Source organism: Aquila chrysaetos, chromosome W (assembly GCF_900496995.4).
Source record: "Aquila chrysaetos chrysaetos chromosome W, bAquChr1.4, whole genome shotgun sequence".
NCBI lineage: Eukaryota > Metazoa > Chordata > Aves > Accipitriformes > Accipitridae > Aquila > Aquila chrysaetos.
Genome location: NC_054457.1, coordinates 2634074 through 2768638, shown reverse-complemented (window position 1 = coordinate 2768638; position 134565 = coordinate 2634074). Strand labels below are relative to the sequence as shown.

The following is a 134565-nucleotide window of genomic DNA, read 5'->3' as shown; positions in this document are numbered from 1 at the left end:
CCCTTTGAGCCCCCTCTCGCGCCAAAAAGGACTGTTGTGGTTTAAAACCCCCAGCAGGCAACTAAGCCCACGCCCGCTCGCCCGCTGCGCTCTCGTCTCCCCACCCCAGTGGGATGGGGGGAAAGAATTGGAAGGGTAAAAGTGAGAAAACTCATGGGTTGAGATAAGAACAGTTTAATAATTGAAATAAAATAATAACAATACTAATACATTGTAATGAAAAGGAAAATAGAGAGAGAAATAAAACCCAGGAGGACAAGTGATGCAATGAAACATTGCTCACCACCAACTGACTGATGCCCAGCCAGTCCCCGAGCAGTGGACCCCTGCCAACCTCCCCCCCTAGTTTTTTGCTGAGCATGACGTCATATGGTAAGGAATATCCCTTTGGTCAGTTGGGGTCAGCTGTCCTGGCTGTGTCCCCTCCTAACTTTTTGTGCACACCCAGCCTACTCACTGGCAGTGGTATGAGGAGCAGAAAAGGCCTTGACTCTGTATAAGCACTGCTCAGCAATAACTAAAAAATCCAAAACACAGCCACATACTAGCTACTATGAAGAAAATTAACTCTATCCCAGCCAAAACAAGCACAGGGTGGCAGCAATTCTGTGATAACATACTGAAGAAGGGGAAAAAACTGCCATGCAACAGCAGTTGGGAGAGAGGAGTGAGAATATGTGAGAGAAACAACTCTGCAGACACCAAGGTCAGTGAAGAAGGAGGGGGAGGAGGTGCTCCAGGAACCGGAGCAGAGATTCCCCTGCAGCCTGTGGTGAAGACCATGGTGAGGCAGGCTGTCCCCCTGCAGCCGTGAAGGACCATGGTGAGGCAGGCTGTCCCTCTGCAGCCACGAAGGACCGTGGTGGAGCAGATATCCACATTGCAGCCTGTGAAGGACCCCACACCGGAGCAGGTGGATGTGCCCTGAAGGAGGCTGTGACCCTGTGGGAAGCCTGTGCTGGAGCAGGCTCCTGGCAGGACCTGTGGCCCGTGGAGGGGAGTCCATGCAGGAGCAAGTTTTCTGGCAGAACTTGCGACCCCGTGGGGAACCCATGCTGGAGCAGTCCATTCCTGAAGGACCGCACCCTGTGGAAAGGACCCATGCTGGAGCAGTTTGTGAAGAACTGCAGCCCATGGGAATTGCCCACGTTGGAGAAGTTTGTGGAGGACTGTCTCCTGTGGAAGGGACCCCACACTGGAGGAGAGGAAGAGTGTGAGGAAGAAGGAGCGGCAGAGAAAACATGTGATGAACTGACCGCAACCCCCGTTCCCCATCCCCCTGCGCTGCTCGGGGTGAGGAGGTAGAAGAGTCGGGAGTGAAGTTGAGCCTGGGAAGAAGGGAGGGGTGGGGGGAAGGTGTTTTTAGATTTGTTCTTATTTCTCATTATCCTACTCTGATTAATAGGCAATAAATTAAATTAATTTCCCCAATCGAGTCTTTTTTGCCCATGACGGTAATTGTTGAGTGATCTCCTTGTCCTTATCCCGACCCACAACCTTTTCATTATATTTTTTCCCCTGTCCAGCTGAGGAGGGGGAGTGATAGAGCGGCTTTGGTGGGCACCTGTTGGTCAGCCAAGATCAACCCACCACAGACGTGCATCCTGTGAAGAATATAGGGATGCTGCTGGGATGTGTAGGGGTGGGATCAGGAAAATTATGGCACAGATGGAGCTGAATTTGGCAAGGGATGTGAAGAATAATTAGAAGGGATTTTACAGGTACGTTGGCCAGAAAAGGAGATTAAAGAAAATGCACCCCCATAATAAATAAGACAGGAGAACTGGTGACAACCAACATGGAGAAGACTGAGGTACTCAACAATTTTTTTGCCTCGGTTTTCAATGGTAATCTCTCTGCCCGCATCTCTCAAGCCCTTGAGCCTCAAGGCTGGGACTGAGGGAGCGAAGTCCCTCCCATCATAGGAGAAAATCAGGTTCGAGACCTCTGAACATAGACAAGTCCATGGGACCTGACGAGATGGATCTCAGGGTCCTGAGGGAATTGGCTGATGTAGTTACCAAGCCACTCCCCATCATATTTGAAGAGTCATGGCAGTCAGGCAAAGTCCCCAGTGACTGGAAAAAGGGAAACATTGCACCCATTTTTAAAAAGGGTAAAAAAAGGGCCCTGGGAACTACCGACCAGTCAGCCTCACCTCCGTGCCCGCGAAGATCATGCAAAGATAGATCCTCCTGGAAGACATGTCGAAGCATGTGGAAGACAGGGAGGTGATTAGAGACAGCCAACATGGCTTCACCAAGGGCAAATCCTGCCTGACCCACCTAGTGGCCTTCGAAGATGGAGTGACTGCATCAATGGACAAGGAAAGAGCTATGGATGACATCTACCTGGACTTCTGTAAGGCCTTTGACACAGTCCCCCACAACATTCTTGTCACTAAATTGGAGAGCTATGGGTTTGATGGATGGACTCTTAGATGGATAAGGAATTGGATGGATGGTCGCATCACAGTCAATGGCTCAATGTCCAAGTGGAAACCAGTAATGAGTGGTGTCCCTCAAGGGTCAGTACCGGGACCAGTACTATTTAATATCTTCATCAATGACATAGACAGTGGGATTGAGTGCACCCTCAGCAAGTTTGAGGATGACACCAAGCTGAGTGGTGCAGTTGATTCGCTTGAGGGAAGGGATGCCCTCCAGAGGGACCTTGACAGACTTGAGGAATGGGCCCATGTGAACCTCATGAGGTTCAACAAGGCCAAGTGCAAGGGCCTGCACCTGGGTCAGGGCAATCCCCAGTATCAGTACAGACTGGGGGATGAAGGGATTGAGAGCAGCCCTGCAGAGAAGGACTTGGGGGTACTGGTGGATGAAAAGCTGGACATAAGCTGGCAATGTGCGCTTGCAGCCCAGAAAGCCAATTGTATCCTGGGCTGCATTAAAAGAAGCATGGCCAGCAGGTCGAGGGAGGTGATTTTCCTGCTCTACTCCGCTCTGGTGAGACCCCACGTGGAGTACTGCATCCAGCTCTGGGGTCTCCAGGACAAGAAAGACATGGACCTATTAGAGCGGGTCCAGAGGAGAGCCACAAAAATGATCAGAGGGATGGAACACCTCTCCTGTGGAGAAAGGCTGAGAGAGTTGGGGTTGTTCAGCCTGGAGAAGAGAAGGCTGGGGAGACCTTATTGCAGCCTTCTAATACTGAAAGGGGGCTTATAAGAAAGATGGAGAGAGACTTTTTACCAGGGCCTGTAGTGACAGGACAAGGGGCAACGGTTTTAAACTGAAAGAGGGTAGGTCTAGATTGGACATTAGGAATAAATTTTTTTTTTTTTTTTTTTTTTATTATGATGAGGGTGGTGAGACACTGGAACAGGTTGCCTAGAGAAGTTGTGGCTGCCCCATCCCTGGAAGTGTTCACGGTCAGGTTGGACAGGGCTTTGAGCAACCTGATCTAGCAGAAGATGTCCCTGCCCATGGCAGGGGGGTTGGACTAGATGATCTTTAAGGTCCCTTCCCACCCAAGCCATCCTATGATTCTATATTTCCCCATCTTCAGCCCCATGAAACTTCCTTTTCTCCATGAGGTTCTTGGAGCTGATCAATAATTGTGTGGTGACACTATCAGCCAATGTAGTAAGTATTCAAGTGAATTTCATCAAGCCCTCCTGATTAAATGCATGTAACTTCTCTTAATATTCTTTAGTCTTTTCTTTCTATATTCTGGCCTGTCATTGTGAAAAAAATGAAACAAAAAAAGTTAAGGAGCAGTCCAGCAGCTTGTTATTTGTTTAATTTCCCTTTTAAGCAATAGACTGCTATTCATATTTCTTTATTTCCTTTGTCCCTTAGACATTTTTAGCTTTTTTGGTTTTGTTCCTATCTGCCTGTTGTAGCCTTTTTATGCTTCCTCTTAGTTATGTGCTGGGTTTTTTGCCTGTTTTTATTCTGAGTTTGATTATTAAAGAATTATATCTTTGTTTTACTCAAATTCCTTTTTTTTTCTTACAAGGTAGCATAATTATCATCTCTACTCTCGCTAGAGAAATCGCTTTTCTTGTACATTTTAGAGAATGTGAGCTATTGCAGGAGGTGAAACATGCTTAAGTCACCCTGCAGCATAAATTTATCCTTTGGTGAAAGTGTGTGAAGTCAAGCTTTGTTGCCATTCATAAAAGCCTCCAATCTCTGTCCACAACTTCCTGATGTTTGCATCCATGCAAAACAAAGCCTATTCTAGACTAAAAAAAAAAAAAAAAAAAAAAAAAAAAAAGATATTACGTAATCAATAGTTACTTTCAGTGGAATGGTCTTTATTTTGACAAGATGTTGAATGCTATGATGCTTTTGATCTGTGTTCTCTTATCTTTTCAACAACACAAAAAGTTAAAGATCTTTTTCTCTCTATTGCAGAGCTGTAGCAAAGAAGGAAATAGCCTTCTGTGGAAGGCATTAAATAGGAGTAAATATGCCCAGTTAGCTGTTAATGCTTCTGATGCTGTCCTATGTTAAGTATATCAGCTCTTCAGCAGGACAGGAAGAAGTGCCCTGAAAGTTGGTGGAGAGCTTATCAGCTGCAAGCTATGGCAGAGAAGGGTTGTGCACTAAACACTCACTCTTGTATTCCTCCATTATGATTTGGTCCTCCATACTGAAAAGTGGGTTTACTAGTTTTCTGCTGTTAACATTCAAACTAGATTATGTTTAAATCCCTCCAAAATACTGAGAAATAAGTTTTGAAGTGGTCAGGTCATGTACTGCTTACATAAAATATCTTTCTTCAATTTGTATTTAGTTTCTAAATCCTGCTTTTTTTTCTACTGTTTCTTGTGATTCAACTGCATAAAAGTGTAAAAGGTTATTTTTTTGCAAGCCCTTTGCTGTGAGAGGGCTATTAGGTCTAAGAAAATTACTACGGTAGACATTTCACATACAAATGTTTCATATACTTAATAAAAAATAAAATTGCCAAAACACTGAAAGAAATTTTGTCTGCCAGTGCTTATGTGTTTCAAAGGATGTTCTGTTGTAGATGAAAGTGTAACTGGTAGATGCTGAACATATTTATTTACTAATGATTTCATCATTTTATATTCAAATAAAAATGCCAGATGACAACATCAGTGTGAAAATACTGGGTTTTAGAAGCAGAATCAAGCAAACATGTTTTGCTGGTTGCTGTGAAATATAATAAAATCAAAGCCTGAAGCATACAAGTGCATTGAGGAAAGGGTAAGTTACCAATGAAATGAAGAGGATAAGGAAAGTGGGCTTAAATGTAGCCACGTGCTGAAGTAGCTCCCTGAACAAAGACAGCTCCTTACGCACTGCCTTCAACCATAACCATGGTGTCTTGTTTTTTGCAACAAAGAATTCTGTGGTGTGAGTAATGGTCAATACGCTTGTACTGGTTTTGGCTGGGATAGAGTTAAATTTCTTCATAGTAGCTTGTATGGGGCTATGCTTTGGATTTGTGACCAAAACAGTGTTGATAACACAGGGATGTTTTAGTTACTGCCAAGCAGTGCTTACACAGCATTAAGGCCTTTTCTGCTCCTCACACTGCCCTGACAGCGAGTACGTTGGAGGTGCAAAAAAAGTTAGGAGGGGACACAGCCAGGACAGCTGACCCCAACTGACCAAAGGGATATTCCTTACCATATGACGTCATGCTCAGCAATAAAACTAGGGGGGGAGGTTGGCAGGGGTCCACTGCTCGGGGACTGGCTGGGCATCAGTCAGTTGGTGGTGAGCAATTGTTTTCATTTGCATCACTTGTCTTTCTTGGGTTTTATTTTCCTCTCTCTTTGTTATTTTTTTATCTCTTTTTCTTACAATTTAAAAAAAAAATATTATTTCTTTTAAATTATTAAACTGTCTTTATCTCAACCCATGAGTGAGTTTCTCACTTTTACCCTTCCAATTCTCTTCCCCCCATCCCACTGGGGTGGGGAGTGAGCGAGCGGCTGTGTGGTGCTTAGTTGCCAGCTGGGGTTAAACCATGACAACATTTCATGTTAGGAGGCAATCCCCACAGTCAGTATCACATCATAGCTAAGCATGCAGCTTGGTTCATGAGCTTGTGATTATGAAAGTGGCCTCTGGAAAAAGAATACAAAAATTACAAGTATTTATATTCTGATTTAATTATATGTATATAAATGGCTTCTTGTCTCAAAGGAGTTTCCTGATTGTGATACCGAAAAGCCGGTCGAAGAAACTCTCTCTAAGACTCGTTTTGGAGTTTTAGAAAGCAGGCATTCTTTATTGCAGCGCTGGATGCGCGGGGCATAGTTCCACCTAGTGTGCATGCCACAGCTTTAGCACAAACAGTTTATATAGAATAACTAATTGCATATTAATCAGATTGGTATACATACACATAAAAATGATTATAACTGATTATCATAGTACAGCCTACATCCGATCATGCGCAATGAAGGATCCATTTGAGTCGAAGGGCTGCTTTTGCGACCACCGACCCATTTGAAGTTCTTGCTGGCTGTCCTTGAAGTCTTTATTCTTGTCCTTGTTCTTTGATCTTGAAGCTTAACGCAGCTTCAATCACATGTGGTCAGTTTCAACATTGTTCTCATCTAGCGTACAGGAACATCTAGTCATAAGAGCCAAGAACTGCCAAACTTAGGAGTAACTACCTCTACTAGTTAATTGCTTGGCTATACTTTTGTCTATTGTTTCAATCATAGTGTTAGTATAAGATTTCTAATGATTATTTACCAAATCTCACTTTTGCAGTCACCTAGCAGCAAACCAGTTTCCACAGCTGGTACAAAATATTAAACCCATCAAAATATTTAGACATGCCATACAGAATGTATGGAAATATGCTATCAATTGGGAGCGTGTAATAAATAAATAAATAAATTCATCACCATTTCATCTCCATGTTTACTGACAAGGGAATGAATTTGCTATATAACGCTGTAGTTAAACCTTTACATCAGGAAGTGAAGGAGCATGTAGGCAAATGGGGCTCCAGGCAAAACTAGGCTAGAACACAAGTATTCGGTATGGGATTGTGGAAGTAGAAATGCTAAGGCCTAAGTGGGCCTCTTGACTGCTTTCACCCTGTCTCCTGAAACAATAATCACTGTGTAACCTTCATGATAAATTAGTCCCTGCACTGAAGAAAGCAGACTCCAGACCGGCCTTGAGCAGTTCTGTGGCCTTGTGTATGTAACAGATATGTATAACTCACATCCTGTTATCTGTCTTATGCATAGCATCTCTAAGTATATATATGCCTTGTATTCACTTTACAGGGACAGAGTTCACATCAGCAGAGTCCATTGCTCTGCTGCTCTGTGTTCTCTCCTATAGCTATAGTAAATACACTGATTCTATTCTGACCTGATCTAAATTGTATTCCAGTTTTTCCATGACAAGATTTAGCCCTAATAGTCTAGCTATCCACATTCTGACAGAAAACAAAGGATTTTTAAGTACTTAGTACAAGAGCAAATCTTACCTGGACACTTGACTCTAGGCCAATGCGCTTCCTTGCCTTCCTGCCCTTCACAAGGCTTTTAATAGATCTTCTCCTCAAGTTAAGCAAGCCTAGCTCAGGGGGTGCTTGGCAGTCTAGAGCCGCTGTGCTTTTTTGCCATGCTGTCATCACAGGACACACCCAAGACTTACCGTGGCATGAGACTGCTCATGAATAATACATCTGAACTTCCAGGTATTCATTGCTTGTTTTCTTTCTGCCTAAGAAGGTTTTTCCTGGATGTTGACACAGAAAGCCCCATTACTGTCATTGAATGATTAAAGAGAAGTTGTTTGTCTGTATATTAGCAGTTTATTGCAGGTTGATCTTGCTCCCTTCCCCACCGCCCTTTCTGTGCTATAATCAGTTTTGAGGAGCTTATGAGGTTTCACAGTGAAGGCAAGAGAAAAAAAGGTAAAGCCATGGAATTCTCAAGTATAAAATCTGAGACTTTTAAACTACATTTAAAATGACTTGACTAGATTTCATGGTTACAGTGTCTCTTAAGTCTGTCTGCTACCTAGTGTAAAATTAAAAGTGGAAGAGTGCAAGGGAAGAAGGGAACAGTAGAAGCCGAAGGCTGAAAAATGGCTAGTGCTGTTGCACGTGAAAAAATGATCACTGTGTAAATGACCTTTCCTTAGGAAATTTTAAAATAATGAAATCACTTTAATATACCTCTAGCAGGTCATTCAATTAAAAAGGTTTTAAAATTAAGTTTCCACTGCTAAACAAACAAAATTGCAATGTATCTGAATTAGCAATGTAAATAGTTTGCTTAGGGGGTAAATGTGTGACCAGTGTGGAGTTAGAAACATGAAGAGGGAGATTTATAGGCCAAGGTTTTCAAATCTGTCCACCTCAAGGTAAGCTCTTAAATCTGTATGGAGGCCCTGGTCGTCTTTTTTTCCTCTACTGTTGACTTTTAAACTTGGGCAAAAGTGGATTTAGGCATAATAGTGTTGGGCCCATTCCACCTTATGATTTGGGTTCTCCACTTTTTTTTCCCTGTTGTGATTTTAAGACACTATTGACTCAGTTAAGCACTGAGTATTGCCCCGAGGATGAGGGGCAATCCAGAATATATCAGATTCCTCTCCTATGTCATGGACAGAGATGGGGGTCTTGGAATGAGATCCATTGTATTCATATTAGATTTCAGTTTTCATAATTCCTGGAACACATGTAGTTTCCTTTCACAGTACTATTTAAACTCTTGAGATACCTTGTTGTGGTTTAACCCCAGCCAGCAGCTAAGCCCCATGCAGATGCTTGCTCACACCCCCCACAGTGGGATGGGGGAGAGAATCAGGAGGGTAAAAGTGAGAAAACTAGTGGGTTGAGATAAAGACAGTTTAATAAGAAAATAGAAGAAAAAAAAAACACCAAACAAAACAAAAAACCCCAAACCCAATGAAAACAAGTGATGCAAAAAACCCCAATTGCTTACTACCATCTGACCGACGCTCCAATGTAGGGTCCCTCCCATGGGCTTTGAGCAACCTGATCTAGTGAAAGATGTCCCTGCCCATGGCAGGGGGGTTGGACTAGATGATCTTTAAAGGTCCCTTCCCACCCAAGCCATCCCATGAGTCTTCTACCTCCTCCCCTGCCCTGAGCGGCGCAGGGGGATGGGGAATGGGGGTTGTGGTCAGATCATAACAGTTCATCTCTGCCGCTCCTTCCTTCTCATGCTTTTCCCCTTCTCCAGCGTGGGGTCCCCCCCATGGGCTATAGACTTTCGGAAAAGTCTGCTTTAGCGTGGGCTCTCCACGGGCTGCAGCTTCCTTCAGGGTACATCCACCTGCTGCGGTTAGGGGTCCTCCACGGGCTGCAATGTGGATATGTGCTCTGGTGTGGACCTCCGTGGGCTGCAGGGAGACCACCTGCTTCACCATGGTCTTCATCATGGGATGCAGGGGAATCTCTGCTCCAGTGCCTGGAGCACCTCCTCCCCCTCCTTCTTCACTGACCTTGGTGTCTGCAGAGTTGTTTTTCTTCCCCCCCCTCACTTCTCTCTCACAGCTCCTGGGTAGCGGTTTTTTTTTACCCTTTCTTAAATACATTATCATGGAGACGCTACCAATGTCGCTGCTTGGTCTTGGCCAGTGGTGGGTCTGTTTTGGAGCTGGCTGGAACTGGCTCTGTCTGACATGGGGGCAGCTTCTGGTGCTTTCTCACAGAGGTCACCCCTGCAGATCTGTGCTGCCACCCCCCACTACCAAAACCTCCCCATGTAAACCCAATGTACAAATATTTTTTTACCCTACAGTTAAATACCTTAAATTTACAAATATCTCTGCTTTTGTAAGCTGCGCTGTTCATTTGTTTTTCTTCTTTCTAGTAAGAGTTGAAGATATAGTGTGGCCAGCAGGAGCAGGGAGGTGATTGTTCCCCTGTACTCGGCACTGGTGAGGCCGCACCTCGAGTACTGTGTTCAGTTTTGGGCCCCTCACTACAGGAAAGACATTGAGGTGCTGGAGCGTGTTCAGAGAAGGGCAACCAAGTTGGTGAGGGGCCTGGAGCATAAGTCTTATGAGGAGCGGCTGAGGGAGCTGGGCCTGTTTAGTCTAGAGAAGAGGAGGCTGAGGGGAGACCTTATCGCTCCCTACAACTACCTGAAAGGGGGTTGTAATGAGGTGGGTGCTGGTCTCTTCTGTCAGGTGGCTGGAGATAGGATGAGAGGAAATGGCCTCAAGTTGCGGCAAGGGAGATTTAGGTTGGATATTAGGAAAAATTTCTTTACTGAGAGGGTTGTCAGACATTGGAATAGGCTGCCCAGGGAAGTGGTTGAGTCACCATCCCTGGAGGTATTCAAAAAGCGAGTAGATGGGGTACTTCAGGACATGGTTTAGTGGGCATGGTTGATGGTTGGACTCGATAATCTTGAAGGTCTTTTCCAACCTAAATGATTCTATGATATCACAGTGGTGTTTTTTAGGACAGGAATGTAGATGTTAAGATCTGGTCTGTGTAAAAAAAAAGACTGGTTATGGTTATTCCATAATAGCTGTTGCAGTTTTTTTAAAATTACTCAAAAAAGAGAAGAGTAGTTATCCTTAATAAAATCATTTAGAACAGGATTCTCATAGGTAATTGTAATGATATAGTGACCTTTTTCCAATGTAGGTACAGCCTTTTCTGCCGTGGTTGATGACAACTTGAAAATTTGTTGTTTTAAGAAGCACAAGTGCTTTCACTTGAATGGTGTGTTGATAGTTGCAAACCTTTCTAATTATGAGCAAGTGTCTTTTATGCTGAAGGGAATTGAAGTTTAGCTGTAATTGATCAGCTGAGACAGTGTTAGTACTTTAACACAAAGGTATTCTGGTTAGGTGCTGCAAATGACATGGTTTAATGTGTGTATGTATGTGTGTTGATATATAGTTTTCTTTTTAAAAAGCACTCTGAATTGCTCATACTGACATTGTTTTACTTGAGATTTTTTTTTTCTTTAGTTTACAATGGTACCGGCATCCTACTGAAGAAGATCTAAGGCTTCTTGCAGGGAAACAAAGAGGCAAGAGCAAAAAAGATAGGTAAAAACTTGTTTTAAGTTTTTGGTGTTTTTCTTGTTTGTTGTTGGTTTTTTAATCCATATAACAACTTTACTGGCAAACTTTTGGTTTGTGTGAGTCTAAAATTTCTTGCATATTATTGCCCTGCTTGCTTTGATTACCATAGCTCTGTACTGAACTGCGTTCTTTTGGTTTAACAGAGAGCTTAACATGCCCAAATTGTACAGAACTGGGTAATTCCCAGTCTCCAAAAGTGGTCTGTGACATTACTAATTTGATGGCAAGAATTTTCTTAATGAATCTATTCATTTAGATGAAGACTGAGAATAAGAATCTTATGTACGATTGAAGCTCTTCTTCTTGAATCAAGGTGAGAAAGATTTGAGTATATTAGTTGAACACAGGATTACTGTGAGCCGCCACTCTTATGCAGCTGTGAAAAAGGTAAATGTGCTCCTAGGATACATTAGGTGAGGTATTTCCAGTAAAGAGAGAGGGAAGTGTTAATCCTGTTGCACAAGCCCACTGATATAGAACTTTATCTGGATTACTGTGTACAATTCTGATCACTCATGTTCAAGAAAAATGAATTCAGACTCAAACAGATGAAGAGAAGGACTGCTAGGATGATCCAGGAAACAGAAAACCTATCTTACAAGAGGAGGCTAAAAGAGCTTGCCTTGTTTAACCTAGCAAAAAGAGTCCGAGAAGGATAGGATAGTTGTCTATCAACTTAAGCTGGAAACAGATCTTCAGTCATGAAGCTCTGGAACAGCCTCACCAGAAGTGTAACTGGGGCAAGAACCAAGACTGAGCTTGAGGTGGTGGAGCTTGCTATGTTTATGCAAGATTTCTGAATTGGCTATGTTTAAAACAAATACCCGGTGACTTGCTTTTTGGTGACATAGGTGGTTTCCTTTGTGTTTGGGGTTTTTTGTTTGTTTGTTTGGGGTTTTTTATTTCAATATAAACTGCTCTCTTAAAATTCTTAATATCTAACTTCTGTGTTAATTCATAAACTGCACATATAACCTGTTCATCATAAAATCAAAGCATTTTTTTTCAATTTCTTACTTAAGCTACGTGGGTAGCAACCTTATTTGCCAAATGTTGGGCTAAAAAATTAAGCCTTTTCTTTAATATATAATGCTTCAATATTACACGTCACAATATTCTTTAATATTCAGAAAATCATTTTATCCAAGTTTTCTGTAACAAATTGAAGCAAAATAGTTAATAGTATTACAATTTATAACTGTGCATTTAACCAGTGATATTTATTCATATCTAAAATAACTTCAGTTGCATAACTATAACTTTAAGTTACATGTTTCACCAATATGAACCTTAAACAGGAAAACACAATTGCATTGCCAAATATAATTGCACTTTACACCAAATGCCTTTCCTCAACCGTGGCAATCTTCTGCCATCCAAAGCATGCATATTCTCACTTTCACCAGGGTAATCGTATGCTCTCTGCTGTGTGGAAGTATGGCATGTTAATGCATACTTACATATGAGCTTAAATTTTGTAATCTTGGAAAAATTTACTGTGAAGCTTGGTAGAAAACTGTATCACAGTTCACCTATTTGCATTAAGTCCTTTTTCACTTGTTAAACTTTTGCATGTAATGTTTCAAATGTGGTGCTACGTTTTCATGTCTACGCAGTCAAATTCTGTTGGTGTAATTTAATTATTATGATTGGTGTATTTATCATAGTACATTAATATCTAACCAAGAAAATACAGTTTTAATACGTGTATGTAGTTGTTTGTAATAAGGTAAATTTTATTGACAGATGGATATGAAACTTCAGAGGGAATCAGGATGGTAATGTGGAGACTTAAATGCTGCTTTCTTTACTTTGCTATTGTAACAATAGGATGTATAATAACCTTAATTTTCAGTCAGTGGATATACCTCTGTTCTCCGAAGAAGCTGCTTGTCAGGGCAGGCCCAAGACAAGAGACAGAGACATAAGATTCAAAGGCTCTTGCAGGCAGTAGCTTGGAGGGGCTGAGCTCTGCCTGCTAGCCGGTTTTATTAGTTCTCCTGATAACACAACAATGGCAGCTGAAGACTTAATATTTGCAGAAGATCATCTCATTTGAACGGATACCTATGTAACCCCGACGCTATCTATCTATCTCCCCCCAGGGTGTGCCCCCACATCCTCTAGTGGACCAAACTTAGCAGGATAACGGGTGCCCAGGAACCTCTGGGCCATGACCCACCCAATCAATCAAATACTGCAGGGTACCCCAGGATATCCTGGAATCCAAAATAGCCCAGACACGATATTCCCTCTGGCCCTGCACCATAACTGGAGATGGAGGTAGAGGTTGCCACTGGAAGGGATCTGGGTGAACAGGTTTTAACAGGGAGACGTGAACAATGGGTGAACATTGAGAGCACATAGAAGGTGCAGACAAAATGCAACCAGATTTTATACAGGCCCAGGTAACGGTGGTCCAACTTAGAAGAAGGATGCACAGAACAAACATGTTCACCGGACAACCAAACATAGTCCCCAACCACAAAGCCCGGCGCTGGTCACCGATGACTATCTGCATAGTCTTTGTAAGCAGCCTTTGCTTTTCCCAGCTGCTCTTGAAGAAACAAATGCGTATACTGCAACCGCTCAAGGGAGCCCTCAGGAGAAAATCCCTGGACAGCCACTGGAGTAGCTGGGTGGTCACGGGGATGAAAACTGTACTGTGCATAAAAAGGGGTCTGCTGCGTGGAAGAGTGGACACTGCTGTTATGTGCAAATTCTGCCAACGGTAACAGAGAGACCCAGTCATCTTGATGTTAATTAATATAAGTGGAGATACTGCTCCAGGATCTGGTTTACCTGCTCCATCTGACCATTAGACTGTGGGTGATAAAGGGTGGAAAGATGGAGCTGGACCCTCAGCAAGCCCATAAGCTGCCTCAAGAACTGGGCAGTAAACTGGGCCCCTTCATCCATCACCACGCTATCTGGCAGACCATGACAGTGAAGCAAATAGCTGCAAAACCAAGTGTGCAGTCTGAGGGGCCGTGGGCAGCCTCTTTAGCGGAACAAAAATAGCTACCTTTGTAAACAAGTCCACCACCACAAGCACCGCTCGCTGTATGCCCCTGAGACACAGGCAAGTCCACAATAAAATCCATTGAAATAATTTGCCATGGCCGCTCAGGAGTTTGTAAGGGTTGTAATAGTTCCCGTAGCCTCTACATCAGTCTCTTGGCCCTGGCATGGTCATCGTGAGCCTGAACGTAGCTTGCAACATCAGCGTGCACCATAGGCCACCAGTAGCTCTGTGTGACTTGATGCAGTCTTCTGATGACCACCGTGCCCCGCTGTCAGTGTGTCATGACAGCGCTGAAGGACCTTGTGTGCGCAGCGGGTCGGCAGGGATATACAGCCACTCATCGCGATACAGACAACCATCCTTCTCCTGCAGATTCTGTGAAGTATCCCCTGCCCAAAACTGCATGGCCAAAGGACCACCAGCCATCACACCCCGATGCACAGAACCAAGGTATTGGCTGGCACAGGCCACAAAAAAATTTTTCAGAGGGAAAAAAATGACAGGGGAGCAGATCTGCCTCAGCATCTCCTGCTGAGGGCTTCCTGACGTGACAGGGCATCTGCCCTGCCATTCTGTTTACCCAACCTGTAGGTGACAGTAAATGGAAACCGAGAGCAAAAAGTTGCCCAACAAGCCAACTGGGAGAGAGGCACTTCAGATTCCTAAAATATTCCGGATTTCGATGGTCAGTCAGAACCAAAGGGGGCTCAGCAGGACCCACAAGAAGGTGCCTCCATTCAGCACACGCCTCCCCGATGGCCAACAACTCTTCATCCCAGGCATCGTAATTCCGCTCTGCGGCAGTCAACTGGCAGGAAGAAATAGACACAAGGATGAAGCTGTCCATCCAGTGAACCACGCTGAGAAAGTACTGCCCTGGATGGCATGGGGCAGAAGCATCTGCCTCCAACACAAAAGGATGACTGGTATCCGTGTGGGCCAAAACCGGGGACCGTCGTAAATGCCTGCTTCAAGTCATCAAAGACCCCCTGAACCTCATGTGTCCACTGAAAAGGGACACCCTTATGAGCCAGTGCTGTGAGCGGAGCAACCTTTTGAGCAAAATTCCAAGTAAAACACTGATAAAAATTAGCAAAGCACAAAAAGCACTGCACACCACACACTGTCAAGGGAGACTGCCAACAAAGAAAGGCATCAATCTTTTTCATGTCCATGCTCACGCCCTCGGAGGCATTGAGTAACCCAAGAAGTCTATATGCTGTTGGAGGAAGGCATAACTTCTCCAGCTTTGCATAAAGGCAGTGACGCCAAAGGCGGGAGAGAACCTCTCGAACATGAACAACATGTTCCCTCCCACGTCCTCGAGTAAACTAAAATGTCATGCAGATGTGCAATGACATAATTGTCCAACAAGTCACAGAAAATGTTGTTGACACGCCCCTGCTAACCTTTCAGGGCTTTTACACAGGCCAAAAGCTATCACACCATACTCAAAATGGCCATACGTGTGAACAAAGGCCGTTTTCCACTCGTTGCCCTGATGAACACAAAAAAGATTATAAGCCACTTAAGTAAACCAGCATGCCCTCTGTAAATGCTCCAACAACTCAGGAATGAGGGGCAGGGGGGGGTACTGGGTTCTTGATGGCAATATCATTCAATCCCTGATACTCCACACGTGGCCTCAAGCTTCCATCCTTCTTTACAAAAATTATAGTGGCACCAAGGGGAGGGAAGTGGAGTATTGAATAAAACCCCAGTCTAAACCATCCTCAGTATAAGCCTTCAAGGCCACCATCTCTGGCTGTGACAGAGGGCAGATATGGCCCGAAGGGAGAGGGAGCGTCTGGGAACAGCTCGATGGAACAATCGTACACCCGATGGGGGGTGGTGGGGGGTGATGGTTAAGGTCTCTGCTCGCTTTTGCTCAAAAACGTCCAAAAAAGTCCCTACATTCTGGCGGCAGCGCCCCCAACAGGCCAGCAGGTGGTTTCGGGGGAGTTGGCGCTGCCGGCACAGGACACCCGGCGGGCACTAGGGCCTGCTCGGAACCCTGGCCAGCACCGCCACCGGCGCCGGGGGAGAGCGCTGTACCCCCGCCGGCTGCGGCGGGAGGCAGCAGCACCTCCCGCACTTCACCCACAGGAAGGTAAATTCATCTCTGTGCCCAACCGACCACCGGATCGTGCCGGACTAACCAAGGCGTGCCCAGGATGATTGGATAAAAGGGGCATAGAGGGGACAGAAAAAGAAACAAAACTCCCAACATTCCTGGGGCGACGGAGAGCTGCAAGAGCGGGGTCTGCCACTCAGTGGGACCACCGCCGGCGGGTTTTCCCGTCAGTAGCAAAAATAGGGCAAGGGACAGATAGGCGCTCTATTGGCGCACGAGCCTTTTTTACAGACTCTGCAGAAATCATATTCCTACAAGAGCCAGAGTCCACCAGGGGCCTCAGCAGCGACCGCTCTGCCGTCCGGGAGCGGAAGCGAGACCGACACCGTGAGGAGCGGGGGCACCTGGGCTCGCCCCATCTACACCGGCGGCGACTGCCTTCTCGCGCTGGCCGGAGCTGTTTCTCGACCCCCACAATACCAGGGCGCTGAAAGGGACAATTCGGAAAACGGTGGGAAAAATCCCCAAACTGTTCCCAAGGTAGCCAAATCAACCGTCTCCTCGGCAGAGTCCTCAGCAGGGGGAGAGGGGGGACTGGGCAAACCCTGCCCCGATTTGCAATGGGTTCCACCCCGCCGCGAGCAGCAGGGCGGAGGCGGGCAGGGCGGACTCGGGGAGGAGCCACCGCGTTTCCGAGCTCCCGTCCCGGCCACACGGGCCCCACCCCCGGCACCGCCAGCATGGCGTCTGCCTCCCCGCCAAGCGGGGGGGGGGAAGCCGGGAGGGAGCGGGGGCCCGAAACCGGAGCAGAACCAGGCAAGCGCAAAAGCTGCTCCGCTTCAGAAGCACGTTTAGTGGCAACCTGCAAAATCTTCCGGCGCCGGCCTTCGGGCTACCTCTATACGAACATCGCCGGCCAGGCCATGAATATAGAGGGGTAACAAAAGGTCACCCCCCCCAATTCAGCTCCGACGACATGCGCAGGAAATCTGCGGTGTATTCTGCCACGCTCTGCCCCCTCTGGCGCAGACTGAGCAGGGGGTTAAAAAACCGGAACGGAACAAAAGCAAGCTGGCCTTCGCGGGATCACCAGGAAAAGCATTATCCCAATTGGAAAACATAATCTAACTTCATATTCTATATTCTAAGACGTACTTTTGTTTGTACCGTATTTCAAAGACTATTTAGTAGAACTAAAAAAGGCCAACAATGATGACTAGAAGTAAGGCTTTCCACATAAGGAGGAGTAGGCTAAGATTTACTAGTCTAGGAACTGATTGAGGGACAGTTTTGCTAGAGGTATGTATCCACTTTGCAAGAAGGTGGATAGGGAGTAATAAACTTGCTGCCATGTTATACAAGGAGATGCTGAATTAAATTAGAGTAGGTTTAAGCACTTTTTAATTTGGGACACAACTTGTGGAACTTGCTGCTACAAGATACCTTGAAGGTCAACAGATTTCAGGCTGGTTCAGAAAGGTATTCAACAAATTCATGTCACTTATTAAAAATGATGGTTTCAGAGGTTGCAGTCCCTGGCTCAGGTTATCCCCAAGTTGCTTAATGCTGGAAGCCAGGAAGGGTTTAGCAGTGCAAGGATCAACCTTTGCTTGCCTTATTCTTTCCTTTGTATAAGCAAGTAGCCACCTAGTATGATAGGAGTAAATGGATCTTTGTGTGATTCTTTATGAAGCTTCTGTACATTGCTGTCATGCTGTGGCGGGAGCGGTTAAAACCTGGAACGCAGGTTTGAACCCTGCCTCTGCCATCACGATGTACTTAACTTTCTCTGCCCAGCTTAACTTTGCTTTGCCCAAAGAGAGCATGCTGGGTTATTACTTTTTAAATTGTATTAGTTTTCTAGGATTACTAATAAAGTGATACATTTTGGGGGGGCTTATTTTCATAAGCAGGATATGAACTAAGTATGGTATTTTTACATGTTTCCCTTTAGATTGGAAAACTATCTTAAATTTGTCTTTGCTTGATGGCTAGTAGGATAGATCTTTCGAGGATCTAGGTTAGTCCAGCTCTGGTGACATACTTGCTAAGCACCCTATTGTGACAAAAGGACCCAATGCTAGTTTGAAAATTTGATATTTATTTTTTCCTAACAACTTTGGTTATCTTCTGAGATCGATTATTGCTTGTTATTTCCAGTGAATGATCAATAAATTAACACTCCCAAGTATGTCTTACTCATTCACTTACTTTCAATCCAAAGACTTTAACACTGCTGTCTTTTAGTCTACTGGCCTAGACCTCAACTGAAAAGTCTCAAATTAGCTTTGATTTTCTTCAGTGTATTTCTATGGCAGGGTGGATATGTTCTGCACTGTACCTGTAGTCATATCAATAAACTGTTAAGGCTGGGGGGAAACCAGTTGGAACACCTGTCACAAAAATTCGTAACTGGCCCGTGCCAACCGAGGAGAGAGGCTAGGACGCAAAGTATCGAATTATAAGGGTAAATATTCATGCGCATGAAGTGTCCCAGCCAAATTGGGGCACCCTGGATGAGGTTTTACACGGGGTTCTTATATCCTTCAAACATTCAGGTACAACACGATTTGACTAATCACTAACACCCACACTACCGATTGCTAATCATAGGAAAACTTTGCAAAGCAACTATATTTCTGCAGCATTCTTGCTGCTTGTCTATTGATCCAGACGTCCCTGGAGTCAGTCTTGCTATAGTTACTTATCTATGATGCCAGACGACGTTGGGAGGGGTTTCAAGATGTGTCAGAGGGGCTAGGATGCTGGCGTTATCTTGGTTGTCCAGGGGTATCCTTTATCCTTCATGGACAGCTCTAAGCTTCCAAGAAGCAAAGTCCTTATTTCCAGGGCCAGGCTGTCCTTTAGTTTGTTTTACTTAAGCATGAACGATACCAAAGTCTCCAGTAAAATTCCGCTACCTCATTACATCACAGTGTATAATGTGAGCTAATATGTATATTAACAAAGTTAATACACTTTCATACTATAAAGACTGATTGATATAATAGTTAGGAAAGTGAATTTTTCATAACATGCCCTATAGCTTCCTTCCTGTCTGAACAGTGAAGCTTCCTTTCAGAGGAAAACGGTGTGTTGGAGTAGATGGTGCCCCACCAGATCCTGTCCTAATACGTACTCAGGACATAACATATAGATGACATTTAGACCTATATGTGTAACCACAGTAGTATTTCAGAGGCTTGCAAAGTAAAGCTAATAATTATTGACATACCTGGTTGTTTCTCAAGGTATGTGCTTATTTGAACTTGAATTAATGCTTTTACCTAGCTAGATGAAAATGTTTGTACGTGGGGGAAAAAATGGTCTGCATACTACTTAAATCTGAAATGCTATTATATAATGAACAAGTTAGTTTTGTTGTATCTGTGTGTATTTTATTTATTTACTTTTTTTTAACAGAAAATATAATGGTCATATTGAAAACAAGCCCCTAACCATTCCAAAAGACATTGATCTTCATCTGGAAACAAAGTCTGTGACTGAAAGGGACACTATAGGTAAGAATACGTGGATGCAAACAACAACATATTATAACAAATATATCCTGATGTTGTTTTCTATCGAGTGTTTATTTGCAATAAATACTGGAATACCTTTTTTCAACAGATAATGAAAGAATAACAGTACAACTGATTATAAAGAAAGAAAGTGAGAAAGCAAAAATTAGGGCTAAATCTCTTTTGTTGTTCCATGGGTGACATCTTAATAGCAGTATTAGAAAAAAGGATGAGTAGGTGAAATCCAGCATAAAGCACATCTATTGCTGCATTAAGCATCCCTAGCAATATGAGACAACACCAAAAGGATCACATCACTCAGTGTATTTGAAACAGACATAAAAATAGCTTTGTACAATAACTGGCAGATGTTGAAACACACTTTCTGCTCTTCTGAAATAGGAAATGTACTGTAGCACTGAAACCTAGTTCTTTTACCCACACATCTGAAATTTTGAAGTAAAATATTTAGAAACCAAAAGTAACGCTGCAGAAATACACAGCGTTTGTTTTGAAAGTTAATGCGCTTTTTTATAAATGGTAATTTTTGACTCCTTAAACATAACCAATTTTTCTGTTACATAGAAGTCATATATGGATATGTATACATGTGATACATATTTTCCTCCTAGCCACATTTTTATATGCATGCATTGTATGCATAAATATAGAAAGCAAGCAAGCAAGCAAGTGTCGTGGTTTAACCCCAGCCAGCAACTAAGCACCACGCAGCCGCTCACTCACTCCCCCCCCCACCCAGTGGGATGGGGGAGAAAATCGGGAAAAGAAGTAAAACTCGTGAGTTGAGATAAGAACGGTTTAATAGGACAGAAAAGAAGAAACTAATAATGATAATGGTAACACTAATAAAATGACGACAGTAATAATAAAAGGATTGGAACGTACAAATGATGCACAGTGCAATTGCTCACCACCCGCCGATCGACGCCCAGCTAGTCCCCGAGCGGCGATCCCCCCGCCCCCACTCCCCCCAGTTTATATACTAGATGTGACGTCACATGGTATGGAATACCCCGTTAGCCAGTTTGGGTCAGCTGCCCTGGCTGTGTCCCCTCCCAACTTCTTGTGCCCCTCCAGCTTTCTCGCTGGCTGGGCATGAGAAGCTGAAAAATCCTTGACTTTAGACTAAACATTACTTAGCAACAACTGAAAACATCAGTGTTATCAACATTCTTCTCATACCTAACTCAAAAACATAGCGCTGTACCAGCTACTAGGAAGACAATTAACTCTATCCCAGCTGAAACCAGGACAGCAAGCAAGCATAGTGCTGAGCAGGAGATGTTGCAGCTTAAATTATCCAGGACAGTGCTGAAAAGACCTGTAACAGAAATGCACAGCTTTTTAAAACTGGCATGTAAGCAAAGCATTCACGATTTTCAATTAGTGTTATTTGCTTCAAGTAATAGCATTAATGGGTCTCCCCGAGAATAAAACAAGCATCAGTTTATAGATACTGATAGAGTGTAGGGTTTAAGTATCTTTAAAAAGTTATATATGCAAATATATGTTTGTGGTGGGTTGACCCTGGCTGGGTGCCAGGTGCCCACCAAAGCCGCTCTATCACTCCCCCTTCTCAGCTGGACAGGGGGGAGAAAATATAACAAAAGGCTCGTGGGTCAAGATAAGGACAGTTTAATAAAGTGAAAGCAAAGGTCGCGTGCGACAGCAAAGAAAAACATGATGTTATTCTCTGCTTCCCATCAGCAGGTGATGTCTAGCCACTTCCTGGGAAGCAGGGCTTCAGTACGCGTGGTGGTTGCTCCAGAAGACAAAAATGCCCCCCTTCCGTCTCCCTTTACTTAGCTTTTATATCTGAGCTGACGACATATGGTATGGAATATCTGTTTGGTTAGTTTAGGTCAGCTGTCCTGGTTATGTCCCCTCCCAAGATCTTGCTCAGCCCCAGCCTGCCGTTGAGGGGGGGCAAAAATGTTGGAGAGACAGCCTTGGTGCTGTGCCAGCGCTGCTCAGCAGTAGCCAAAACACTGGTGTGTTATCAACACCTTTCTAGCTACTGATGCAGAGCACAGCTCTATGAGGGCTGCTATGGGGAGTATTAACCCCATCTCAGCCAGACCCAATACAATCTCCACCCCTTATTCCATACCATTTGCGTCATGCTCAGGTCCCACATAATTTAATACAGATATCTTCTAACCACGCCATTGTATTTAATTCTCATTACTGAAATCCCTTCTTACCAACACTTACAACTGAAACTACATGCTTAAACCACTTCTATACCCAACATACAGATTTATACATTCTTATTAATTACTATCCCCTGTCCTTTAAGAGATAGATATTCCATGGGCTTCTTCCACTCCTCCAGATGTTCACACACAGGTTATGACTTGGGCCCCATCCGTCAAGATGAGTGGTCAGGACAGGAGAAGCAGTATGTTCGATCGTTGGGCACCAACACCGGCTTGGTTTGGGTCACCGATGCACTTGTCTGGTTCCTTGCGAAGTTCGCTCCTCTGCAGGTCAGGTCATTCCTGCTACAGTACTTCCTACAACATACAACTCACATCACAGATTATTTTTCCCCCAAGGTTAAATGTCCTTGAGGCACACACTGGGTCTCCCCATCCTTCCGCATTACCCACCAAGTACACCCAGGTCCCTGAGCAAAGGACAATCCCACGAATGGGTTTGCCTTTTCCCATGGGAGGAGAAATCCACACTGCCTTCCCCAGCCACTTCCCCATGTGCACTACGGGGACCTTATCTCCTCCCACAGTATGTAGGGGTTTTGTTTGGGCAGGACCAGGACGGTTAGCAGATCCTCTGGTGTTAACTAGCCAAGTGGCTTCTGCTAAATTTGTATCCCAATGCTTCCATGTCCCATTGCCTAGCGCTCTCAACATAGCCTTCAACGGTCCATTATATCTCTCAATTTTTCCAGATGCTTGCGGGTGATAGGGGATGTGGTACACCCACTCGATGCCGTGTTTCTTTGCCCAGGAGCTTATGAGGTTATTTCGGAAATGAGTCCCATTGTCTGATTCAATTCTTTCTGGGGTACCATGTCGCCATAGAATTTGCCTTTCGAGGCCTAAGATGGTGTTTCGGGCAGTGGCATGGTTTACAGGGTATGTTTCTAGCCAACCAGTAGTTGCTTCCACCATGGTGAGTATGTAGCGCTTGCCTTGGCGTGTTCGCGGCAGCGGTCCGATGTAGTCAATTTGCCAGGCCTCGCCATATCGAAAGCCGAGCCGCCGCCCTCTGTTCCAGGGAGACTTTACTCTGGTGGCTCGTTTGATTGCAGCACATGTTTCACATTCATGAGTGACCTGTGTGATGGCCTCCATGGTCAGGTCCACCCCTCAATGTTAAATCTAACCAAATAGTTATTTCAAAATAAATATCAGACTTTCATTGAAATACCTGAGTTCAACCAATTTCACGTTTTTGACATCAGATACCTTGTAGTCAAAAGACAAATGCTCAGTAATATTCTGTGACTCTTTAACCTCGTTGACGTAGGAAGGTGTTTGAGAGGGTGTGGTGGGTTGACCTTGGCTAGCCACCAGGTGCCCACCAAGCTGCTCTATCGCTCCCCCTCCTCAGCTGGACAGGGGAGAGAAAAAATATAACGAAAGGCCTGTGGGTCGAGATAAGGACAGGGAGAGATCACTCACCAATTACTGTCACGGGCAAAACCAGACACGACTTGGGGAAATTAATTTAATTTATTACCAATCCAATCAGAGTAGGATAATGAAAAATAAAACCAAGTTTTAAAACACCTTCCCCCCACCCCTCCCTTCTTCCCGGGCACAACTTCACTCCTGATTTCTCTACCTCCTCCCCCACAGCGGCACAGGGGGACAGGGAATGGGGGTTGCGGTCAGTTCATCACATGTTGTCTCTGCCGCTCCTTCCTCCTCACACTCTTCCCCTGCTCCAGCATGGGGTCCCTCCCATGGGAGACAGTCCTCCACAAACTTCTCCAACATGGGTCCTTCCCACGGGCTGCAGTTCTTCACAAACTGCTCCAGCGTGGGTCCCCCACGGTGTCACAAGTCCTGCCAGCAAACCTGCTCCAGCACAGGCTCTCCACAGGGTCACAGCCTCCTTCGGGCGCATCCACCTGCTCCGGCGTGGGGTCCTCCACAGGCTGCAGGTGGATATCTGCTCCACCATGCACCTCCATGGGCTGCAGGGGGACAGCCTGCCTCACCATGGTCTTCACCATGGGCTGCAGGGGAATCTCTGCTCCAGCGCCTGGAGCATCTCCTCCCCCCCCTTCTTCACTGACCTTGGTGTCTGCAGGGTTGTTTGTCTCACATATTCTCACTCATCTCTCTTCCGGCTGCTGTTGCGCAGCATTTTTTTCCCCTTCTTAAATATGTTCTCACAGAGGTGCTACCACCATCGCTGATTGGCTCGGCTTTAGCCAGTGGCGGGTCCGTCTTGGAGCCAGGTGGCATTGGCTCTATCGGACATGGGGGAAGCTTCTAGCAGCTTCTCACAGAAGCCACCCCTGTAGCCCTCCCCCCCCCGCTACTAAAACTTTGCCATGCAAACCCAATACAGAGGGGCAGTCTGCACTTCATTGTCAAGAATTGTTCTTTGCAATTCCTAGCATCTATGGGAGAAAGAAAAGCGCTCTCTTTTTAAATCACCCAACCTCCATGGAACACAGTATGTTCCCCAGAATGTTTAGGATGGCATTTACACAATGAGTTATTCCTATACAAGAGATGTTATCAAAATCTTGAAGAACAAACCATCAACGTTTTAAGTTTTGGGTTTTTTAAAGAAAAAGAGGAAGCAATTATATACAGTACATTAAATGATTGTCAATGAGCTTTTAATCTTAAACAGAGAATCAAAACTCTTACCTATAATTGTAGCTAGACTTCAGTGGATAACCATTTTTTATCTTGATTTTGAGATCTAAATTAGCCATGATTTTTTAAGTTAGCAGGTTAATGCATAAAAGCTGAGATGATAAAATAGTGAAATCTTGTAACCTTATAAATTACTGAGTGGTAATCCAGTATCAAGCAACAGAGGTGAAGAGTGAAGTTCAGGTTAAAAGGAGAGGTTGCTGAGTGAAAAAATAAGTGGCTCTTAACTTCGATAATCTGGATCTAGATTGGATCTAGACCTCAATTATTTGAAAATAATTTTAAATTTTCATCCCTTTTTGCATATGTCGGTAATTGCCTTAAAATATCATTGTACTTTTAAGATTTGCAAACTTGTATTTTTCAGCATTGCATTATTTTCCTGAATATCAGTGGCTGGTGGATTTCACTGCTGCAGCTACAGTTGTGTATGTGGTGACTGAAGCCTATTGCAGTATCATGAAGCCCTCACAAGAAATGAATATCAGTGTAGTGTGGTGTCTGCTTGTCTTGGCCTTTGCAGTGTATCCTTTACTGTTTTTTTAAAATAATTCTATCTGTTCCAAATAGCTTACATCATTCTTCAATTCATAGAAATCTGTGTATTGTTGATTTGCAGAACAAATAAATATATATTTATCACTGCCTCTGCCTTAGTCTTTACTAGGAAGACTGGCCTTCAGGAATCCCAGGCCCAAGAGACCAGAAGGAAAGTCTGGAGCAAGGAGGATGTACCCTTGGTGGAAGAGGATCAGGTCAGGGAATACTTAAGCAAACTGGACATACATAATGGGCCCTGATGGGGTGCACCCATGACTGCTGAGGGAGCTGGCAGATGTCATTGCTAGGCCACTCTTGATTAGCTTTGATCGATCATGGCGGTTGGGAGAAGTGGCCGAAGACTGGAAGAAAGCAAATGTCACTCCTATCTTTGAGAAGGGCAAGAAGGAGGACCCAGGGAACTACAGGCCGGTAAGCCTCACCTCGATCTCTGGGAAGATGATGGAATAACTAATCCTGGAAACCATTTCCAGGCATATGAAGGACAAGAAAATCACCAGGAGTAGTCAGCCTGGCTTCACCAAGGGGAAGTCTTGCTTGACCAACCTGATAACCTTCTATGATGAAATGCCTGGCTTGGTAGATGAGGGGAGAGCAGTGGATATTGTCTACCTGGACTTCAGGAAGGCCTTTGACCCTGTCTCTCATAAGATCCTCATAGAGAAGCTGTTGATGTATGGGCTGGATGAGCAGACGGTGAGGTGGACTGAAAACTGGCTGAATGGCTGGCCCCAGAAGATGGCGATCAGTAGCAGTGCAAAGTCTAGTTGGAAGCCAGTGACTAGCAGTGTACCCCAGGAGTCAATACTGGATCCAGTCCTGTTCATCATCTTCATTAATGATCTGGATGATGGGGCAGAGTGTACCCCCAGCCAGTTTGCTGATGACACCAAACTGGGAGAAGTGGCTGATACACCGGAGGGTCATGCCGCCATCCAGAGGGACCTTGACAAGCTGGAGAACTGGGCTGACAGGAGCCTCATGCATTTCAACAAGGGGAAGTGCCAAGTCCTGCACCTGAGGAGGGATAACCCCATGCACCAGTACACATGCTGGGGGCTGCCCAGCTGGAAAGCAGCTTGGCAGAGAAGGACCTGGGGGTCCTGGTGGACACCAAGTTGAACATGAGCCAGCAATGTGCCCTTGCTGCAAAGGCGGCGAATGGTATCCTGGGCTGCATTAGACAAAGTATTGCCAACATGTCAAGGGAGGTGATCCTTCCACTTTATTCAGCACTGGTGAGGCCACACCTGGAGTCCTGTGTCCAGTTCTGGGCTCCCCAGTACAAGAGAGGCCTGGACATACCGGAGAGAGTCCAGTGAAGGGCCACGAAGATGATGAAGGGTCTGGAGCATCTCTCTTATGAGGAAATGCTGAGAGAGCTGGGACTGTTTAGCCAAGAGAAGAGAAGGCTCGGGGGGGAAATCTCATCAATGTATACAAATACCTGAAGGGAGGGTGCAAAGAAGACAGAGCCAGGCTCTTTTCAGTGGTGCCCAGTGACAGGACAAGAAGCAATGGGCACAAAGCGAAACACAGGAGGTTCTATCTGAACATCAGGAAACACTGTTTTACTGTGAGGGTGACTGAGGGAGGTGAAGCAGAGCCTGTCCTTTCTAGAGCCTCTACACGATGACAGAGCTGCTCTATCAAGGCTTGCGTCTTCTCCCATATCTCACCCAGTAACGATCCCAGTTCCCGTGAATACTGTGACTCAAGCTGTTGTATTCGCTCCATACACCACTGCAGAGCTTCCACAGCATCCTCTGCAGATGCACCTGCAGGGGCTTGGGGACCAGACATCTTCACCCAGTATTCCCAGTGGGGAAGTTCTCTCCAAGCTAGTTGTCAGGGCAGGCCCAAGACCAGAGACAAAAACATAGGATTCAAAGGCTCTAGCAGACAACAGCCAGAGAGGCTGAGCTCTGCCTGCTAGCCGGTTTTATTAGCTCTCCTGATAACACACCAAGGGCAGCCGTAGACATAATATTGACAAAACATTGTCTCCTTTGTTTGGATAGCTGTGTAACCCTGACATCTTACTTTTTCCTTGTACTTGAAGTGAATTAGCAATGGCAAGACATTCTGACACGCTTCCTTTTCTCCTGTATATAATTGATATATGTATGTATGCATGTAGATCTTCACACTATGTACATGGAAGCTTTGTAAGGTAAACAGAGAATCTGGGCATGAATGCTTACTTAGTCCCTGCTGAATTCAAAGGAATGGATTTTGATTAATTTTAGCAAGGGAAGAAACTTCAAAGTTTTTGCAATTTGGTGACAAGTTTATTGTGGTGTTTGATGCAAAATATAGTTCCAAAACTACTGTGAAATACTGGTTTTAAACTCACTTGTAAAAACCAAGAGTAAGCACATTTAATAATTGATTAGAGCTGCATGAAGCTGTTCCCTAGAGATCAGGACACACAGAACATCAGGAAACACTTTTTTACTGTGAGGGTGACTGAGCACTGGCACAGGTTAGTGTGGCCAGCAGGAGCAAGGAGGTGATTGTTCCCCTGTACTCGGCACTGGTGAGGCCGCACCTCGAGTACTGTGTTCAGTTTTGGGCCCCTCGCTACAGGAAAGACATTGAGGTGCTGGAACGTGTGCAGAGAAGGGCAACCAAGTTGGTGAGGGGCCTGGAGCACAAGTCTTATGAGGAGCGGCTGAGGGAGCTGGGGCTGTTTAGTCTGGAGAAAAGGAGGCTGAGGGGAGACCTTATTGCTCTCTACAACTACCTGAAAGGGGGTTGTAGTGAGGTGGGCGCTGGTCTCTTCTGTCAGGTGGCTGGAGATAGGACGAGAGGAAATGGCCTCAAGTTGCGGCAAGGGAGATTTAGGTTGGATATTAGGAAAAATTTCTTTACTGAGAGGGTTGTCAGACATTGGAATAGGCTGCCCAGGGAAGTGGTTGAGTCACCATCCCTGGAGGTATTCAAAAAGCGCGTAGACAAGGCACTCCAGAACATGGTTTAGTGGGCATGGTTGATGGTTGGACTCGATGATCCTGAAGGTCTTTTCCAACCTAAATGATTCTATGATTCTATGATTCTATAGGTTGCCCAAGGAGGTTGTGGACTCTCCCTCCTTGGAGATACTCAAAAGCTGTCTGGACATGGTCCTGGGCAACTGGCTCTAGGTGGCCCTGTTTGAGGAGGGGTGTTGGACCAGATGACCTCCAGAGGTCCCTTCCAACCTCAACCATTCTATGGGTCTATGATTTAATATTTGGAAAAAGGATTGTGTATGCTAGTGCCGTTGTCAGATAATATATACGCTATACATGCTCTTTGGATATGCTGATATCAATGGCTTTTAAATATTAATACCAGACTATTTATGGAAAGCATCTTATGTATGTGAACAAAAAGTTAGTGCTCATCTGTAATGGTTCTAAACTAATTTGGTTTTGCCCAGCTGGGCGATCAGGAAGCAATTTTTGTACCAGAAAGTATTTAAATGTTGGGAGAAGTGTGCAATTTACTGCACACTTTTTGGTTTTGATATGTTTAGTCTGATGCTTCCTTAGCTGAATAGTACAATACTGTATACAATCATTTATTGCAAAGATGCATGCATGAATTCATATTTTTAGAAGAACTTCAAGATACTTATAATGAAGTTTATGTGAAAATAAAATGTGTAGACAGTTGTAGGCGCTGAGGCGGTACTATGTTTTCAAAGTTCTGTGAAAAGCTGAACTCCCCTCTGAAACTGAAGGAAACAAAGGCAGAGTATTTAGGAAACAAGCAATATCAAATCATAAAAAGAAGCAGCTGTGATGTACTGGAGAAAGCAGTATCGGACATTGATGCTTGTGTAGTAATTAGCTGGTTTTCAGAGACCAATCCAGACTTGCTCTTTGGGGAGGAAAGTTGCCTTTTAAAGATGTGAGAGGTGATGAAGCAATGTAATAAGGGCCTGGAAGAAAGTAGGTTATGGAGATGTGCGTTAGAAAATGAATTTGTGCAACTGCTCTGCTCCCTGAACAGCTAATAACCAGATAAAGTGGTAAGTTAGACTCAATATAGCACTTGAATATTCAAAATTGATTCCTCTGTGGAAATGCCTCTTCTTCCATAGAGATTCTTATTGTGATCTTTTTTGGTGTTAGCACTAGCTAGTGATGTCACGTAAACCCCTTGAACTCTGGTTAGTTTTTACTGACAGTTCTGGATATGCTTAAAGCTTGTCTGTACTTGATAATTATTGAAGTGTGTGCTGCCTTTACAATAAGGACAGTAATACCTTTTCCACGTAACCTGAAGTATAAATGATATCTAGAATTTTCCTTTTAATGAGTAAGAACTTAGATGGAGGAGTTGACTTGCATTATGAAATAACCGACTGGCAGTAGCTTGCCTCCAGACCAATTATTTCTCCATTGACTCTTATCTGTCAGCAGACAGATCCACAATCCAAAAGGTGGTTTTTCTAACCTACCAGGTGGTGACAGGAAAATTAGTGTCTGGCTCTTGCACACCTTTAATGATATTATAGCCATGTTACTAAGCAGCCTTTTTTTTATTTGGTTGGATGAAGTCAGGATTTCTAGTTTAATTGTGGCAGAGGGAAGGAGAGAGAGAGGAGCAACTGCTACTTAAGAAATCAGAGATGCAAGCCAACACCTTCAACTCCCATTTTGAGAATGAGAGGGAGGTTAATATAATTAATGGAAAAACAATTTTCAGATAGTATAACCATAATACACTCTTAAATTTACTGATGACAATGCCCTGTATTTGCTTCATCTTTCAAATAAATCTTGGGTGTAACCAACTTAAATAATACTACAGTAATTGCAACTCTAGGTGAAAAAGTTGTGAATTATATATTGGCATGGATTATGTAGGAAAATAGACTGCAACATTCCATTCTTACAGTGGTATTTAAATGCACTCCTAATCACTGCTTTAATTTGGTCATCAATTCAGAGGCAAAACCAAACACAGAAATCTAAAAGAATCGAGATGCATGGCTGTGCAAGCTTTTTCTGTCTCAGTACTGTGAAAATGCAAATACATATTAGGGTCTTTTCCTGATTCTTTCTTTTTGACCTGCCTTTTTTTATACGAATTGAGCCTAAATCAGTATTTTTCAGCCTTGTCCTAATCTGGCTCAAACATTTGAGATCCAATTGCCCATTTGCAGCTGGATAAGATGGAAACAGAGCTAGTATTCTGCATGTTAGAAGCACATTGGCCTATATTTTCTTACTAGCTTTCTTAAATGACTGAAAGGGAAGTATGGCAGAGAGGAAATATTGCAGTTTCTATACATTAGAACTTATGGGACATACAGGAAACCACAAGATAATTACTTTGAGACATTGGCAGGAAGCATGCTTCACACCTTAAATATCTTCATGTAGATTATCAAATCCCATAATTATATATGGGGTTTTAAATGTAAGGTCTTCTGTGGAGATGGACAGGTGATTTTTGTCCATTGTCAGAAGCAAATAATTTTTCACTGTAAGAGGACAAATTGTGCAAGGTCAAAACTAAATTTAGTGTGTATATTGGCATGACATTTCTGAGCTGTAAGATCACATAAAATAGTATTAAAATCAAAAGATCATATGCCAAAAGCTAAGTTTTATTTAATAAACTGTGAACAGTTAACTGCATGCTTTAGCGTTTCTTTATCTGAGCATGTGTGATTTTTGTATTGGCTAAGGGACCAATATTCTTTTGAGTTTTTGGTAGCAGACAATATACTGTAGAGGGAAAATTCTTAAGAAATTCTGGTAGTTTGTTGGGGTAAGAGGAAGAATAGAGAACTCAAAGTTTAAAATTCATGTGGCACTTCTAAAAACATACACAAATTTGAGAAAGCCTGGAGAAGAATGACCTTGTATGCAGGACTAAGCCTTCACAAATAAATTCTGGGACATTGGAAACCTGTATAAAAAGTGTTACCTTTTATTTTGAATGCCTTGTCAAACAGCAGAGTCTAAATTCTATGGTTTTTAATGAATCACTTAAAAAAATGTCTATGTTTTTGTGTAGTTTGAAAGAGAGAATACAATGGAAAATATAATTACTTATCCATTAATAGATAGTTGAACAGTCATTTAATAGTTATACAAAGGAAATAAATGGTGGAACTGGTTTTCTGCCACTTCCTACAACTTTTATTTACTGTTTTTTCTGTGGCATGAAAGAGACCTTGTTTTTATTGGAGGTTTCTCCACAAAGTAGGTGGTTTTGTAGAAATCCTTGTGAAATCACTAATATTCCTAATATTGAACAGGGCTTGCTTAAATGTTTGTGTGGTTCCTGGGCAGATGGGATGAAGTTGTTTAGTCCTGTCCAGTTTGAGGGGTTAGTGACAATGCAGAAGACTGCAGTACCAGGAAGCACGGTCTAAACTGAACTTTGTATTAGAGAGTTAACATCTCTGTAAATATGTTAACATAACTTACTTATTCTGGGCATTACAGGTTTTTTTTGGGGGGGGGGGGGGGGGGTTGGTGCAAGGAGTGGTATACAGAAGTATTAATGACACAATTCTTGTGATCACTGTAACCTAAGCAAGTGAAAAGAGGTTTCAGAAGAAATCTGGTTCATTCTTGTGTTTCGACATTGGGCCTCTGGGATACTGAAAATACCTAAAAACATACAACTATTTACTAATTCAGTATGTCAAGACCAGAAATGATTCATCATAAATTGTTGAAATATTTGGTTGCCCCCCGTCATGGTTTAACCCCGGCTGGCAACTAAGCACCACGCAGCCACTCACTCACTCCCCTCACAGTGGGATGGGGTGGAGAATTGGAAGGGTAATGGTGAAAAAAGTCATGGGTTGAGATGAAGACAGTTTAATAGGGAAAACAAAAGCTGCGCGCGCAAGCAAAGCAAAATAAGGAAGGCCTTGATGCTGTGTAAGCCCTGTTCAGCAATAACTAAAACATCCCTGTGTTTTCAACACTGTTTTCATCAAAAATCCAAAACATAGCCCCATACTAGCTACTATGAAGAAAATTAACTCTATCCCAGTCAAAACCAGTACACCCCCATATTTTAAATTTAAAGAAACCAATGTGATATGTCAAGAATTAATTCTAGAACAGTTTTGTGTTTTGGTGATGGATGCTTTTCCCTGTTTCATGGCTGTATATTTAAGAGGTATTGGATTGTACTAGAGACTTGGCCGGCAAAGTGGCCAAAAGAAGCTTATATAAGTGATGATCGACTGGAATTTTTTTTGACCATGTCTTCTAGGGGTAGATGTTTTGTTTCAGTGCAGTAACCCACTAGTAGCTTTTTTATGTTGGCAGTATAGATAGTCAGAAAAAAATTCCAAACAGGAAACTATTCTATATATTTGTGTTTTAATAGAATTTTAATGTAAAAGGAGTAATACATTAGTTTAGTTCTTGAGTTCCATGGTTAGAGAATATTGGCATTACTTTGATGGCAATTCTGCTAGGCACAACTAAGCTAGCTTTAAATATATTTAATGTGCAGAAGTATTTGTGCGGCTGCATTAGCAGATACCTCAGTGAAAGATGCAGAATTCATCTGTCAGATTGGGTAAATGTTCGAGTGGCAGCCCATGCTAAACTCCAAGCTTCTGTATCTGCATTGGTACTGACTGATGTCGTGGTTTAACCCCAGCCAGCAACTAAGCACCACGCAGCCGCTCACTCACTCCCCCACCCACCCAGTGGGATGGGGGAGAAAATCGGGAAAAGAAGTAAAACTCGTGGGTTGAGATAAGAACGGTTTAATAGAACAGAAAAGAAGAAACTAATAATGATACTGATAACACTAATAAAATGACGACAGCAATAATAAAAGGATTGGAATGTACAAATGATGCGCAGTGCAATTGCTCACCACCCGCCGATCGACGCCCAGCTAGTCCCCGAGCAGCGATGCCCCCCCCCCCCACTCCCCCAGTTTATATACTAGATGTGACGTCACATGGTATGGAATATTCCTCTGGCCAGTTTGGGTCAGCTGCCCTGGCTGTGTCCCCTCCCAACTTCTTGTGCCCTTCCAGCTTTCTCGCTGGCTGGGCATGAGAAGCTGAAAAATCCTTGACTTTAGACTGAACATTACTTAGCAACAACTGAAAACATCAGTGTTATCAACATTCTTCTCATACCTAACCCAAAAACATAGCACTGTACCAGCTACTAGGAAGACAATTAACTCTATCCCAGCTGAAACCAGGACACTGATCAACCTAACCTAGCCAGTGTAAAGCTAGAGGAGGATTGTCTGCATGTGTCTCCCTCTTTCCTTTTGACTGCAGTATAGAGTATTCTTGGTTACCTCACAGTTGGCAATGCAGATAAATAGTTTCAGTATACAGAACTCTCTTATTGTTTTAGCAGAACAGAACAATAAAGTTTTTAATTGCTTTATACTTTCAGGAAGATTCAATGACGATATGTTTCTTAGAGGCAGCAGTTAGAAGACCTGCTGTACCACCTGCCCTCTATTTAATATTTTTGAAAGGCTATGGGATACTGCGTTAGTTGATTGATGGCTTTTCATGGTGATAACCTGCACACACTGAACAGTTTCCAGTACATGAAGAGGAGTAACAAAAGATTTTGCAAAGCAAAAATGTTGAGGTTTTTTTTTTTTTTTTTTAAAGACAGATTATCGGTCGCAACCTGCTAAACATGAATTTAGGCTTAAAAATAGGTTTTGCAATACTTCTTGCAAAAGTAACTTTAATGTTTGTGAAAACGCATTGTGTTGTAGGTCACATGTTCTGGTTACTAAATTTTTTTTTTTATTCTTGCTATACAGTTTGTTGCAGATAGTCACTAGTCACAGATTGCTGATTTCCATTACTTTAAATTTGGAAAGGAGGCTTCTGTCAGAAAAAATATTCAAAATTAGTGAATTAAATGGTTGATCGCAATTTTAAATGTAGCAGTTGCAGCTGGCATACTTGCAAAGGGATGAGTTTGTAAAATAACAAAGCACTTCATTGGCAAGGGGGGAAATGTGCATGAGGATAGAGTGAAGATGGACAACATTGAGAGATGATCTATCTTAACAGTAGCATGTGTCTAATTTAAACTACTCTTCTTATGCAGCTATTTAAAATTCATCATTGAAAACAACTGAATGACATTTTAAATCATTGTCTTTGTACAACACAAATACGTCAGCTTATTTAATTTTTTATCTGTTGTGAACCTTTAGACAGTGCTGTACACAATCCTTTCTGTTGCAAAGGCAAGGTATTTAGGAAAATTAATGTGGTATAGGAAAAGTAAGGTATTTCTCAGTTGGGAAGCTGTCTGTCATCTGAAAAGCTGATTAAGTAACCTGATTTCATTAGTAGATTAGGAAACTTTACTGGCTACTTTTGAAAAATGCCTTCATATGTAGTTATATCAATGGGATAGCAAAGGAAAGCAGCAGACTTTCCTTAACTTGATTGAAGGTTGATCTAGAGAAAGTCAGTCATCAGATCTTGAAATAATCTCTGGAAGCCTTAAACTTTTTTTTTTTTCTATCTACATACAATTAGATATAATATAGAGGAGTTTATTTGGTTTTCAATTGTGAATCCAAAAGTTCTATGTATTTTACTAGAAACTAAAATGTTTATAAGGGTGGGAGTCATCTTGCCTAACTTCTAAGTGTTTAAAAATCATCCTGATGCTCTTTTAATGGTCAATATAGAGAAACAGACCTTTCCAGAACACAGTCTGTATGACCTATTATGTGCCTATTTTTAGGATGAGATAAGCCTTCCTTTAGGGATACCTGTTCTTTCTGTTAACTATAAAGTGAGTTTAAGTTGATTACTGTAAACTTAAGAGTCAAGTTAGATGCTGTGGTTAGGCCACCCTAATGTATGTATATGAGTACTTCTCTGCATATAGATGAAATACAGCAATGCATATGTTAAATGTGTGCTGCTTAATGAAGTGCAATATTGCATAATCACACGGTTTCTTGAGAGATTAACTGATGACAGTTCAAATGTTTTTATCAAATAGATACCCTAAAATAGATTTTCACATAATCTACATCTTAAAATACTTCCAATATTTTAAAAAGTACAAATATAAATTATGTTATTGTGTAGTGGAAAAAAATGGGTACAATTTACACTTAAAATCTTTTTTGTGTCTTCCTTTTTTGTTCTTTAAAGCAGGTAATGTCTGGAATGATCTCCAAGTACTTTATTTAAATATAAACTTGATATCACTTGCCATTTGAAAAAAAAATCAATTATAATGGGCTGCAGCTCATAGTAGTAAGAATTGACAGTGTATTATAAAAAAATCATCTTAATCTACTGTATAATTTTGGAACTAATTATGTTTAGAAATGCACTAAAAAGGAAAATATTCAATAAACATTTTTAAAACGGCTTGATAACAGAGCAGGTAACCTCTTACATGTTCATATTTATGGCACTGAGCAAAGGACTTAAGATATAATACCGAACTATATAGTCTCTCTTTTTTATCAAAATGAGAATGGGTTAGATTTTGCTTTCCTAGATTTGCTGTTAGTTGATTACCTTTGATCATTGAGAAATCTTGAACACATACACGCAAAAGTAGAGAAACACAAGTTTCATCTTTTCATATGTCTTTTGCTTAGTAAATAGTCACATAATAATCTAAGCAACAATCCTGTGCCACTGGTCACTATTTCTTATAAGGCAGGTCTATGCTTCCTGTGAGGAGAAGTTTTCATATTTAAGAAATTTTATCCCATTATTGATAGAAGTGCTTCTTGGGGCATCCCATTCCCTGCTGTTTGTATGTATACCCTGTGTTTCCTGCCCTCCCTCACCAAAACCAGCACAAAGTTACTTTATCTGATGTTTGAATATTTCTAAGTGACAGAGAGAATCTTTTGGTGTTTTTAAAGCAAGAAATCTATTTTGTCTTTTCTGACATTTATTTATATGTATAAAAATACTTACAACTTCTCTGCTCTTATGCAAAGAGTTAAGTTTTTGCTGCTTCCACTAATCATGATGTCCTGAAAACTAAGAAAAGGAAATCTAATTGAAAGGACACAGACTTTGTAAAACTACCTGGAAGCTTTTGTAAGACTCCTTGGGAAAGCTCAGCAGACATTTGAGAGAACAGCTTTTGCATTAAATACTTATTGTATGGGGGGGTTGGTTTGTTTCTAAACTAAAGGGCAACAAATCTCTCTGTTCTCACCTCATGTCTTCTAAAATGTCTTGCCTTTAATCAAGGAGGGAAGAAAAAAAAACAATGTCTATGTTTTTCTTCAGAAAAAAAGAGAGACTTATGTGAGGAGGAACACCTTTTCTACCTTTTTCTCCCCTTTTCTCCCCAAAGGAACAAAAAGCCATGTATGTTATATACACAGTATACATATATATGTACTATATATACGTATTTGTGTGTATGGATGTATGCATGTGTACAATCATGCATTCACATATAGTTAAGTCAAGACTGAGGAAGTATTTTAACCGAGATTATTTCAGCAACAAACATGCAGTGACTTGAATGGTGCTATATTTTTGCCTTTGAACTCTTGATTTTTTTTAGTGAAGAATCTTGAATACACCCACTTGGGGTTGTGCATTCTGACAGAACATGTATAACATCACTGTGGTTAAAAATGTATTTATTCACTTCCCTGCATTTGTTGTTGTGTAGTTCGATGGAATATTTTTCATCTAGCTTGTTATTTTATGTTGAAGATACAGTTGTCTTATTTTTGGTTTGATATAACTTCTGTAAATTCTTACAAGTATGTAAAATTTACATTTAAACTTTGGTTTAATTATTCTCAGGTTGATAGTGAATACCATTGCATTTGGCTATCAGTAAGCCTAAATGAAAACAAAATTATATTCCAGAATAGTGTATTCCTATCTGCGCATTATGTGATTGTGTGCCTGTGCTTATTAAACTCCCACAAAACTGTAAAGCATAATTAACCTCAAATTAGCCAAATACATATTATTTTTTAAAGCATTTGCGCATCTTAGAACAGTCTTAGTGTAGATGACCAAAATACAGCTTTATAATTCATAAATATAGTTATTTTACAAACTTGATTTTCCTTGACATTTTTCTTGTATAGTAAGATACTGTTTTCATTGACCACCCATTATTTCATAGTAGAGGATGGAGGTGAAAGATCAGTCTGTGTTACCTTTGGCTTCTTCTTCTTTGTGAAAGCAATGGTAATCCTGATTGTGACAGAAAGCTATCTAGAGTTTGGACTCGAATCAGGTAACTCCTTTCTTCAGGGTTTGAAACAGCTCTAATGATTACATTACTTGAAAAAATGAATTTTAATCATTTTAGGTCATTTTGAGAATATCTGTATTTAAATGAACTCTATATGTAATACACTTTTAGGAAATCTTGCTTTGGAATGTCGATTCTGAGGGATATCCTGTATATTTTCCTTGTTTTGTTTTAAATGGTGTAGCCTTTACCTGGGTTGTTTGCTTTGTTAATTATATTTACTTTCCAGTTTTATTTTTAACCCATTTTGCCTTGCATAGTAATGTGAAGCTCCTTGTCGTGGTTTAACCCCAGCCAGCAACTAAGCACCATGCAGCCGCTCACTCACTCCCCCTCCTCAACTGGACAGGGGAGAGAAAATATAACAAAAGGCTCATGGGTCGAGATAAGGACAGGGAGAGATCACTCAACCAACTACCGTCACGGGCAAAACAGACTTGACTTGGGGAAAATTAACTTAATTTATTGCCAATCAAACCAGAGTAGGGTAATGAGAAATAAAACCAAATCTTAAAACATCTTCCCCCCAACCCTCCCTTCTTCCCGGGCACAGCTTCACTCCTGAATTCTCTGCCTACCCCACCCAGCAGCGCAGGGGGACGGGGAATGGGGGTTGCGGTCAGTTCATCACACGTTGTGTCTGCTGCTCCTTCCTCTTCAGGGGCAGGACTCCTCACACTCTTCCCCTGCTCCAGCATGGGGTCCCTTCCATGAGAGACAGTTCTCCATTAACTTCTCCAACGTGGGTCCTTCCCACAGGCTGCAGTTCTTCACGAACTGCTCCAGCATGGGTCCCTTCAGGGGACCCTGCAGTCCTTCAGGAACAGACTGCTCCAGTGCGGGTCCCCTGCAGGGTGACAAGTCCTGCCAGCAAACCTGCTCCAGCGTGGGCTCCTCTCCATGGGGTCACAGGTCCTGCCAGGAGCCTGCTCCAGCGCGGGCTTCCCACGGGGTCACGGCCTCCTTCGGGCATCCACCTGCTCCAGCGTGGGGTCCTCCACGGGCTGCAGGTGGATATCTGCTCCACCATGCACCTCCATGGGCTGCAGGGGGACAGCCTGCCTCACCATGGTCTTCACCACGGGCTGCAGGGGAATCTCTGCTCCAGTGCCTGGAGCACCTCCTCCCCCTCCTTCTTCACTGACCTTGGTGTCTGCAGGGTTGTTTCTCTTACATGTTCTCACTCCTCTCTCCGGCTGCAGTTTCTTGTGCAGCAACTATTTTTCCCCTTCTTAAATATGTTATTACAGAGGCGCTACCACTGTTGCTGATTGGCTCAGCTTTGGCCAGCGGCGGGTCCGTCTTGGAGCCGGCTGGCATTGGCTCTATTGGACATAGGGGAAGCTTCTAGCAACTTCTCATAGAAGCCACCCCTGTAGCCCCCCCCCCCCCCCCCCCCCACTACCAAAACCTTGCCACGCAAACCCAATACACTCCTCTACTGAAAAAAAGTTACTTACCTTCTTAAAAATGAATGTTTTATTTATGTTCATGAAATGTACAAATATCAGAGATGTTTTCAAAGACTGTTTGTGTTAATGACTGAGTTTTATTGCATTGTAGCATACTAATTATAATGCACGACAGAGCTATGCTAGAAATAATTTTTCAGTAATAATAATGCTAGACAGAATTTGTTTGAAATATTTCCTGTTACCTAGCATTTTCTTTCAAAAAACCAGATTTTATATTTGTACTGTGATAAAATACATATAATTTATGTCTTTGCAGGATTCTCAAATTTTTCAGAAAGTGCTATGCAGTTTCTTGAAAAGCAGGGTTTGGAATCCCGGTAAGTTTCTGGAAATACATTGGTCTTCATTATGTTGCATTTATAACTGAACCACTTAGATTTTCTTAGCAAGCATTTGTCTTGCATGCTTTGCTCTTATACACACTTATAATCTCTATATTAACGTGAAGAGGTGGATTAATGAAAATAATCCATCAATATTTACAAAGTAACTTAAGTTGCATTTGTGTATTCCCTTTTTATTCCAAAATTATTCCAGTCCATAAAATACAGTTAAAACCTTAAAAGTCTTTCTTATGTTAATTCTTAAACAGTCCCTTCAGCTTTGAAAAGATTGCTTAAAACAGGAGATAAGTATTTTTGCAGTTCCTGTGGTATGCAGGAGGACGAGAGTGCAAAAGCTACAGATGGAGCCTGCAATAAAGTTGGAATTAGGAGTAAATTTTGGCTTTCAGTCATGTTTTCAGGCCATAATAGTATTTTCCTCTTAGGCAAATACATCTGCTTGCTACAGTACATCCAAGTTTTGTATAGACTGACAAAGGAACGTTCCATAGCTTATGATGTTACTTATTTATACAATCACTGTCAGAGACAGCCTCTGTATATTGTAAACAGAATTCTGTTACAATCCTTGCCTTAAACACATGATCTAAAATGCTTGTATGGGGTATATCATCACTGTGGGAATACAAATTTGAATTTCTTGTTTGGAAATTCTCAAGTATTGTATAAGAATTATAGATTTGCTCACATTACGGCTGCTGCATTTGCTTCAGGCTCTGTGCTTTGGAATAGGGAGGAAGCTGGGCTGCCCCCGTCTCCATGGGTTAGTCCCACCCTCTGTATGGTGACTGAGCCTAGCTCTCGGATATGTATTTTCCTAATTGGGAAACTGGGTATACTTCAGACAGTATATGTTTATAATCGTAAATTGAGGCCTATTGGCTTTTGCGTAGGCACCCATACAATCAGTGTATGGGTGCCTACAAGGCCTTGTATCACGGATCCTGATTTAGGAGTTTTAGAATCACTTAAAGAATCACTGTCAAAGGTATTAGCAAAAGTGATTTTAACATGAATTTGTAAACGTGTGACTTAACAGAGTTCGATGGCAAGGTTCACTCTATTACTTACTACATGGAAGAAACATAGAAAGGAAAATCGAGTTAGAATCGATTTAGAATGATTTACAGAGACTGGAGTTGCAAAAAGGTAAGGGAGACTCCCACTGAGTCACGAGGTTCAGAATGGACTCCCTTGCTTTCTAAACTCCTTCTCAGAGAGGAGTTTAGGTGCAGCTGGATCCAGACTTAGTCCCAGACTTGGTCAACAGTTTATGGCTAATTATATGTGCACAATCAATCCTTTATATCACTTAGTTAGGATTTCAAAGTTTAGCATGCTGTTAATCGCTTACCTTCCGTCCAGGCGTCCAGTGTTAGTTTGCTCTGAAGTTTGAACCCTAGGTTTCCCAAAACAGAGCCTCAGGCATCAAATCTTATAAAAATAAATAATTTAAGAGTGGTATGGCTGCAGGATTGGCTTGAGCTGGGTGCCTCCAGGGAGGGACTGACAGAAGGACCCGAACAAAGAAATCCCTGAGCAATTATACCCTTACAGACTATTCACCCACCCCTCATGCATTCTTCACACTCTCTTCACGAGCCTTCCACGCGGCCTTTGGTCCAATAGTGATTCTGGGCTGAGTTCTTCTGACCCCTTATTGGATTCCTTCACTGTCTCCAGACAGGCCTTTCGTTATCTTGTTGAGTTGCAGGTGCTGTTGACGGTTGTAGTCTTGAAGCCTCCTTATCTCCTGGTTTGCGCTGGCTCTGGAGGCCTTGTTTTGCTTGAGTAGGTACAAGTTCATCAAATCTAGGTGAAAGTTTACAGCTTGCGGCCTAAGGCTTCAGCAAATCTAGCTACTCATGCTAAGTAAGTAAATATCGTGGTTTAAGCCCAGCCAGCAACAAAGCACCACGAGGCCGCTCGCTCACTCCTCCCCCCCAGTGGGATGGGGAGGAGAAAATATAACAAAAGGCTCATGGGTCAACACAAGGACAGGGAGGGATCACTCACGAATTATGGTCACAGGCAAAACACAGACTCGACTTGGGGGAAAAAACCAAAATCAATTTAATTTGTTACTAATCAAATCAAAACAGGATAATGAGAAGTAAAACCAAATCTTAAAACATCTTCCCCCCACCCCTCCCTCCTTCCTGGGCTCAACTCCACCTCTGATTTTCTCTACCTCCTCCCCCACAGCAGCACAGGGGGATGGGGAATGGGGGTTGCGGTCAGTTCATCACATGTTGTCTCTGCACCTCCTTCCTCCTCAGGAGGAGGACTCCTCACACTCTTCCCCGCTCCAACGTGAGTCCTTCTGTGGTGGGTTGACCCTGGCTGGGCGCCAGGTGCCCACCAAAGCCGCTCTATCACTCCCCCTTCTCAGCTGGACAGGGGGGAGAAAATATAACAAAAGGCTCGTGGGTCAAGATAAGGACAGTTTAATAAAGTGAAAGCAAAGGTCACGCGCTGTCCTGGTTTCAGCTGGGATAGAGTTAATTGTCTTCCTAGTAGCTGGTACAGTGCTATGTTTTGAGTTCAGTATGCGAAGAATGTTGATAACACTGATGTTTTCAGTTGTTGCTAAGTAATGTTTAGTCTAAAGAAGTCAAGGATTTTTCAGCTTCTGATGCCCAGCCAGCGAGAAAGCTGGAGGGGCACAAGAAGTTGGCACAGGACACAGCCAGGGCAGCTGACCCAAAGTGGCCAACAGGGTATTCCATACCATGTGACGCCACATCTAGTGTATAAACTGGGGGGGAGTGGGGGCGGGGGATCGCCGCTCGGGGACTAGCTGGGCGTCGATCGGCGGGTGGTGAGCAATTGCACTGCGCATCATTTGTACATTCCAATCCTTTTATTATTGCTGTTGTCATTTTATTAGTGTTACCATTATCATTATTAGTTTCTTCTTTTCTGTCCTATTAAACCGTTCTTATCTCAACCCACGAGTTTTACTTCTTTTTCCCTATTTTCTCCCCCATCCCACTGGGTGGGGGGGGAGTGAGTGAGCGGCTGCGTGGTGCTTAGTTGCTGGCTGGGGTTAAACCCCGACACGTGCGAAAGCAAAGAAAAAACAAATGATGTTATTCTCTACTTCCCATCAACAGGCACTGTCTAGCCACTTCCTGGGAAGCAGGGCTTCAGTACGCGTGGTGGTTGCTCCGGAAGACAATAATGCCCCCCTTCCGTCTCCCTTTACTTAGCTTTTATATCTGAGCTGACGTCGTAAGGTATGGAATATCTGTTTGGTTAGTTTAGGTCAGCTGTCCTGGTTATGTCCCCTCCCAAGATCTTGCTCAGCCCCAGCCTGCCGTTGAGGGGGGGCAAAAATGTTGGAGAGACAGCCTTGGTGCTGTGCCAGCGCTGCTCAGCAGTAGCCAAAACACTGGTGTGTTATCAACACCTTTCTAGCTACTGATGCAGAGCACAGCTCTATGAGGGCTGCTATGGGGAGTATTAACTCCATCTCAGCCAGACCCAATACACCTTCCCACGGGTTGCAGTTCTTCATGAACTAATCCAGCATGGGTCCCTTCCACAGAGTGCAGTCCTTTGGGAACAGACTGCTCCAGCACGGGCTTTTCCATGGAGTCACGGCCATCTTCGGGGGCATCCACCTGCTCCAGCGGGGGCTCCTCCACGGGCTGCATGTGGATATCTGCTCCACTGTTAACCTCCATGGGGACAGCCTGCTGTCTCACCACGGGCTGCAGGGGAATCACCTCTTCCAGCACACCTCTTCCCCCTCCTTCTGCACTGACCTTGGTATCTGCATAGGTGTTTCTCTCACATTCCACTCCCCTCCTCCGCTGCAGGTTTCCCTTTTTAAATATGTTATCCCAGAGGCGCTACCACCGTTGCTGATAGGCTCGACCTTGGCCAGAGGCAGGTCCAACATGGAGCCAGGGAAGCTTGTAGCAGCTTCTCACAGGAGCCACCCCTGCAGCCCCCTCCCCTGCTACCAAAACCCCGCCACACAAACCCAATACAGTAAAGCTAAGCAAACAGCATGCTAAATCACACAACATTATAACTCGAAAAGTGATTCATTCTATTTAAAACTTACTTATTTAAGCTAAACGACTAATATCTCTTAACAATGAGAGGCATCCCTGCTCAAGGGGAGAGTTGCCTGGTGTGCAGTCCAGTTACTGTCCAGGGAGAACTCAAATTGGGCTCATCCAACTATCTGTTGCTGGTAGAAGATCTCGTTGCTTCAAGGAGCAACCTTGAGAGGTGTTCCTGCTCAAGGGGAGATCACCGCCATGCAGCCATGCTGCCTAGCAGGGAGAGCTCAAAGAAGGCTCACTTAGGCTGTCATATTTATGGGGTAAAGTCGTTGGCTAGCAGTCAAATTGCATACTATGGGAGAGGTATGTATGAGACTCCTTGTACCCAGAACTAACTTTGTTCTCACTGTGTTGCTCCGCTCCTTTGTGGGTTTCCTAGAGGAGTTCTTGGCCTGGCTACAGCTCAGGCCTTTGCCTCCTTTGGAGCCTGTACCAAACTACTGCTGGTTTGGTTAAGGGGAGGTCGAGTGCATCCGTCACACTTCAAAAAAAACCATTTTGCACTTATGGAGGATAGAAACATGATTTTTGTAATAACAGTGCATGCTGAAATGTGTATACCTGGTAACGTGTATACTTCAGCAGTGAACAACATGAGGGCAAGTGGTGTTTTAATAAAAAGCCACAATTCGACACTTCAAGGGACTAAAAGTATCTGTGAATCAAATGAGTGTGGCAAAAACTGTGTTTTTTTAATTTTGTTTTTCTTTTCCACACTAAAGCTGAAATACCTCTTTCTCATTGTTTTTTAAATAAATGTTTTGGATCTTTGTAGTTGACCTTTTTCATTGGGCTAAAAAATAATTTCATGTTAGAGTTATTCTGAAATTTCCCCTCCCACACACCAACATTCTCATGGTTTAATGCCTAAACTGAGATATTATTCACACAACTCTAGTTATGAACATCTGACCTAGACAATTCAATACTGCTTTCTGCTGTGTGGTGCGAGTTGTAGGAAAAATGTTAAGATTAACATATTCGTGTTATATCTTTCAGTACCCTACACAACATGCTTCAAGTGTGCATCTTCTTCCTCCTCTCCCCACTATAAACCAATTTCACTATTAAAGGAAATATCTCTGGGTATTGTTAAGACCCTTCATGGATTTTTTTGTTCATGGGAGGGATATTAAAAACCACAAAGTCTATAATACCTTAGCCAACCTTGCATGAGATAACTGAATTTATCTACAAAGTTTTTTTTTACTTTTGATTACATAATAGGAATGTAGAAAATATATTTTTTTCTTGTGCCCTTTGAACCACTTTTTTGTTGTTGTTGCACTTGGTGAATAACAGAAATGACAAGGGAAAAATAAAGAACAATTTCACACGTGAGATTGAAGGAGCTGATTACCATCATTTTCATGATGTGCCTTTTATATGTTTGCAGTGGTTAAGAAAGACTTAATAGTTTGGAGCATGAGCACTTTAGAGGGAATGAAAAGTACTGAAGAGCTTTAAATTTTGTTTAGTGCTTCAAATTGTTAGTGACTCAACCAGCATTGTAGTGAGTTTTGTAGGGCTTTTAGTACAGTAATATGCACAGCCTATAAATATTCTTGTAATCTTCCCTAGGGTTTTTTTTTTTCCCTTCTACGTGTTTGGTGCTCTTGCTCATAAGACACTCTGCTAATATCAACATTTCTATTCAGTACGTGCACACTGCACATGGCCTCAGTCTGGCCCAGGTGAAATGGAGGGGGATCATTGCAGTGCTATCATAATAAAAGTAACCTGAAACTGGTGTTGGCATTAGCCACATTAAAGGCAATCACCCCCTTGCTGTGAAAAAAAGAGGATGCATTTTCACTCTCACATGTTTAAAGACTAAACAGTCTGAGAAACTGAGATCAAAAAAAGCTTGTTATTTAAAAAAAATATCCTAGGAAAATTATTAAAAATAAGTCTCTCCTAAGTTGTCTGTCTTACTAAGACTTATGGACATGAAATTACTTTTTTCAACAATGGTCAGAATCTTATTCAAAGTGGTCTTAGGTGTTCTAAAGAAACTGTCTCCTTATAGGACGATATGATTTGGTTATTCTGAGTGTAAATCACAGTTATTGTGCATTCTTGCCCCTTTTTTTTTTTTTCTCTCCTCATTTTGCAAATCAACATGAGAATAGTTCGATTTGCTTAGAAATCTCAAATGTTCATCCCAGTAAGGAAGGCAGGCTTGAAAGTTGTGGTTTTATAATGCAAAGGTTTTGCCTTAAAATAACAAGGGAACATCCATAGAATCATAGCATCGTTTAGGTTGGAAAAGACCTTCAAGATCATCGAGTCCAACCGTCAACCATGCCCACTAAACCATGTTCTGGAGTACCTTGTCTACGCGCTTTTTGAATACCTCCAGGGATGGTGACTCAACCACTTCCCTGGGCAGCCTATTCCAATGTCTGACAACCCTCTCAGTAAAGAAATTTTTCCTAATATCCAACCTAAATCTCCCTTGCCGCAACTTGAGGCCATTTCCTCTCGTCCTATCTCCAGCCACCTGACAGAAGAGACCAGCACCCACCTCACTACAACCCCCTTTCAGGTAGTTGTAGGGAGCTATAAGGTCTCCCCTCAGCCTCCTCTTCTCTAGACTAAACAGGCCCAGCTCCCTCAGCTGCTCCTCATAAGACTTATGCTCCAGGCCCCTCACCAACTTGGTTGCCCTTCTCTGCACACATTCCAGCACCTCAATGTCTTTCCTGTAGTGAGGGGCCCAAAACTGAACACAGTACTCGAGGTGCGGCCTCACCAGTGCCGAGTACAGGGGAACAATCACCTCCTTGCTCCTGCTGGCCACACTATTTCTGATACAGGCCAGGATGCCATTGGCCTTCTTGGCCACCTGGGCACACTGCTGGCTCATATTCAGCCGGCTGTCAACCAGCACCCCCAGGTCTTTTTCTGCTGGGCAGCTTTCCAGCCACTCTTCCCCAAGCCTGTAGCGCTGCATGGGGTTGCTGTGACCCAAGTGCAGGACCCAGCACTTGGCCTTGTTGAACTTCATACAATTGGCCTCGGCCCATCGATCCAGCCTGTCCAGATCTCTCTGTAGAGCCTTCCTACCCTCAAGCAGATCGACCCTGTCTCCCAACTTGGTTCGTCTGCAAACTTGCTGAGGGTGCACTCAATCCCCTCGTCCAAATCATTGATAAAGATATTAAACAGAACCGGGCCCAACACCAAGCCCTGGGGAATACCACTAGTGACCCACCGCCAACTGGATTTCACCCCATTCACCACAACCCTCTGGTCTCGTCCATCCAGCCAGTTTTTCACCCAGCGAAGAGTACACTTGTCCAAGCCATGAGATGCCAGCTTCTCAAGGAGTATGCCATGAGAGACAGTGTTAAAGGTCTTATTAAAGTCAAGGTAGATAACATCCACAGCCTTTCCCTCATCCACTAGGCAGGTCACCTGGTCATAGAAGGAGATCAGGTTGGTCAAGCAGGACCTGTCTTTCATAAACCTATGCTGGCTGGGCCTGATCCCCTGCTTGTCCTGCACATGCCATGTGAGCGCACTCAAAATGAACCACTCCATAATCTTCCCTGGTACTGAGGTCAGGCTGACAAGCCTGTAGTTCCCCAGATCCTCCTTCCGACCCTTCTTGTAAATGGGCGTCATACTGGCAAGCCTCCAGTCCTCTGGGACCTCCCCTGTTGACCAGGATTGCTGACAGATGATAGAGAGTGGCTTGGCAAGCACCTCCACCAGCTCCCTCAGTACTCTTGGATGGATCCCATCTGGTCCCATAGACTTGTGAGTGTCCAGATGGCGTAGTAGGTCACTAACTATTTCCTCCTGGATTAAGGGGGGTATATTCTGCTCTTCATCCTTGCCTTCCAGTTCAGGAGGCAGAGTACCCTGAGGATAACTGGTCTCCCTATTAAAGACTGAGGCAAAGAAGGCATTAAGTACCTCAGCCTTTTCCTCATCTCTGGTGGCAACGTTCCCTTCTGTATCCATTAAAGGAAAGATATTCTCCTTGGGATTCTTTTTACTGTTAACATATTTGTAAAAACATTTTTTGTTGTCCCTTACGACAGTGGCCAGATTTAGTTCTAGCTGAGATTTTGCCTTTCTAATTTCCTCTCTGTATGACCTAACAAGATCCTTGTACTCCTCCCAAGTTGCCTGCACTTTCTTCCAGAGATGATAAACTCTCCTTTTTTTCTTGACTCCTAGCAAAAGATACCTGTTCAGCCAGGCTGGTCGTTTTCTTTGGCGGTTCGACTTGCGGCACATGGGAATAGCCTGGTCCTGAGCCATTAAGATTTCCTTCTTGAAGAATGTCCATCCCTCCTGGACCCCTTTGCCCTTCAGGACTGTCTCCCAAGGGACTCTCTCAACCAGTGCCTCGAAGAGGCCAAAGTTTGCCCTCCGGAAGTCCATAGTGGTGGTTTTGCTAACCCCCTTCCTTGCCTCACCAAGAACTGAGAATTCTATCATTTCACGGTCGCTAAGCCCGAGATGGCCTCCGACCACCACATCTCCCACCAGTCCTTCCCTGTTTGTAAACAGTAGATCTAGCAAGGCCCCTCCCCTGGTTGGCTCACCTACCAGCTGTGTCAGGAAGTTATCTTCCACACACTCCAGGAACCTCCTAGACTGCTTACTCTCTGCTGTGTTGTATTTCCAGCAGATGTCTGGAAAGTTAAAGTCCCCCACGAGAACAAGGGCACACAATTCTGAGACTACTGCCAGCCGCTTATAGAATGATTCATCCATCTCTTCAACCTGGTCGGGTGGTCTATAACAGACTCCCAGCACAATATCTGCCTTGTTGGCCTTCCCTCTCATCCTTACCCATAAGCACTCCACCTTGTCATCACAATCATGGAGCTCTGTACAGTCAAAACACTCCCTAACATAGAGAGCCACCCCACCACCTCTTCTACCTTGCCTATCCCTTCTGAAGAGCTTATAGCCATCCATTGCAGCACTCCAGTCATGGGAGTCATCCCACCATGTTTCTGTGATGGCGACTAAGTCGTATCTATCCTGCTGCACGATGGCTTCCAGCTCCTCCTGTTTATTGCCCATGCTGTGTGCATTGGCATAGATGCACTTGAGCTGGCCTATCGAATCCACCCCTAACATTGGCATGCTGCCCCCAGGCTCATCTCTGGTGAGCCTAGTTTTATCCCTTACCCCCTTCAAACCTAGTTTAAAGCCCTCTCTATGAGCCCCACCATCTCACGAGCAAGGATTCTTTTATCCCTTTGAGATAGCTGGACACCATCTGTCGCTAGCAACCCCGGTGCCGTGTAAACCTCCCCATGATCAAAAAACCCAAAATTCCACCGATGGCACCAGCCTCTGAGCCACGTATTAACCAGGTGTGTTTTCCTGTTCCTTTCAGTATATTTCCCTGCCACTGAAGGGATTGAGGAAAACACTACCTGTGCTCCCGATCTTTCTACTAATCATCCCAGTGCCCTGAAGTCCCTTTTGATTGCCTTTGGATTTCTCCCTGCAATCTCATCACTGCCAACCTGCACAACCAGCAATGGGTAATAATCAGAGGGCCAAACCAGACCAGGGAGTTTCCTAGTAATGTCTTTTACCCAGGCCCCAGGAAGGCAGCAGACTTCCCTGTGGGATGGGTCAGGTCTGCATATTGGGCCCTCTGTCCCCCTCAGAAGGGAGTCACCTACGACAATTACCCTCCTTTTTTCAGAGACTGTGAGAATGCGTGGGGCTGCCTGACTGAGCCTAGGCACCTCCCTAGATAGGGCTTCATCTACACCCTGATCTTCACTGACCTGGTCCTCAAGTTCCAGAGACCCATACCTGTTGTGTAGGGGCAACTGGGAAGGTGAGGGAGACCAGGAGGGGATTCGCCTGCCTCCCCAAGCAGGGACCTGTACCCATTCCCCTCCATCTCTTAGGTCCCCTCCTGCCTGGTGGCAAGAGGGCAGGGGAACCTCCACTTCTTGCAGAGCCTCCATCTGCTGCCTCTGCCTCAGGGATGGTAGGGTGTGGGTCCACCAATCTATCTCCCTCTCACACTCCGATACTCCTCAACCTTTCCACTTCCTCCTTCAGCTCTGCCACCAGGCTGAGCAGATCATCCACCTGGTCACACCTCACACAAGAGGTGTCCCTGCTGCCCTCCATCATCAGTGATAGACTCAGGCACACCCTGCAGCCAGAGACCTGGACAACTGCACGTTTACATGGGAGCTCTGTCTGCATCGCTACATTTTTCCTAGAAATGGCTTTCACCCGAGTGGCAGCCATACCGGGGTCTCCTTCTGAGACTGATGCCCACCGCTTCAGTAGCCTTCTCGAGCTGGGAGGGGGGGAGGAGCTGCGCCCTACCTGCACGAACTGCCGCGCTACGCCCTGTTTGCCACGCTCTTGGTCGCTGGCGCTCCTCAGGGCCGTTTAAATCTCCCTCGGTTGCCCCTGGCAACGCCCACACCGCGTCAGCCTCTCTCGCGAGAGCTGCCGGCTCTGGACTGTCCCTCTGCTCTTCCCCGGGGCTCCTGGGCCTCGGGAACCTCCCAGTCCGCCTCAATCTAGCGCTTAGCCGCCGATTTACGGTTGCCTCTGCTGGCCTCGCCGCTGATTGATGTTCATGTATTGTATCAATAGTGCATTTCCTGTTCAATATTACACAGAGCAAAGTAAAAATTCCTGACTAATTTACACATTTTTCCACAAAATCGTGAATTTTCTCAGCATTACACATTTGGAATGATCTGAGCTTTGTCATCTTTTTCATGTATTGTTTTTTGCCCTCTGAAATCCAACATCTGGTTAGTTGTGATTGGTCATAAATTGTGTTTTCTCTTCTGAATGAGTATAACTCAAGATCATAAACCTCCTGATCTGAATTCTCATGACAAGTGAGATTTACATTTGTCTGTTTGGGGGCATGTATTCCTTTTCTTGGGGATTGACTGGAAGCAAATGTCAACAATTTAGTTCCCTCGAAATTGATGGGGACTTTCACCTAAGGAAAAAAATCATTAGAATCTGAACCAATATTGACATAAAATTTGTATTAGTATTCACCCAGCTCTACCCATAATAATGAGCCTAAAGCGTTTCCTCCTTAGAGCACTCTTATTAGGAATGCATTAATGAATTAATACATGATTACAGATATGCCATACTTGGCACTGTTATAGAATTTTGAAATACTGGCAGTACAGCATTGGCAGCCTGATTTTTATTTGTCATTTTTGAGACATCTGACCTTTTTAGGACTAACTAGGAGAACAGTTTTCAAAGACAAAGGTGTCAATTAAGACAACCACAGTGTTGCACGCTGTTACGTGCAGCAAAAAAAAAAAAAGGTTGAGATTTACTTGATTAAATCTGGATCAAAATTTGGTAGTTTAGACTAATAACTAGCTGCCTTTAAACATGGTGATGCACCTAAAAGTGAATATAGTCACAGTATATGTTTATGAATCTCCTTTCTTTTTCTGAAATGGTAATTAACAGCTCTCTCCAGCACATCCAAGCTTCAAACCTGTCCTTAAAAAAAGCCTCAATCATGAAGATGCAAATCCCAAGAGTTTTTAGACATTGAAGCTTATTAACTATAAACTTAGTGAAAACAGAGCTGAGCCGGTGGTTAGTGCATTCTAAAAACCCCACTCAAAATGCACTCAGACCCGCATGTAAACGGTTTAGAAATTTGGCAGCTGGAGCAAACAAAAGCCATCATTTATTTCCATTTTCAAGTATATCAACCATTCAGTCAACAGGTGCCCATCTTGTGCTCTGGCTGCTCTCTTAACACTTGGAATTTGCATTCCTATTAATGAAGTGCCATATGACATAATTAGAAGGTGCAAGATTTAGTGAGAAAAGGAGAAAGAAATTATGCGAAGCCAGATGAGAATAGATGAATGTTACAGTCCATTTGGATGTCTCAAACACAGGACAACATAATTTGTAAATTATACTTTATTCCATGAACTCATTCAGTAAAAAAAAAAACCAAAACCACAAACCACAACCAAATCAAACAAGGTCTCATCTTCTTTGTACAGACTAGTCTAACACGTGAATTCTCTAATTCATTACTTCATTAATTCATGAATTCTCTAACTCACGAATTCTCACTTGCAAATTCTCTAACTTCTAACTGGTGCACCTATGAGCAAAATAGTTACCTAGCGGATGCTGAGAGTGCTCATCCTTCCTCCTATCACGGCGCTGGTGGCCCCTGTGTCACATCAGGAAGCACAAAAGTCTCAGCAGTCCAGCTGCTGTTGGATTTGCTTCAAAATGTTTTTTGGGTAAGCTGATGTATTTATTTATACCTTCCAGCTTGGAAGTTTGGTCTATACCATTTCCATAAGTTAGTGGATTCTGAAGAAACTGCCAGACAGTTACTATGGAAAAATGCAGGAGATGATGGCTGTAGGAGACAGCAAGCTGCAGATGATAATAGCTGCAGAATGGTCCTTATCTCTTCCCGACCATTGTGCCCTGTGTATGTGTTGCTCTCTCTTTGAACTAATGGAGCTGCTCCCAGCATGTGTCACTCCTTAACATGAGCTGTGTTTTCGGCCAAAACCTGAGCAGGAGTTCAGTGAACAGTCACACATGAGATAAGGCAACAAGGACAAAGAAATAGGGTTACATTGGAAGTGCTGACAGAGGAAAATAATACAGTATCAGGCATACCACAGTTTTTTTCAAAGTCAATACCATCTATCTGTGGAGGATAATGGACAGTAGCATTGCAAAGTCATAGAATCATAGAATGGCTTGGGTTGTATCACGACCCAGACTAGACAGACCAGGGAGTCGTGTTTAATTCAAAATTCCCTCGGGCTAAATTAAGGTGAAATGACAACAAACGATCAGTTAAAGATTTTATTCATGACAGAAGCAAACTGATCTGGGGAGGCATGGTAGTAGGTGGCAGGGTTTCTCACAACAGGAATTGGCATAAGACTACTTCTGTAAACTGTGTAACCATATACATCAATTCAGGGAATAAGGAGATCCCTTCTGTTGAGTCACGAGGTTCAGAGCAGACCCCCTTGCTTTCCAGACTCCTCCTCAGAGAAGGGTCTAGGGGCGGCTGGATCCACTCTTAGTCTCAGACTTGGTCAACGGTTTATATCTTGAAACGGATGAGGTGTAGGGATTGTGGAAAAGGAAAAGGACAGAGAGAGAGAAAGGAAGAGAGAAAGATTTCACCGGTCCTGGGCCCAGCGTTGGTTCAGTCAGCCGAGGGGTCCAGTCAGCCGAGGGGTCCAGTTCCGGTGGGCTTGCGCACCTGGGGCTTCAGTTTGTGTCCTTTTATCATCCTTGTCCCTCCTTTGGGCAGGCACCCAAACTCGTCAGGTTAATGAGCAGTTCGTGAGCCTTTGGGCTTGGGGGTCATTTGTGGAGTAACTTCTCCTTCCCTGCAGACACTGCCATTGTTTGATTTTGTATCAGAATAGCTTATCAGAACAGGGAGCTGTGCACCCTCCAGCACGCCCTCCCCCTCCTGTTGCTGATGTCTGAGCTGATGGGCTTTTCACCTTGGTTCCTTGCTGTGCAGAGTTTGTCTTTAAGTGGAACTTGCCCCACCACAATGTTTGAGACATTAACTCTTTCAGTCTCTCACAGGTTGGAAGGGACCTTTAAAGATCATCTAGTCCAATCCCCCCTGCAATGGGCAGGGACATCTTTCACTAGATCAGGTTGCTCAAAGCCCCGTCCAACCTGACCTTGAACACTTCCAGTGATAGGCATCCACAATTTCTCTGGACAATCTGTTCCAGTGTCTCACCACCCTCATCGTAAAAAAATTTTCTTCCTTATATCTAGTCTGAATCTACCCTCTTTTAGTTTTAAACCATTACCCCTTTTCCTATCACTACAGGCCCTACTAAAAAGTATGTCCCTATCTTTCTTATTGACGTGTGGAAACAGACTCCACAATCAGTGAGATTGTAAAGTAGGTATGTTTATTCAGCACTGGGCAGCACGGGGGGGTAGTCCCACCAAAGTTGTGCGCGCCTGACTCGGCAGTTCGCTTCAAATTTATACAGTCAAGTGTTACATATATATGGAGTTTCGCAATACGCCTATACATAGGCATGATCTATCCCCGCTTCATATTAAAATTAGTTCCAAAAAGTCACAAGGCCGGTCTTGGCTGGTTCTTGGGGTGGACTGCTGCTTCTTATCAGGGACTATCTCCTGCCCCAGCCAGTCTCAACAATGCAAACGTTAGGCATCATTTCTCATCCCCTTGGGCCAACACTGCAAACATTAAGCATCACTTCTCATCCTCTTGGGCCATGTCTACCTCTATTGAAATTTCTTTAACTTCACTGTAAGCTAGATAATTATTAAACAGTTCCTATCTACATCCATATATCTACTATATCTACTAAGGTTCCTTTGGCTCCCCGTTTCATTATAAGCCCCCTTTCAGTATTGAAAAGCTGCAATAAGGTCTACCAGGAGCCTTTTCTTCTCCAGGCTGAACAACCCCAACTGTCTCAGCCTTTCTTCATAGGAGAAGTGTTCCATCCCTCCGATCATTTTTGTGGCCCTCCTCTGGACACATTCCAACAGAACCATGTCTTTCCTGTGCTGAGGACTCCAGAGATGGACTCAGCACTCCAGGTGGGGTCTCACCAGAGGGGCAGAATCTTCTCCCTTGACCTGCTGGCCATGTTTCTTTTGATGCAGCCCAGGATGCGGTTGGCATTCTGGGCTGCAAGTGCACATTGCTGGCTCATGTCCAGCTTTTAATCCATCAGTACCCCCAAGTCTTTCTCTGCAGGGCTGCTCTCAATCCCTTCATCCCCCAGTCTGTACTGATACTGGGGATTGCCCTGACCCAGGTGCAGGCCCTTGCACTTGGCCTTGTTGAACCTCATTTATACCGAAAAGCTGGTCGAAGAAACTCTCTCTAAGACTCGTTTTGGAGTTTTAGAAAGCAGGCATTCTTTATTGCAGCGCTGGATGCGCGGGGCATAGTTCCACCTAGCGTGCATGCCACAGCTTTAGCACTAACAGGTTATATAGAATAACTAATTGCATATTAATCAGATTAGTATACATACACATAAAAATAATTGCAACTGATTATCTTAGTACTGCCTACATCTGATCATGCACAATGAAGGATCCATTTGAGTCGAAGGGCTGCTTTTGCGACCACCCACCCATTTGAAGTTCTTGCTGGCTGTCCTTGAAGTCTTTATTCTTGTCCTTGTTCTTTGATCTTGAAGCTTAACGCAGCTTCAATCACATGTGGTCAGTTTCAACATTGTTCTCATCTAGCGTACAGGAACATCTAGTCATAAGAGCCAAGAACTGCCAAACTTAGGAGTAACTACCTCTACTAGTTAATTGCTTGGCTATACTTTTGTCTATTGTTTCAATCATAGTGTTAGTATAAGATTTCTAATAATTATTTACCAAATCTCACTTTTGCAGTCACCTAGCAGCAAACCAGTTTCCACGGCTGGTACAAAATATTAAACCCATCAAAATATTTAGACATGCCATACAGAATGTATGGAAATATGCTATCATCATGAGGTTCACATGGGCCCATTCCTCAAGTCTGTCAAGGTCCCTCTGGAGGGCATCCCTTCCCTCAAGTGAATCAACTGCACCACTCAGCTTGGTGTCATCCTCAAACTTGCTGAGGGTGCACTCAATCCCACTGTCTATGTCATTGATGAAGATATTAAATAGTACTGGTCCCGGTACTGACCCTTGAGGGACACCACTCATTACTGGTTTCCACTTGGACATTGAGCCATTGTCTGTAACTCTTCAGATGTGGCCATCCATCCAATTCCTTCTAACAGTCCATCCATCAAATCCATAGCTCTCCAATTTAGTGACAAGAATGTTGTGGGGTGTGGGAGAATTTGTGGGAGAAATTGTGGGAGGACGAAGGAAACTGCACAAGGCACAACTGTTGTTGTAAGTTTGCTAACTGCACAAAGGCACAATTATTATGAGCTTGCTGAAGAATGCACAAAAAGTAGAACAAGGTCGGGCGTACGTGACTGATAACAGGAGGGTGACGTGACTGAAGACAGAGTGCAAGACAGCATGCAGGCGGAGGAAACTATTTGCATGATTAGAAGACTTTATCCAATTAGACTATTGTTTAAGCGCGTGAACGGCACATGTTAACCAATCAACAAATGGCTTATGCGTGAGTAGATACTAGAAACATATATAACCGAGTGTTGCGCAGTTAATAAACGGAGAAATCGTTTGATCCACAGTATCTGTGTTGGTCCGTTTTCTCCCCAGGGCGAGTCCCTGGCGATGTGTCGTTGTCCCTAGATTGTCGCAGTGGAGAAAGTGTGACAAGTGGTGACCCCGACGCGGACGCGGAGTGTGCGAGTGCTTTGTCTGGCCAGGCGATTGTAAGAGAGCCCTCGGGGCAATCCTGCCGGTGACGATGGCATCCATTGGAACAATTATTAAGGTATTAAAGGCGGTAGCCAGGGATGTGGACTGTGGAGTGCATACGGCTCCAGTCACGAGTCTCATCCAGTGGATGATACAACGGGGCTTCATAGTAAAGCCGGGAGAGATATTTGACGCGTCGCGGCTGCGGGCTGCGCGCGAGGAGTTGGTGGAGGAGTGTTTGAGTGGAAAGAAAGGAGCTGCGGATAAGCTCGCAGCTCTTGGTTCAGTGTTGACTCTATTGAGGAAGGGGAGAGAGGCAAAGGCGGTTTGGATGGTGGCTACAGTGGTGTTGCGCGGAGAGGCGAGTAGAGAGGTGCTTGATTTGTTAGAGGTACAGGCTGACAAAGAGAGTAAAGGTGTTACTGGAGTCGGAGGTGAGGAGATGTTGGGAAAACAAGTAGAGAGACTGGAAAGAGCGGAGGATGCTCCGGACGCCTTGGCATTTCCAGTCTCTTGCGGGCAACCAGTGGATTCTTTTTTTGGGTATCCACCCCTTCCCCCGCCAGGATTGTTTTCACATGAGGCAGAGGAGCCCTCTAAGTATGTCCCGCCAGCGAGTAGTACGACCATGGGTCCTAGTGCACCTCCGGCGTCTATGATGGAGGTAGATTCGGATGAAAAAGGACGTTGCTTTAGAAAGAAATTGCAAGCAGAAGCAGTTCCATTGCCGGACTCAGATGAGGAGAGTCCACCGAATGCAAAACAGAATCAGATCACTGATATAACGGAGGTTTTGACGAAATTTAAAAATTTAGTGGCGACTATTGAACAGACAGTACAGCATGCTCAAAGCGTTGTAGATCGTGCAGCACAACCTCCGGTGTTTACGGATTGGAAGTTAATAGCAAAAAATTGTGTTCTAGAGGGCGTGGATTTCAAACCTTCAGATGAAGGGGGAGTATTAGCGTGTCCGTTGTTAATCACTCAAGATGGACCTAGATGGCAACCATTAGATTACAAATTAGTAAAGGAATGGCAGACGAGCTGTAGAGATGATGGATTGAATGGCCCAAGGATGCGAGCTCTGTTAGATGTGATTTATGCTCAGCTGTTACTGCCCTTTGATTCGAGACAGCTGGCGCGTGCAGCACTTACGGCACCTTTGATGTGCCTCTGGGAGCAGGCGTTTAAAGAGGAAGCAGAAGCGGTTGTTTTGGACGCTCTTACTCCAGGACACGATTTAGTAGGGGTCTCTATGGCGCAGTTAACGGGGACCAGAGATCATGCATCCCCTCAAAATCAGGCCGGTTTGCGAGGTCGGGTGATAACAGCTTCTTCAAAGTGTGCTAGAAATGCATTTATGAAGGTCAGTAAGTTTGAAAAGAAAAGAGTCCCGTATACAAAGGTTATTCAGAGACTTAATGAACCATATCAGGATTTCTTAGAGCGTTTGCAAAAGGCAGTGGACGTAGCAGACATACCGGACGAGGTTAAGCCAGTTCTTGCGAAAGAATTAGCTCGTACACAAGCAAATGACCAGACAAGGCAAATTTTATCACAATTGCCAGCAAAAGCTTCAGTAGCAGATATGATTAAACAGGTGTTAGAAGCAGAAGCTCAAACTGCAGCGGCACCTGTGGTTGCAGCAGTTACAGCTGTACTTCGCAATCGCACAAATAACAACCTGAGGAAAAACATCTGTTTTGGTTGTGGGGGAAGCGGTCACGTTAGAAGCCAGTGTCCTTCAGTGTCTAGAGCCAATCTGGGCAGGACGCCAAATTCAGACCAACAAAGGAGTTGTTTCCGCTGTGGGAAGTTAGGGCATCTTGCAAAGCAATGTCGCATGACACGGGCCGGGGAACATCAGGGAAACTACAGGGGCGGTCCCAGCACGGGGCAGGCGGGGCTGCCGGAGAACAATCCGTCCTGTCAAGCATATTCCGTAGAATGCCGAGAATCACCGACGATTGGACAGCAAAAGGACGAGCTCCTGCCCTGGAAGATCACAACCGACGGCCTTTAAGAACAACCACAGGGGTTTGGGTGGGCCAACCCACAACGATAACTTTGAAGGGAGGAGGATCAGGAGAGAATGTGGGTGGCATTCTAGTGGGCAATGGGGCTCATAAATGGGGGGTTGATATTATTCTGGGAATGTACAATGAAACAAATGACACGATACAAGCCACTATAGTTCCCCTCACTGAAGTACCAATGTATATTCCAGAAGATACTTTTATGGCTCATTTAGTATTGGATATGTCAACACGTCCTATGATTGGATGTCTTTTACAACCAGTGGGCAAACAATGGGGACAGAGCATTCAAATTCAAGCCCTTTTAGACTCTGGGGCTGATGTCACTGTGATTCCCCAAGAAATTTGGCCCAAAATATGGCCCTTGGAAGAGATTAGTGTCTCCGTGACTGGGGTTGGTGGCAGTCAAGGTACCCGAAAAAGTATTTTACCCATCCAAATTCAAATATTGGGAGATAGAGATCATCACCCGTCAACTGTGATCAGACCATTTGTGTTAAAAGGGCTTCCTTTACCTCTGTTGGGACGAGATGCTATGCAAGGTCTATCGCTTTGCATAGTTTCTGATCCACAATTGAACACTGATCCCCATTTTTCGTAGGGGCCGCTGGCCAATTCCCACCAGCCATAGCCATGAATTGGAAGACCCAACAGCCGGTGTGGGTTGACCAGTGGCCCCTTCCTCAGGAAAAAATGTCTCAATTACAGATATTAGTACAATGAGAAGTAGAAAAAGGACATTTAGTCCCAACCACCAGTCCATGGAATTGCCCTGTGTTTGTCATCCAAAAGAAGTCAGGTGCCTGATGTCTTTTGCATGATCTTAGGGCAGTCAATGCTGTTCTTGAAGACATGGGACCATTGCAACCAGGCCTGCCCTGGCCGTACATGTTACCCCAAGACTGGCCAGTTGCTGTAATTGACATAAAAGATTGTTTCTTTTCTATTCCACTCCATCCGGACGATCAACCCAGATTTGCGATGACGATCCCAACGATCAACAATCAAGAACCAGTACAACGTTACCATTGGACGGTGTTACCACAGGGGATGAAAAATTCCCCAACTCTGTGTCAGTGGTTTGTTTCTCGCGCGTTGCGTCAGTTTCAAGATACACATCAAAATTGGGTTCTCTATCATTATATGGATGATATTTTGCTATGCGGGGAGGGAGACATTAACACAACCTTAAAACACTTGGTTCAAACTCTTAAGGAGCATGGTCTAGAAGTAGCACCTGAAAAAGTACAAACAACTGTTCCAGTGAAATATTTGGGAACACTCATTCAGAAACGAGCAGTCCAGCCTCAAGAACTACAAATTGAACACCAAGTGTCAACCTTACACAACCTACAGGTGTTGGTTGGTAACCTACAGTGGTTAAGACAATTCATTCCCATAACACACAAGGAGTTACAATCCTTGTTAGCAGATTTAGCAGGAACCCCAGATGCCGCAGCTCCTCGCACATTGACAGACACACAAAAGGCTGTGTTACAACAGATAACTATTAAACTAGCTCACAAGAGTCTCAGCCGTTATACCCCAGAAATCCCATTAGAATTGCATATAACTATGCAACAAGAAGGAGCAAACGGACTAATATATCAATTCATTGATTCACAGGTATGTCCTTTGTTATGGCTGTATACCAGTTATCCCAAACAAGCTGCACCACAATTTTTAGTAGCATTGGCAGATGCAATCTCTTGAGGACGATGACGAACGCAGCAGTTATCAGGAAGACATCCTAAATTTATTTCAACATCTGTTAGTCCCCGTAATTTTGAACAGTTACTAATGTTTGATATGTGTTTACAAGCGGCCTTAGCAGATTTTATGGGGCAAATTATCCCGGCTAGGGGTGACCCTCTCATTAAGAGTCTATTATCATCAACCTTCAAACCACAAACACCCATTTCAGAGAAACCCCTCCAAGGCCTCACTGTGTATACAGATGCCTCTGGAATGACTCAACAGGCAGCTATAGCCTGGTTTTTGGACAATTAATGGCATACCAGAGCTTGGAAAAGCCAAGGATCTGTACAAATTTTAGAATTACGTGCTGTGTTAACTGCTTTAACGACTTGGCCTACCATCCCTCTAAATATTGTAACAGATAGCGAATATGTGTATAACTTAACACAATGATGTAAACAAAGTTTACCGGGGGGGACTGAACCTGCTCAAGAGCTGTTATCAATATTAGAGAAAAGACAAGAACTTGTATTTTTTGCACATATTAACAGTCACACACAAATACCAGGCGCTTTAACGGGGGGGAAATGCTCATGCAGACAAAACAGCAGGAACCCTCATTCAGACAGTAGGTATCCCCATTTTACAACAAGCCAAACTTTCTCATGAATTTTTTCATCAAGGAGCTAAAGCACTAGCAAGACAATTCCGACTACCCCTGTCTGATGCTCGAGCAGTGGTCGCTTCTTGTCCACACTGTTGTCAAACTAACTCTTGGACATGGGGAATTAACCCCCGCGGTCTACTACTGGATCAAATTCGGCAAACAGACATCACAGTCTATGAACCTTTCAAACCCCGGAAGTATTCACACGTTACTATAGATACTTGCAGCGGCTATATTTGCCCTACTGCCGAAACTAAAAGTAACGCCACAGCCACCATACGACATCTTTGTCACGCCATCAGTGTCTTAGGGATTCCCCAAGAGATAAAAACAGATAATGGCCCCAATTATGCTAGTTCTCGAGTTCACGAATTTCTGAATAAGTGGGGCATCTCACATATAACCGGAATACCCTACAATTCTACAGGACAAGCAATCGTTGAACGAGCCCATCAAACCCTAAAGACACAGTTAGACCATCTTAGGGAGGGGGAGAAGGTACCTGTAAGCTATCAAAATGAACTGTTAGCCAAGGCCTGCGTGGTAATAAATCATATGCCACGAGGCGACTCAGATCCATCTCAGCATCACAGCGACATTTTTCTACCGCATTGCTATCTGACCGTACGCTGGGAGCACCAGTTCGGTATCGAGATCCAATCACGATGGAATGGCAAGGGCCGGTACCCATTTTACAATGGGGGCGAGGATACGCCTGTGTCCAAACAGACTCAGGACCCAGACGGGTACCGGCCAAATGGATCCGACCAGATGTACAAGGAACCAATAAGGATTAACAGCCTACAAAGTGATACCCCCAAAACTGCGAGGAGGACTCTGTTCCAAAGGACAATTGAAAGCCTGGGCACCTACAGAAGCACAATTAATCAACGTGACACGTCGAGAAAAAGGAACTGTACAGGTAATGAAATTGGACAGCTCTTGTGACCCCAACGTCCGTTTACCCACTGATTTTTTATACTTGACACTCTCATCAGTTACTCCAAGTAGGACCTTGGATAAACAGAATGAATATTCAAGCTTTAGCCTGTTTGGTTTTAAAACAAGGAAACGCCACTGCTCAAGGCATCGACGCATTAACAGCGCTTCAGGAAACGACAACAAATCAATTACAAGCACTACTTCCACCCATAGATTTTCTACTGGCTCAATTTGAGGTACGATGCAAACAAAACAACACCCTTTTTCCAGAATTTTGTTGTTTAGGCTTTACAAACAATACCGAGACACTGAAAACCATCAGACAACAAGCCGAGATCATTCGACAACTCCAAGATGCTGTAAAAAGTGATAGGGATTTCAGGTATTCCTGAGGATTGGTTTGGCTGGTTGAAAAAATGGGGTTTCTCCATCATTGGAAGTCTGTGTATTTTGGCCGTTGTCTGTATGATCATTCCTTGTGCTTTGGCGCTTTTGAACAGTATGTTAGATAGAATAGTTAAACAAACTATGCACACTTATGTATTATACTCACCTATTGTGAGCGAGACTGTTTAGATGAGCTTAGGGAGGGGGAATTGTGGGAGAAATTGTGGGAGGACGAAGGAAACTGCACAAGGCACAACTGTTGTTGTAAGTTTGCTAACTGCACAAAGGCACAATTATTATGAGCTTGCTGAAGAATGCACAAAAAGTAGAACAAGGTCGGGCGTACGTGACTGATAACAGGAGGGCGACGTGACTGAAGACAGAGTGCAAGACAGCATGCAGGCGGAGGAAACTATTCGCGTGATTAGAAGACTTTATCCAATTAGACTATTGTTTAAGCGCGTGAACAGCACATGTTAACCAATCAACAAATGGCTTATGGTGAGTAGATACTAGAAACATATATAACCGAGTGTTGCGCAGTTAATAAACGGAGAAATCGTTTGATCCACAGTATCTGTGTTGGTCCGTTTTCTCCCCAGGGCGAGTCCCTGGCGATGTGTCGTTGTCCCTAGATTGTCGCAGCGGAGAAAGTGCGACAGTGGGGGACTGTGTCAAAGGCCTTACAGAAGTCCAGGTAGATGTCATCCATAGCTCTTTCCTTGTCCATTGATGCAGTCACTCCATCTTCGAAGGCCACTAGGTGGGTCAGGCAGGATTTGCCCTTAGTGAAGCCATGTTGGATGTCTCTAATCACCTCCCTGCCTTCCATATGCTTTAACATAACTTCCAGGAGGATATGCTCCATGATCTTACTGTGCACTGAGGTGAGGCTGACTGGTCAGTTGTTCCCAGGGCCCTCTTTTTTACCCTTTTTAAAAATGGGTGCAATGTTTCCCTTTTTCCAGTCACTGGGGACTTTGCCTGACTGCCATGACTCTTCAAATATGATGGGGAGTGGCTTGGTAACTACATCAGCCAATTCCCTCAGGACCCTGAGATCCATCTCGTCAGGTCCCATGGACTTGTCTATGTTCAGAGGTCTCGAACCTGATTTTCTCCTATGATGGGAGGGACTTCATTCCCCCAGTCCCTGCCCTGAGGTTCAGGGACTTGAGAGATGTGGGCAGAGAGATTACCATTGAAAACCGAGGCAAAAAAATTGTTGAGTACCTCAGTCTTCTCCATGTTGGTTGTCACCAGTTCTCCTGTCTTATTTATTATGGGGGTGCATTTTCTTTAATCTTCCTTTTCTGGCCAGTGTACCTGTAGAAGCCCTTCTAATTATTCTTCACATCCCTTGCCAAATTGTGCTCCAGCTCTGCCTTAGCTTTCCTGATCCCATCCCTACACATCCAGGCAGCATCCATATATTCTTTCCAGGATACATGTCCCTGGTTCCACTGCCTGTGCATTTCCTTCTTACACTTTAGTTTGGCCAAGAGGTCCTTACTGAGCTGTCCTAGTTTCAGCTGGGATAGAGTTAACTGTCTTCCTAGTAGCTGGTACGGTGCTATGTTTTGAGTTCAGTATGAGAAGAATGTTGATAACACTGATGTTTTCAGTTGCTGCTAGTAGTGTTTAGACTAATGTCAAGGATTTTTCAGCTTCTCATGCCCAGCCAGCGAGAAAGCTGGAGGGGCACAAGAAGTTGGCACAGGACACAGCCAGGGCACCTGACCCAAACTGACCAACAGGGTATTCCATACCATATGACGTCCCATCTAGTATAGGAACTGGGAAGTGGGGGCGGGGAATCGCCGCTCGGGGACTAGCTGGGTGCCGGTCGGCGGGTGGTGAGCAATTGCACTGCGCATCATTTGTACATTCCAATCCTTTCATTATTGCTGTTGTCATTTTATTAGTGTCATCATTATCATTATCCGTTTCTTCTTTTCTGTTCTATTAAACTGTTCTTATCTCAACCCGTGGGTTTTGCTTCTTTTTCCCGATTTTCTCCCCCATCCCACTGGGTGGGGGGGAAGTGAGTGAGCGGCTGCGTGGTGCTTAGTTGCTGGCTGGGGTTAAACCACGACATGAGCCATGATGGTCTCCTGACTTCCTTGCCTGATTTCTTACAGGTGGGAATCGGAGCTCTTGTGCTCTAAGAAAAATTTCCTTAAAGAGCTGCCAGCTCTGTTCAGCTCCTTTGTCCTTGAGGGCGGTTTCCCAGGGGGTCCCATCCACTAATTCCTTAAACAACTGAAAGTTTCTTCTAAAATTCATGGTCCTGACTCTGCTCTTCACCTGGCCCATTTCCCTCAAGACTGTGAATTCCTTCAGGGTATGATCACTGCAGCCCAGGCTACCACCAATCTTGACCACTCTAATTAGTTCATCTGTGTTGGTAAACAACAGGTCTAGTAACGCTTCTCCTCTGCTTGGGCTGTCTATCACCTAGATTAAGAAATTATCATCAACACACTCCAAGAGTCTCCTGGACTGCTTACAGGTTGCTGTGCTGCTTTTCCAGCAGATGTCAGGGTGACTGAAGTCCCCCAGAAGGATCAGGGCCTGTGAGTGCGATGCTTCCTGTAGCTGGAGTAAGAACGCTTTGTCAACAGGCTCCCCTTGGTTGGTTGGCCTTTAGTAAACACCAACCATGAGGTTTCCTTTGTTGGCTTGGCCCCTAATTTTCAGCCATAAGCTCTCAACCTGTTCATTGATGTTTTTCAAAGACAGCTCTGCACAGTCAATCCATTTTTTTACATAAAGGGCAATCCGCCCCACACCTCCTTCCTTCCCTATCCCTCCTGAACAGTTGATAGCCATCGATTGCAGTGCTCCAGTCGTGCGATTTGTCCCACCACATTTCAGCGATAGCAGTTAGATTGTAGCTTTCTAGCTGCGCAGTGGCTTCCAGCGCCTCCTGAGTTTGCGTGGCAAGGTTATGGTAGTGGGGGAGCTACAGGGGTGGTTTCTGTGAGAAGTTGCTAGAAGCTTCCCCCATGTCCGATAGAGCCAATGCCAGACGGCTCCAAGATGGACCTGCCACTGGCCAAGGCTGAGCCAATCAACAATGGTGGTAGCACATCTGTGATATAGCATATTAAAGAAGGGGAAAAAGTTGCTGCACAACAGAAACTGCAGCTGGAGAGTTAAGTGAGAATATGCAAGAGAAACAACTCTGCAGACACCAAGGTCAGTGAAGAAGGAGGGGGAGGAGGTGCTCCAGGCACCAGAGCACAGATTTCCCTGCAGACCATGGTGAGGCAGGCTGTCCCCCTGCAGCCCATGGAGGTGCATGGTGGAGCAGATATCCACCTGCAGCCTGTGGAGGACCCCATGCCGGAGCAGGTGGGCATGCCCTGAAGGAGGCTGTGACCCTGTGGGAAGCCTGTGCTGGAGCAGGCTCCTGGCAGGACCTGTGGACCCATGGAGAGAGGAGCCCACGCTGGAGCAGGTTTGCTGGCAGGACTTGTGACCCCGTGGGGGATCCATGCTGGAGCAGTCTGTTCCTGAAGGACTGCACCCTGCAGAAGGGATCCATGCTGGAGCAGTTTGTGAAGAACTGCAGCCTGTGGGAAGGACTCATGTTGGAGAAGTTTGTGGAGGACTGTCTCCCATGGGAGGGACTCCACGCTGGAGCAGGGGAAGAGTGTGAGGCGTCCTCCTCCTGAGGTGGAAGGAGTGGCAGAGACAATGATGTGTGATGAACTGACCACAACCCCCATTCCCTGTCCCCCTGTGCTGCTCGGGGGGAGGAGGTAGAGAATTCAGGAGTGAAGGTGTGCCTGGGAAGAAGGGAGGGGTGGGGGGAACGTGTTTTAAGATTTGGTTTTATTTCTCATTTTCCTACTCTGATTTGATTGGTAATAAATTAAATTAATTTTCCCCAAGTTGAGTCTGTTTTGCCCATAACAGTAATTGGTGAGTGATCTCTCCCTGTCTGTATCTCGATCCATGAGCCTTTCATTATATTTTCTCCCCCCTGTCTAGCTCAGGGGGGGAGTGATAGAGCAGCTTTGGTGGGCACCTGGAGTCCAGCCAGGGTCAACCCACCACAAGAGGCACTTCAGCTGGGCTATTGACCATGTCGCCTTTTTAGAGGAACATGCTTTAATTCCTTTGAGGAATTAGGAAGTCCTGCCCCTCCACAGGAGGCTCTTGCTTTGTCAGGCAGTTTCAGAACTTCATAATTCCTGAACCATTCCTCTTCTTTAGGGCAATTTCTGATCCTCCAACAACTTGATTTTATAGGTTGTTCTACATATAAGAGCCTCGCAGGCCTTTCTTCTGTCACTTTTCCTCTCTTCTGTCAAAATTACTTTCCATTGTTTGTCTTTTCTAGGTTATTCAGATTGCTCCGCATCACAACAGGTATCCCTTACCATTTCATAGTTGTAACTTTTTATTGTACACTCCTTTTTAAAAAAATTGTAGCTTTATTATCAGTTGGGAAAAGTCTATCTATCTGCTATAGTGATATCTCCATGAAACTTTGTTCCTCCCTTCCCAAATGCCTTCTTATAGTTGCTAGCATCTTCAGATGTTACAGCAGGTCATTCCTCTGCAGGTTATTGCTTATTATTGCATCTGTTCTTGTATCTTGATCTTATTCTATATATATGTCTATATATATATATAAAAAAATAAGAATTGGAGAGGAAGAAAGCATAGTCAGAAAAATTGCTCACCTTTTAATATAGTGCTCTTTTTTCCTTTCCTGCAATCTGCCTTCCTCCCCTCTGAAGGCAGAGACATTCTGCCACTTCATATATTTTCCTGGAACTTTATCCAAGTTAGTTTATTGCTAAATTCTTTTCAGCCCGGAAATCTCATCTGGAAGTTGGTGAACTGTGGCCTTAACAGCAGAATTTGATTGATAGATGCTTTGTTTCCTACTGCATTATTCAGTGATACTTATGCACTTGGTAGTAGTGATGCCCAGATGATATATATATGTGTCTTCCTGTGTGAGGATCAAGCTATCAGCTTCTGAGCTGAGATAATTTAACACTCTCCACCTGGTTTTAAGAGATCCTGCATTCGAAGTTGAGGATATGTACATAACAGACATCTACCTTGCTTCTCATTTTAGGCATAGTCACTGGATTCTGTCAAGCCTCATTTTTGCTCCCATTTTCCATTAGCCTTTCAATCAACATGTAACAGAAAAATTCATTGGGGCTGTATGGTAGTGAAGGGAGAAGAAAGGGAAAGGTTTCAGTAATTTTAACGCATCAAAGCCAAGAGGAGATGGAAAAGAGTTAATTCTTTTTCTTATTGTAGGAACTAGTAATGTCAGTTTAGTAAGCTAAAGGCATGGAAATGGTGAAAAATGCAGTAAAATAGCATATTTATAGCAGAAAGAGTAGGCAGTGTTTTCACCCATGTTGTTACAACAATTCTTTTTGATATTGTGGAGGATTGACCTTGGCTGGCTGCCAGACACCCACTCAACTGCTCTCTCACTCCCTCTCCTCAACAGGACAGGGGGAGAATATAAGATGAAAAGCTCATAGGTCAAGATAAAGACAGGGAGATCACTCACCAATTACCGTCATGGACAAAACAGACTTGACTTGGGGAAGATCAATTTAATTTATTGCGAATTAAAAAGAGTTAGATGGTGAGAAACAAAGAGAAAAACTAAAACACCTTTACTCCACCCCCACCCCTTTTTCCCAGGCTCAACTTCACTCCTTTGTTCCCAACTCCTCTACCTCCACCTTCTCCCCATCCTGAGTGGTGCAGGTGGGGTAGGGAATGGGGGTTGCAGTCAATTTGTAACAGTGCCTCTCTGCCTCTCCTTCCTCCTCATACTTTTCCTCTGCTCCAGCGTGGTTCCTTCCCATGGGCTGCAGTCCTTCTGGATAAAACTGCTCCTGTGTAGGCTCCTCTCCATGGGGCCGCAGCTCCTGCCAGGAGCCTGTTCCAGTGTGGGCTCTCTACAGGCTGCAGCTTCCTTCAGGGCACATCCACCTGCTCCAGCATGGGGTCTTCCACGGGATGCAATGGGGATATCTTCTCCACTATGGTCCTTCATGGGTTGCAGGGGGACAACCTGCATCACCATGGTCTTCACCACGGGCTGCAGGGAAATCTCTGCTCCGGTGCCTGGAGCACCTCCTCCCCCCCCTTCTTCTCTGACCTTAGTGTTCGCAGGGTTGTTTCTCTCACTCTTTCCCCCTCATTCCTCACACTGTAGTGCAGCATTTTGCCTGTTCTTAAATGTGTTTTCACAAAGATGCCACCAGTTTCACTTATTGGCTCAGCTTTGGCCTGTGGTGGGTCCATTTTTGAACTGTCTGGAACTGGCTGTGTCCAGCACAAGGCAGCCCCTGACCTCTTCTCACAGAGGCCACCCATGTACCCCCCGCCACCTGCTACCAAAACCTCACCAGTTAAACCCAATGCAAATATAAATCACAGTAGTGGATTATTTTTTTTTTAATTATTATTAGAACAGGAATTGTCAGGACAATATTTTGTCTCTGATTCTACATCAGTGCAAAACAAAACAAAATATTTTGACTGTCATGGTTACCTCCTGTGCCTCACTTTATACAGGGGTCCTGCAATATGTGTCATTTACTTTGGGCACAGCAGATCTTGGCAAGTTCCTGGGAATTCCCCCCAAGCAACACTGCACAGACAGCATTACAGCCTGCAAATGGTAGCACTATCTACTGAAAAAGCTTGTGCTGATGCACATTACTGAGATTTCTCCTAAGTCATCGCATTGACCAAATGCTGAGATTTTTTTTAACAGTCTTCTCAATAAGATTTTTTTTCTTGGCTTTACTGCCGTGGAACTCTAAGCTGTTTTGTTAACAAAGTATGCAGAAAATAATTACAAGTAAGAGGGAAATAAGGTGAGAAGATGTGGCTCCAGAGTATTTGTTGTTATGTGTTAGGAAACTCTTTTGGAAATTCTAACAGAAAACTATTTTGGAAACCTTGCCCAGCCCCTAGAACATAAAATTGTATTGATTTTAATAATCAATTTCCTGTGAGTGGCTTCAAGATGTATGGTTCAGGGAAGGCCTTTGAGAAGACACTTCATTGCACAGATTACCTTCTTTTTAGGAAGAAGATTCTTAGAGACATAAACATGAATAACCTATACCCAGAATCTGATTTTAATGAATATTAGAATGATGCCTAAAACTAACACATGACAGCTCCAGGTGAAAAATTAGACCTAGAATTAGACCTAGGTAGCCCATTGGGTGCTTTTGACACTCAGATAAACATAGAATAATTTGCTCTGATTAATTTTTAGAAAATTATATCCTATGCCACCTGTATAGCCCAGAGAAGAGACCAAAAATTCTGATGCCTAGAATCAAATTTTCAGCTAGTTAAAACCACTGTTATCTTATTTAATCATGTAGCGTTGCTACATATCAAGGTGCCGTGATTAGATCACTGGTCAGCCCGGACCAGGGAAGAGACAGATAACACACATGGTGTGAGCGTCAACTCCGTCTTTTATTGCGCAGTTAATTCCTTTTATACTAACAACGGTAGGTGGGATTACTGATATGTCATAGGGAGGCGACGACTAGCCTTCTACCTTTCCGTGACATCGCGAGATCTTCCAAACGCCGTACCCTACATATCACTACATAATATATACCTCATGTTGCCAACTGTTCTACATTCAACAAGTTTTTATATCCAGAGATATGGGCCTTTGGTTATAAGAGTAGCAATCTACTTAGTAGCCTCCATCTGAACGCAGTCTGCTGGCTGTACTGCCAGTTTCACTTGGAATTAGCTGGAAAATGCAATGGTAATACCTCTCTATTTCCCTGCCAGTGACATAAATATGTGCATTGATGAAGACAACAGGATTACTCATATGCTTTAAGTTAAGCATAATTAAGTATACTTAATTAATAAACTGAAAATGGCTTACATCAGACTAATCAAAGCTATTTGGGAAGAAAAAAATAATTAAGATAATTACATTTCTGTACCTAGAATCAGCTAGCTAAATAATTTCAAATAAGATCTGTAATTAAATTTAAAAAACTGTAATATATAAAAATATATTAAAATAATCATATTAAAATAAAAATATTTGTAATTAAACACAAAAATATATTAATATTTTGAATTGTATAATTTCAGTAATTACCTCTTTATAGATTTATAATTTTAAGAAATGATGAATATAGACTTTAAGTGAACTCTGCTAGTTAAGCTAAACTTCTCCAATGTGAGTCCTTCCCACAGGCTGCAGTTCTTCACAAACTGCTCCAGCATGGATCCCTTCTGCAGGGTGCAGTCCTTCAGGAACAGACTGCTCCAGCATGGGTCCCCCACAGAGTCACAAGTCCTGCCAGCAAACCTGCTCCAGTGTGGGCTCCTCTCTCCATGGGTCCACAGGTCCTGCCAGGAGCCTGCTCCAGCACAGGCTTCCCACAGGGTCACAGCCTCCTTCGGGCATCCACCTGCTCCAGCGTGGGGTCCTCCACAGGCTGCAGTGCAGATGTCTGCTCCACCATGCACTTCCATGGGCTGCAGGGGGACAGCCTGCCTCACCATGGTCTTCACCACAGGCTGCAGGGAACTCTGTGCTCTGGTGCCTGGAGCACCTCCTCCCCCTCCTTCTTCACTGACCTTGGTGTCTGCAGGGTTGTTTCTCTCACATATTCTCACTCCTCTCTCTGGCTGCAGTTTCTGTGCTGCAGGAACTTTTTTCCCCTTCTTAAATATGTTATCACAGAGGCGCTACCACTATTGCTGATTGGCTCGGCCTTGGCCAGTGGCGGGTCTGTCTTGGAGCCGTCTGGCACTGGCTCTATTGGACATAGGGGAAGCTTCTAGCAGCTTCTCACAGAAGCCACCCCTGTAGCCCCCCCTGCTACTACCAAAACCTTGCCACGCCAACCCAACACAAAGATGCTAACTGCAATATGACTGACTTAGAATAAGGAACTCTGCCTGGGACTACGAGCTTTTACTTCAGGGTTGACGTGACCTGAAGACGCAAGCTAAGCCAGCTCTTACCGGCTGAGAACACCCCACATCAATGATAAAACAATAGATTTACCTTTCAAAAAAACCAGGCGTATAACCACGGCCAGAACACCAATCGACCAGAATCCTAAGAATATGCATAATTTGTTGTGGGGGATGATTAGCAATGTCAGAATCCCTGGACTTCAGGGCAAGCTTCCCTCACCTCTTCGGGTTACCTGAGGTGTACTAACACCCCACCTCCTCATGAGCACATGTAGGGTGATAAAGTGCAATGCAATGCTGCCATTTCAGAAATTGCCACTGTTCCATTAACACCCTTCACAATGAAGTGCTTCAGTATCTGAACATGTTTCAACATCCAGATCATAAAAGGAAATGAGTTTTCTTCTCTTACAGATAAAACAATACTAGAAAGACAGAAAATAACCTGCCTAGTAATAGGATGATTTTTAATGGAGCTTTGTTTTTCACAACTGCCTGAAGATAACTTCAGCTAAGTAATAAAGTGTGTGCACCATTTGGCCTGTACAAAAAACACATAGCCCTTTCTGGCTGAGCCTTTGGCACAGCCACCATCTGATATAATTGGAGAATAACCACCAGCAGCTAAGGATGCTTCCTTTTGCTTACTTGTTCTCACAGATTACCCCTCTTTCTTGTAATTGCCCTGACAAAAGGTATAAGTTTATATTTACTGTGTCTATTAGTTTGGCTGTTGGTCTTTTTTCTGACATTTCTACCATTTAAAAATAAACAATGCATAGCTCTATCCCCTAACTTCCCCTACTAAATTGGACAGGTTTGTACCAAGTGTGTGAGAAGTGACCCCTCTGTGTTCCAGTATTTAAAATAACATTGAAAGAAAAACATGCTAGAGTGGGGAGAATTTAGGATTTTCATGTCCAGCTCTGTGGCAAACATTCTAAACCTGAGCTCTGCTTGGCTTTATTCATTATGGGCCATAGACCATCTTTCTGTTTCCCAGAGATGGAGGGTGAAGTTTTTATTGCTGGGGCAATTCGGAAGAAAGATTATACTAAGAAAGCATCAATACCTTCTAGACTCTCAAGTCATTATCACACAGAGTTTTACCCAAGTTAGAGAAATATCTGCAGGTAAATTTTCCAGCTGTTATGTTAAATCTAAGCAGGACACAATATCTAGAAAGAAAACAGAAAGGGTCTAGTCTTCAACATTTTTATAAAGGTTTTTGTTTTAATAAAATCAGCTTCTTAGCAAATTATTTTATGAGGCATATGAGAGGAAGAGAGGAATCTCCACTTCCTCTGCCACTGAAGCGCAACCACTTGTTTAGTGGGCATGGTGATTTTGTAACAAAGGATAACAAGGCTGCCAAGAACAGTAATTTGAGCCACAGCACACCAAACTCCACTGGTTGAAATGGAAGGTGGATAATAGGTTGGATGAACCTATTCTTACTGGAAAACTTTCCTAACCTAATGTAAAATTGCTATAGGCCTTTTAGCAATCAAGAATGTGCTGGCATATTTTGATGTTTCGTCTGTATTATGGGTACTCTTAATAACATAATCACTCCTGTCACATCTCCACTCCATGAGAACTCAATACAGGGCAGCTTGAAAGGCCCACCTGTGAAACTGGCCTACCGATTCTGAGCATGGGTTCAGTGAGCTTGCACCATCAGAAAAAATAACAGTGAATTTGGTGGGGCTATCCTTGCTGCCTACTCTATTTTAGGTTAAAAAAAGATACAAACATACCCACAATGGGGAGGCCTCCTTTGTGGTAATATTCTTGAATCTATTTTCTATATGTTGTGAATATGTGTTTTGTAAGAATACGACTGATTTGTTCAGAACTGAAAAAATGGTTGAAATGTTGTCAGGCTTCATTTGACTGATTTCTTGGGACAAAAGGCTCTCTCATTGTAAACATTTCCTCTCAATCCTTAAAGTATTAGGGTTACAGCAACTAACATTAATTACTATGCATTTTAGCACATTCAAGATGCAATGAACCTTTTTTTTTTTTTTTGGTAAACAAATGATTCCTAAAAATATTGCTCAAATTGAAGGAAGGAAAATTTCTAGTAGTTGTGGAGACTACTGACATCCTCAAGGACACATCTTAGTCATTGATTGCATAATTGATGAAATGAAGCTTTCATTCTCAAGAGAATTACAAAATTACAAAATAATGAAAAGTATTAATGCACTCGACTCCACTGGCCATATTTTCCATGACTGAATACTTTCAAGCCATTACCAAGAGCATAAGATTTTGACATGGCAGACCTTTCCCATGAACTTCCCCAAGCTGCATGTCTATTGAAATGAAAAGTCTCTAATAGCCTGGAGATGCTAGCACAGCTCCATTTAGTTCACACAGTGTTTGGTGTTCTACAAAGCAGTTTTCCATGAACTATCATCTCCTGTCTGTGGAAAGGGGTTGCCATACCTGTAAAAATTTTGCATGGTGCACAACCAGGATTTTTCCCAGGCAAGCTTGTTATATCTTTCTTGACAAACACAGCTGATGAGAGCTGCCTTGGAAATCCTGAGTGCTCTGACTGATGCATAAGAATAAAACAACAACTGAAAAATCTCTGCATAAACATATTAGTTTAAATTCAGTTTCTTTTGTACTAACAATTAAAACTTTCACAAAAACAAAGAACTGTAGGATCTGACACTCAGTATTCTGTGTTGTTTTTAAGCATATCTCTTGGGTGGGGAAGTACCCCCCTCCCTTGTTAATCAGTAATCAGTCAGTTTTCTGAAAACTGTAGTAAGGTTATTGATACTTTGTGACTAACACAATGAAGTTGAGGATTTTTAAGCAGCATTCTAATTTTGCATATATGGTTGTAAACATATAGTCTTTGCTATTTATTATTATGAGATTGATTCAAAAATTCTGCACTTCTGCTATGAATTTAAAAATATAGGTGTAGTGTGTTGACCTTGGCTGGCTGCCAGGTGCCCACCAAGCTGCTCTATCACTCCCCTCCTCAGCAGGACGGGCAGGGGGGAGAAGATAAGATGGAAAATAACTCATTGGTCAAGATAAAGGCAGTTTAATAAAAGCAAAAGCAAAGGCTGCACGCAGAAGCAAAGGAAAGCAAAAGATTTATTCTCTACTTCCCATCAGCAGGCAATGTCCAGCCACTTCCTGGGAAGCAGGGCTTCAGTACATGTAGCGGTTGCTTTGGAAGAAAAACATCATAATAATGAATGCCCCCCTCCTCCTTTCTCTTAGCTTTTATTGCTGAGCAGAGGTCATATGGTATGGAATATCCTTTTGGTCAGTTTGGGTCAGCTGTCAAGGCTATGTTCCCTCCCAAGATCTTGCCCACCCCCAGCCTACTGACCTTTGGGGGTGAGGAGGGAGGAATGCTGGAGAGACAGCCTTGATGCTGTGCGAGCACTGCTCAGCAGTAGCCAAAACACTGGTGTATTATTGTCCTGGTTTTAGCTTGGCTAGAGTTAATTTTCTTTCTAGTAGCTGGTATAGTGTTATGTCTTGGATTCAGTATGAGAAAAATGTTGATAACACACTGATGTTTTCAGTTGTTGCTAAGTAGTGTTTAGACTAAGTCAAGGAATTTTCAGCTTCTGATGCCCAGCCAGCAAGAAGGCTGGAGGGGCACAAGAAGTTGGGAGGGGACACAGCCAGGGCAGCTGACCCAAAGTGGCCAAAGGGGTATTCCATACCATGTGACATCATGCCTAGTATATAAACTGGGTGCAGTTGGCCTTGGTGGGGGGGCGGATTGCTGCTCGGGAACTAACTGGGCATTGGTCGGTGAGTGGTGAGCAATTGCATTGTGCATCACTTGTTTTGTATATTCCAATCATTTTATTAGTATTGTAATTTTATTATTGTTATTATTATCATTATTATTTTCTTCCTTTGTGTTCTATTAAACTGTCCTTATCTCAACCCATGAGTTTTACATTTTTTCCTCCTGATTCTCTCCCCCATCCCACTGGGTGAGGGGGAAGTGAGTGAGAGGCTGCATGGTGCTTAGTTGCTGGCTGGGGTTAAACCACAATTTTCAGCACCTTTTTAGCTACCAATACAAAGCACAGCACTATGAGGGCTGCTATGGGGAAAATTAAGTCCATCTCAGCCAGACCCAATACAATAGGTAACTGTGTTTGTTATACCAACCCAATATGTATTGCCAAAAAAAGTGTTTATTCTATGTAGGAACAAGATAAACATTTTCTTGGAAGCTTTGCAAAAGTGCTCACAGTTCCAAAATACTGTAAAATGTGTAATTTGATTTAAAGTGAAAGCAAATTGAGAAAGTCTGTGAAAATTAAGATTTAATAATATACTTCTCCGATAAGTGAATGGGATTATTGAAAGAAAAGAACAGGTCAGTTTATGTGAAAATTTATTTTTAGGGAAAAAAATAATGATAAAGTGTGTCTTTTACATCTGTATTTAATTTTTAATTTAATATAGAATTCACAGTTCTGGGAGAAAAATCTTACAGATTTTCATGTCACAATTGGTCTCACTAACTTATTGTTATAAGCCATCCATCCTCACAGCCCGGTGGCTGCCCGCCGGCCCCCCCGCTCTTCGTCCGCCGTTGGAGCTCGGGGGCTCCGACTGGGGAGGAGCACGGCTTTCCCCGGGGCACGACTCTTCTGAGGGGTGGGAGGGGACATGGCTCTGTGGGCGTCCCAGGCTGCGCGCCACAGCTGTGCGCGGGGGAAGATCTGCCTCCGTGTCCCGCGGGCCCCTCCGCCGGGAGCGGGCCATGCCTGCTGTGCCCCCCGCTGCCCGGGCCCGGGCCCGTCCCTGTGGGGCGACCGGGCAGGCGGGAGCCCCGAGCACGTCGGTGCTGCGAGCGGGCCGGGGGGCTGCCCGGCTCCACGTCAAGGGAAAGGTTCGCCCTCGTAGGGGCGGTGGCTTGGGAGGATTTGCATCCGTCGCTGACAACCGAGGCTCGCCTTCCCCCCAGAGGCTCAATAGCTGCAGATGCTTGTTTGAACCTTTGAAATGTTGTTTGGAAAACATGTCAATGCCTTCACGGCCCCCCTCCCTCCTCCACTTTTTTTGCTTTCCCTGTTTTTTTGTTTGTTTTTGTTTAGGAGGATTGGGGTTTTTTTGTTTGCCTGTGGTTTGTTTTTGTTTGTGGTGGTTTTTTTTAAGCTGGGTCTGAACGTCTGAAGAAGAGGCTCGCCCGCTGGGGGAGAGGCTTGTCCCCCAAACAGAGCCTCGACGGCCCCGCACCTCGACGGCTCAGCGCCCCCTCCTAGCCTTGGCCAGGAACCTCGGCGCCTCCGGGCCTTGGTGGTGGAGCGGGTGGGTCCCTGTGGGACTTAAGCCACTCATAGGTGGGATGAGACACTCCCAGCCCTACTAGACCCCAAACTCCTTGTCCATCCAGTCCGTCCACAAACTTTTTAGTCCCGTGCAGCACAATCCCTCCTTGCCCTTGAGTTTTGGGAACCAGCTGAGATCAAGGGGATGGCCTCGAGGGGGAAGGCATTGCCAAATTCGCATTTCAGGTTTTGGAAGCAAAAAAGAAGTGGGTACATGATGGATTTGTATGTCATTCCCCTGTCCCCCTTCCACTAAAGTTCTTGCAGATGAGCCCCGCCCCCCCCCAATTAGCTTTCCAAGGCGCCAAAATGCCTAATAGGAACACTCCCTCTTCCATAGCAGCTGTGATTGCTCACATTGCTTATAATTGGCTACAACACACTGCACTAGACAGAGAGCGCATGATAAGTAGCTCTCATCCTTTTGCAAGGTTTAAAAAAATATCTGGGGCTGAACATCTCCAGTGTGAGTGGCAAGAAAGTATTCTAGGAGTCAGCAAATGCTCCCCTTTATTTTCCCTGGAACGGGCCACACGGCAGAAGAAATAAGCAGGGAACAAGTGTGGGCAGGCTCCATCTGCAGCACCACTGTCCTGCTCCTTTCTGGGCAAAGCTCCGCTGTCCGCCCTGCACCCCGAGGCTCCTCAGGGCCCCCTCCCTTCCCCTTTGGGACAGGAAAACAGGAAAATGATCAGAAAGAGAGGGAAGAGGAAAAAAGAAGGGGGAGCAACTGCCAGTTATCACTACGTTTTGTGGTTTTGTCCCTAGGAGGAAGAAACGGGATGGCAGCAGCTAAAGCAAATGGGAGTGGCTTTTGCAGGCTGTAGTCATGCTGTTTGAACCTATATACCCCAGACTGTGATTTCTGGTCCATTTGGAGGAGAGACAGGAAATTTCTTGGCTGCAAACAGTCGTAAAAGCCTGCTTTATTCAAACTCCAGACTGGTGTGTGGACAAACATGACAAATCTTTGAAACGGTATAAACTAAGGGATGGGATCCCAGGGATAAATAAAAGGAATGGTTTACATACCTGCTTTTCTGTCTTGTTTGGTAGAAGTTTGGTGTATTTTGCTCTTTTCACCTTTGAAGTGTTTCAGGACCAGTCAGACAATAATTACTTTATAAGTAGTTTGTCATTACTTCTTATTCACTTTGGGTGCTATGTTCAGTTTTCCACATGATTCTCTTGACAATTGCTTACTTTGTAATAATGATGTGAGCCTGAGAATAATTCTTCTACATTACAAATGCATTCCTATAAACTATGTTTTATGTTGGACTGTAAAAGCACTTTGCATTCCAACACACATGCAATACTGTTGTCCCAAAAACTTGGGTCCATTACCCAGGGTGCGTTGCCCAATTTGCACACAGAGTCAAGGTATTTTCTTTTATTACGTAAATGCGCAGATACGGGCGCATGGCACAAACCAGCACACCGTCGGTACAAACTGACAGTTATTTATACACAAAATTTAGTCAGCTAATACATATTCATTGTTACTTTATTAAATGATTGGTTAAAATTCTTCACCTACCATGTAAATAACTATACATGCCTGCTATGATTTTTGAGACCTTTAGTTCCTTAACCTTTTGGGTCAGTGGGTTTCTTGAGTGGGTGGTCCTTGAGTCAGTGGTCATGATCTCCCCCTGCCAGAGTTACCTTTCCTCTAGTTTCACTTAAATTTGGCAACACTAAGCAGTCCTTCACGGACCTTTAACAAAGCAGACTATCATTCAATTTGGGGTTTTGTTCTTAGACAGCAATTTCCTGGTTTACAATGCCAAAGTATTGTTAGGGTAAAATGAACTAGGTTAATCTTTATCGATATCAATACAATGTGAAGCTTTTTTTAAAAAATAAAATTTATTCAAAACGATCACTTTAATAAAAGTATTCATTTCCATGCTAGGCTATTTTTGTAATTAAATAATACTCATATTAAGGTACATAATGGCAAATGTAACTAATATTTTACTACTGCTCTAAATTTTGTCTAAAGACACAACTGATGAAATAATGGAAAAAACTGAGTTTAATATAAAATGTGAATAATACATGATCAGAAAAGAATAAAAGTGAAGAGAGAGTTCATGACTTTGATGATTCCTGGTATTAAGTATAAAACTGACTTTAAAAGATTTTCCTCCATATGGTTGTAAGATCTAGTCATAATGATAATAAAGAGTAATGATATGTTACATTAACTGGCAAATGAAACTTTGTTAAAAAGAAAAAAAGAACAGGTAACTAAAGCATCACTCTTCTGTTTACCTGCTTCACGAAATCCTTAAGACTCTTCCCCACATCCGTCCGTCCCTCCACAAAAATATTTAACAATTTCCAGGTTCAAATATTTAATCAGAATAGTGTATATGGAGGGAAGCAGCTTTTATGTGGCATCTTTAATTATGCTTTTTGCAATATGGCCCAGAAAAGTGTCCTGCCCTATCCCCACCACCAGCAGTGCTGGGGTTCTCCGGGGGTCACCAAGCTCCCAGCACTGCCTTAGGCACGGCAGCCCCCGGGGGTCCCCAGCTCTGCACTTTGTCATACTGTGGACTGTCAGGAATTATGGTGCAGGGAAAGGGCTCTAGGAGTGGACAACAAACTTGGAAAGAAGCTTGAGTGGGGTCTGTTGGGGAGAGTGGAACCCAGTGAAAAATTGTGACAGCCATAAATCTGCAAGAGGGTGCTGACACATAAGGGGTTGGGACAGTCTCACAGCTCACTGAGACCCTGGTGTCCCAGTGTCCCCTTTCTCTCCTCCAGTGTCTGTCTTTTTTCCCTTGCCTCATATAGTTTGACATTTGCGCCTGATTTCTAGCAGTAGTCTCAGTGACTTACATTGATATTACCTACATCTCTTTGCCCTTCCCCTTCTTAATTTTTTACTTTTACAGGTGGGGAAACAGGCATGGAGCTAGCAAGACATAACTGGGACCACTGACTGGCCTATGACAGAGCCAAGCATAGATTCCAAAATGCACCTGATACCTTGTATTTCCTTTATCTTTTCTTCCACCCATTTTGGTGTCTTCTATCCTGGCAAAGTACTTTGTTAATCTTCTTGGAGACAGCCAGCCATTTCTTAGACATTGTTAACCAAAAAGCAGCAACAGCTAACCACAGACAGATGCACAAATTTGTGCATTCTTCCTTCTTGTTGCTTAACTTCCCTCTGATTCATGCACTAAAGTGTATGTGAACTAGGTCTTGCTATCAAGTGAACAGCAGAAAGGGTCTTTCATTACTCAAACGGGTTCTGCTTTCTCTTATTGGAGGGATTTGCTTTGTGAGATAGTTTTAAAACAGGAAGTTTTATTCCTAAGTGTGCAGAGAACAATGACAGGTTTCTTCTACCTTGGTTTCATGAATCCTAGTAAAGCATCAGTCAGCATTCATCTTCATGAAAATGAAAAAATGATTTTACAGGTTAGAAAACTTAAGTTTGCTTTATAGTAGTAGGATAAACTATTAAAAAATGCCTGTTGGAGTTAGGACCCAATTTTCAGGAATCACATGAATACATAGGTGTGTTGGATTTGTGTGGTGGGGTTTTTGGTAGCAGGAGGGGGCCGCAGGAGTGGGTCCTGTGAGAAGCTGCTAGAAGCTTCCCCAGCTCCAAGTCAGACCTGCCTCTGACCAAGGCCGACCCAATCAGTGATGGTGGTAGCGCCTCTGCGATAACATATTTAAGAAGGGGAAACTGCAGCAGGGGAGGAGATTGGAATGTGAGAGAAGCACCTATGCAGATACCAAGGTCAATGAAGAAGGAAGGGGAGGTGATGCCCCTGCAGCCCATGGTGAGACAGCAGGCTGTCCCCCTGCAGCCCATGGAGGTGAACGGTGGAGCAGATGCCCACCTGCAGCCCGTGGAGGAGCCCACACTGGAGCAGGTGGATGGCCCCGAAGATGGTCGTGACTCCATGGGAAAGCCCACGCGGGAGCAGTCTGTGACTGAAGATCGGCCCGCGGAAAGGACCCATGCCAGGGAAGTTCGTGAAGATCTGCAGCCCGTGGGAAGGACTCACGTTGGAGAAGTTCGTGAAGGACTGTCTCCCGTGGGAGGGACCACACGCTGGAGCAGGGGAAGAGTGAGGAGTCCTCTCCCTGAGGAGGAAGGAGCAGCAGAGACAATGCATGGCGAGCTGACCACCCCCCCCCCATCCCCTGTCCCCCTGCGCCGCCGGGGGGAGGAGGTAGAGAGACCCGGGAGTGGAGTTGAGCCGGGAAGGAGGGAGGGGTGGGGGGAAGGTGTTCTAAGGTTGGGTTTTACTTCTCATTATCCTTGTTTTGATTTGATTTGTAGTAAATTAAGTTGATTTTGTTTCTTCCCCAAGTTGAGCCTGTCTTTTGCCCGTGATCATAAGTGGTGAGTGATCCCTCCCTGTCCTTGTCTCAACCCACGAGCTTTTCTTTATATTTTCTCCTCATCCCACGGGGGGTGGGGGGAGGAGCGAGCGAGCGGCTTCGTGGTGCTTTGTTACCAGCTGGGCTTAAACCACAACAATAGGTTTAGTACACAGATTAGAAAAATAGCTCAGGGGATTACAAGTATTGCAGTAGTTTAAGACTATCATAATTGATCGTGCCTAAGGGGGGTACTGATATAGTTGTGGTGTCATTTGTCCAATGCAATATGATGCCACCTTTTACCTGCTGTAAGGTTCATATCCCCAGTTCTCCATTACCTTCACAATACAGGCATAAGCTTTGACCTTGAGCCCCTACCAGCCATCACTGTTCCACATCTGCTTAAAGATTGGCCTTTCAGTTCCCACTTGAGAGTCTGCTGTATGCCGAGTAGGTGGGGCTTCAAACTTTGAACTTCGGTGTAATTTATGGGCTGTTGACAGATGTTGCTTCAGGCTAGTGCAGCGGTGAGACTTATCAAGTAGGGTACCAATGTCCACATTCTGCAAAACAAATTGAATTCACTATTTTCTGTAAATCAAATGTTGCAGAACATATTTAGGAATATCAGCAGAATGTTCCAAAATTAAGACTATAGCCCCCAACCCTGGGACCAAGATCTCAGCAAGGACCAGTGATCATCATAACATCCACACAGGGGTGTTGCAAATATTCTGGTAAAGAAATCAGAATTTAATCACATAGAAGAGTTAGGTTTGATTAAGAAGTAAGATTGTGAAGCATAATGTATAGGATTGTTAAGTTTGAAATGTAGTCATAGAAACTTTAGGAACTGTGTTATGTGTGACTATAGGAACCTTAACATTGTTAAAGTTTGAAATAGCTAACCATAGAAACCTCACCAGGAAGTTACTGGTTTTTCTATGTTTTGTTTCAAGAAACTAAGGAAATGGTCATGGACACCAGTTTGCTGCTTGGAAACCCCCTTACTGTTGCAAATATTCTGGTAAAGAAATCAAACTTTAATCACATAAAAGCGTTTGGTTTGATTAAGAAGTAGAAAATTGTGAAGCATAAGTATGGGAGTGTTAAGTTTGAAATGTAGTCATAGGAACTTAGGAACTTTAGAAAATGTACTATGTGTAACCATAAGAATTCAAGTATTGTCTAAAATCAGTTAACCACAGAAACTTTGACAAAGATTTGTTGGTTTGTAGTGTTTTGTTTTAGGAAACTAAGGAAACCGTTATGGACACCAGTTTGCTGCTTGGAAACCCCTTACCCTTCCCACCTCGATCTAATTATCGAGGATTCCAATCAGTAGAGTTAAGTGAGATTAACCAATGATTGTTTTAACATAAGAATATTAATAAGATGGTGTGACTGAAGGACCAATTATTAGAAAGGTTACATTTAAGAATAGACATAGTATGCATTTTTATGTAAACTAATATAGATGATGGTGAGAATCGTACTGCGCAGAATCACCTAAGGGAAGTCAAGAAACGGACAAGTGACGAAGACTATGGAAGACCACCAGAGGGCTTCTGAAGACCACCAGAGACCTTCACTGCAACTGTGTGAAGAGACATTTACATATGCTAATGATTTATCGGAAAGTTAATGATTATGTATAACATTTTCCAGAAATTTAGTGACTATGTATAACAGGTGTGTATTTAACCTGCACAGTTAGACTAGACAGGTGCACACAATAGGTGGAGCGATCCCCCGTGTGCCCAGCGCTGCAATAAACGAAGTGCCTGCTTCTTAACTTCTCATTGCTGTTAAGGAGTTTTATTCCGGATTTCCGGATTTCGGCAACAGGGGAACAATTTACAATGCAGAGAAATATTGCAGTCTTCCAAATGATGGGCTACCATACCATGGCAAATGGTACCCCTGGGGCAGGACTGTGAAGGCATACTGCTGACCTTTCCATGGGAATGCAAATTGCTCCTATAATTACTTAGCAATTGGAATGCTGAAGAAAGCATTAGCTAGATCTAACACAGCATGCCACAGCTCAGTCTCAGATTCGATTTGCTGGAGGAGAGTTATAATGTCGGGCACTATGGCTGTGAGTGGGGGGACACAGCCTTATTTATCAATTGATAATCAACAGTCATTCTCCAGGAGCCCTCAGGTGGTTTTTGTGTGTGTGTATGTGGTGTAAATGGGGCTATTGAAGGGGAAATGAGCTCCCAGAATAATTCCAGCCTCCAAAAGCTGTTTAATTGTCTGGATGATCTCTGCATAGCCTCCGGGCAGCCTGTACTGCTTGGATGCAACGGGTTTGTGGGGAGGATCTAAAACAACAGGATCCATAACAACTTTTCCCACAATGGTAGTACAAAGCCCAAAAGAGTATTTGCCCCCATCATCATGAAAGTTTTACCTGCCAAGAAATCATAGCCAATAATATGTTTGGATACTTTAGGTATCCATACCTTTGTCATGAAGGGTGGGTAGGAATTCAATTGCAATATCAAAGAGATTTCCCAAGCAGGTTCTTCTTCTCTCCCAAATGCATTAATTTGCATCAATCTATTTTTCAGATGTCAGGATGGGTCCCTATGAATTAAAGTTACCTCAGACCCTGTGTCCATTAGAGCTATCACCCACTGCCTGTTATGATAGCTCCAATGTATTGTCAGAGGAATTTAAGGTCTGCTATCTCCACATGGGGCTCCAACTGCTCCAACTCGTGTATAATGAACCCAAGAATTGATTCCTTCTACCTTCACAGCAGTACAAGTGGTCAGCAAAATTCTATATGGTCCCTTCCACTTCTCCTTTAGCAGCTCGTCTTTCCAAGTGCGAATATAAACTGAATCTCCAGGATGAAAATTGTGCACTGGTGAGTCCAGAGGCAGAGGAGCTTGCTGATTGAGATGCCTATGTAAAGATGATAATACGTGTGAGAGAGACAACAAATAATCTCTTAACATTCCCTCCCCTTTAATATGCATTTGATCATTCTGAATTCCTATGCTATTGACTGGGTACGGTTTCCCATATAGTATTTCAAAAGGACTCACCTCTTCCCTAACTCGGGGACTGATTCTAACTCTCATCAAAGCTATTGGTAAGACATCTACCTATTTGAATTGAGTTTCTTGGCACAGTTTTGAAATTTGCCTTTTAAGGGTTTAGTTCATCTTTTCCACTTGACTGAGGTTTCCAAGGGATATGTAAATCCTACTTAAAATGAAGGAATTTAGATACTCCTTGGACTATTTCTGAAACAAAATAGGGCCCATTGTCAGAAGATATTCCTTCAGGAATTCCAGATCTTGGAATTATTTTTTTTAATAGTGCTTTAATGACCTCTCTAGCTCGATTGGTGTGGCGAGGGAAAGCCTCGGGCCAAACTGAAAAGGTATCAACTAAAACAAATAGATACCTGTACTGTCTACACTTTGGTAACTTAGAGAAATCTATTTGCCAGTGCTCCCCAGGAGTTATTCCCCTCTTCACTTTACCAGCAGGTGGTCTTCTTTGTATTTTGGGATTATTGACACAGCAAATTCGACATCTTCCTACTATTATATCCGCAATTGTCTGCATTTTTGGTCCTATGGCGTATCTTTTAACACTACTTATCATGGCATCTGCTCCCATATGAGTTTCTTTGTGTAATCTTTTAAGGAAAGCTTCCATCATTTTGGCTGTGATGAGAACCTGTTGATCCAAAGTCATCCACCATCCTTCGGCACTTTTTGAGCATTTTAACCTTTCTGGTAGTTGATTTTCCTTCTCAGAATATTGAGGGGGCTTCACGTTAATTCTTTTATCAGGTACCAAAGCTCCAATTACTTGATCATGCAGTGCCGCTCTTTTGGCTGCCAAATTGACCTTTCTATTTCCCTGAATTATTTCTCCTTGTCGTCCTTGGTGGGCTCTGCAATGAATTATGGCTACTTCTTTTGGTTTTGAAACTGCATGTAACAATTTCAAGATTTCTTGTCCATGTTTTATACCACTTCCTTGCGAATTTAGTAATCCTTGTTCCTTCCATATGGCTCCATGAGCATGCACAACGCTGAATGCATATTTAGAATCTGTATATATGTTAATTCTCAAGTCCTTTCCTATTTCCAGAGCCCTGGTTAATGCAATAATTTCTGCCTTTTGCACTGAGGTATTTCAAGGTAGTGGTTTGGCTTCCACTTCTTCCCAGAGGGTTACCACTGCATATCCTGCTCTTCTTTCCCCATTTTGCATAAAACTGCTACCATCCGTAAATAATTCCAGATCCACATTTTTCAGTAGTTCATCTTTTAAATCCAGTCTGCTAGCATAAACTTGTTCAATAGTGGCCAGGCAATCATGTTGCAAAGGTTCTTGTTCAGCTGTTGGCATTAGGGTGGACGGGTTTAATGTAGATACCATACTCAGAGTTCTATCCTCCTGATCTATCAGGGTGGCTTGATATTTTGCTAACTGACTTGGAGAAATCCAGTGATGCACTTTATCATTTAGGATGGCCATTACAGCATGAGGGACCAGTACCGTTACAGATTGTCCTAAGGTGAGCTTTCGAGCTTCCTGGATTAATAGAGCAACTGCTGCCACAGCTCGAAGACATGTGGGCCATCCTTTGCTTACCTCATCAAGCTGTTTTGAGAAGTAAGCTACTGGTCTTTTCCAGCTTCCAAGCACTGGAGTCATTACTCCTAAGGCTACATGTTGCCTCTCATGTACATATAATTGGAAAGGTTTTGTCATATCAGGGAGACCCAGTGCTGGAGCCTCTATCAGCTTTTTCTTTATCTCATCAAAGCTCCTTCGGCATTCTGGAGTCCATACCAATATTTCCCCTGGTCCCTTTATAGCATCATATAATGGTTTAGCCATTAATCCAAAGTTTGGGATCCAAATATAACAAAATCCAGCCATCCCCCAAACACCCCTTAATTGTCTTTTAGTTTTTGGTACTGCAATCCTGTATATAGCCTCTTTTCTTTCTATTCCAAGTTCTTTTTGTCCTTTTGATATTTCAAAGCCCAGATATTGAACTTTTTCCTTTGCTATCTGAGCCTTTTTCTTGGAAACTCTGTATCCTGCCAATCCCAGATAGTTTAACAAGCTGATTGTTGCCTTCAAACAACTTTCCTCAGTGTCAGCTCCTATTAGTATGTCATCAACATATTGTAACAAGGTCACATAATCATTGTTACCTCACCATTGTTCCAATTCTTTCTCCAATACGTTACCAAACAGGGTAGGGCTGTTTTTAAATCCTTGTGGGAGTACAGTCCAACACAGCTGCACTTTTCTTCCTGTTGTGGGGCTCTCCCATTTGAAGGCAAAAATCGTTTGGCTTGGTTCGTCCACTGGGATGCAAAAGAAAGCATCTTTTAGATCCAAGACAGTAAAATAAGTGTTTGATTTATCGCTCTCAAGTCCTGTACCAGTCTGTATTCCTGAGAATGAGGCTTCTTTACAGGTAAAATAGGAGTGTTAAATTCAGATTGACATTCTCTGAGCAATCCATACTGCATAGAAACATTTATCAAAGGCTCTAATCCTTTGCGTGCTTCCAGCCTAACAGGGTACTGATTTACCCTTACTGGACCTGCCCCTGGTTTGAGCTTGATTTTGATCAGGATCACATTCTTGGCTTTACCTGGCATCTTTGAGGCCCATACCAGAGGAATTACTGTATCCAATACCATGTCCAGAACATTGTCTCCAGGTTCTTCTGAGATTTCATTCATCAGTAAACAGAGTTGAGCTCTCCATGCCATTTCTTGAGGAATGTGCAGCTGTACAGAATTCTCAGAGAAGGTTATTTGAGCATTAAGCTTGCATAACTAATCCCATCCCAAGAGTGGAAGGGGCATTCAGGCATATATAGAAACTCATGAGTTAATTTAGTGTCTCCAATCATACACTCCATAGGTTGCAAGAATGGCTGCAAGGTTCTTTTTCCCATTGCCCCAACAACCGGTACCACAGTCTTACTAAGAGGTCCCTTCCAAATTGTTACCACTGAACGAGTAGCTCCACTATCTATTAAAAAATCAATTGTTTCATTCCCCAGCTTCATTGGGACTGGGGATCTGATCACTGGGGATGCTTCAATGTTCTCCCCGGTCCTCTTCATTTGGTCTTCATTCATTATCTGAGCTCTCTAATACCACCACAGTAACATCCTTGTCTAGCTCCTTTTTCTCCTTGTTGGGGCATTCATTCTCCCAATGCCCTTCTTGCCTGCAAATAGCACATTGATTCAGACCTAAGGGAGGACCCCTTCATGCCCCTGGCTTTTTGCCTTTATCCCCACAGCCTCAGCCTCCTCCCCCTCTTCCTTTCCCCCCCTTCCCTATCTACTATTGCTGCTGCTAAAAAAGAGGCTCATAGTTTCATTTTTGCTTGTTCTCTCTTTTCTTTCTGCTCCTCTCTGTTATTATACACTTTATAGGCAATCTCAATTAATTGTGTAATAGACATTCCTTCTGCCCCATCCACCTTTTGCAACTTTTTTCTTATGTCTTGGGAGGACTGATCCATAAACAGCATATTAAACACCCTTCGATTGGCTCCTTCCTCCGGATTTAAATCCGTCCACTTCTTAGCTACCTTACACAGCCTCTCATAAAAGGCTGAGGGGTTTTCATCAGGCTCTTGTCTCACTTCATACAGTTTGGACAAATTTTTAGGTTTAGGGACCCCATGTTGTATTCCATATAATATCAACTGTTGATACTGCTTCAATTTAGTTTTTCCAAATCCAGTATTTGGGTCCTATCCCGGATCTTCCCTTAAAGGTAAGCATTGATTAGGATCCTCCTGCCTGTTTCTTTTTTTTCCCTTCCTCTTTTGCCTTATCCAGCACCATTCTTTTTTCCTCTGCAGTAAAAAAAGGTGTTCAATAAAGTTTGCATGTCTCCCCAATTAGAGTTATGAGTTAACATAATCGTTTCTAAAAGTTGATGCATCCCTTCAGGGTTTTCTCAACATGAACCAACAGACTGTTTCCAATTTAACAGATCGGAGGTAGTAAATGGAACATGTACAAAAACTGGTAAACCCTCTGCCCCCACTGCTTGCCTTAAAGGCACTTGTATCACTGGCTGAATTTGTCCTTGTGTTCGGCTTGAAATAGGACTAAAATTTAAATTCCCCATTTGTCACCTTTTTCCACTCATTCCTTTATTATCCTTATCTTTTTCCTTGTTGGTTTCTCTATTATAAGGAGGTGGGGGAGGTGGAACCAACACCTGTACATCTTTTTGCTCATCCCCCCCAACATAGAACTCCTTACTTTTTTTCTCTTTCTCCTCTATACATGGCATCAACATATCTCCCCCCAATTTACACTTCTGAATATCTGGGTTTCTATACAAAAACATGAAAGCATCAACATATGGAACTTTATCCCATTTTCCCAATCAGCAACAAAAAAACATCAACTGCAATATGGTATTAAATTGTAAAGATCCATTTTCTGGCCACTGTTCCCCATCATCCAATTTATAATTTGGCCACCACTGATTACAATATCTTTTCATTTTATCTTCAGTCATCGGATCTCCCCCAAACTTATTCCAGTTTTTCAAAATACACCCCAAAGGGCTACAGGGAGGAATCGTGGATTGGCCTGATCCCATTTTTACCAAATATCCAGATTATCAATTATTTGCTGGCTCTGACCCCCCTGGTCAGTAATTCCTTCTGCGGTTCTGACCCCCCTGGTCAGTAATTCCTCTTGTGCACACTCAGCTCTGACCCCTATTTGTCAGTAAAGGCGATCTTTTCCCCTGTTGCCAAGCGTCTACATGCAACTTTATAACCTTCCGCAGAAGCAATTAAATTAATTTAAATTAAATTTAATACTCAGCAATCCAGGAATTCGCTCCCCTTTCACCCTTGTACAAATATTTTTGTTCAGCATTGCACCTTTGATTTGCTCGTCACCCTGTGAAATATATTCACCTGATTCGTGTCATTATGAAACAATGCTAGGGATGCATGGTGAAATGTGACCCTCTCTGCATATGTAATTTTTAACCGTTTTGCTTGATCTTGTATAACCATAGGCCTAAGGGAAGTAGGAGAGTATGTATATAGTTCTTGCTTCCTGCAAAAGCCATATAACAGTAGGAAATTACGAAAGTTGGAAACGAAATAAAATCAGACATCAAGTAGAAATTGAAAAATACTTTACACGGTCTCTTGGAAGTAGTGGAATCTTATAGTTGCAAAAGAATTTGCAAAGGTTTAAAGAAAAAGGGGGGGGGGATTGATATAGAGAACAAACTGCTTATTGCTTAATGATTGTCTCTCTGTAACTATACATACCAAGGACTGGTATTTGTCAAGGATTAAGCCTGTCAGAGACTGGTACTTAGGAATGATGAGCAAGAAGGAACCAAGAGCGATCACAAGACTTAATTAAGTGTTCGATGAATTTACGATCTTGTTAAGAAAGCACAAGTAGAGGCCTTGCTTGAATAGATAAGGCCGGAAAAGATAAGAACTCCTGCCTTTTGTTCCCATTCTTGTAGATAATTTAGCTTAAACTAACCATATGGTTCTATACCACTAATGAGAACTTAGATAATAAGAGCACTAACAAGCACTAAGGTATCAAAACATGTAAAGGACCATACTGGGCAGAATCACCTGAGGAGGGTCAAATAGCGGACAAGTAAGGAAGACTATGAAAGACCACCAGAGACCTTCAATGCGCCTGCGTAAAGGACATTTACATATGCTAATAGTTTCCCGGAAAACTAATGAATATGTATAAACATTTCTCAGGAATCTAGTGAATATGTATGTAGAACCTGTACTTAACCTGCACAATTAGACCTGACGGTGTGTGCCTTGGTAGAGCAGAGGCTCCCGGTGCACCCAGCACTGTTTGCTTGCCTCTATTCATGTAATAAATTGTAAACTTTAATTAGAATCCTGTTTTGGACATGATCATTTTTCACAACCCCAACTTTGGAAAGAATCTGGAGGAGTCCCTGATCAGTAGGTCGGTGCGTGCTGGAGCTCTGTCCGGTCCGGTCCACTGCTGGGGACAGCAAGACAATCCGGGCAAGGCCTTATGGCTGTCCCACCTGGGTCACCAAAATGTTGTCCCAAAACAGGGTTTTTCACCCAGTGTGCAGATGGCCAATAACACACAGAGTCGAGATATTTGTTTATTTCATGTCTGCGCGGAGATGGGTGCTAGGTGGTAACTCCACAAATCTAGCACACACTTGAAATGCAAACAGGGTCTTATATACACATCAGGATCAAGGAAAAAGTGTTAACAAAATACATGATTGGTTACAAACAATTCATATAACAAAAGTACTTCTACGCATGTCTAAATAATTACCCAACTCATTATATTAAGGTGGTCTTACATTTACATACTCATTATGCACAAGTGGGTGTTATTTTTAATATTAAAATCAAGCTAAGTTAGCTAAGGACACACTTTTTTCTTGACACTACTCCAGAACTGGGCACTTATGATATAAATCAGAAGTAAGGCAATAGTGTTGACAGAACCCTATTGTTTCACCTCCTTGCTTCAATGGATTCAATGTAGGGACCTTCCATTCTTGTTCCTATGGTTTCAATAACAGATTGTCCTTCCAACCTTGGAGAGGAGATCCAAATCTAGTCAATCTGTATGCATTTTGTATGTTTTCAGAGGCTCACACGATCAAATTCAACAGGTGTTAAAGGTCAGATTTATTCTTCAGTAAAAAGTTAGTTAGAACTCCGATAACATTAGTGAACCACAGGCTCAATGATGTAAGGGGAATTAGTGCTACACAGATGACTTAAGAATTCTTAAAATTTAAAAATGATGACTCAAAATGCATATATCGCCTAAAAGATGAGGGCTCTCAACCTGCAGGGGTTACCTAGGGCGGCATCCTGACCCAAGGGGAGAGTCCCCGACTGCAGACCCACTGCTCCGAGGAGGACTGACTCAAAATGCCCTCTGGTGGGTCCCTGTTTATACCCTTGTCGAATCTGATCTGTGGTCATTTTAATCCCCATTGGCCAAAAGGTCAACACTTCAGTGTACCTGGCACATTTGATTGGTCAGTTCAATTTTCAACCTGTGGCCTCTAGGGTTTGGTTTTTTTTTTCCTCTCCTCCTTGCTCTGAGAAGTTTTGTTTCCTGTCGGGGCAGGTGTACCTGCCACATCCAGTGAGCCACTGAGGCGAGACTGGGGTAATTACTTGGTCCTGGTGTACTGTCCCTTTCTTCACTGAAGTGGGAGGAGCAGAGGATGTAATCAGTCTATCCACCATCCTAATTTCCTTTTGTGATCTCTTTTTCCCTTATATTTTTCCCATAAATAGGGGGTAGGCTTCCTATCAATTTTGTCTTTTGGGACTTGGGACTGGAGTAAAGCTATGAACATTTCCTTTTGGGTAACATTTTTCTTTTGCAGTTTATCCACTGTCGTGGTTTCAGCCCAGCCGGTAACAAAGGACCACGCAGCCGCTCGCTCACTCCTCCCGCCCCCCTCCGGTGGGATAGGGGGGAGACGGAGGAGAGAAAAGAAAAAAAAAAAAGGAACCTCGGGGGTTGAGATAAGGGCAGTTTACTGGGTGTCCTAGTTTCAGCTGGAATAGAGTTAACTGTCTTCCTAGTAGCTGGTACAGTGCTATGTTTTGAGTTCAGTATGGGAAGAATGTTGATAACACCGATGTTTTCAGTTGCTGCTAGTAGTGTTTAGACTAATGTCAAGGATTTTTCAGCTTCTCATGCCCAGCCAGCGAGAAAGCTGGAGGGGCACAAGAAGTTGGTACAGGACACAGCCAGGGCACCTGACCCAAACTGGCCAACAGGGTATTCCATACCATGTGACGTCCCATCCAGTATAGGAACTGGGAAGTGGGGGCGGGGAATCGCCGCTCGGGGATTAGCTGGGTGCCGGTCGGCGGGTGGTGAGCAATTACACTGTGCATCATTTGTACATTCCAATCCTTTCATTATTGCTGTTGTCATTTTATTAGTGTTATCATTATCATTATTCGTTTCTTCTTTTCTGTTCTATTAAACTGTTCTTATCTCAACCCGTGGATTTGCTTCTTTTCCCAATTTTCTCCCCCATCCCACTGGGCGGGGGGGGGGAGTGAGTGAGCGGCTGCGTGGTGCTTAGTTGCTGGCTGGGGTTAAACCACGACACTGGGACAACGCAAAAAAAGTTACAACAACAACGACGGTACTAATGAAAGGGTATACAAAAAAAGAGTGATGCGCAGTGCAACTGCTCACCACCCGGGACCCGACGCTCTGCCACTTCCCCCAACGAAAGTCGAGAGAGAGAGCAGGAGAGCCCTCCCCCTGGCCCACTCCCCATATATATACTGGGCATGATGTCACATGGTATGGAATAGCTCCTTGGCTAGTTCAGGTCAGCTGCCCCGGCTATGCCCCCCCACCTCCCAGCTTCCTGTAAAAATTAACTCTATCCCAGCTGAACCCAGGACATCCACAAAGGGCAATCCTCTCTCTTCCCTTTTGGTTTGGTTTTCTCTTAACTGCCCCAGCAGAATAATTACATCCCGGACTGTTTTCCCCTGGGCAGCTCCCTTTAAGATTAAAAGGTGCTCTGGCTAGCAACCTGGATCGCATTGCTGAGGTCAATACCTCTGAGTTGGGGCTAGTGAAGGCAGAGCTGTAAACACCCTGTTGAATAGCCAGTTCTCTCAGATACTGCTCCCCATCATCTATAAACCTCCACGTCACCATTCTATAATTCCAACCAGATGGGGAGGGGTGCTGTAGCTTTACTGCCTCCTGCAACTATTCCCAAAGAGAATAAATCACATTTCCATTTGCCAGGGCCCCTTTTAAGTGTTGCATCATCACTGGATTTTTGGGAAAGTGCTCCCAGACACGTCACTTCTTGCAGGCTCATTTGTACACTGTCCCCTCCTTGGTCCCACACTCGCTGTAACCACTGTCCTAATCTCTTCCTGGGCTTCTGCCAATATTAGCCTGCCACATTCTGCAGCTGGGTCTGAGCATAGTCTCACACTGATACTGTATGCTGTGGTGCCCTGCAGGGTTTCCTTTTGCTTTGTTAATAACCAAAGACCACACAGGGATTGCTCTACCATTTTCATGCTCAGACCCTTCAGTCCATTCCTCAGTAGAGGAATCCCAGCTGCCACCATCCCAATAATCACTGGGGCAACTAACCACTAGACTCCTATGCCCCCATCGCCCAGTGCAGACACTCTGCCCCTTCCTCACTGTGGTTACTTGGGTTTCCAGCATATCCCCCTGTGCCTGGGCTTCCAGCTTATCCAAGTGCAATCGGATCTCCAAACTTTCCAGTTGTGCTTACAATTCCCTGGTTTTCTTTTGTTCACTTTCTAGGATCTCCCACAGTTGCTGCAGGTAAGTTAACTGTAACCAGATGTTACTTAGATCTTGTCGCCCTCTGTCCCATCCTACCCCTTGCTTCTCTAAACATTTCTTAATATCCTCAGAGGTGAGGCACTGGGGTAATTCCTTCTCAGCTTCCCAACTCACTGTGGGGGTCACCCAGGCTAAACACTCTGCGACTGGCTCCCACGCCTGTGTGCGGGGCCAACCTGGCACCCATTTGGGCTTTTCCTGCTCTCTGCTATTCCTCTTCCAAAATGGCATTTTTTTATCAAGATCCTGTCCACAATGCCAAATATTCTGTGCTGGGGTGGATGTGTGTGTGTGAGAGAGAAAGACAGTGCAGGGTTCTTTCTCGATCTTAATAAGAAAGGTCAAATAACAAATGGCATAGTAAAATAACTGTTTTAATAAGATAGAATAAAAAGAGGAATATTGATAGTGAGTAAATCTTATGTGCCTTCAGGTGCTGGGAACTGCGTGTTCATGCAGTATCGGACAGACCCCAGATGGATTTTTCCCCTGGTATGCTGCACAAATTCTGTCTGTGGAGAAGTTCCTTCTCCCTCTCATGCTGTGGTGCCTTTTATTTTCTGTAACAAACCAGAATTACATATCTTCTCCTGCAAAGTTGGAATATCTCTGTCATAACACACACCAGTGCGCAGCACAGGCTGGCATGGAGCATTCCAGCAGATTCTCTTACAGTGGCTATTCATGCTAACATACAAGCTTCTCAAGCCTTAAGTACAAGGCCCAATAGAGCAGACATGATCTGTTCAAGATCGCTAACTCTTTGAATACAATGTCTTCCGCAAGGCTCCCAATACAAGAGACAACAAGACTTTTTAACTGTAAGAAACATTGATATAATGTGTAGTTACCATTGTAGTTGTGGACTCGTTATCACTGTCTGTATTTAAAAAAAAGTTGGACCAATATCTGTCAGGACAGGTTCAAGTATACTTGGCTCTGCAAAAAGACACCAAAGTGGATTAGATGTCTCAAAGTATTCCTTCCCAATGTATTTCCAAAGTGTTTTTACTGATGATGCTCGGGGATACACTGCCTTTGTTTCACATGTAAGCCATTGCATGAATGAAATAGTTTAGTTGGGCTGATCTGAATGTATTTTTGGTAAATGATCATCATCATAAAAGGATGATTCTCACTGATTATGGCAATTGTTTCACAGGGATTAGGGCAACATTTGACATTAGTAATTATATTTTCACATTTTCAGCACTGCACAGTTATCCTCATGGAAACATGAAAGGACTGGAATGGAGGGCACCAACTGAATCATTAAGGCCATTACCCTGATATTGAAGCGTGGTTAAGTTGATATAATTCCATAAATGCATTTTCCAAGTCTCAGGTTAGTTGAACTTTTTTTTCTTCACGATTCCTATAACATCACTGTTCCAGAAGAGTATTTCTGTTGTCTTCAAATTTCTAGTTTAAGTTTATTCACAGCTGATTTGTATTCATGATCTTATGTGCATGTGGTGGGTTGACCCTGGCTGGGTGCCAGGTGTCCACCAAAGCCGCTCTATCACTCCCCCTTCTTAGCTGGACAGGGGGGAGAAAATATAACAAAAGGCTCGTGGGTCAAGATAAGGACAGTTTAATAAAGTGAAAGCAAAGGTTGCGCGCGAAAGCAAAGAAAAACAAATGATATTATTCTCTACTTCCCATCAGCAGGCGATGTCTGGCCACTTCCTGGGAAGCAGGGCTTCAGTACGCGTGGTGGTTGCTCCGGAAGACAAAAAATGCCTTCCCTTCCGCCTCCCTTTACTTAGCTTTTATATCTGGGCTGACGTCATATGGTATGGAATATCTGTTTGGTTAGTTTAGGTCAGCTGTCCTGGTTATGTCCCCTCCCAAGATCTTGCCCTGCCCCAGACTGCCATTGAGGGAGGGGGCAAAAATGTTGGGGAGACAGCCTTGATGCTGTGCCAGTGCTGCTCAGCAGTAGCCAAAACACTGGTGTGTTATCAACACCTTTCTAGCTACTAATGCAGAGCACAGCTCTACGAGGGCTGCTATGGGGACTATTAACTCCATCTCAGCCAGACCCAATACAGTGCAAAGTATGTCCTTTCACTTACATGGCTTGCTTTACTCCTTCTTCCCCCCACCCTCATGTATTTCTAGAGAGTAATCATATTCTTTCACAGTGATGATTTTGGTAGGCCAAAAGGTTCATTTGAAGATATTCCTTCTGGACCTTTGTATATTCATCACTTCTGGAAGCAGAATGCTAGGTATGCTAGCAGAAATGGTATAACACTGTATTGGCTTTGTGTGGCAAGGTTTTGGTAGTGGGGGGGGTTACAGGGGTGGCTTCTGTGAGAAGCTGCTGGAAGCTTCCCCTGTGTCCGACACAGCCAATACCAGCCGGCTCTAAGACGGACCCGCCACCAGCCAAGGCAGAGCCAATCAGCGAAAGTGGTAATGCCTCTGTGATAACAATTTTAAGAAGGGAAAAAAAAGTTGGGACAGACGGGAAACGGCAGCCAGAGAGAGGAGTGAGAACATGTAAGAGAAACAGCCCTGCAGACACCAAGGTCAGTGAAGAAGGAGGGGGAGGAGATGCTCCAGGCCCTGGAGCAGAGATTCCCCTGCAGCCCGTGGTGAAGACCATGGTGAGGCAGGCTGTCCCCCTGCAGCCCATGGAGGTGCATGGTGGAGCAGATATCCACCTGCAGCCCGTGGAGGACCCCATGCCAGAGCAGGTGGGCGCCTGAAGGAGGCTGTGACCCCGTGGGAAGCCTGCGCTGGAGCAGGTTTTCTGGCAGGACCTGCGGATCTGTGGAGAGAGGAGCCCACATTGGAGCAGGTTTTCTGGCAGGACTTGTGACCCGGTGGGGGACCCACGCTGGAGCAGTGTGCTCCTGAAGGACTGCACACCGTGGAAAGGACCCATGCTGGAGCAGTTTGTGAAGAACTGCAGCCCGTGGGAAGGACCCACATTGGAGAAGTTCATGGAGGACTGTCTCCCGTGGGAGGGACCCCACGCTGGAGCAGTTTGTGAAGAACTGCAGCCCGTGGGAAGGACCCACATTGGAGAAGTTCATGGAGGACTGTCTCCTGTGGGAGGGACCCCACGCTGGAGCAGGGGAAGAGTGTGATGAGTCCTCCCCCTGAAGAGGATGAAGGGGCAGAAAATAACATGTGATGAACTGAACGCAAACCCCATTCCCCGTCCCCCTGTGCCGCTGGGGGGGTAGGTAGAGAATCCAGGAGTGAAGTTGTGCCTGGGAAGAAGGGAGGGGTGGAGGGAAGGTGTTTTGAGATTTGGTTTTATTTCTCATTACCCTACTCTGGTTGATTGGTAATAAATTGAGTTAATTTTCCCCAAGCTGAGTCTGTTTTGCCTGTGAAGGTAATTGGTGAGTGATCTCTCATGTCCTTATCTTGACCCACAAGCCCTTTGTTATATTTTTCTCTCCCCTGTCCAGCTGAGGAGGGGGAAGTGATAGAATGGCTTTGGTGGGCACCTAGCGTCCAGCCAGGGTCAACCCACCACACGAACTGACCACAACTCCCATTCCCCATCCCCCTGCGCCGCTGTGGGGGAGGAGGTAGAGAAAACTGGGAGTGGAGATGAGCCGGGAAGGAGGGAGGGGTGGGGGAAGGTGTTTTAAGATTTTGGGTTTACTTCTCATTATCCTTGTTTTGATTTGATTTGTAGTAAATTAAATTGATTTTGTTTTTCCCCAAGTTGAGCCTGTCTTTTGCCCGTGATCATAAGTGGTGAGTGATCCCTCCCTGTCCTTGTCTCAACCCACGAGCTTTTCTTTATATTTCCTCCTCTTCATCCCACCGTGGCGGGGGGGGGAGAGTGAGCGAGCGAGCGGCTTCGTGGTGCTTTTCTACAGGCTGGGCTTAAACCACGACAGTGGGTTTCTTGAGACGGTCGTCCTTGAGTCGGTGGTCGTGATCTCCCCCTGCCGGAATTACCTTTTCTCTATTTTCACTTAAATTTGGTAACTGTAAGCAGTTCTTCACAGACCTTTAACGAAGCAGACTATCATTCAGTTTGGGGTTTTGTTCTAGACAGCAATATCCTGGTTTACAATGCCAAAGTATTGTTAGGGTAAAATGAAATAAGTTAAGCTTTATTGATATCAGATCTGAGTGCGCACAAGGGAAAAAGTTGCACCTAGATGCTTGGCAAGGATGCCTTAATTGACCAGTGGGGTCAGAGCCGAGTGCGCACAAGGGAATTACTGACCAGTGGGGTCAGAACCACAGAAGGAATTACTGACCAGGGGCGTAAGAGCCAGGAAATAATTAATAATCTGGATATTTGGCAAAAATGGGATCAAGCCAATCCACGATTTTTTCCCTGTAGCCCTTTGGGTTGTATTTTTGAATATTGGGATAAGTTTGGCGGAGATCCTGTTGTCCCAAAACTTGTGGGATAGTTCACCCCGTGTGCAAGCCAGTAACACACAGAGTCAAGGTATTAGCTATTTATTGCCGGTTCTGCGCAGAAAGGGGTGCTAGGGCGTATCCCTGCAAAGCTAGCACACCCAGCACTAAAACAGTCATTCATTTATACATTGTAATTACCATATTCATTGTTTATCAACTTGTATTGGTGCCCATAATTCCATATCTTAAAGCTGATTGGTGTATAGTGTCCTCGTCTTCATTTAAAGGTGCAACATCTTTTAATTTTACTGCACAAGCTCAGTGGGTGAGGGTCTTCAGGTGGAGGCAGGTATCCTAACTTCTAGAGGTGTGGTCTTCATATTATAATTAGTTAAGTTCACCTAAAGGGAGCATTTTTAACCGATTCATGTGGTATAGCCAAGCTTCTTGGGCAACCAGCCCACTAAAGTTTCCGATTCCTAGTTTTAGGTTGATTTGTTCCTTCCATTCCATTGTCTTGCCAAGAGTTACTTACCCAAGTGATTTACATCGATTACTTATCTTTTGTTCCCTAAGTCTGTAAAAAATTATGACATAAAGATTTCAATAGCAATTCCCACCCTTTGAGAGTTATCAAAGTCTTAACTTTTAGTAAGTCTCATTTTCATTATGCGCAATCATTATATATGAATATAATTAACACTATTAAACTCTGCAATAGACTCTGCAACCATCCAGTCAAAGAAAATCCCAGTCCATGTAGTATTTTATTTAACCAACTGTCCTGGGTTCGGCTGGGATGGAGTTAATTTTCACAGGAAGCTGGGAGGGGGCACAGCTAGGACAGCTGACCTGAACTAGCCAAGGGGATATTCCATACTATGTGATGTCATGCTCAGTATATAACTGGGGAACAGGCTGGGGGGTCGGTATGGTATTGCAGCAGGGGAAGTGGTGGAGTGTCAGGTTCCGGGTGGTGAGCAATTGCATTGTGTATCACTCGTTTTGTATATTCTTTTATTAGTACTATTGTTATTATTGTAACTTCTCTCCTTGTGTTGTCCCAGTAAACTGTCCTTATCTCAACCCACGAGGTTCTATTTTTTTTTTTCCCCATCCCACTAGAGGGGGGCAGGGGGGGCAGGAGTGAGCGAGTGGCCTCCTGGTGCTTTGTTGCCAGCTGGGCTTAAACCATGACACCAACCTGTTTCCATGCCTGTTCTCAAGCCACGGCTGGACTTTGCAACTTGTTTTATTTTCTCCAGTTGCCTATCCAAATGTTCAGTAATATTTGGGATATGATGCCAACACAAATTTTGACTTTTATTTCCTAATATTTGCCACCTATCTAGTCCAAACACCTTTTCCTTTTTTAGGTTGAATGTTAATATTGAAGCAGCTGACTTAGGCAGTGGCAGACATGCAGTTATTTGACTAACATTGTGAATTTTACCAAACAACTGGATGAGTTGCAGAATCAGATTGCCATTACAAATAAACATATATTGCAAGACTATTAAAACTAACATTGTCCTGTGAGTCATTTTGGATTCTCCTTTTCCCATAAACATTTCTATGTGTCCCTTTAAGATATATTATAAGGATAGACAAAATCCTAAAAGTATTGTTATTATTTCTGGTACACACTCTTATTTCTTCATATGATTTCGGGGTTGTCCAGGTGCAATTCATCTGACTTTAGAGAATTTCAGCTTAGAAGCTCCTGTTCTTTCAGAAGTCCATTTTTCTGGTGTTGCCTTCTTTATTCAGGTATGGTGAATCCAGGAATCGATTCCCTCTACTTTCACAGCTGTGAATGCGGTCAGAAGAACGGAGTATGGTCCTTTCCACTTCTCCTTTAGAGGTTCATCTTTCCTTGTTCGAACATAAACCGAATCTCCTGGTTGGAAATTATGTACAGCAGTGTCCAGGGCAAAGGTGTGCGTTGGTTGAGGTATCTGTGTAGGGATGACAGAACTCTGGAAGGAGATAACAGGTAATTTCGTAACATACCTTTTCCTTTAATATGCATTTGGTATCCCTAGGTAATGATTTCATTAGTAGGATATGGTTTACCATACAAAATTTCAAATGGACTAACTCCTTCCTTTGTCTTTGGAGTAATTCTGATTCTCATTAGAGTGATAGGCAACATTTCTACCTATTTCATATGGGTTTCTTGACATAACTTGGCAATTTGTCTTTTTAATGTTTGATTAATTCTCTCTACTTTCCCGCTAGACTGTAGTCTTCATGGAGTGTGCAATTCCCATTTAATTTGAAGGAATTTTGACACTCCCTGTACCACTTCTGCTACAAAAATGAGGCCCATTATCTGAGGATAATCCTTCAGGGATTCCAAATCTAGGAATTATCTCTTTTAGCAACACCTTAATTGCTTCTCTAGCCCGATTGGAGCAGCAAGGGAAAGCTTTAGGCCATCCCGAAAAGGTATCATCTACCAAGACCAGTAAATATTTAAATCTATTACATTTAGGTAATTCAGAGAAATCTATTTGCCAGTGCTCTCCCAGGGCTATTCCTCTCTTTATGTTTCCTGCTGGTGGTTTTTGTTGAATTCTAGGATTGTTAGCGCAACAGAGATGACACTTCTTCACGATGACATCTGCTGTAGTTTGCATCTTTGGTCCTATTGCATATATCTTGACATAATTCACCATTGCATCAGCTCCCATATGGGTTGTTTCATGCAGATTTTTAAACAACATTATAACACCTTTGGTTGTGACCAGGAGTTGACCAGTTGGTGTTATCCATTGTCCCTTTTCATCCTTAGTACATTTTCAAATCCAGTTTTACATTCTGGAGTCTATTCCAGGAACTCTCCTGGTCCCTTTATGGCTTCATACAAAGGTTTGGTCAAGACATGAAAATTTGGTATCCATATTTGACACCAACCCACCATTCCCAGGAAACCTCTGAGTTCTTTCTTTGACTTTGGGACTACAATTCTACAGATGGTTTCTTTTCATTCAATCTCCAACGTCCTCTGGCCTTGGGAGATCTCAAACCTCAGGTACTGTACTTGCTTCTTGGCAATTTGCGCCTTTCTTTGGGACACTCGATATCCTGCGAGGCCCCAAAAGTTCAGTAAGTCTATTGTTGCCTGTATGCAAACTTCTCTGCTATCTGTTCCAATTAGAATATCATCAACATACTGTAGCAAGGTTATACCCTGATTTTTACCTTGCCATTGGTCCAGTTCCTTAGCCAATACATTACCAAACAGTGTGGGACTGCTTTTTAATCCTTATGGAAGCACCATCCAGCACAGTTGCACCTTCTTCCCAATTGACAGATTCTCCCATTCCAAGGCAAACAGTTTTTGGCTTTGTTCATCTATTGGGATACAGAAGAAGGCATCTTTCAAATCCAAAACTGTAAAACAAACATTAGTTTCAGGTATTGTTGTAAGAAGAATATATGGATTGGGTACCACCGAATGTATATCTAACGTTATCTGATTTATTGCTCTTAGATCTTGTACCAATCAATATTCTTGTGGTTTTGGTTTTCTCACTGGTAAAATGGGAGTATTATATTCAGACTGTTATTCCCGCAACAGTCTGTATTCCAAAAAGACATTAATTAAGGGTTCTAATCCTTTCTGTGCTTCCAATTTAATAGGATATTGTTTTTTTCTTACTGGACATGCTCCAGGCTTTAGCTCAATTTTCAAAGGGCTTACCCCTTTTGATCTTCCAGGTTTTTCTGTCGCCCACACTAAAGGAATTACTGCATTCATCACTTCATCTGGTATATGGTTCTCAGAAGCTTCCAACACTTGAAGTCCCATCACTAAACAAACTGGAGCTTTCCAAGCCATATCCTTGGGAATATGTAACTGTACAGAATCTCTGGAAAATGTTATTTGAGTGTTCAGTTTACATAACAAATCCTGCCCCAATAGCGGCAAAGGGCATTCTGGCATGTTGTGGAACATATTTAGCTAATGATCACAAGAGCATTCCAGACGCCTTTAGAAGGCCTTGAACAGAATAAAGAGAAGACAAAAATAAGAAAGATACCAATTAGAAAAACACAGGTGCGCATTCCACGATAAAGAGAACTTGGCACAAACAACCTCACTTCGGCAGTTTATCTTGACCAATTAGACTGAGACAAGTCTTGTATGTTTTAGTTAGTATAACCAATTATGTTTTATGTTTATGCGCGTGTACAGTGTTGATATAACCAATCATTAAGTGTAACTGGGCGCGTGGACAGTGCGTGAATAATGTGTGCAACCAATAGTAAAATAGCTAAACGCATGTACAGATGTAACTAATGTATAAAATGATGTCTGATGCTCTAGTAAAGTGGACTTCACCTGATCACATTGGTCTGTGTGTGCTGTCCTGTGCCTCCGCAATTGGCGCCCGAACAGGGACCCTCGGATCGGTGTTGAATTCTTCAACGAGAGCCGACGGAGAGAGGGAGCGGAGAAGCCGGCCGAAATTATCCCTGCTGCCCCGGCAGGATGACCAGCTGAGCTGGGGCTGACAAAGACCGCGCGTGCGGCGGAATAGGGGAATCTTACCCTGGTGGATCTCGCCCTAATCAGGTGAGCGGTCGGAGAAGGAGATGGGGTTGGACAAAGAGCAAGAAGCGGTCCTAAACCTCCTTCAACATATTCTCTCTACGAGAGGGCTGAAATGTGATAACTCCATTATAAAGGAGTTACTTTTATGGGCTTGGGAGAGAGAACTTATTCCGAGTATAAATGTTGCATTTGAAGTAGTGACTTGGGACGATGTAGGCAAGGCGCTGTGGGACACTATTAGCGCCGGGGGAGATAAGACAAAGGAAGCAATCAAATACGCAACGCACTGGAAGGTAGTTCGGGATGTGCTGCAGGCAATGAGGGTGGAACGGCAGGCAGCCGCTGCTGTCTGCGCGGCCGTGACCCCTTCTGATGCCTCCATGTCAGCCGCGTCAGCCTATCCCACTGCAGTTAGAGGAAGATTTTCTACGCAGCTGTCTCTACCCCCCCGAGCATCCATTTCTGCTAGTGCTGAGACGTCTATACAGACACAGCCTTTGCCTATACCCAGCCGGGTCGCTGGCGCTGAAAGTATCCCCCTGCCTGTTACTCCACGAGAGACGGAGGAGTTAGGGGGGGCCGTTTCTCATCCGATTGATTCGGACGAGGCAGACTCGGAAGTGATTAATGTGGATAGACAGATTGTAGAAGCTATCGGAACCTCCCTATGGGATGAAATTAGTGACAGGTCTAAAGAAGTTAAAGGTCTTGCAACTTTATGGAAATTAATTAAGACAACTCTACAAGAAATGAAAGCAGATCGTAAAGCGTCTGCGTCTGCTTTTGCTGCGCTCTCTTCAACCACAAGCGAAGGGGAAACGCGGGGAGAAAAACATAATGCAGCGGGAGAAACTTTTGGCTTTCCCGGAGCTTGTCTGCCTGCTCCTGTGCCCTTGAATTCTGCTCCACTCCCTGGGACTGCTGATATTAATCAGCCATCTGACAGTTCCCAAGCCTCCCTAACCGTACACTTAAAGGAAATCCTACAGAATCAGGAAGCGAGTAAAAATCTGCCTAGGAAAAAACAGCCCCCAGATATCGCCGCTCAACATGAACAAATTATACCTAGCATATACCCTCCGTTGCCTTCGTCTACGCCCGGGTCACCTCAAGAGCACGAAGAAGGGCCGGAGCTCACTTCGCAGCAGTTGCGGTCAGTAATAGAAAAGCTGGCACAGCTGGAGCCTGCTGTGAAGCAAGAAAAACCACCAGCCGTATCCTTTGATGCACCCCTTTTACCTGCGCGGGGAATTATTCGCGATGCCTTAATTGAGGGAGAAATCATAGCAGCTCCCACAGCATTTCTGGTTACTGCTGGGGCAGGGGGTAGACCTAATCAATGGGTTCTATTTGATTGGAAAATCATAAAAGAAACAAAAGTTACAATTGCTCAGTATGGTTTAAAATCTCCTTTTACGCAGGCAGTTTTGTCCCATACATTTTCTGGGTCAACTTTAACTCCACATGACTCGTGAATGCTTGCTAAAACCTTGTTGTCGACATGGAAATTCATTTATACTACACTGGTGCATTTACAGCCGGCAGAGAAAATCATATCAATACAACCTGATACTGCTTTTGAGGAGGCAGTTTGTAAGCAGACCGTTAACGAGCAGGATTCTGATTCCGATAATAATTCTTTTGCATCAGGCAGGGTGGACTCTGAAAAAGAGCCGCATTTATATCCCTCATTACCTCCACCGCTGCCTGCCATGGCCGCCCCGCCGCTGCCTCCCACGGCCTCTGCGCGGCCGGGACCGCTGCCGTGCCGCCGCCGTCCCCCACCCCCCCACCCCAATCGCCTGGTACTCCCTCTCCAGGGTTTGCTGAACTTAAAACAGAACCTAACTTTACTACACTACCTGTATCTCCTTTTCCTGCTAATCCCTCTAACTCTATGCCTCTGTCTAATCCGTGACGATTCACTTAATGATTTGGGAAAAAATACACATAGTTTGATGCAACACTGTCGAGAAAAAGCTCTACAGCAAGGAGATACCATGTTTACTTTTCCTGTTGTATGCACACCTGCCTCAAGAAATGCAAGAACCTCAAGAGAGAGTTGTTAGGATCAGTCATCATGAATCCCTGTGTGATGTTTAATTACATCTATAACACCACTCGAAAGGGTCAGAATGTAAATGCTATTTTGCCTGTATATAGAAATGCTACAGCTTGGTGTAACTATATCTATTCCAGAATATCACACTCTTTTTTCTATTCCAGCTGCTTTACCTGCGGGGATATTTTTAATTTGTGGAAATAGAGCGTGGGAGAGGAATTCCATTGAAACTTAACGGGAGGCCATGTAGCCTCGGACGACTTGCGTTACTAACACCCGATATCAATATGATTCACAGTAAAAGGCTCACGATAACTGACACAGGTTTAACTGGATGGCTAACAAGTTTGGGAATTACGGGATGGTTGAAAGATTTGCTTATACATAACTTAGTTATTTTAATTGTAATATTAGCAGTTGTAATGATTGTACCACGTATCATAAAATAGTTGAACGTATGATTGCAAAAGCATTTCATGTAACTTGGCTTGCATAAAAATAATTTAAAAAAAAAAGAGAGAGAGAGAGAGAGAGGGGAAGAGACAGGAAAAAAAAAATTAATGAAAACAAACGGCTGGAGAGGGGGAAGAGAGATGCGGTTGCGGAACACACAGACATGGCAGCTGAAGAGTGAGAACTTCTAAGAGAAATAACCCTGCAGACACCAAGGTCAGTGCAGAAGGAGGGGGAGGAGATGCTCCAGGCGCTGGAGCAGAGATTCCCCTGCAGCCCGTGGTGAAGGCCATGGTGAGACGGGTCGTTCCCCTGCGGTCTGTGGAGGTCCACGCTGGAGCAGTGTGCTCCTGAAGGACTGCACGCTGTGGAGGGGACCCATGCTGAAGATCTTCGTGGAGGACTGTCTCCCGTGGGAGAGATCCCACGCTGGTATAGGGGAAGAGTGCGATGAGTGCTGCCACTGAGGAGGATGAAGTGACAGAGATAATGTGTGATGAACTAACAGCAAAACCTCATTTCCCGTTCCCCTGTCCAGCTGTGGAGGAGAGAGTGATAGGATAGCTATGGTAGGTGACTGGTGTCCAGCCAGGATCAACCCATCACATAGACAAAATGCATTATAACATAGAATGAAATTACATTGCAATTGGGAATTTCAAAATTCAAAAACAAGGGCTCTGTGTAACTCCTTTACAAGGGAATGAAAGTGTATATATGAAATTAGCAGAATAAGGTGTTTTTCAAAGAATTGTCTAATACTGTTGAATGCTTAAATCCAAAAATATGATTTGAAGGTTTAAATTTGTATATCTGAATTTATATTGCTATTGGAGAATTATTAATCATTTGTGTGTTTGCAGCAATCAGAATCACCTGAGGAGCAGTTCGAGGATTGCGTCAGTTCGAAGCTAGAGTCCTCGCTGCCTTCCTCGTGAATCTGATGTTCCTAAACAAAAAAGGGGGAGATGTGGGAGCAGCTCGGAACACCTGGCATTTGTTTTCAAGAGTGACCGTTAGAATTTGTTGTGCTGCATGTTTGCCAAGCCTTGAAGAACTAGTTTTACAAGGTCAGGTTGGAGGATGGCCTTGTGTAGGCCTGGGAAGATGTGGCTGAAGACAGTCACGAGTATGTCTATGGAGTGTTTTTATCTTTAACTGTTCTGAGGACTGGCAAACATCCCAGCTGGGTCAGATATGCCCTCCTGTGCTAGTAGTATTGGCTGTGAGTCGTTAGTACTTTCTGGATCTTTGTTGAAACATATATAAGTTGGATTCTTTTGTGAAATAAAGGGAATCTTGCAAAAAAAAAAAAAAAAAAAAAGTGGGGAAACAGTGTGGGGTAAACGTCCGGATGCCCAGAAGTTATCAGATTATTGACAAGACATGGAACGACACAAGAAGGTATTAGGTGCGCCACCGTTGGTGGAAACACTTTGCTGCCTCATCGCAATATGTGCGGTGGTACAGCCAGCATTACCATTACACCGAATTAACCCAAGGCAAAATATGTGGATAACCTGGGCCACCCAGACAGGACAACAGTCTTTTTGCCTCTCAATGAGTACACCCTCAGATCCATTTCGAACATGTTTGGTGGGAGTGCCATATTTGTACCTGCCAGATTTTCGAGCATGGGTTTCTGATGGCAGTGCTTTGAATGAAACAAAGATCAATGAGACCTGTTACAGCTTGTATTCGTCGCACATCCCACAGCAGCATTGTCAAAATCTTACAGGGGTAGCAACTGCAAAGATTATCAATTCTCTTAATGTTACATTGCCCTGGGATCCGCAAGAGCTTGATTTAGTAGCATCAACATATGGTAATAAGTCATGTGTATATTTGGCAGGAGGGTTTAGCACAGGAATTAATTATTATCGGCAACACAATATGTCGGGGTGGACAAATGTATCTAGTCCAAGCTCTTGGTATAAGTTTATGGATAGTAGGGATTATTGTGTAGGAGCCGTGGGAGCAGAAACCCAGGGGAGTAAGATATTTATAGGTACTAATTATACCGCCAAGGCTTTACCAAGCGGATATTTTTTGATATGCGGTGATCGTGCTTGGCACGGCATCCCAGTGAGATCTTTTGGCGGACCATGTTACTTGGGTAAGCTTACATTGTTTGCACCCTCTATTATTCAGTTACTGAATTTAACAGACAATTGAAGACACAAGGGATCTATAGAAAATCTTGGGCCTGATTGTAACGATAACGTACGACTGTTAGGCAAGGCCACAAGAGTGCTGCTATCTCTTTTTACACCAGGGGCTGCAGCGGGTAATGCGTTACGGGAGTTGCAAACGTTTAGCATGTTGGACGTCGAAGCAATTAAATCTTACATCTAGTATTATAAATGATCTCTTAGAAGACACAGAAAACATAAGGCATGCTATTTTACAAAATAGGGCGGCTATAGATTTTTTATTGTTAGCACAAGGACATGGCTGTGAGGATTTTGAAGGAATGTGCTGTATGAACATATCAGGTCATTCGAAGTCTATACATGAAAAGTTGCAGCAGTTGAAAGATAACATGAATAAAGTGGTAGTAGAGAAGAACCCCTTGGATGAATGGTTTGGGTCATTAGGGATAACAGGTTGGTTTAAAGAATTATGTCGCATGGGTATTGTTGTAGTTATCGTGATTTTAGCTATTGTAATAATTTTACCTTGTTTGGTTAGCTTGTTGAGGAAAATGGCATCCCAAGTTATTAGTCAAGTCTGGATTGCTCATAAACAAAAGAAGGGAATTGTGGGAGATTTCATGGAAAGCAGGGGACATTTCTTTGAACCTGATTATTTAGAGTTAAGTACGCCGCAGTCAACGTGATTGGACCGGAGTACGTGACAGCTACAATATGAATGGACCTTTGAACCACCAGAGAAACAACGGACATGAGGAACTTGGACAGTGTAGCAATTAATAAACAAGATAACAGAACTGCAGAGGCAAGAAGGAGCTGCAAGGGTTTCAACGCAATTAAGAAAGCTGCCATTTCGGCTTAGAACATTTAGCTGCGGGATGGGGACTTAGGAGTTGGTTTGTATCTTTGTTAAAAATAGGGGTTTCTTTTATTCTTGTGTATTTTATTAGGTATAATGTTGCTTTTACTGTGTTTTAATTAATTGTATTCATAGGTCTTTGCAAAGGGCTGAGTTCACAGGCCCACGATGGACTCCCGCTCGATTTGTACGACCATCATCATCTGGAACACCCTAGATGGTGCGACAATGTGAATACCACCTCAGCCAAAAACTAACGTGTAGGTCACCTTGACCAACATAACAGGTCAAGATTCTCTGTGCACTGCAACCGCATCACAAAGCCCGTGAACCAATAGATAGGATGGCTATGACTCGTGCGGCGCACCTGGCCAGCGACCGCATGTGCCATAGGCTCCCTATGTTTCAACTGAGGCGAATTTTAGCACCCGCTGGCCACGTGTGCTGAAATCTGTTCCTCTGCAAATGTACAAATACCGGGATTTTCCGAAGAGCATCGGGCTGGTGTACGGCAAGGCCATCGTTGCCTCTGTGGGGACGCCCACGTAAAGTTGACACCTACCGATTGCTGGGCTGAGTTCGCGGAGAGTGGCGTCTAGATCTGTTAATGCTCTTTTTAAAGAAAAAAGGGGGAGATGTTGTGGAACATATTTAGCTAATGATCACAAGAGCATTCCAGACGCCTTCAGAAGGCCTTGAACAGAATAAACAGAAGACAAAAATAAGAAAGATACCAATTAGAAAAACACAGGTGCGCATTCCACGATAAAGAGAACTTGGCACAAACAACCTCACTTCGGCAGTTTATCTTGACTAATTAGACTGAGACAAGTCTTGTATGTTTTAGTTAGTATAACCAATTATGTTTTATGTTTATGCGCGTGTACAGTGTTGATATAACCAATCATTAAGTGTAACTGGGCGCGTGGACAGTGCGTGAATAATGTGTGCAACCAATAGTAAAATAGCTAAACGCATGTACAGATGTAACTAATGTATAAAATGATGTCTGATGCTCTAGTAAAGTGGACTTCACCTGATCACATTGGTCTGTGTGTGCTGTCCTGTGCCTCCGCACTGGCATATAGAGAAACTCATGAATTAATTTGGTATTCCCAATTATACATTCTGTTGGTTTCAAAAATGGCCTCACGGTTTGCTTTTCAGTTGCCCCAACAATAGGAACTGTGTTTTCACTTAGTGGACTTATGTGATTAGTTAATACAGAATGGGTAGCTCCACTATCCACTAAAAAATTTATGGTTTCATTCCCCAGCTTGACTGGAACCAGGGGATTGTCTGGGGAAACAATAATATTTTCTCCCGGTCCTCCTCAATCTGAATCTTCCAGCATTATGAGATTGTTGTTGTCACTTGGTTCTTTCTTCTTTAACTCACGACATGCATTTTTCCAATGTCCCTCTTGTTTGCAATACGCACACTGATTGGGGTTCAAAGATGGTTTGTCGCTAACAAACAACCCCTCTTGGGCTCCCTCCCCCTCTGGATGTGCCTCCTCTCATTCCTATTTTTCCTCTCTTCTGTAGTAAAAACAGTATTCATCAGGGCTTGCATATGTGGAATGATTGCTGGAGGTGACTTATTGATATGTCCACCTCTTAAAAGGAGATGAACCTCCAGGGTGGAATGCAGTGGATATACATGAAATCTGTTCCATAATTCTCTAAGCAACATAACCTGCAACCTTAGATGTTAGCAACACCAGGGGAGCTTGGTATGCTGACTCTAAGGGAAACAACACGGAGGGTGGAGCGGAGTGGGGACACCGCAGCCAGGCTCTGTGATATCACCGCAGGGATAGGGAACTGGAACTACTGGAACAAGAATGGAAGGTCCCTGCATTGAGTCCACTGAAGCAAGGAGGTGAAATAATGGGGGTTCTGTCAACCTACTGCCCTACTTCGATTTATATCACACATGCCCAGTTCTGGAGTACTGACACGGAACATTGCTCATTATAATACCAAAACACACCTCCATCCCAAAAGCTACCCACCTTCAAGGTGCAATCACCCCTCACTGAGCATGCGCTCTGAATTTTCTCTAGCATATACCTTTAAAAGTAAAGTGAGGAGATTTTACACCAATCATAATAAAGATATGTATGACTAGAGTCACTCAAGCTCCACCTAAAAATAAGAAAATAGTATAAAAGGGCTTAAGAGAGGAGGAATGCTGAGGGAAGACACCATCATAGACAAGTTGGGAGGACATTGCTGACTTCTGGGATCAGTTGACGGGCTGAACCTCTCTTCCCCGCCATAGGGATGCCTATTGGGTAAGATTCAAACCCTTGGTTATACCGAGTGCTTCCCTGGGAAACTTAGCAATCTCTATAGAGTTTTTCCATAATTTAGTGTGCTTGTAGTCTGTATTATTATTTGCACGTGCTTTGCAGACGGTGTATTTATCACCGGCAATCCAAAAGAACCTGTACTCCTGTTGCTTTAATAAACTGTAATATTCATTAAAATCTAGCCGTGATAGTTCGTTGAACGTGACTAAATTGAAAGTACAGTGCACTATTAATGCATCTGTAATCATGACAGTTCAATATATTGAATGCGACCGGACTTATAGTGCTGAATTGGGCATCGCTCAGAATCTAAGCCTAGCTGCCCCCAGCCCCTCTGATACCTGAGGACAAGCTGGAATCATAGAATCATAGAATCATTTAGGTTGGAAAAGACCTTTAAGATCATCAAGTCCAACCATCAACCATGCCCACTAAACCATGTCCTGAATTGCCTTGTCTATGCGCTTTTTGAATACCTTCAGGGATGGTGACTCAACCACTTCCCTGGGCAGCCTTGTCATCTGCAAACTTTCTGAGGGTGTACTCAATCCCTTCGTCCAAATCACTGATAAAGATATTAAACAGAACTGGCCTCAATACAGAGCCCTGGGCAACACCACTTGTGACCCGCCGCCAACTGGATTTCACCCCATTCACCACAACCCTCTGGTCTCGTCCATCCAGCCAGTTTTTAACCCAGCGAAGAGTACACTTCTCTAAGCAAGCGGAATGCAAGAGGGGTTATTTTCTGCCAAACTTCATTACACTTTAATGCAACAGCATATCACCCCTGTTCAGGGAATGAGTAAGTACAATAGTCTCCAATAACTGGCACGCCTTCTCAGGATTTTCCCGATAAGATCCTGCTGACTATTTCCAATTTAATAAATCACTAGTAGTGAAGGGGACATGGATAAGAACTGTTCCGTCTCCCCCCCACAGCTTGCCTTAATGGTGCCTGAATTACAGCACTCTGTGCTCCGGTTCTACCAGCTATTGGACTAAAATTTTCACTCCCTGTACTACCTGCTGCTCCTTCTGAATCCCCAGAGGGAGAAGACCCCATCAAAGATCTTTCCAATGATGTTCCTGAGGGGGCCAGTGACACTAATAAATGTATCTCTTCCTCTGGGGGGTGTTATCAAGACAATTATTACTTCATCCACATCCGAGACAACAACCTTTACGATTAACATTTCCCTCTTCTTCTATTATGTATATACCATCCACACTCGAGTGCACATTAAGTAATTTTGTTGTGGTTTAACCCCAGCCAGCAACTAAGCACCACGCAGCCGCTCACTCACTCCTCCCCACTCAGTGGGATGGGGGAGAGAATCAGAAAAAAAAAAAAGTAAAACTCATGGGTTGAGATAAGAACAGTTTAATAGAACACAAAGGAAGAAACTAATAATGATAATCATAACAATAATAAAATGACAATAATAATAATAAAAGTATTGGAATATACAAGTGATGCACAATGCAATTACTCACCACCTGCCAACTGATGCCCAGTTAGTCTCTGAGCTGTGATTTCCCCCAGTCCCACTCCTCCCAGTTTATATACTAGACATGATGTCACATGGTATGGAATACCCTGTTGGCCAGTTTGGGTCAGCTGCCCTGGCTGTGTCCCTTCCCATCTTCTTGTGTCCCTCCAGCTTTCTTGCTGGCTGGGCATGAGAAGCTGAAAAATCCTTGACTTTAGACTAAACACTACTTAGCAACAACTGAAAACATCAGTGTTATCAACATTCTTCACATACTGAACTCAAAACATAGCACTATACCAGCTACTAGAAAGAAAATTAACTCTATCCCAGCTGAAACCAGAACATGTGGTAATAATAAAATATTGTGATAGATGGTAGTTCATTTCAGCTGCTTGTACTAACAGCAAAAAGGTTTTTTCTAATGAATATTCACAGTTTGTATAAATACAAATATTTTTATTTTCAATATATTTTGTAAACCACTTTTAATCTAAAGGATTCCTCTGTCTACAGTTCCAGTCCTTGGTAAGCTGCCAAATACAATAAGGCATTAATTAACATGTACCAGGGATTCATCGACACACATGGTAGTAGGGAACAATTGCAGACTTTTTTTTTTTTCCCTTTCATCTTTGCATTTCTGTGCAATTCATGAAAAATCTACTCCAATATGTAAATCGGTTATTGCTAAATGCCAGTAATACAGTTCCCTTTATATTCTAGGACTGCTGATGAATTTTCACACATCCAGGAAAGACATTTACTCTGTCTCTTTTTTCATGTTCAGAATCCATTTGCAGGCTGCAGATGGTAAAAATAACATATTTGTTTATTTGCCTTAAAGACTACTCTGTAAAGAAATAATCTGATAAACTACAAATAAAAGGAACAGAATGAGATTAATTTCCCTTAATGTTGTACCAGTGGGAATGGCAAAATTACTTTTCCTGTTAGCCCAGAGTGACAGTAAGCTGGACTGCTAATTTACATGAGTGTGGGGAGAAATACTGTAAGTCATTCCGTATCTAGATTTTACCACCCAGCAGTGAGTAGTCAAGTAAAAATTAAATTTTGATTAGTCTTCAGGTAAACCTCATTCCCTTTATCTCCAAGGAAACCAAACTTTCTTCCCATTTCCTTAATTGTCATTATTATTCATTTTTTAAAAAAAAAAAATTGAGAGAAATCCCCAAATCCTCCTTTTATTATTCACTTATGACCCAACACTAAGGGAGTGTGTAGGTTCTCCAATTAGGTTGCTGGTATCTTTGCTTTGAAAGGAATAATTTATAGCACAGAGATGTTGGAAGGAGATAACAGAGGGGAGATTTGTGATTTTTTTATATCATATAAATCTAATAAATAAGATCACCTACCTGACAGCCTGAATGTTCTGAGAACTTCCTTCTTCTTTCTTTCATTTTCTTTTCTCTTTTTTCAGTCACTTCATCTATTTTACTCAGAAGCTCTTCACCTCATTTGAAACAATGCTTTCTCTTTCTCTCTCTGACCTTATCAAGTCTACTGTCTTTGAAGATATTCCAGTGGGGATCTCAGGTTTTACTTTTTATTTTTGTTCTGTGGTTCTAGTTATTGTTAACTTCAAATTACATTTTTTCCTGGGTTTCCCCATTAAGACGTGCTTCAGAAATTACTCCATTTTACTTTAGAACAAGTAAGATTCAAAACCAGCAGGCCAATATTTCCAAGCTGTCTCCATAATAAGAGATTAATTTGGCTGACAGGCAAGACATGAATTATAACAGGGGTGAACTCACTGTAGTATAAGAGAAAAGTAAAGAATCCACTGGAGCTTTTAAAAAATGTACTCCCACATTTTCCATGTTTTAAATTTTGTTACTAAAATTAGTGTTGTTAGAAGTCACAAAACCTGAAATCTCAGCCAGCTACAGAGGGTTCCATTGAAATCTTTATTGTAATATGTAGCTTAAATCAGATATATGATTACTTGTTTTGCTAACAGCAAAATTTTGTCTATCACTGTCCTGGTTTCGGCTGAGAGTTAATTTTCTTCCTAGTAGCTGGTACAGTGCTGTATTTTGGATTTAGTATGAGAATAATGTTGATAAAACACTAATGTTTTAGTTGTTGCTAAGTAGTGCTTATCCTAAGTCACGGATTTTTCAGTTTCCCATGCTCTGCCAGCGAGGAGGTGCACAAGAAGCTCAGAGGGACCATGGCCAGGACAACTGACCCGAACTAGCCAAAGGGATATTCCATACTATATGACATCATGCTCAGTATATACACTGGGGGGAGTTGGCTGGGAGGTGCCGATCGCTGCTTGGGGACTGGCTGGGCATCGGTCAGCAGGTGGTGGGCAATTGCATTGTGCATCACTTGTCTTTCTTGGGTTTTATTTCTCTCTCTTTTTGTTATCTCCCTTTTCATTATTATTGTTATTATTATCAATTATTTGTTTTATTTCAATTATTAAACTGTTCTTATCCCAACCCACGAGTTTTACCTTTTTTTTCTGATTCTCCTCCCCATCCCACTGGGGGTGGGGGGAGGGGGGAGCAAGCGGCTGTGTGGTGCTTAGTTGCTGGCTGGGGTTAAACCACAACAATCATTAATCTGGCAAAGCTTGTCCTCCTAACCCAGAAGTTCTTTTTTATATAATAGGCTTCAAAATTCTTTTTTTTTCTGGATGGATAGATATTTCTTGGATAGACTTTGTATCTGTAACTTCTTAAAGATGTGGCAAGACCTTACATTCTAGCTGCCCAGGTCCTGGACCTCTTAGACGAATATATCTTTTCCGGTGTTCAGTTTGACTTTTGTGGTCAATTTGATTTTCTATTCATTTATCCTCTGAGATTGCTAGCAATTAAGGACATAACATATTTGTTTTGTAAAGATTTTTAGTACAATTATGTTAGCACAAGAAATGTAAGCCTGTAGCAAAAGCATCCTTACAGCAGCATCCTTTGAAACACTGGACTTTGGTATAGAGATCAATATAATCTAGGGAGTTCCTGATCATCCACCTTGTGGTCTTTCACATAGGGTACCTCTGGTTTCATCTTGTCACCATCTCCTGTTCCAGACTGGTTTTGTTAGGAAACAGATGAGTCATTTGTCTACTATTGGTATTCAGTCTTGAAACTAATTCTTCCTGGAATGGATGCTAGCTCTGTCCAAAAAAAACTTCACTAGGAGCAGAGGATCAGTAAGGGTTCACTGAAATTCCATTACTAAATCAGTCTGGAAGTAAAAAGTCATGGTAATAAAAGGCAGGGAAATCCTGCTTTCACAACAGTGTTTTCATTCTGAAATGCATACACTGAGTGAGTTCCCTGAAACCAAACAGAATTCATAAAATGTACAGCGACAGATTCTTCTATGACTGATTCTTTACACCATCACCCCCCCCCACCACCACCCACAGAAGAATCATCTTAAAGGTGAGATGCAGCACAGAGCTCAAGCTAGTAAACATTCTGGGCTAATTAACTTGTTTCTGCATCAGCCCTGGCACCGCTGCAAGGAAGCAGAGGGAGCATATAGAAGGAGCAAGTAAAGAGAACAGCAGTAGCAGCAGCTTCTCACCTAAAAAAGGCTGAAATCTGCTATGCTGAACCATTTCAGGATGTGAAAACATATATTGAATACAAACCAAAACAGCATCATGGAAAATACTGCTCTTTAGTATTTGCACTGTGGTTGCAAACTCATTCTAAAGGTTAATCAGCGTAGGTGATTGCAAATATTAACTAGCAATGCTGAAAGTTACTAGTAAGAGCATAAGACAGGGTTATGTATATGTGCATGAACTTCCTTCTGCTATACTGCCTCTGCAAACAGCAACTTTGGAATACCCCGATTTACAGGTTGCAGCTAGACTGTTTGTCCTGGTTTAACCCCAGCCAGCAACTAAGCACCACACAGCCGCTCACTCACTTCCCCCACACCCAGTGGGATGGGGGAGAGAACTGGAAAAAAAAGGTAAAACTCGTGGGTTGAGATAAGAACAGTTTAATAAGACAGAAAGGAAGAAACTAATAATGATAATGATAACACTAATAAAATGACAGCAGTAATAATAAAAGGATTGGAATATACAAAACAAGTGATGCACAATGCAATTGCTCACCACTCGCTGACTGATGCCCAGTTAGTTCCCAAGCAGTGATCCCTCCCCGGCCAACTCCCCCAGTTTATATACTGGGCATGACGTCACATGGTATGGAATATTCCTTTGGCCACTTTGGGTCAGCTGTCCTGGCTGTGTCCTGTGCCAACTTCTTGTGCCCCTCCAGCTTTCTTGCTGGCTGGGCATGAGAAGCTGAAAAATCCTTGACTTAGTATAAACATTACTTAGCAACAACTGAAAACATCAGTGTGTTATCAACATTCTTCTCACACTGAACCCAAAACATAACACTATACCAGCTACTAGAAAGAAAATTAACTCTATCCCAGCTGAAACCAGGACACTGTTACGTTTCATAGCCATCAATGAACTTGTTCTCCATGAATTTGTTCAGTCCTTTTTTTAACCTCTTCTTTTAACTATTGGCCCCCAGAACAGTGGCTCCACTTTCCCCTTATAGAACTGAATCTCACCATTTATTTATCTTAATCTATTATTTGTGTTACAAGTAATCACAGTTAGCAACCCCATGTTCACTTTCTTCATACCATTCACAATTTTATAGTCCTCTGTCACATTCTTTTTCAGTTGCCTCTTTTTCAAGCTAAAAGGCTGTATCATCCATTCCTAGTAGATGAGGGAAAGGCTGTGGATGTTATCTTCCTTGACTTCAGCAAGGCCTTTGACACTGTCTGTCACAGCATACTCCTTGAGAAGCTGGCGTCTCATGGCTTGGACAAGTGTACTCTTCGCTGGGTGAAAAACTGGCTGGATGGACGAGACCAGAGGGTTGTGGTGAATGGGGTGAAATCCAGTTGGCAGCGGGTCACTAGTGGTATTCCCCAGGGCTTGGTGTTGGGCCCAGTTCTGTTTAATATCTTTATCAATGATTTGGACGAGGGGATTGAGTGCACCCTCAGCAAGTTTGCAGACGACACCAAGTTGGGAGGCAGGGTCGATCTGCTTGAGGGTAGGAAGGCTCTACAGAGAGATCTGGACAGGCTGGATTGATGGGCCAAGGCCAATTGTATGAAGTTCAACAAGGCCAAGTGCTGGGTCCTGCACTTGGGTCACAGCAACCCCATGCAGCGCTACAGGCTTGGGGAAGAGTGGCCGGAAAGCTGCCCAGCAGAAAAAGACCTGGGGGTGCTGGTTGACAGCCGGCTGAATATGAGCCAGCAGTGTGCCCAGGTGGCCAAAAAGGCCAATGGCATCCTGGCCTGTATCAGAAATAGTGTGGCCAGCAGGAGCAGGGAGGTGATTGTTCCCCTGTACTCGGCACTGGTGAGGCCGCACCTCGAGTACTGTGTTCAGTTTTGGGCCCCTCACTACAGGAAAGACATTGAGGTGCTGGAACATGTCCAGAGAAGGGCAACCAAGTTGGTGAGGGGCCTGGAGCATAAGTCTTATGAGGAGCAGCTGAGGGAGCTGGGCCTGTTTAGTCTGGAGAAAAGGAGGCTCAGGGGAGACCTTATTACTCTCTATGACTACCTGAAAGGGGGTTGTAGTGAGGTGGGTGCTGGTCTCTTCTATCAAGTAACTAGTGATAGGACAAGAGGAAATGGCCTCAAGTTGCGCCAGGGGAGGTTTACATTGGAAATTAGAAAAAATTTCTTTACTGAGAGGGTTGTCAGGCATTGAAACAGGCTGCCCAGGGAAGTGGTAGAGTCACCATCCCTGGATGTGTTCAAAAAAAGCGTAGATGTGGCACTTCAGGACATGGTTTAGTGGGCATGGTGGTGTTGGGTTGACGTTTGGACTCGATGATCTTAAAGGTCTTTTCCAACCTAAATGATTCTATGATTCTATTAGTTGTAGTGGGAATTTGATTGATGGCTGTAATTGGTTATCACCGTGGTATCTGAGGACTGATTCACTGTCATATAAATTTAATAAACTTACATTGGCAATATTTGTATCTGCAACAAATCAGAAAATGAATAAATAGATGCAGATACTGTGCAACACAGGAAGAAATGAACAACTGAACCTCATTAGAAGTTTTTCACTCATTGAATTTTACAGAGAAGTGAGAATACCACCCTCATTTTACAGTGATGACACCCCTTTCTAGAGTCTATTTCTACCATGCATACTACTCTGGTGTCTTAACAGTATTCATTTGTACTCTGAACTATGAAGGGTGTGAGAAGGTAACATAAACACTAGGAGAAAATATATAAAATGAAACAATAAAGAATACAATATATTTATAGTGATGACAAAGGTGAAAAATAACAATTAATGTTTGTATTTTGGGTTTGTGTGGCAGGGTTTTGGTAGTGGGGGAGGGGCTGCAAGGGTCACTCCTGTGAGAAGCTGCTAGAAGCTTCCCCGGCTCCAAGTCGGACCCGCCTCTAGCCAAGGCTGACCCAATCAGCGACAGTGGTAGCGCCTCTGGATAACATATTTAAGAAGGGGAACCTGCAGTGGGGGAGGAGACTGGAATGTGAGAGAAACACCTATGCAGATGCCAAGGTCAGTGAAGAAGGAAGGGGAGGAGGTGCGCCGGAGGAGGTGATGCCCCTGCAGCCCATGGTGAGACAGCAGGCTGTCCCCCTGCAGCCCTTGGGGGTGAATGGTGGAGCAGATGCCCACCTGCAGCCCGTGGAGGAGCCCACACTGGAGCAGGTGGATGCCCCCAAAGATGGTCGTGACTCCATGGGAAAGCCCATGCTGTAGCAGCCTGTGCCTGAAGATTGGCCCGCGGAAAGGACCCATGCCAGAGAAGTTCGTGAAGGACTGTCTCCCATGGGAGGGACCCCACACTGGAGCAGGGGAAGAGTGAGGAGTTCTCCTCCTGAAGTGGAAGGAGCAGCAGAGACAACATGTGATGAACTGAACCACAACCCGTATTCCCCATCCCCCTGCACCGCCGGGGGGAGGACGTAGAAAGAAAACTGGGAGTGGAGTTGAGCCGGGAAGTGTGGACACATGTTTAGCTAACATCGGTCGCAAGAGCATTCCAGAGGCCTTTAGAAGACCTTGAACAGAATAAACAAGAAGACTAAAAAAGAAGGATGCCAATTAGAAGAACACAGGTGCGCATTCCACGATAAAGGGAACTTGGCACAAAGAACCTCAATTTGGCAGTTTATCTTGACCAATTAGACTGAGACAAGTTTCGCGTGTTTTAATTGGTATAACCAATTATGTCCTATGTTTATGCGCGTGTACAGAGTTAGTATAACCAATTATATCTTATGTTTATACGCATGTACAGTGTTGATATAACCAATCATATTTTATGCTTGTGCGCGTGTACAGTGACTTTGCAGAATATGTGACTATAAGTATGTGTGTGTTTTAGCAATAAAGTGTCGTCTGTTGTCTGCTCTCAAGATTACAGGCGTCCGTCTACTTCAATCTCCTCAAATGGTGACCGCAACGTGATTGCGGGCTGAGAAAACGCTGGAATTGCTGGAAGTGCGTCCGGAGGAGACTCTAGCCGAACGATTGTCTAGCCAGCTGGACTGAGCGGACAACTTTCTCCCGGGAGATCAATCACCCTGCTCGTTTGGAAGTAAGGTGAGCGGCTAGAAGGATTAAAATGGCTGCCCAGATGTCTGTGGAAGAAGGGGCAATTGTACAAATGCTTTCGCATATCCTCTCCGTGAGAGGAGTTAAATATGATTCAAATACTTTACGTATGATGCTGAAGTGGCTTAAGGACTATGGTGCCCCCACTTCGAATATAGAAGTCTTTGAAATTAAAAATTGGGAAGAAATGGGAAAAGTAATTTGGGACTTTATATCGCATGGGGACGTGAAGGCTCAGAAAATCTCCGCTATGTGGAGACTGGTGCTGGAAATGTTGAAAGCCCTTAAGACAGAAAAGGAGGTGGCTGCTGCTGTAAAAATTTCAATTGAAAATACCCCGGAAAAAGAGAAGAGTGTGTGTGGCGAGGTGGTAAATAATTTGGACAGTGATGAGCAATTAAACACCGAGGGAGATGTCATTAATGGAGGCAATGATCAATTTTTAAGTAACCTGCCTCTCGAGCAGAGACCTATCCCCTCTGCACCTCCCTATGAGGCAGATACATCCCCAGGAGAAGCTATAAAAAAGTGATGGAAGGACATAAATCATAAAATGTTAACTGAAGGTCTAAATCCTGTGGCTTTTCCAGTTACAGTCAGGCAGAATGCCCCAAACGTGTGGCAACCTTTCAATTGGGATTTAATAAAAGAAGAACAGAAAACAGTAATGGCTAATGGATTGTCTGCTCTGTTTAGTCAGGCATTATTGGAGAATATATTTTCTGGTCAAATTTTAACGGGCTTCACCTGATCACATTGGTCTGTGTGTGTGATGTCCTGAGCCTCTGCAATTGGTGCCCGAACAAGGGACCCTTGGATCGGCGTTGAATTTTTCGACGGGAGCCGACGGAGAGAGGGAGCGGAGAGGCCGGCCGAAATTATTCCTGCTGCCCCGGCAGGATGACCAGCTGAGCTGGGGAAGACAAGGAAGCGCGCGCAAGTGAATAGAAAAACGGAATCTCGCCCTAATCAGGTGAGCGGTCGGAGAAGGAGATGGGGTTGGACAAAGAGCAAGAAGCGGTCCTAAATCTCCTTCAACATATTCTCTCTCTGAGAGGCATAAAATATGATGAAGCTTGTTCAAAGCGGCTTTTACAATGGAGCAAGGACAGAAACCTTTTAATTAGTGTGGGTACAGCTTTTGAGCTTAGTACCTGGGAAGCTATTGGAACCTCCCTATGGGATGAAATTAGTGACGGGTCTAAAGAAGTTAAAGGTCTTGCAACTTTATGGAAATTAATTAAGACAACTCTGCAAGAAATGAAAGCAGATCGTAAAGCGTCTGCTTTTGCTGCTCTCTCTCCAACTGCATGCAAAGGGGAAACGCAGGGAGAAAAACATAATACAGCGAGAGAAACTTTTGGCTTTCCCAGAGCTTGTGTGCCTGCTCCTGTGCCCTTGACTTCTGCTCCACTCCCTGGGACTGCCGATATTAATCAGCCACCTGACAGTTCCCAAGCCTCCCTAACCATACGTTTTAAAGGAAACCCTACAGAATCAGGAAGCGAGTAAAAATCCGCCTACGAGGAAAAAGAAAAAAGCCCCAGATATTGCCGCTCAACATGAACAAATTATACCTAGCATATACCCTCCGTTGCCTTTGTTTACGCCCGGGTCGCCTCAAGAGCACGAAGAGGGGCCGGAGCTCACTTGCAGCAGTTGCAGTCAGTAATAGAAAAGCTGGCACAGCTGGAGCCTGCTGTGAAGCGAGAAAAACCGCCAGCCGTATCCTTTGATGCACCCCTTTCCCCCCCCCCCCTTCCTCCTGCCTCTGCCCCTTCCTTGTCCCAGGGAACCGATCCCCACCTTTTCAGAAACAATGGACCCCCGGAATAGATGGCGAGGAATTATTCACGATGCCTTAATTGAGGGAGAAATCATAGCAGTTCCCACAGCGTTTCTGGTTATTGCTGGGGCTGGGGGTGGACCTAATCAATGGGTTCCATTTGATTGGAAAATCATAAAAAAAGGTTGCAATTGCTCAGTGGGAAGGAAGGAGGGATGGGGGGAAGGTGTTCTAAGGTTTGGTTTTACTTCTCATTGTCCTTGTTTTGATTTGATTTGTAGTAAATTAAATTGATTTTGTTTCTTCCCCAAGTTGAGCCTGTCTTTTTCCTGTGACCATAAGTGGTGAGTGATCCTTCCTTGTCTCAACCCACAAGGGTTTCTTTATATTTTCTCCTCCTCATCCCACCGGGGCCGGGGGGGAGGAGTGAGCGAGCAGCTTTGTGGTGCTTTGTTGCCAGCTGGGCTTAAACCACGACAGTTTGTGACTGGATTGTGCAAGGTGGTTGTCTGTTTCAGAAGCACAAGCCCTTGGTATTGAAGCTGAAGGACGTATTCTGTTTTAGGCCTTATCAGTGCAAAGCCTATGAAACACAGGTTCATTAGTTCTGTCTGCATCTGGTTCATTACTGTAGCTAGTACAATAGCTAGTTCATTACTGTAGTTTACAAGAGTGAGGCTGCTCAGTGACTAGACATTTCATTACATTGTCACAAGCCATCTGTCATTTAACTTGTTTTGATTTGCACAAAGCTTCTCTGAACTGCTAAGTGAATGGAAAGCTTGCCTGCCATTGTGTGCTGTAAGGTGAAACAGCTGAGAAGCAAAGTGAGGGACCCATGATAGGAAAGGAGTATTCAAATGTATATGAAAAAGGATTTTCTTTTTTAACGGGAAAAAGAGAATGAAGAAACAGGTAATGAAACAAAAGGTGCTCTGGAGCACCAGGAGATGCAGAGTATATGTGAAAATCAGCAAAGCTGTGTTAGGAGCTACAGAAGACACTACAGGGCACAAATAGGACCTTACTGTATAAATGTAAGATAACAAAGCCCGTAAGAACAGCACAGTTATATTAGACATAGTTTTGTAGTTTTAGATAAAATATTATGTGGATATTGATATTCTATGGAGTAATTATGGGGTTTTTTGCTTTTTTATATGAGGAAATGTGCAGAGGAAAACTAGGATTCTATTCTATCTAAAATGATATTCAAAATTTTGATAGAAAAGTAGCAGTGCTTGCTTCCTTTCTGACTTATCAAAAAAATCTTATTCAACATATCTAGGTTTTATATCTGTGCTCCAGATCATGCATTCAGATTGTTCTGTGAGTCTGTAAAAATCTAAAAGAAAGCAAAGAGATGATCACATGAAGAGAATTTGCACAAAATGGACATGTTGCGTTAGTTTACGAAGGACAGCAATGCAGTAGTTTCCAGGCTAAAGACTTAAACTAGAGATATTTTAGTCAGTTATTCTTTTCCAGTGCAGATAGTACAATAAAATTCTTCTCTCTGTTTTTAGGCATGGTCCTGCAATGTTCTGCCACCTCCTTTTAGCTGTTTTTAATGTGCCTAGTAGAAAAAGAGTCTATATTTTTTGCTTCATTTAATATTCAGACTGAGACACTGCTTTAGAGTCCTGAAGACTGGGGTTTGGGCTGGTTTTTTCTCTTCCCCAAACAAGAACTCCACAAAGCAGCGTCCAGTGTATTAGTCATGTATGCTGGTTTTGGCTGGGATAGAGTTAATTTTCTTCATAGTAGCTTGTATGGGGCTATGTTTTGCATTTGTGCTGAAAACAGTGTTGATAACACAGGGATGTTTTAGTTATTGCTGAGCAGTGCTTACACAGAGTCAAGGCCTTTTCTGCTTCTCACACTGCCCCGCCAATGAGTAGGCTGGGGGTACACAAGAAGTTGGGAGGGTACACAGCTGGAACAGCTGACCCCAACTGACCAAAGGGATATTCCATACCATATGATGTCATGCTCAGCAATAAAAGCTGGGGAAAGAAGGAGGAAGGGTGGGGCATTTGTAGTTATGGTGTTTTGTCTTCCTAAGTAACCATTACGTGTGATGGGGCCCTGCTTTCCTGGAGATGGCTGAACACCTGCCTGCCAATGGGAAGTAGTGAATGAATTCCTTGTTTTGCTTTGCTTGTGTGTACAGCTTTTGTTTTACCTATGAAACTGTCTTTATCTCAAGACTTTTACCCTTCTGATTCTCTCCCCATCCCACTGTGGGGGAAGTGAGTGAGCAGCTGTGTGGTGCTTAGTTGCCGTCTGGGGTTAGACCATGACATCATGTTATAATGACAATAAATACTAAGCAATGACAGCGTGTCCCAAGGTACTCAGCACCTTGAACCCTTATCTGGTAATTAACAGATCCTGAACAGGCTCACGTGAAGCCCTTTTATTTTTAAAATAATAAATATCTTCCAATACATTACTCCCTGCTTCTGTAATGATCTCTACATATAGACTCCACATCCCTTCCCTCCAGCAAATCAACTGCACCACTCAGTGTCATCCACGAACTTGCTGACAGTGCACTCAATCCCACTATGTCACTGATTAAGATATTAAATAGTATTGGTCCCAGTATGGACCCTTGAGGGACACCACTCATTACGGGTTTCTACTTGGACATTCAGCCGTTGACTGTAACTCTTTGGACATGGCCATCCAGTGAATTCCTTGCCCATATAAGAGCCCACCCGTCAAACCCATATCTCTACAATTTAGCGGCAAGAATGTTGTGGGGGACTGTGTCAAAAGTCTTACAGAAGTCCAGGTAGACGACATCCATAGCTCTTTCCATGTCCACTGATGCAGTCACTTCATCATAGAAGGCCACCAGAGTAGTCAGGAAGGATTTGCCCTTGTGTCGTGGTTTAACCTCAGCCAGCAACTAAGCACCATGCAGCCGCTCACTCACTCCCCCCCCTCCACCCACTGGGATGGGGAAGAGAATCGGGAACTGCACCAGCGTGGGTCCCTTCCACAGGGTGCAGGCCAGGAACAGACTGCTCCAGCACAGGCTTCACATGGAGCCATGGCCTTCATCAGGCATAGCCACCTGCTACAGCATGGGGTCTGATATGGGCTGCAGGTGGACATCTGCTCCATCGTTAACCTCCATGGGCTGCAGGGGAGAGCCTGATGTCTCCCCACAGGCTGCAGGGGAACCTCTGCTCCGGCATACCTCCTCCCCCTCCTTCTTCACTGACCTTGGTGTCTGCATAGGTGTTTCTCTCACATCCCACTCCCCTCCTCCGCTGCAGGTTTCCCTTGTTAAATATGTTATCGCAGAGGTGCTACCACTATTGCTGATTGGGTCGGCCTTGGCCAGAGGTGGGTCCGACTTGGAGCCCGGGAAGCTTCTAGCAGCTTCTCACAGGAGCCACCCCTGTAGCCCCTCCCCCACTACCAAAACCCCACCACACAAAACTAATACAAAAGGGGATGTGATATACCCACTCAATGCCATGCTCTTTGGCCCAGGTGTATATGAGGTTGTTTCAGAAGTGAGTCCCATTGTCTGACTCAATTCTCTCTGGGGTGCCATGTCGCCATAAAACTTGTTCTTCAAGGCCCAGGATAGTGTTCCGGGCAGTGGCATGGGGAATAGGATATGTTTCCAGCCACCTGGTGGTTGCTTCCACCATTGTAAGCACATAGCGCTTGACTTGGCAAGTTTGTGGGAGCGTGATATAGTCAATCTGCCAGGCCTCCCCATATTTATATTTGAGCCATCACCCTCCATACGACAGGGGCTTTAACCAATTGCCTTGCTTAATTGCAGCACATGTTTCACATTCATGGATAACTTGTGCAATAGTATCCATTGTCAAGTCCACCCCTTGATCATGAGCTGATCTATATGTTGCATCTCTTCCCTGATGGCCTGAGGTATCATGGGCCCACTGAGCCATAAATAGCTCACCCTTATGTTGCCAGTCCAGGTCCACCTGAGCCACTTCAATCTTGGCAGCCTGATCCACCTGCTGGCTGTTTTGTTGTTTTTCAGTGGCCTGACTCTTGGGTACGTGAGCATCTACATGACGTACTTTTACAACCAGACAGGGCACAATATCTTGCCACAGTGCAGCAGCTCAGATAGATTTGCCTCTGCATTGCCAGTTGCTGTGCTTCCATTGCTGTAACCACCCCCACAGGGCATTTGCCACCATCCATGAGTCAGTACAGAGATAGAGCACTGGCCACTTCTCTCTTTCAGCAATGTCTAACGCTAGCTGGATGGCTTTCACCTCTGCAAACTGACTCGATTCACCTTCTCCTTCGGCAGTTTCTGCAACTTGTCGTGTAGGACTCCATACAGCAGCCTTCCACCTCCGATGCTTTCCCACAATGTGACAAGACCCATCAGTGAACAGGGCATATTGCCTCTCATTTTCTGGCAGTTTATTATACAGTGGGTCCTCTTCAGCACGCATCACTGTGGCAGTACACCCCCCCTGACAGGAAATGAAACTTCTCCAGGCAGGGAGGAGAGGAAAAAAACCCCAAACCCTAGAGGCCGCAGGTTGAAAGTTGGACAGACCAGTCAAGATGTGCCAGGTACACTGAGGTGACCTTCTTGGCCAATAGGGATTAAATGACCACAGATCAGATTCGACAAGGGTATAAACAAGGTCCTGCCGGAGGACATTTTGGAATCAGTCCTCATCGGAGCAGCGAGTCTGCTGTCGGGGACTCTCCCCTTGGTCGTGATGCCACCCTAGGTAAGTCCTCGAGGGAGAGAGCCCTCATCTTTTAGGTGAGTGATATGCGCATTTTGAGTCATCATTTTAAATCTTAAGGATTCTTAAGTCGGCTGTGTAGTACTAATTCCCCTTACATTGTTGAGCCTGTGGTTTACAAATGTTATTGGAGTTCTAACTAACTTTTTACTGAAGAATAAATCTGACTTTTAACACCTGTTGTTTTTGATTGTGTGTGCCTCCATAACATTTTAAATTCGCGTAGTCAGCAGGATGGTGTTAATAGAGGAATTATTACGGAAGCATGGCTGTAGCCCTTTCCCCCCCAGAGATAGAATGGGCAAGGGAGCGGACGCGTCTATTGGAAGGAAAGATTGAAATTATGCTAGCACAAGCAAAAAAGCCCCCCAGTATTACCCAAATCCGAAAGTTAATCACGGGCACGGACCCTGAGGATTGGGATGGGGACATCTGGGGAGACTCTGATGAAAACAGCTCTGAAGAGGTAGAGGAATTGGAGGAATGGGACGTGCGACCCCTTATTAAAACAGAAAGGCACACGGGTCCGCACGGTGGGAGCCCCTGAACCAGTATTCCCACAACCCCTTTGTCAGGACCCGAACTCAGCGAGTTGCAAGCTAAGTTTTTGCGCAAGCCGGGTGAAACTGAAACTGAGCATTTGTGGAGAGTTTCTTTAACAGGGGGAGATCGGATACTGTTGAGTGATGAAGAAGTGAGAGGTTACTGGGGACTGGGAGTGTTTCTGAGTGACGGACCGGCAGGTGATCAGTTGATAACGTCCCAAGTAGCCTACTGGGCTGGGGGTGTGGACCCCAAGGAGAGAGGAGAACCTATTACTATCCGGGTAAAGGGGCTGTCAGAGTTAACAGAGGGAGTGCAAAAAGTGCAAAACATGCCGCGCATGTGATGACTTGGGAGGAAGTACTGCACAGCATAGTAGTTCACGGGCACGAGATGGGATGGGCGGAGCCGAGCGGTGGCGCGGAGGGCAGCAGGAAGGCCCGCCCAGCCGGTTGTAAACCCCGCCCCGAGCGGTCTCGATCTCGGAGTCGGTCGGGTCGGAACTACGATCCCGGAAGGGACGCTCTCCGGCGGAAGGCACCGGCACTGGGGGCAGCCCGAGCCGTGCTGTCCGGGCAGTCCGCCGGCGGCATCCGGGAGCTGGTGGAATTGCTGGAGGGGAAAGCTGGAGACCAAAGGGAAGCGCCAGCTACCCCGCCCCCTCGGGAAGAGAAACGGGACCCTTTCGCGGCACTGCGAGAGGAACTGGAAGGGCTAAAAAACTAGGAGGTGCGGTTTGGGGTTCAGGCCTCCCAATCCGCATGGTGAATATTTGCCAATGGTCTGCTGATAAAGAGCCTTATATACACATTCCTGTGGGTCCAAGACAGATAAGTTTAGAATTCTTAATTGATACAGGAGCCCAAATTAGTGTTTTAAACAAACGACAAGCTAGTGAGCTGGGAGTTAAACTGTGGAGAAAGGCTATAAACATTAGAGGAGTGACAGGGGCGACAGAAAAATGTCCCATAGCTCGAACTCAATTCTGGCTACCTGGGGAAAAGAGAATGACGGCTGTGGAAGTGGCTCTGAGTCCCTATGAGGGAAATATACTGGGATTTGATGTGCTGGCGGGAAAACAATGGTACCTACCCAATGGCAGGGTGTGGAGCTTTGGGGGCAGGGAGGCAGAGGCTATTCATGTGAGAACCTTGCAGGTTGCTCCTGCACTACCACAATCTAAGGTAACCCGTGTCCCTCAATACCCACTTCCAGCCGCTGCCAAATGGGGCCTTTCAGAAGTAATTAACGATCTTGAGAAGAGAGAGATCCTAAGTCACACACATTCCCCTTCTAATTCTCCTGTTTGGCCACTCCGTAAACCAGATGGGAGGTGGCGACTAACAATTGATTATAGGAGATTGAATAGTAATACCCCACCATTAACTGCTGCTGTTCCAAGTATAACCTCAACAGTAACAGCAATACAGGCTGCAGCCCACCCATGGATGGCTGTTTTAGATGTCAAGGATATGTTTTTTATGGTTCCCCTAAGGGAAGAGGACAAACCCCAGTTTGCCTTCACTTGGGAGGGGACCCAATACACTTTTAATCGACTTCCCCAGGGATATAGGCATTCCCCCACTATTGCTCACAATGCTTTAGCCAAGCTCCTTGATGCTGTGGAAGTGCCATCAGATATTCACATATATCAATATATAGATGATATCCTAGTTGGTGGGGATAACAAGGAACAGGTAGGGCAAGTGGCTGAGGCCATCTGGAATCTGTTAGTCAAGAATGGGCTGGACATTCCATCTTCTAAATGTCAAGGTCCTGGACAAGAAATTAAATTCCTAGGGGCATGGTGGATAGCTGGAGCAGTTGCGGTACCTGACGACACTCTATCAGCTATTGAAAAGGGACAGACTCCAGGCAATAAAACGGAATTACAACAGCTGTTAGATACTTTGGGCTATTGGAGAAAACATATACCAGGGTTTTCAGTGATTGCCTGCCTTCTCTATGACTTGCTCCGAAAGAATAGGAAATGGGATTGGATTTTGCAGCATATGGAAGCCCTCACCACTCTGAAAGATGAGCTTAAGGCTTATCAGAGACTAGGCCTGTTGCACCCATGAGATCCATTAAGGGTGGAATGGGGATTTGCTGAACATGCCTCATACTGTGGCATGTTTCAAAAGGGACCGCAAGGACCAGCCAGGCCTTTATTATTCTCTTCCACTTCATTTAAGGAGACTGAGCAATGATATTCAGACTGGGAAAAGGGGGTCCTTTCCCTCACTAGAGCGGTTAAGGAGGCTGAAAAGCTGTGTACATCACAAGATGTTATAATACAGGGTCCTTTCCCTCTCTTAAATTCAATCCTCAATGGGTCACCTCCTCCAGAGGGAGTAGCCCAAAAGGCCACAGTTAGGAAATGGTATGCATACCTAGAAGGGATAAGCCAATTGCTCCTGCTAAAGGAGGGTCCGACTAAGGTTTTCAGACTACAGCAACCTGTGAACACTGATCCAACCTTGTTGTGTTGACCTTATAAACCTTCTCCGATTGAGGAGGCACCTGTATTTGTGGCAGGCTCAGATATGCAGGGAGTGTGGTTCACAGATGCATCTGCCCATCGAGTGGGATCAAAATGGTAATATAAAGCAGTGGCATTGGAGATTGGTACTGGGAAGACAGTCGAGGAAGAGGGTGAAGGTAGTGCACAAGTAGGAGAACTACGGGCTTTATTACTGGCCGTAGAGAATGGTGCTACCATTGTCTATACTGACTCTTACGCAACCTTTAAGGGTTCTACAGAGTGGCTATGTCAGTGGGAATCTAGTAAGTGGGAAGTAGGTCATGTGAAAGTGTGGAGAACAGAGGACTGGCAACGTCTCCTGGCAATAGGGAGATCCCGACCTTTAAAGGTGGGATGAGTGAAGGGACATGCTTGGGGTAGAACCCCAGCTGAGAAATGGAATCAACAGGTGGACCACCTGGCCCAAATCAGGATGGTCACCAGTGAGAAGGAGGATTGGGATAGACTAGCAGAATGGTTGCATATCAAATGAGGCCACTCAGGGAAAGCAGATCTCTATTATGAATGCCGATCTCGGGGTTGGCCAGTGTCTATGAAAACCTGTGAAGCAATTCTTACAGCTTGCCTGCAATGCCGAATAAGGCTTAAGGCTAATCACCCAAACCAAGCTCTGGCCCAGCATATCAGACAAGGCAAGGCTCTTTGGAGCACATGGCAGGTTGATTACATTGGTCCTCTGAAAGCATCCCATGGGAGGAAATATATTTTGGTAGGAGTGGAGGTAGTATCAGGATTGTCTATGGCAACAGCCATTGGCACAGCTACTGGAGACCAGACAGTCCAGGTTTTGCGAGAGTGGTTTGGTATTCTACCTATTCCTGAATGCATTCAAAGCGATAATGGGTCGCATTTCACAGCCACAGTGGTACGAGACCGGGCGCAAGGGGAAGGCATCAAATGGGTGTTTCACACACCATATTATCCCCAAGCTAATGGTATAGTTGAATGAACCAATGGCTTGATCAAAAAACATGCTGATGTCTCACACCATAACTGGGACACATGATTACCACAGGCACTTTTTACTGTTAATAACCAATGGGGAAATTATGGAAGTCCAAAAATTCAAGGATTTTGTCCTACGGGACCATTAAGGGGCAATGACTCTATACCAGAGGATCAGAGATGCCAGTTCCCACTGGGGACATATGTGGGCCAACCTGTCATGGTGAAACTGCCCTTCATTGGCATTGTTCCTATGACCTTAGCAAAACCCAGAGGCTTGTATGCCTGGGAAGCCTTAGATGAGAGCGGAAAGACTCACCGTATCAGTGCCCTGTGGATAATCCCGGACTTCTAACCCTGTGACCCGGTTTTAAGACCAAGGCCTAGTTTGTGCTTTCTTACAGGAAAATGAAGAAACGAGCCATTCCAGTGTTTCTACTGTGTCCTAGTTTCAGCTGGGATAGAGTTAACTGTCTTCCTAGTAGCTGGTATGGTGCTATGTTTTGAGTTCAGTATGTGAAGAATGTTGATAACACTGATGTTTTCAGTTGTTGCTAGTAGTGTTTAGACTAATGTCAAGGATTTTTCAGCTTCTCATGCCCAGCCAGCGAGAAAGCTGGAGGGGCACAAGAAGTTGGTACAGGACACAGCCAGGGCACCTGACCCAAAGTGGCCAACAGGGTATTCCATACCATGTGACGTCCCATCTAGTATAGGAACTGGGAAGTGGGGGGGCAGGGGAATCGCTGCTCGGGGACTAGCTGGGTGCCGGTCGGCGGGTGGTGAGCAATTGCACTGCGCATCATTTGTACATTCCAATCCTTTCATTATTGCTGTTGTCATTTTATTAGTGTTATCATTATCATTATTTGTTTCTTCTTTTCTGTTCTATTAAACTGTTCTTATCTCAACCCGTGGGTTTTGCTTCTTTTTCCCGATTTTCTCCCCCATCCCACTGGGTGGGGGGGGAGTGAGTGAGCGGCTGCGTGGTGCTTAGTTGCTGGCTGGGGTTAAACCATGACAGTCCATTTTGGCACCCAACGTGGGGCCCGAAGGGTTGAGATAACGACAAACCTGACCAGAGCTCGTTAAAACAAATTTGTTATAAGCATTCATTATATTGGTCTAATAGTCGCTGGTCATTATGTTGATTTATGTGTTCTTAGAGTTGTTGCTCTGGTTTTTAAAGTTCTGTTATGTATCACCTCGCTTGCTGTATGTAGTCCCTCTTCTGCTGCTTATCATCTGTGGGAGGTGGATTAAGGTTTTCGCTTTGATGTATTGTATAACACTGGTTTATGGTATGATAAAGTCATCAGTTGTGGGATTAATCCGGTATTTGCACTCAGCATTGTCACCTTTATACTGCGGGAACCATCTGTGGGAAACTATTAATAATTATACCATTTACCTTTCCTCCTTGGAAAACCAGTCTATGAGTGGGATACCTTTTTTCCCCTCTCCTTTCTCCTTCAGTCCAGTTACAATGGTGTTTGGGAATTTTGAAAAATTTGAATACTCTTGGGATGTTGAGACCAGCACGGTCCTAGGCCTACTGCTGGGAATTAGCATGCTCCTGAATGTGTTTCAGCTCTTGTTTAAGGTTAAACAACTATTTAAGAAGATCACCCAGAGATCTGCCCCGAGGCTGGATAATTATGAGTGGCAGGGTGTGTGGGGTAGTATGGGCAAGTACCTAGAACAGTGGACACCTCCAATGTTTTGGAAATTCACCCCTGAACAAGTGCAGAATCCGGAAGAACTAGTAAAATATTTGGAAAAGGTATGCTGTCACCCCGGCAGCTCCAGAGAGATACAAATCACTGCAACGTGCTGGGGCCTGGCCCATGCCTATCGAGCCCTGTTCGACACAACTCAGCACCCTCAAGGGGAAGAGAAGGTCTCTGGACCTAACAACAAAACGATGAGCACTGCGGTCACCCAAACCTCAGCAACAGGCACTGCGGCCCCTCCAGCCGCGGCAACGAGCACAGCAGCTACCCAAACCTTGGCAACGGGCACTGCGGTCCCTCCAGCCCCAGCGACGAGCACTGCTGCTTCCCAAACCTTGGCGACAGACGCTGCTACCCAAACCTTGGCGACAGACGCTGCGGTTATCCAAAACCCGGCGAGCGATACTGCAACTGAACCAGCGGATCAACCTGCAGCAGTATCAGTTGCCCCCGTACAGAAAAAGAAATATACAAAAAAACCAGCTTGCTTAGCAAAGGATGAAGGTGAACCAGGGTCATCACGGGAACAGGAGGAAGAGGCAGAACCAGAGGTAATAACCCGGTCCCTATCCTTGAGTGAGCTGCAGGATATGCGAAAAGATTTTGGCCGCCGTATAGGTGAGCATATTATCACCTGGCTCCTCCGATGCTGGGACAATGGGGCTAATAGCTTGGAATTAGAAGGTAAGGAAGCCAAGCAGCTGGGATCGCTTGCCAGGGAAGGTGGCATTGACAAGGCAATTGGAAGAGGAACACAAGCCATCAGCCTCTGGAGGCGACTCCTGTCAAGTGTGAAGGAAAGGTACCCCTTTAAGGAAGATGTTATATGTCAATCAAGCAAGTGGACCACCATGGAAAAAGGTATCCAATATCTGAGGGAATTAGCTGTGCTAGAGACGATTCATCATGACCCGGACAACCGACAGTTACCCAAAGATCCAGACGAAGTCCCATGCACACGACCCATGTGGCGGAAATTTGTACGTAGCGCACCATCGTCCTACGCCAACTCACTGGCAATAATGACCTGGAAAGATGAAGAGGCACCGACAGTGGATGAAGTGGCTCGCCAACTCCGTCAATACGAAGGAAATCTCTCCTCCTCCCTACAAGCCTGCATTTCAGCTGTGGAGAAGCTGTCCGAGGATTTCCAGCAATTCAAAGAGGATATGTCCTATTGCCCACCTGTAAGGACCAATGTCTCAGCTATTAGGAGTGAGCGCTCCTCTGCCCAAGAGAGAGAATATAGAAGGTACACACCGCGAGGTGCCCTATGGTTTTACCTATGTGATCATGGAGAGGACATGAGGAAATGGGATGGAAAACCTACCTCGGTCCTAAATGCACGGGTACGTGAGCTGCGAGGAAAAACCACCACAAAAGGGGATTCTACTAGGAAAAATGCCGCTCCAGATTCCAAACAGAGTAGAAGGGCTGATCTTATTTCCGATCCTCTTGAAGGGACTTCTGAGCCAATTTTACGAGAAGTGAATACTGGATACTCTGGCCAGAATTAGAGGGGCCCTGCCTCCAGCCAGGTGGAGGAAAGGGATAACCGGGTCTATTGGACTGTGTGGATTCGATGGCCTGGCATGTTAGACCCACAGGAGTATAAGGCTCTAGTAGACACCGGCGCACAGTGCACTCTAATGCCATCAAGTTATAAAGGGGCAGAACCCATCTGTATTTCTGGTGTGACAGGGGGATCCCAAGAGTTAACTGTATTGGAGGCTGATGTAAGCCTAACTGGGAATGAATGGCAGAAACACCCCATTGTGACTGGTCCAGAGGCTCCGTGTATCCTTGGCATAGACTATCTCAGCAGGGGGTATTTTAAGGACCCAAAGGGGTATCGATGGGCTTTTGGTATAGCTGCCTTGGAGACGGAGGGCACTGAACAGCTGTCTACCCTGCCTGGTCTCTCAAGACCCTTCGATTGTGGGGTTGCTGAGGGTTGAAGAACAACAAGTGCCAATTGCTACCACGACGGTGCACCGGCGGCAATATCGCACCAACCGAGACTCTCTGATTCCCATCCACAAGTTGATTCGCCAACTGGAGAGCCAAGGACTGATCAGCAAAACTCGCTCGCCCTTTAATAGTCCCATATGGCCAGTGCGAAAGTCTAACGGGGAGTGGAGACTAACAGTTGACTATCGCAGCCTGAATGAAGTTACGCCACCGCTGAGTGCTGCCATTCCAGATATGCTAGAACTTCAATATGAACTAGAGTCAAAGGCAGCCAAGTGGTATGCCACAAATGACATTGCTAATGCGTTTTTCTCAATCCCTCTGGCAGCAGAGTGCCGTCCACAATTTGCTTTTACTTGGAGGGGTGTCCAGTACACTTGGAATCCATTGCCCCAGGGGTGGAAACACAGCCCCACCATTTGCCATGGACTAATCCAGACTGCGCTGGAAAAGGGTGAAGCTCCAGAACACCTGCAATACATTGACAACATCATCATATGGGGCAACACAGCAGAAGTTTTTGAGAAGGGGAAGGAAATAATCCAAATCCTTTTGAAGGCTGGTTTTGCCATAAAAGAAAGTAAGGTCAAGGGACCTGCACAGGAGATCCAATTTTTAGGAATAAAATGGCAAGATGGGCATCGTCAGATCCCAATGGATGTGATCAACAAAATAGCAGCTATGTCCCCACTGACTAATAACAAGGAAACACAAGCTTTCTTAGGTGTTGTGGGTTTTTGGAGAATGCATATTCCAAATTACAGTCAAATTGTAAGCCCTCTCTATCAAGTGACCTGGAAGAAGAATGATTTTAAATGGGGCCCTGAGCAACAGCAAGCCTTTGAACAAATTAAACGGGAGATTGTTCATGCAGTAGCCCTTGGACCAGTCCGGGCAGGACAAGATGTTATAAATGTGCTCTACACTGCAGCTGGGGAGAATGGCCCTACCTGGAGCCTCTGGCAGAAAGCACCTGGGGAGACCCGAGGTCGACCCCTGGGGTTTTGGAGTCGAGGATATCGAGGATCCGAGGCTCGCTATACTCCAACTGAAAAAGAGATATTGGCAGCATATGAAGGAGTTTGAGTTACCTCAGAAGTGGCTGGTACTGAAACACAGCTCCTCTTAGCACCCCTACTGCCAGTGCTGGGCTGGATGTTCAAAGGGAGGGTCTCCTCTACACATCACGCGACTGATGCTACGTGGAGTAAGTGGATTGCACTGATCACACAACGGGCTCGCATAGGAAACCCCAGTCGCCCAGGAATTTTAGAAGTGATCAGGGACTGGCCAGAAGGCAAAGATTTTGGAATGTCGCCAGAGGAGGAGGTGACGTGTGCTGAAGAAGCCCCGCTGTATAATAAACTGCCAGAAAATGAGAGGCAATATGCTCTGTTCACTGATGAGTCCTGTCGCATTGTGGGAAAGCATTGGAGGTAGAAGGCTGCTGTATGGAGTCCTACATGACTAGTCGCAGAAACTGCTGAAGGAGAAGGTGAACCGAGTCAGTTTGCAGAGGTGAAAGCCATCCAGCTAGCGTTAGACATTGCTGAAAGAGAGAAGTGGCCAGTGCTCTATCTCTGTACTGACTCATGGATGGTGGCAAATGCCCTGTGGGGGTGATTACAGCAATGGAAGCAGAGCAACTGGCAGCGCAGAGGTAAACCCATCTGGGCTGCTGCACTGTGGCAAGATATTGCGTCCCGGCTAGAGAATCTGGTTGTAAAAGTACGTCATGTAGATGCTCATGTACCCAAGAGTCAGGCCACTGAAGAATGTCAAAATAACCAACAGGTGGATCAGGCTGCCAAGATTGAAGTGGCTCAGGTGGACCTGGACTGGCAACATAAGGGTGAGCTATTTATGGCTCAGTGGGCCCATGATGCTTCAGGCCATCAGGGAAGAGA

The 134565-nt window shown here is 44.1% G+C and overlaps 1 protein-coding gene across 2 annotated transcripts; it reads left to right on the top strand.

The window, feature by feature from the left end:
* The first annotated feature begins 19269 nt into the window (after nt 1–19269).
* LOC121232791 (transmembrane protein 161B-like) lies at nt 19270–93753 on the top strand. 2 transcript variants are annotated; one of them, XM_041121254.1, is made up of 7 exons: nt 19270–19398; nt 19571–19668; nt 24919–25075; nt 37188–37339; nt 39089–39149; nt 92414–92434; nt 93666–93753. In XM_041121254.1, the coding sequence occupies exons 1-7, from the start codon at nt 19322–19324 to the stop codon at nt 93721–93723; spliced, it is 624 nt and encodes a 207-aa protein (XP_040977188.1). In that variant the 5' UTR covers nt 19270–19321; the 3' UTR covers nt 93724–93753. The 2 variants fall into 2 exon arrangements, with proteins under 2 accessions (XP_040977188.1, XP_040977189.1); XM_041121255.1 differs by lacking the exon at nt 92414–92434 and having other exon boundaries at nt 93666–93729.
* The last annotated feature ends 40812 nt before the right edge of the window (nt 93754–134565 follow it).

Excerpts from the sequence above, each read along its gene's own strand:
- LOC121232791 (XM_041121254.1), top strand. The coding sequence starts at position 19,322 with ATGTGTAACCACAGTAGTATTTCAGAGGCTTGCAAAGTAAAGCTAATA. Across the intron at positions 19,669-24,918 it reads GACTGAAAGGGACACTATAG|CATTGCATTATTTTCCTGAA; the intron begins GTAAGAATACGT and ends TGTATTTTTCAG. Across the intron at positions 37,340-39,088 it reads AGAGTTTGGACTCGAATCAG|GATTCTCAAATTTTTCAGAA; the intron begins GTAACTCCTTTC and ends ATGTCTTTGCAG.